This window comes from Empidonax traillii, unplaced genomic scaffold, assembly GCF_003031625.1.
Source record: "Empidonax traillii isolate 1590-97213 ecotype Southwest subspecies unplaced genomic scaffold, ASM303162v1 scaffold116:size1738432, whole genome shotgun sequence".
In the NCBI taxonomy this organism is placed as follows: domain Eukaryota; kingdom Metazoa; phylum Chordata; class Aves; order Passeriformes; family Tyrannidae; genus Empidonax; species Empidonax traillii.
In genome coordinates this window covers 54439-191003 of record NW_020955309.1, presented here as the reverse complement: position 1 = coordinate 191003, position 136565 = coordinate 54439, and the positions used below count along the sequence as shown (strand labels likewise).

General features: G+C 39.3%; 3 protein-coding genes across 12 annotated transcripts in view; 2 read left to right on the top strand and 1 right to left on the bottom strand.

Annotated features, from left to right (window-relative positions):
• Nucleotides 1-2072: 2072 nt before the first annotated feature.
• Nucleotides 2073-10250, bottom strand: CUNH5orf63 (chromosome unknown C5orf63 homolog). Of its 10 annotated transcripts, none has more exons than XM_027882991.1 (6): nucleotides 10215-10235; nucleotides 8688-8775; nucleotides 8202-8340; nucleotides 5496-5616; nucleotides 3292-3348; nucleotides 2073-2522 (listed from the first exon to the last, which is right to left on the bottom strand). In XM_027882991.1, exons 4-6 carry the CDS (start codon nucleotides 5613-5615, stop codon nucleotides 2355-2357), a joined length of 345 nt encoding a protein of 114 aa, XP_027738792.1. In that variant the 5' UTR covers nucleotide 5616; nucleotides 8202-8340; nucleotides 8688-8775; nucleotides 10215-10235; the 3' UTR covers nucleotides 2073-2354. The 10 variants fall into 10 exon arrangements, with proteins under 10 accessions (XP_027738792.1, XP_027738790.1, XP_027738794.1 ...); XM_027882989.1 differs by lacking the exon at nucleotides 10215-10235 and adding an exon at nucleotides 9939-10206; XM_027882993.1 differs by lacking the exon at nucleotides 8202-8340 and having other exon boundaries at nucleotides 10215-10249.
• Nucleotides 10251-32028: 21778 nt separating this feature from the next.
• Nucleotides 32029-113833, top strand: MEGF10 (multiple EGF like domains 10). Its single transcript, XM_027882986.1, has 25 exons — nucleotides 32029-32097; nucleotides 50265-50396; nucleotides 53149-53250; nucleotides 53977-54077; nucleotides 59141-59233; nucleotides 70311-70557; nucleotides 71462-71582; nucleotides 72759-72895; nucleotides 75844-76056; nucleotides 81520-81694; nucleotides 82504-82624; nucleotides 84375-84538; nucleotides 87427-87529; nucleotides 96577-96723; nucleotides 98951-99085; nucleotides 99321-99449; nucleotides 102488-102616; nucleotides 103893-104021; nucleotides 105883-106011; nucleotides 106509-106745; nucleotides 107520-107647; nucleotides 107820-107943; nucleotides 108384-108428; nucleotides 109893-110099; nucleotides 111565-113833. The coding sequence occupies exons 2-25, from the start codon at nucleotides 50281-50283 to the stop codon at nucleotides 111723-111725; spliced, it is 3393 nt and encodes a 1130-aa protein (XP_027738787.1). The 5' UTR covers nucleotides 32029-32097; nucleotides 50265-50280; the 3' UTR covers nucleotides 111726-113833.
• Nucleotides 113834-123339: 9506 nt separating this feature from the next.
• PRRC1 (proline rich coiled-coil 1) overlaps nucleotides 123340-136565 on the top strand; it is a 20559-nt gene continuing 7333 nt past the window's right edge. The window contains exons 1-5 of the mRNA XM_027882983.1: nucleotides 123340-123468; nucleotides 128740-128853; nucleotides 131853-132252; nucleotides 133451-133610; nucleotides 134635-134737. Coding sequence (XP_027738784.1) covers nucleotides 128760-128853; nucleotides 131853-132252; nucleotides 133451-133610; nucleotides 134635-134737 — 757 coding nt within the window. The 5' untranslated portion in view covers nucleotides 123340-123468; nucleotides 128740-128759. The remainder of the gene's footprint in view (nucleotides 123469-128739; nucleotides 128854-131852; nucleotides 132253-133450; nucleotides 133611-134634; nucleotides 134738-136565) is intronic.

Sequence of the window (136565 nt, the reverse complement as noted above, 5' to 3'; positions counted from 1 at the left end):
TTTCCCCTGTCCCCCTTCAACCATCACAGCCTGAAGTTCTCTGCTATAAAAATGGCCCAGGTCTCCCTCCTGGGAAATCTTGGATAGTTTCAGGCCCTGAGTGGACTCAAGCTGATAAAACTGGAAGAAAGTTTTCATTTCTTACTCCCCACTGCCCAGAAATTTTTTATCTTGTGGAATACATCAGAACTGGATTGTAAATTATCTGTCAAGTGCTAAAGACACTAGGATGGGACCCTAAAGGAACAGCCATTTTCACCATAGATGGCTTCTTATTAAACCATTCTCCAAAACTCAGAGTCTATAATGAATTCTACTGTATTGCAGTTTGCTGTGCCAGCTGGGCATTGTGTCTGGATTCTTCCCTATGTGAAGAATTTTTAAATTCCCAGTGATGAGAGGAGACTGAATATCACAACAATAGGAAGAACAGACATGCAGCATGTAGGGATTAGTTTCCATGTCAGAGAATCTATTAAGCAGATCAGAAATACCAGCAACTTTCTCCAGTGCTTATTACAGAGTATTATACTTAGTTGACTTTTCCTCAATCTATAGTTCTCCTCCTCCTGAAAATATATATTTAACTTAGGCATTCTGTCTACTTCACATCCCTGCGTTGCCAATGATGTCTAAGGTAACTGTAGTAACCCTTGATGAAATGGCACTTGCCACGAGATAGATGGATGTGTAGTTTTGCTGCAGACAGAACTGAAATATGGCTCTTTTCTGACAAAGCTCCCTATAGTAGGTAATATAAAGTGCAACATATATTCACCTCACTAGAAGAAAAATAAATTATTCAGTGTTAAAATGTTAGTAACAGCTGTATCAAAAGTGTGGTGATTGTTCTATAGATATGACTCTGATTCAGTGAGTGCATGGTCTTGAATCAAGTGTCCTTTTAACTTAAATTCCCTCTTCTTCATTTCAAATGAGAACTTGGGATAGACTCCTAGACTTCTTCAAGGAAGCCTCTTAGAAACCTACAGCTTACATGTGCTAACCACCCTGAAACATTGGTGGACTGATCCTGGCTGGATGCTACAAGCCCACCAAAGCCACTCTGAGCTCCCTCACCAGCTGGACAGGGGAGAGAGAACATACAACTAAAGGCTTGTGGGCTGAGATGAGGAAACAGAAAGATCACTCACCAATTCCTGTCACCGGCAAAACAGACTTGACTTAGAGAAATTAGTTTATTACCAATCAAATCAGAGTAGGGTAATGAGAAAAAAAAAATCTGAAAAGCACCTTCCTCCCACCCCTCCCGTGTTCCCAGACTTAACATTACTCCCTACTTTCTCAGTGGTGCAGGGAGACAGAGAATGGGGATTGTGGCCATTTTGTCACATATTGTCTCTGTTGCTCTTTCCTCCTCAGACTCTTCCCCTGCTCCAGTGTGGGGTCCCACCCTTGGGAGACACTCCTCCACCAACTTCTTCAGAGTGAGTCCTTCCCACAGGCTGCAGCTCCTCACAAACTATTCCAGCACTGGTGCCTTTCCACAGGGTGCAGTCCTTCAGGAACAGACCACTCCAGTGTGGGTCCCCCACAATGTCACAGGTCCTGCCAGGAAACCTGCTCCAGTACAGGCTTCTCACAAGGTCACAGACTCCTTCAGATGCATCCACCTCCTCTATTGTGGGGTCCTCCACTGGCTGCAGGTGGATGTGTCAGCTTCCATGGGCTGCAGGGGCACAGCTGCCTCACCATAGGCTGCACCACAGGTTGCAGGGGAACCTCAGCTCTGGCACCTGGAGCACCTCCTGCCCCTCCTTCTGCTGACCAAGAGGTCTGCAGAGTTGTTCCTCTCACATGTTCTCACCCCTTCTTTGGCTGCACTGCCATTGTGCAGGTTTTTGTCCCTTCTTAAATATGTTATCCCAGAGATGTCACCACCATCTCTGACAGGCTCAGCCTTGGCTGGCAGCAGGTCTGTCATGGAGCTGGCTGGCATTAGGTCTGCTGGATATGAGGGAAGCTTCTGTGAGCTTCTGACAGAAACCACCCCTGTAGCCTCCCCAGTTACCAAAACCTGGCCACAGAAACCCAATACAAACACAGTTCACTTTATCTGTTGTTATGGAGCAGCATTTATTCTGTCAGTGCAAAGCCAGCCCAGAAGAGCTGCAAATGAATGGTATGGAAAGGGTTGCTACCAGTGCAGCTGGGCTAGGTGACAATACAAAATAGAACACAAGTCATTCAAGTGTTTTGGACACTGACACTGTATGTTCCAAGAAACATAAGGCCAGATAATGCATACTGGTTTTCCACACAGTGCACAATATGTTTTGCACCGGCCTTTCAGATCCACACCAAAGCAGCTGCGTTTTCTTCACTGGTTTTCATCATTTTTGCAACTCCAATTTTGTAAGTTGGTCCTCAAACTTTTTAATGTCCACTCGATGCTTCATTAGGAACTTCCCATTTAAATGAAAAACAGGTATGTCATATTTGTATTTATCATTCCATGCCGAGTTCTCTGGAAGTGTAATATCTATCTCCTGCAAAATAAACTGGGACAAAAAAGAAATATGTCAATTCCTACTGGATACTGAAAAACAATGCCTGTTTATCTTTTGATCAATAGTTTTCTCAAAAATGCAAGGTTGTTTTCTTAATGCTTTTGGATTTACTCTTTTTGTTGTAGATAATTCCTCATTTTATGAGTACAAAATATATGTAAACACGAAGGACTCCCTCCCTAGCTCAGGATTATATTCTTGTTCCTCTGTGCAGAGCCACTCTCCCATGAGCACCAGCCACAACAAAATATGCAGCCAACAACACAGCAGAGTGAAACAACTCTTAATGCTTCCATTAACAGTCTTATCGTTCAAGAGAGAGATCAAAACCTGGTTGAAGAAAGGCAAAATTGCAATCACATATAACTTAAAATACTCAAAGCCCCACTTACTAACATCCTTCCCAAATTATATCATTACCTGCCTCATGAAAGTTGCAAATTCCTCTTTCAGGCAAGGCAACAGTATTTACAAAAGCAGTGATTTCAAGAACTATTGCAAAAAGGTTTATATTTGTTTAGTTTGCCAATACTTATTTCAGCAGTTTTGTTTCAAAATGCTTTTGGATAATGAGTTTTATGGAAATCAGTGCTGAAAAATGAGTTTTATGGAAATCAGTGCTGAAATTCTCTTGAAGAGGTCATCCATGAAAGAATAACAGGTGCAAATAAATCCAAGCAATTTTCTTTTACAAAGAAAAAATCCCAATTAACGGTTCTTTCTATATATAGAAAGCTTATACAGCATTGCGATACATTACCCTTCTCTTATATGGCTCAAGAACTTCTTTCGCTTCATCACATAGAGGGCATGGTTTCTAAAGGAAAATATTCAGAGCAACTTAAAGCATATAGGTAAAACACACAGGTCATTTGTACAGCAAAGTAACATACACAGACAGGAGTGATCATTACAAATACAGGGTCCCTCCCCACTACCAACCACCTACACCAGAGCTTCTTTAAACATGACCTGAAACACCTATTTCTTACTTCCTGCACATGAATTACTTTGGATTAAATACTCTACTTTTATTCGCATATAATCTGAACTGTCTTTCCCACACAGGCAAGTCCTTGTGCTCCGAAAGCCAATGCAGGATAACAAAGACCAGCAGCACTGCGTTCTTAATAGTTCTTGTTGGTTTTGGAGGGACTGGTATATCTGATATTAGTGACTGGAAGGAACGTCACAGAATCCTGCACATCGGTTCTGTAACATGCCAGGCTCCTTTCAAGAATTTCTAGGAAAGAATATGCTCTTACTCTCACGGCAAGCTTAGGAACTACATGGTATTGATAAGATTGGAACTGGTTTAAAATCAATATATAGCAAACTAAAAATCAATATATCGTGAACTAACAAACAGCAAAATCTGTTTAAAAAGTCAATTTATATTAGTGCATATTTTCAGTAGAAGAGTGCAACAGTTTCTGACATCACTTCCGTTATATTGATTTGTAATTGGGCTTCCTAGATGAAGATGTTTTGGACAACCTTCTATATATTACAGTGGCAAAAGGGACTTTTATTGCTCAGGTAGTAAAAATCCCTTCCCAAACTAACATACGCTGGCTGACAACTAGATCTGTTACATAACACACACGGTGGAAGGACAGTTTTATTTCTGCAGATAACTGCCATTTATGCTGCATAGTTAGACTATAAGTTTTGTGGCCATTTTAAGCTGTCACTGGTTCTTTTGTGCTGGTTAAGCACTCAAACAGCTGCACAGTAAAGCAAAACAGGAGACTTGATCTGAGCTAACAGCAACCTTGCAAAAAAAAAAAAAATTTGTTGAAGCAGTTGCTGTACAAATGCTTGTGTTGTCAAAAAAGGAGACTGCAAGGGGAAGCCTATTTGGTAGTCCTAACTTTTATCAGTTTGAAGTGGATGAAGAAGACATAGGTGCCTTCTGCCTTCTCTTTTCTCTTTATTCTTAAAAATAAGAAGGAGTAAAAAAAAGGGGTGATTAGCATAAACTAACAGTGCAGATGAGCTTTACTTTAAAGTAGTTTGCATTTTGCTTTGCAATTGCCAGTGGTATCAGGGATGAAAAACATTTTAAAACACTTTCAACAAAAAGCCACTTTAGGGAACTGCGCAAAATCTGCTATTAGAAAATCTGATTTCATAATCAATTACTAGTTAAAAATTTTAAGACACAAAGAGCTTTTTTTCCCCAAATATAACCCACATAAGATCATTATTCTCTACCTTATCTCATTTGGACTATCAATGAGTTGATGCTGAATCAGGCAGGGGGAGAGAAAGTATAGTTTAAAGTATAGTTTTATATCATGCATTGCTCTGAGTAAGGAATAGATTGTGACCTTTTATTTTTCAATCTATTAATTTTTTACACATACACTAAACATACACTGTATGTTTAGTGATGGAATGAACAAACATTCAAAACACTCATAATGATGTGAACATTCTCAGTGCTTTGCATTTCCAAAAATCCTGCTCTTGAAGGAGAATCATGTCAACATAGCAAGACCTGCTGTGTGCCATCCTTCACAATAAAGTGCAGAACTCTGCAGATAACAACTGATAAAAATTCATGGAATGTGACAGTTCACAAATGACCACTCCTGCTCATCATATTTGTTTTCTAAATGCTCTTAAAAATCGTGGCTGCTCATGACACAGACAAACCTTTGCCTGCATTGCATCTGTTGGTACTACACTGCCAAAAAACCAAAAAGAGGGTAAAGCAAAATCCACTCTTTCCTCATGTGCTACCAGCACTATTTGGAGATATCTTACAGGCTGACAGGTAGTGCTGAAATTGTTAGTGCTTCTGCCTGGCATACAGAAACCAGCAAAACAAAATACTCAATACTACATAAATTTGAAGAGGACAAAAAGCAAGGACAAGCCATTTAACCTGTGATTCAGGTATATCAAAGCTAATAAACACATAGTCTTGCCTGGCTTTATTCTGTAAACAGCTTTTACCTTGGTGAATAAAGTCAGCACAGGCTTCTTCGCGGTGGTTGAGCAGAGCTGCCTCCCCAGTGGACTGGATGAATGTCTTGCTAGCTGCAGTGTTCTGCTCAGAAAACAAAGCACCATCATCCTGTTCAGGCAAAAATAAAATGTTTGTTTTGTCATAAGTTATAGCTCATGAAATTTCATGTTAAGACAAATGTGATACAATCGCAGTTCTAAAATAACAATCAAACTATTTTCCCGTGACTTTTATGCTCACAGTATCAACACGTTCATCAGACAGATGGTTTACTATGTAGCAGGCCAGAAACACTGTGTCACTCAAAAAGTGCAGTTCCATGAAAAAAAATCCCCCAAAACCAAAACACCTCTGTTTTCTTGTTGGAATGCCTCTTTTAAATTCCCCAACACAAATGCTGACATAAATGCATCATGCTGTTTCAACAGCACAGATGTCAGTTAGAATTACATATTTAAAAATGCAAAGTGCTGTGCTTTGAACCTCTGTAATCTTGCTGCAGTGCCTAACATATTCTACTTACTCAAATTATTCCATAAAAAAACTAATCTGTACCTAATCAGAATATTAATATAGTGCTTTCTGCAGTGAACAAAAAGCTACAGCTGAGACAGTTTAACCTGGTAATATTAAAAGTATGTATAGCATTGCATCTTTCCTGCAACAGAAAATTAATTTATGAAAGTTATATATGGGTTTGTGATTTAAAGAGTTTACGTAAATTTAATGTTATTGAAGAGTGCCATACTGGAGTCTTGAAGTCACCTGTTCATAATAACACTAATAACACCTGTGCTTCCTGAAGACTTTTGTCTTAACGTGAACTTTACAAGGCATTTTAGGACTGAAAGGCGAAAAATGGAGAAGCAGAAGGGAGTCTCTGCATGGAGACTCATCAGACATGACAACCGATACCGAATTTACACTGGGAAAATCAACTCACTTTTACACACAGCCAAACTGCTTCTGTTCAGGCACAGAAGTTCCCTGTAGTTCTACTAAAGGCAACCCCAAAACCACTACATAATGTCACAAGTTTAAACAAGCTTAAGTGTGAGCAGGACCACATTGCAGCTGGTAAGCACATTTTAAGATGTACAGTAAAAAAGAGCCCCGTGGATTCACTGAATCTCTCAGTACTAATATTACAAAGCTTTGTTTTACAGAGGACAGTTTAGCCAGTGTAACCACTAAGGAAGAGTATTCTGCAACATGCAGGATTTGGCTTTACTGTTTATTTTCAGACAGAAAAGGTTCTTTCGTACTAGTCAGAACAGCTTCCTGTCACCGCAAGTGACTGGCACAGCACTCACTGCCAAAGGTCACAGTCCTTGGCAGCTACTGGATTATTTTACTTAGCCAGGTGGAAATCTGGAAACTACCTGGGATTTTACGTATTAAATACAAAAATAAACTTGAAATCCTTTGGAAAAATGCAAAACTTGATGACAGTAAGAGCCTCAGTCTCAGTCATACTTAGGAAGTTTTAAGTCCATAACAGATGTCCAGGACAGATGAGGTTTTGGCATAAAACATTTGCAGCACGTTGCCCTGCTCACATGCAAGATAAAAATGCAAAAACAAATAGTCTGCTTTCTGAACATTTTTTCATGGATGCTTTTGTTGCCAGCCTAGCAAGCCAAATTTTGTGCTTTCAAAACAAGGAAAGCGGTCTCAAATTGTTTTGTGGACAGCAGAATGAACATACTCCAGATTTCCAAATATCACATTCTCCCTGACACACGTGTATAAAATGGCTCTGGTTCAGTCCCATATACCCTATTTTTGAAACATGCATCTTCTGGTAAACTGGAGTACAGGCGACAATTCCTACCAAAACATTATGTAGAGGGGAACAAATAAAACAGCATTAGTACCTAAGCTTCAAGATCTCATAGAAAGAAATCAGCTAGCAGCACCTTACTTCCTTACCAATTTTATATAATTACAAGCAACACTACCTTTGGAATTCAGCAGCACATCTTCACAGACCAGTACTACCAGTGAGGGAAGAATGTGCTGTTTTCAGGGTTAGCATAAGACTGGTTGAATGTTTTTTTATAAATAACCTAAGGAAAACAGAGTCCTGTTTATTCACCGAAATAGAATGGCTCGATGGACTAATCCTGATTCATAAAACTGACGCCACTCTCCATCCAGGCCCCAGCCATGCTCTGCTCTTCCACAAGCAAAAAGCAGCCTGAAACATCTCAACCCTGAGGGAAGGTGAGACACTGTCAGATGGCATCATATTCCCACAGTGCAGATGATGCAGCCTGACTTCCCTGGCAGCATCATTAGGATGGCAAGGAGTCAGATCTGCTGCATTTTAACCTGGACTAAAGTTCTGCCCCCATAAAAATTTTTTTCAGCAGAATTTACTAATCTTATTTTACTGAATTTAGCTAAAAGGTCATGGATAAAGCCGGCTATCAGTGGTTTTGCACAAACATTGACAGGTTTTAGTACTGTGAATGATTTAACCCTATACTTGTGGCATTGCTATTGGTCAAGAGCTGGTATAAGCAAATCTCCAATTACGCATCAGGCAAACCTACTGCACAAAATCTGATACACGATTATTTTGGATCTCTCTTTAGACTCCCTCCATGTGACTATAAAGATCTGTTTGAGAAAAAAAAAAGAATAAATACATAAATTAAAGAAGGATGCTCTCAAATTTGAGAACTTACCTTCCCCTATACTACAATGCTACAGAATGATTTAACAAATGATGCTTTGGAGTCTGGACTTGGCCCGTGCTCTGTTTTGCAAAGCCAAATTGGACTAATTTCCTGTTAACAGAATTTCCATGAACCAATAAATCCTCATCTGTTGGAAAAATAAAATGTGACATTAAAGCTAGCCATTATTTAATTATCTGTATAAACTTTATCTTAGCATCAATCTAAGAAAGACAAGAATGGGTGATTTTTTTCTCCAAGTATGTACCTTTTAGTAGTATAAGGAAGGACTAACAACTGAAAGAGAATGGCGAAAGCAAGTGGGGGCAAATATCAGATTGCCTAGACCAGTGGTGGTTTAAAATACCTGTCTCCTGTCATTCCTCACTCAAAACCAGCAATGGCCATCAAGGAAAACAAACTTCCTGGCAGCCTGCTTTTGGTTACCTACCAGGGAAATGCTGAACAAGAAAATAAAGTGCCACAACAACAGACTGAGAAGCACACGTGGGTGAAGACACCAAATCCTGCAGCTCTGGAGATCCTCACAAGGCTTTTACCCCACTAATCTTTCAGAGGAGGCCTGCAGAATACAGGAGGATCTTTTTGCACATGCACATAACTGTAAGGTTGATCAGGGAGAATGAGGTTCTTACATCAACTCAAAATTCAAAATCATCAGTAATACCACTTATTTCTCTGAGGTGGTGCATGTTTCCATGCATTCTTTCCGCCACAGTACAGTAGCTTAGGGCAAATGCCACAAGCACTGCATTCCACTCCAGAAAAGATAAACGTGTCATTCCGTCCCAAGGTGCAGCACATTTTTTAGAGTGATCCCTCTACAGGTATCCATCACAGACTGTGGTCCAAGGACTTACTCCCAATTTCAGACAAGTTGAATAACATCTGGTAGGCTGCTCTAATGGCCTTTTCTGAAGACTAGACAGAATTTGCATAAAGAACAAACTGCTACCATAACATAAAGTTATAATAGAGTTTTGAAGACAATAGTAGGAATAGTATAATGGATATAATATATAAATCACATGTTATATACAACTATACAGTATATAACTATATAGTATTTCAACATATTATATTATGTATTATATTACATAATATGAATAAGATTTTTAAAGTCTTAATATATATTAATAGCATCAGTAGAATAATTATGATGCTATCAATACATTATTAGTAAACTGTAGCACATATATTAACACTGTTGTATTAATTATGTTAATATTAGACAACATTGTACATTAGTATATTGTAATACACAATCCAGGATAATATACTATGTAATATATAAAATGTGTATTATATATTTATAATAATAATATTGTATACTATATACAACAGATAATAATGTAATATGTATAATATGTAATTATACTATACCTATTATACTATAATATATACTATATATTACTATATACCATAACATATACTACTACTATATAGTATATATACTCTAAAATATACTATGTACTTTTATATATACACTATGCATTACTATATACAATATATACTATAGTATAAAGTATTATATAGCTCCTATGTATACTATAATATATATTATTATTATATACTTTAATAGTATATATAATGTATTTAGTATATATATTTGGTACATATAGGTAGTATATCTCATATATACAGTAAATTAATAGTAATAACAACAACAATAATAACTTTTCAACATCTCTATTTGGAAGGTTTCCAGCTAAATGATCCAAGGACCGGGGGCGAGCCCAGCCGGGCACAAAGTGTATCCAGAAGCCTCCCCATCACCTCCTGTAACAGCAACCCTCGGCTGCTGCTGATGATACTTCCAAATCAGCAAATCCCCCCGGCAGAGAGAAGGAGCCGGAGCCCATCAGCACAGAGGAGTCCTCCCTGAGGGAACCTCATCCCGAGGAATCACGTGCCGGGACCGCCGCCGGTGCCGGGGGGTTCCCGGCGAACGGTGCCGGGGCCGGGCTCCCCCGCTGCCCGGGCCGGGCTCGGCTCACCCACCTCCTGCCCGCGGGGCTCCGCCGGAACGCGCGGGCGGCGGGCCCGGCCCCGCGGGGCAGCACCGGCTGTGACGTGAACCCTGGAAGGGAAGGAAGTGCTCTACGATTCCCGAACGGTCGTGGGGGAAAGGAGCGGGAAAAATCGGAAAGAAAGAAAAAAAAAACAAAACACACACACACACACACACAAAAACCCCAAAACCAAGAAGTTTTATTAGTAAATTAGGGATTTGACGTGGAAATCGGTCTGTTAGTCCCGAAGCTGCTATATAAGGGCATGACAGGGGGTTTTTGGATAAAACGAGTGAATAAAATGAGGGTAAAAGGATGAAAGGGGAGAGAGAAAGGGAGTTAAAAACGGATAGGGAGAAAGAAAATTAAAGATGGAGAGGGGAAGGAAGGAAAGGAAAGAGAAAGAAAAAGAGGAAACAAAGAGAAAGAATTTTTGAGTATATGAATAACTCCAAATTGAGTTGGAAATACACTCAAATTAACACGAGTTTCAATAAAAGCAGGAAAGAGATTGATTGAAATAAGTTATCGAGCTGGTAGATCCAGGGAGAATGCTTTCTCCACTGAAATGAATTGCCACACTGTTGTCTGAACCTGTGAGCTTTTTGTCCCTCCCATTGTGACAGGTACTTGACCATGATGTTTGGTCATGAGAGGTGGCCCTGGCATAAAAATTGGTGTACTGTGACTTTCTTAGCTCTGGGAGCTCCATTTGATTACTGTGAAATGTTTCAGTTGTCAGGTGTGTTCGAATTCCTTCCTCCAGAAAAGTTTTAAATAATATACAGCAAGTGTTTACTGCTGGGGAATTAAAGCTGTAGGCTCACGTTCCTTTAGTGTCTATATTTCCATCAGAATTTTGGTTGTCTTTGTTCCTAGGCTGAGGGTGGGACACAAATTCTTTGGTGTATAGTCTCAAGTCAGGTTCCCCTCTTCATTTGTGCTTTGAGAATTGTAGTATATAGTGGGAAGGCTTTCCAGGAGAGCAATCCTATCCTGCTGATATGGCATATCTAATTAACTAGCATTTAAATTAGCAGGAGGGTTGACCAGCTCTGGATCCTAGTGACTCATTTTCAACCACAGTGTTAATCACTCGTGCTGAACAGAGATGTAGTGCTGGCAGCTGACACTGGCTGCTCATTCTTTTTCTCAGAATCAGAACATCCAGTATCAGGCATTGGGGTTTGGCACTGGTATAGGACAGACCTGTCAAGCCTTACAGAAGGGAATTGCTGAACTGGCAATTCCTGATTTCCTGACTTTCACTTTTTGAGAAAGGGTGGGAGGAAGACAGAGGCAGGCTTAGGTAAAGAGATAAGCATGCTCTTGATATCTCAGGTCTCAGAGTAATTTTATCCCTCTTGATCCAAAAGCAAGTCTAGCTGCCTTTGGGATATGTGTCTGAAATTCCCAGAGTAACCTGGAGGAGACAGGCACACAGTTCCCAAAGTGGTCAATTGATTTAAACAGAATTGCTTCTGAAGTCAAGAGGTACTCTCGCTGTGGTTTGTTTTTCATTTTGTTTGTTTGTTTTTCTGGTTTCAGAGTGATTTGTCATTTATCATGTGATTTGCCTCACATGAGGCAACCTATGCCTCCCCACCTTCATAGTTAAGAATTTCTTCCTAATATCTGGGTTAAATCTACCCTTTTTCAGCTTAAAGCCACGCCTCTTGTCCTGTTACTGCTTGCCCTTGCAAAACGTTCTTCTCAAGCCTTCCTGTAGGACCCCTTTTGGTACTGGAAGCTGCTTCAAGATTTCCTTGAAGCCTTGAAGCTCCTCTTCTCCAGGCTAAATAACCCCAGCTCTGATGCTGGCAACAGCGGCTGGACATGATCCCAGGTGTGCCCAGGTGGGCAAGAGGCCAATGGCCCCTGCGCTGTCCCAGCCATGGGGTGCCACAGGCCCAGGGCAGTGCCCGGCCCTGTGCTGGAACTGCTGGGGCCACACCTCCAGTGCTGGGGACAGTTCTGGGCCCCTCAGACAAGAGAGACATTGAGGGGCTGGAGCGTGTCCAGGGAATGGAACGGAGGTGGGGAAGGGTCTGGAGCACCAGGAGTGGCTGAGGGAGCTGTGGGGGTTCAACCTGGAGAAAAGGAGGCTCAGGGGGGACCTTCTTGCTCTCTGCAGCTCCCTGACAGGAGGGGATAGCTGGGTGGGGTTGAGTCATTTCTCCCAGGTAAAAAGTTACAGGACAAGAGGAAATGGCCTCAGATTGTACCAGGGAAGGTTTAGGATATTATGTTTGGGTATTAGGAAAAATTTCTTCACTGAAGGGATTATCAAGCATTGGAACAGGCTGCCCAGGGGAAGGAATCATTTTTGTATGGGTGAAATGTGAAATTCTTAATGATCAAGTAACAGAAATACGAAAAAGACAGTAAATTGAAAAAAAAAACCAACAAAACAATTACAGACTCACAGATTCAATAACTTGAATAGGGAGTGAAGGAACATCAGCAAAAATATTTTAGAGAATTTGATTCTAATATTAGAGCAAATTGTTGCAATATTAAGTGGAAAGAACAACTCCTAAGAGATCTTAGCCAGAGGTCAAGCACCCTAAGAAATATGCTTTAAAAAAATCCCGTAATATGCCTCCTTAAATGATGAATGTCAGTTGAAGAGCATTTTCTTTTACCTAAATGACCTACATAAGTCAGAAGACGGCCTGCCCGTGAACATTCACTGTCTGTTAGCCCAGGAATCATCTGAACATTAAGCACAGTGACACATAAATGACACATTTTGTAACAGTTATTTGGACAGTACTCTGACTTTATTTCTGTTGGAACATTGCTGTGATGACACATAGGATCTGCGCATCAATTTACTAAGCACCAATAGAGCACTTGGTTCCAGGCAAAGCCAGAGCCCATTGGAAATCAATGTTTTTCTTTCCCTTCTCTTTAAAAAGCTTTGGGTCAAACTGTTCTTTTGCATGCAGCACAGAGAGTAATTGTGATATGTTTGCTCTGAGTGCTAAGAAAGAGCTGAGTTGTGTTTAACAGCTTTTTTAATAATCAAATTTACTTTACATAAATTCTAGCTCAATGGAGAGTATTTGAGGAAGATAAAAGCTTTTATGGGATCTAGGGTAAACACTAGCTATCTTCAAACAAATTTAAAGGCTGTTCTTGTAAACAGTGGTAGCAAATGTCCTACTCCCCTCATCTCTGAGATCATACACATGAAGAATAACAGAACAGAAATAATGTAAATTATTTCTGTCCATGTAAATTATGTGAAGGTCTCATTTTTCTGATGAAAATTTTCCTATCACGTACTTACTATGCCTTGAATTGCACGTAAATGAACATGAACAAGTAGCACCTGTTTGGCGCTGTAAAGTGAACAGCAGAAATTTCATTTTACACCAGCACATTCATATCTTTTTCCTAGAAATATCTTTACATGGCATTACCTCTCTAGACAAAAAGAGCCTCTCCTTGCAACATACTGCATCGCTCATCACTTGACAAAACATTTACCATTTGAAAGAAGAGAAAAAGACTGAGTGTGAGGCTCTGGTATTCTCTCAGCTATCACATGAAGAAGAAACAGGGTTTTTTTCAGGATAATGATGTACTTTGTAATGATGTATTAAGTTATGATATATTACCTAATATAAAATGTGTTGTTTTTATTTTCTCTCACATAATACAGTTTTCTAAAAGAAATGGATCTTCTCCTAATACGTTACACTTTTTTCAAATTAATGCAAAATGTAGTTACTGTCATGCAAAGGCTGATTTTTGCTGTTATTCCTAACTGATTACTTCATAAAGAAACACAATGACGTCATGTTCTTCCCCTTTGCAAAAAAGCTAATAGGTGTTAGTGTTAAAATTCTGTATTTTGAAATTCATTTGAATAAAAAAGCAGTGGCTTTACATTCAAAATTGTAATTGTATTAAATCTGACTATCTGATTAAAAGCAGTATGTCTGATCATACATCATCAGCAGCCCTGAGATCTGCATAAATTAAATAGCCAAAAAAGGATGACAATTTTATTTCAGTAGCATTTCCCAATTAAAATAATTCTATTGTGATTTGTGCTCAGATGCTATAAAATATGAGCTTTCTGGTTTTTTTCTGATCAATGCAGCTGTATCAGTCCCCCCTATTCTTTCTATTTGACTTAATTGCACAGTGTTTGTGTGTCTTCATTCAGTGCTTAACTGTTAGGTTAAAGTGGAGAACCTATAACTTAAAAAGGCAGCAGGGGGAGCATCTTGTTCTATCTATCCGAAAGTCAGTTTTTAATCCAAAATTACCATTTATCAAAACTGTGTCGTTTTCACTAGGCATAAGGGAGAAAGAGTATATTGTTTTCTAATGACTCCTTCAGCACTGGATTATTCAGCTCCTAATAAGTTTGTATGTTTGTGCATTTGTGTGTGCATTAGTAAAATATAGGTGAAGGAGGGAGGGATCCACAGTATTCCCTTCTTTCTTTCTCAACACTTTGTTTTGCTGTTAGTGATTAAATCCTCAAACACAGATTCAGGTGCTGGTTTACGTTGCAGATTCTTTATTCTAGATCTCTGTCTACTGTCCAAAGGAAAATGTAGCTGGTTGAGTACTTTCTTTTTATTTTTTTCTCTTTTTTTTTTTTTTTTTTTTTTTTTTTTTTTTTTTTTTTTTTTTTTTTTTTTTTTTTTTTTTTTTCCCTCCTGTTTGTTTAGTTTTTAGTTCTGCAGGAGTAAAACATCATTAGTCTCCCTCTGAGTTCTCCATTGCAATCTTTTTTTTTTCGTGGAATATCAACATGGTGTGTGTTGTCAGGCTGATAACTGGCCAAAGTTCTTCTCTGCTCTAACCAGATCTTGTCATACAACACTTTTTAAACATGTCATTTTCTGTTTATTTATGCAGCCAAGATTCTTGTTTGCAATGCTGCAGTTCATTAGTGTTGAAGACAGATATTTTTAGTGTTTCAGAAATTAATGGGACACATAGCAAGTAGTCAGTTGGAGCTTGGAAGATACTGAAACAGTTGTTCGGAACAAGGTCAAAAGACACCTAAGTAGGGAAGGGTAATTAATAAGCCGTGGGTTAGAACTGTACTGCAAAGGACAAGTTAACTTCATCTGAACAGTACAAACAGAAAGTTTTAAAACAAAGTTCAGAACTAATTTTGGCTGCAGTGGGGCTGTGTTGATAGGAATTTGGTGAGTCAGGAAAAGGAGCTCCATCAGAACTTCCTCATGAAATAGTATTTTCTTCTCTGATTTATTTTTGTAGCATCTCTCAGACAAGTTACAAAGCTTACTCCTTTGCTTGCAATTTCGGGTAAAATGTGAAGAAGTACAGTCCTATTTTACTGTCTTCCTGTTAACTAGAAGAAAACTAGCATCTTGGTAAAATAGTGTAAAGTATGGACTGAAGAACTCATGCTGCTTTACAGGTTTTTAATTCATAGTTGTGTGCTAAGGATAAAACGTAAGTGCTTGGTCAGTGCAATATGAAATAACAGATGAAGTAGCAAATCTGGATTGATGGTGTTGATAAACTTGAAATGCAGGGTTAGTAACTTCTTGTAGGCACTTCTTTGTCTGCTCCAAAACCCAAAATTCAACTGATGTGAGATGCAGCATGTGTCTCTTTAAAGAAGTTTTTCCATGTAAGGAGAAATATATGATTCAGAAAATGATTCAGATGCTCTGATGTTCCTTTGGTTTGAGCTAAGTCCTTGTCAGGAAGCTAAATTGAGCCTCAAACATTGTATATAATGATCTGTTCCAGGACTTCCAGTTTGCCAGAACAGAACAATACACCACGATTCAAAGTTTATAACCTGTGTCAAGGTCGTAGAGGGAACAAAGGACAAGCCACTATCAGGAGATTCTGGGTGAAAATGGCCCCGTTATTAAGGGTGAGCCCGACTTATATAAACTGTGTGGAGGGGTCTGGAAAGGTAGGAGGAGCTAGGGAGGAGCATGCAGATAAGGTGCATAGAAGGAAAAAAAGGGGACGGAACATTTCCTTATGAAGAGAACTAAAACCTGGGAATACTGGAATGCAGCAAAGATGGGCCGATCAGGGAAGGGAGAGATAGGGGTGTACATAACAAGGGAGCTTTACAGAGAGAATTTGAGGGGTACAACCAAAGTGTAAAACTACAATGTAACATCATTCTAAACCAGAAATTTATAACACCTATATATTTAACTCTTAAATTGGGTTGATACAGTTGTTGTCCTTATCAGGAGTAACACTCATTTCTGGTCGTCTCCCATGTACTTTCTTCTGCTGTTTGAAGTCACTCTCTTCCTCCCTCCTGACAATAATCAGTACAGATATAATTCTTTTAAAATATGCCTATGATTCTGCAGCCAAGCAATATAAATCCATCAAGGAATCAAATTCTGTAGGTGAGATATGTCACTTTAATTCAAATTCTTCAGTCTAACGAGATTCCAAATGTTTCTTGTATTTGTTGAGTTTTCATAAGGCCGTGTAAAGTTTTAAGTTTTGATCTTAGGTTTAATCATAACTACAGTGTGCTAGCATGGATACAAAGCGTCATCAGGCTTGCAGACATTTTCTTTGGTCGTAAATTAATATTGGCTGAAAAACTGGACAATTAAATAGTGGACAAAGAAACAGTCTTGAAAGTCTTTGAATCCTCACTGAGCCTAAGAGCTGCAACATCTTGCTCTTTTAAAGCTGGATGATAACTCTACTAAATATCATATCTACTAAGAAAAAATCTAATAAATAACCTACAGTCCTCCCTTTTTTAGTGACATTTTAATCTTGTCTGCCAATATAGTGAGGACTTTAGTTCAGTGATACAATATTTTTCACACTCACTTTCCATCTCTGATTAATTTTAACAGTTGAAATGGCGTGCACATAGAACCTCTAATGGATTGTTATTATTATTTTCATTAGTAGTAGTATGCTAACATTTACTTAATAGTTTTAGAGAGGTGGGTAATTTTACAGAATTTTATAGAACGAAACCATAAATACTGTATGATACTGAATGCAATCAAAGCACAGTCTCTTTTAATGATATTTATATTTAGTTGTGCAGACAGGTGGAAAGTTTGTAAAGATAATTTTACATTTATATAGGAATAAGTGCAAAATTAAAGTAATTTTATCTGTTTATGCTTCAGTAGTTATTTTAGTGTTTACCACCCTGTAATTTTTTAATACCAAATACTAAGTAGATGGTTTTGATATATTTTCACCCAGCTAATCCCACTCCGCTGCACTCCATGATTTCTTCCTAGCAGCTCTTTGGGTTGTCAGAAGGCATGAGGCAGTTTTTGAATTAAGAAGTCTATGCATAATACTGTAACAGGGAGCATCCCGATCTTGGGAGATCAGCTCCAAAATGTTAAGAGCCTGTATAAATAAGGTACACACTAATTACTCTATAGAATAAAGCATCTGATCAGAATTTTGTGTGGTGATGGAGTGGAAAGAAAGAGTGTTTGGAGTTTGTCTGTCTCTGTATTTTACTCCCTTCTGTCCATTCTGTTCATACTGAATTTCCCGTCTCATTTTAATGGGTCTATCATAATATACCTTATAATTCCTCAAGCAGAGTTATCAGGATGCAAAATGCAGCTCTTCGAACTGCACTTCTAGGTATCGGTGCAGCGTTTCCTATTGTCCTAAATTTATTGGCCAAGTTAAAATGCGAGAAATGTTCGTTATTTGACATAATAGCGACACCGTGTGGCTTGTGCTTGACTTTGCATCGCAACATCTACAATCCTAACTCCCTGTGATGGTTATTATTATAACACACATGAAAGTAAGTTATTTTAGCTCATGAAAGGTAGCAGATTTTGTTTTAGAAAACTTAATTTTCCGCATATAAGATAGAGTGTATTCAGGGCAAGAATATAACTCCATTTCAAAAAAGTTATTAAAAAATGAAATAGCTTTCACTCTCTGCTGTTAACCTTGACTTCTTTGTGTTTACTTATTTTCGTTTTTCACAGAAATGCATGAAGCCATCCCTGAGTTCATATACAGGCAACTATATATCCAACAATATGGATTACAATTAATCAAACTGACCTGGACATCAAAAAGTGCCTCAGATAGGGCCTTATGAACCTGGCCCCCTGATATTTAGAAACCTAATATATATATTATTTTAATTTGGTTCTGAAATAAGGGCACTGCTAGTCATTTCTGGAGGCTCTGTACTATGCTGGTGCAAAGGACTCTCAATAAGGGGACAGTGTTCTGACCGTTTTCCAGTTGCACACCTGTGACACCTTGAAGGGTCACTGTCACTCATGGCATTTTGAAAAAATCCTATCACACTTGTCACAAAAGTGAGGCAGTGACACAGTATCAAAGGATGACACTCTTTGCACTCTTATTCTGCTATTGTTTTCATTTATCCTTTGTAAACCAACTCTTATAACACTACAGTTAATTTCACAGCCTATGTAATGATATTTTTTCATTAGTAAATCAATCCATAGGTTAGTGTTCTAATTGGAAAGAAATAAAAACATTGATGTATTTCTGTTTTGCTAGCCACCAAATTTTCAGCACTCAGGAGGGCTCAATCAAAAAACCATCCCAGGTGATGGATTTTGTTGCAGCAGCACAGTCCTATGCCTTGGCTTTTACATTTATATATTGGTAATGCTGGAGGTACTTATTTCCTATGTCACATCCTGATTTTGCACCCATATTTCAGGGCTTTGACTTACATATTGAAGCAACAACCAAACAGCATCTGATAGCTAATATTATTTCTAAGATACATTCAGATAAGAATAAGAATTTCAGAGCAGCAATTGATAGTCCAGTTGTGGCTTGGATACAGGCAAGAAGCAAGAATCCCAGAACAAAAATAATAGAACAAAAAGGAAGAAAGCAGAGAAAATGGGTTTGTGGGTTTACAGATGCATAAATAAAAAGAAAGAAAATCTTTTTGTTTTCTCATTTTTGACAACTATCTCTTATATTCTCCTTCCATGAAGAATGAAACAGCAACAGAGTAGAGATATCCAACTTGCTTCAAATTGAGTGCACTGAGTTCCTAGCAGGTTAGTTACAGCATTGTAGAGGTCAGTGAGTCATTTGTCCTAATGAGAAGTTAATTGGCATATTTAAATACCAATTCCTGCTTAGTTTTGTTATCAGTACTTACCGCGGGTCCATATTATCAATACTCACTGCTTCCAGTAACACTTTTCAGTTTTGAGCTGTCACATATTCTGTCAAAGGCTTAGGAAACAAATCCTTTAGGATGAAACAACTACACAGAAAGAAATTGAATTAAGAGATCCCGAAAAAAGTACTGCATTGTCCTGAGCTTTCAACTAGATTTGTGAAAGGAAGGCATGATTTTGGTCTCTGAAATAAATGTCAGGTTTCATGAGTACGTTTGCAATCATTCAGCTATTTAAGTTCAAATGCAGAACAGAATTAATGATTTTGACTTATTAGAAGAAAATGTGTAAGTATGACTTTTCAGTAACTGTGCTACATTCTGTCTATAGCTACTGTGAGATGGAGTCATTAGCAGTTCAAAACTTCCTAAGATTAGGTCCTACAAACATTAACAAAAGTCTGAAAATTGTGTAGAAGAGTTTTTTAGGTCAAAATCTCCCTGCATGTAATGTAAAATATACAAAGACAATTGTGAAAGTAAAAAACAAATATCCAAATATTTTAAATACATATGTAGGATATATGTTTGGTTGTGGTGTTTTGTTGGTTTTGTTTTTTTTTTTTTTTTTTCTCAAGATAAAAGTTGTGTTTCATGTTAAAATATATTTTACCATTTACAAGTAAGTAAGTGTGCATGCAACATGTAAGTGGTAATTAGCAGGCTGTCTAGGCTACTGCAAAATTGTTGGAACCTTAAAAGAAGATTCTTAAACTGTCTAGCATATAAAACTTCTTTCTTTAAAAAAAAAATATTATGATAAACTGATTTATAGATGGATAGATATTTATATTATTCCCATAGGCCTAAGAGTTGCTTTGTAACCTTTAAGTATTTAGGAATAGAAAAAAATACTTTAAAGATTTAACCCGTCTTCTGTGTTTTCTCCGAAAATTTTCTGATTAATAACAAAACTGGGGATTTATTATTTTTGCTTCCTTCATAATGTCAGATTTTTTTTAACATGTTACTCTGTGTAAAAAAATATCAAGCTATGTAAAGTGCCACCACTTCACTAATTTGCTTGTAAAAATATATACTATTGTAGTGGGTTGTATTGCATTATAATTGGAAGAAGCCTCTATACTTGAAAATACTAGTTTGTGGGAAGTAGCTCACATTCAAGTCTGAAGTCCAGTTTTAGGAAAGCTAACAATGAACTAAATTGACAGAGATGGATGTTTCATCAGAAACTCAGTTCAGGAAAAGCACTTAAACATTTTAGGCAGAAGCAGTTTTTCCTTTAAGAGACTTAAACCCCCACATTTTTTCCCCTTCTTTTCTGAAGGAGGAAAATAAAACTTCTTAAACTCTGGTAGCTTCAAAAGTTCTTGTCTTAATTTAAGAGATTTCTCTGCAAGAACTTTACTCAGTAGAAAAATATACCTCAAAAAAAAGTAAATGTAAATAGCTGCTCAACATAGTATAATTTTATCTACAGACACATTTGTGTTTCACTGTAACAGTGGTTTATGGACATTAATATATTTCTTTATCAGTAGTAATACTCTGTTCATAGACTCTTGCAGAGAATAGATACTAAAGCTGTAAAAGGATCCCTTTGCTGTAAGTATAAAAATGCTAAGAAATGTCTTTCAAAATAAGAACTCCTCTTCTTAAATACCTTCTCTTCAGCTAGACCTCTACATCTAGACAGGAATGTCTGCCTTAAAGTGTGTTTTGGAAGCCATGCAGCCCAAAGGACCAGCGTGTGAGGTAACTGCCAAGTTCAGACTTCTGGTAATCTTTCTGGTAGCACTATGGAAAAAGCTGTGTCAACAGGAGTCTTGGAATGTACAGACAAGCGTACCCTTCTATTTATTATATCTTTTCCAGCTGTGGATCTGTAAGGACATTAACAGATACCACATTAACTTCTGCATCTTTCAAATGCTGAAGAGTAAAGATAATTTAGTAACTTCTGTTTTATTTGGTGGAAGAAAGCAAAGGTTATAGCCTAATTTCCAGAGTGATTTGAGGGTAGTACATCATAAGGTGTAAACAAACAAACAAACCAACCCCAAAAGTAGAGTTATAAATGAATATTGAGCTGCTGTGTCCCGGCATGCACTGAAGCTTCTGTGCCTGATCTATTGCCCCCAACAGCACAATGATTTTGTTATCAAGACTGCATAGCTGTAAATATAATTGCCTTATTGATTTCTCTCCCCTTAGATATCCACATGAGCAGCACTAGAAGAGCGCTGTGCTAAACACAGGCATGTCTGCAATGTCTCAGAGTTTCAGGCGACATTTGTGGGTTTTCTCTGCAATCCTGTTTCCAAGATTTCCACTATTATACCTTTTGCAGTACAACCATCCCCAGTGTGCTGCAGTCAGGGCAGTGCGCCACACTTCCAGGTGTCCACCTTGTCCTAAAATAGGGAATGTCCAGCTCTGTAACAAAATGAGCTTTGAGGCTTTAAGGTAAAGCAAAGTGCTGATGGCAAATAACCAGTAGCATCTAACTGGACTTCAGGCTATTGAATTAAATTGGAAGGGATGTGGCAGTATTTCCTTCCTACTTTTGTTTTTCTAGCCTGGCAGGCTTTTCTAGTCTTTCCAGCTCTGACAGAAAATGTAGCTGCTAATAGATGCTACTTGCATTAAATTGGAAGAACATCCCCTTGGTGTTTTAAGCTAAATTTGCAATTCAAAAGAAGAAATCCCAAGACACAATTTTCTTTAAAAAAAAAAAAAAAATAAAATAAGAAAGCACTAAATCTTTGAGGAGTGTTAATTAAACCCTCCACTCTTTTAAATGCTACAGAATGTTACATTTAAGCTCTGACCTAAACACATGAGGGATCTCTGGCGATTCCCAATGCAAGCATTAGCACTCCAGAGGCTGTGACCTAATTGAGTGATGCTCTTCTTCTCAGTGCTGCATATAAGAGGTGTGAATGATTTAATCTGCACTTATTTTTATGAGGCTCTGAACATCTTAATTTTTCTACTCCAAATTCGGAGATGAATTTGCCTGAAAGGGTATAATTAATTATTTTGCTTTTAGTTTTTTGTAAAACAGATTAGATGGGAAAAAAAAGAAAAGAGCATAAACTGAAGAAATTCTTAACTGCCAATTTACATATGGTTTTGCCTCATTTATCTCTTTTCTAAGTTCTCTTTAATGTTAAATTAGTCAACATACCAACCTTACAGGCTTTGTAGCTGAGTTGTATCTCAAGAATTTTATATGAATGCCTCTGCCACCAAATTTCAGTTTCCTTTGTTTCCATATGCAAATGTGGTCTCTTATCAAGAAGTCACAATGAACTGCAAAATTTAATTTTATATTCTCATAATGTACTAAAATCTGTAAGAGAAGCATCATATCTTCTCATAGATTCAAGGTACAATACAATAAACAATATTTATAGATAATGATCTATAAAAGAACCATACATATATACACATATGTCCCTATAACCTAAAACCAAATTCTAATGAATGTTTGGACCTTACAGATAATGCTTTCCATTATACAGCAAGCATAATACCAGCTATTAAATGAAGACCATGTAATAGCTTTACTTTTTTTTTTTTTTACTTTTACAGTATGTGTAAACATGTGATAAAGCACATCTGATTGATTATGTCAGTGATTGTTTGCTATTTATGGCCTAATTGCTCCAAGGGACATAACTGGTTGCATAAGCTAGAATTTTTTCTTATACAAGCCTTCTCTGCTTAGGTGGATTTGACCATTCCACACATCGGAAACTGGTTTAAAATCTAGCACAGAAAAATAATGAATAAAGTAGTTTAAAAGATGCTTAGCTCCCAAAAATGAATAATTCTTCTAGTATAATGTTCTAATGAGAACACTGCACTTGAATGAGACTGAACTCATGCTTTTGCACTAAGTAGATTGCAGAGGTTAAATAGCGGATCAACAGGGTCTTATCATCTTCTTGTTTTACCTCAGACCTTGCATTAAAAACACTTTGTTGTAAAACTTTCTCAGGTTGTGGCTGTAGCTCTGTTGCTGTATACAAAAGAACCTCACCCTTGGCTACTTTGACTGTGCTGGGACTGTATCAATGTGTTGAGAAGAGAATGTCTGTTACATCTCACACTGCAAATCCAAAAGTACTCCTTTGATTTTTATGTGGAAATGAGTGGTTTTAATCTGAGACAAACGAACCAACCAGCCAACCCACTCAGAAAAGTTTAACATTTTCGGTAGAGTTGAGAGTCCTGAGCATTGTTAACAGAGGCAGTGATGAGCTGTTCAGATGACATCTTCAGATCATGTGGGAAGCATTACACAGAAATGGGACTGCTGCAAGGTAGAAGTCTCTGAATGGTGGGGTTTTTTCCTGAATGGAGTATAACACCTCCCTTGGTCACTATGATTTCTGCACACTGGAATGTTACAGACAAAACCTTATTCTGAAGAAGAAAATGCATTGCCATTATGCTGCTGTAGTGTTTTTTTTTAAAACAAAAGTGTATGTCTGGTGGTTAGACTAAAGGTGCTGTTACAACTGTTCTTTTTATCAGTATGGAAATTCCATGTTTACTGAGAAACACATGAATCAATTTATTTCATCCTGAGATTTCAGAGCATAAGACAAACTGAGTTCTGAGGGAAAAGTCATATTTGGAGCAGTTCAAAGGTATTCTCTGGTATTAGCAAGTAGGAAACCATGATTCAAAACATTTAAGGCCTGTTTTAAGCTCTGTCAGTCAGCCAGTCTGAGCTGTTTAGCAGTCAAAACGCTAGATGGTCCGAACCATCACAACATATTAACCGTTTTGTTGTATTATCCTTGTATTCTGTGACCCTATATTTTATGAAAATTCCCTCAGCTGTACCCTCATTTGTAATCCTATTTTCCTGTTAGTTAGCTTATGCCATATATGTCCACAGTAGATTGGAAGTTTAAACTGAAGTCTCTTCTTCCCAGGAACTTTCCAGATTTTCTCTCCACATCTGGTATCTTCTTTCTTCCTCACTTCCCACAGATGGCAAGGAGGGTAGCAGAGCTGGTATGAGCACAGGGGCCCAGAATCAGCATGGCTCCCTTCCTTCCTGCCATAGCTCTTTGGAAAACCACTCAGGCCTTCTGAGAGGACAGACATCATCCTCACAACCATGATGGCATTAGGTTGCCTGTCTTCCTACACTGAGCAGCCAGCCATGACGATGTTGGAAGGGATCCAGGAAGAACCAAACTGCTGGCTGGCAGCTGTAAGTGGCCTGTGGCTGGGTTGGCCTTGCCCGGCAACCCTGGTGGGTCCATACCAGCCTCCCTCCCAAGCCCAGGTGTCTTTTGCACCTGGAGCCACCTTAAGACAGCAGAGAGGGATGGGAAGGGCAGCTGAGGGCATGGCTACATTCCAGAGGCAGCACCCCCCTCACCCATGGCCCCTACCTGGGCCAGAGATGGTGAGGTGGATTTTCCACTTTAAGAGATCAGGCACAGACAAGCCCAGCACACCCTTGACACCCTTGTCCTGCTGGCCAAGGGCCTTGGGGAGGTTGTGATGCTACTACTGGAGATTGCAATACAAGGACACAGGTCCTTGCAATACAAGGACCACAAGAGCCCCAAAGGTTTGTTCCCTGTGAGGAGAGGAAGCCTGAAACTGTCTGGCTGCCAGACTCCAGGAATGCTGCAGAGTGCCCTCAAGCAGTGGGGCCCTCCATCCCACCATGCTTATCCAGTCCCACAGCAGCCAAAGCTGGCTGAGCCAGCCCAGAGCCAGCACACTGCTCCCAGCCCCTGCCTGGGCAGGACCCCAGGGACCCTAAATCCTGCAGGGCTGGCCCAGGCTATGCTGCTGTGGCCGAGGCAGCCCTGCAGGCAGAGTGCTCTTTCTTGCAGGAACACCCTCACACTGTGGGAGGTATTGTTCTACCTGCCCCAGACTCTGGAGGAGGTTTTGAAGGAGCTGCATGTCTAACTCCAGGACTGGAAAAACAGTCTCTTCCACATGGAGCAGGATACTTGTCTCAGTGTCCTGGCTGTGACTTGTCAGGAAAAGCCCCAGTGCCATTGCCCTCAGCTGTAGTGGGAACCAGGAGCTACATTGTGCAGGAGCCCCAGTGGCTCTGCCAGGTGTTCACTGATGGGTTTCTTTCAGATGCTACCTCCAACACTGTGCAAGAAGAGGAGTTTGCTCCACTGTGCAAGGTCTCAAGGTTCCTGAGGTGTCTAAGCATTGATCTGCTCTCCCCGGTGCTCAGAGGTCTCCTGACACTGTCAGAGAGAGCTGATGTGGTGAGCAGGGTGGTGTCAGGGCTGTTGGGTCTGGGCCGTGGGCAGGGCCATGGCCTCACCTGGGCTGGAAGTCAGTAGGTGGGGTGACTGCTCCAAACCTGTGGTGGCAGGACCTGGTCGCCTCCTGGGTAGCTGCCCAAGCACAGGCCTTCTCACAGAATGGAAACTGTGCCTTCCATCCAGGCAAGAAAGTTGCAGGTCCTCCTGCCAGACTCATTAGAGCTCCTGTGGCATTGCTGTTACGTCCCTCACGAAGGAGTGCCTGGCAGTGCCCCAAGAGGTGATGGAGCATTTGAAGATGGAGGCAGCCCCATCACTGTGCACATGGTGAAGAAATTCCAGCACCATTTAGACTGGGTCAGGCTGATGTGGGAGCCGGAGCCCCACAGATGGGCCCAGACAGCTGCCCTGCAGCCCAGCCCTGCCAGCAGCACTCAGAGCAGGCTCCGCTGCCCAGGCTTTCCTGGGATGGCTTCTGGACCTTGCAGCCCAATGCTGCCTGTTCTGGAATCTGACCCCAGAATATCTCTCCTCCCCACAACCATGATCATGCTTCTCCTCACTGTGGGCAGAGAGCTGCTCTTTCTGAAGCTCACCTTTCCACCTTCCTATCAGAATCCAACTGTGTATGAGATTCCCTCTGCCTCTGAGAGCTGCTGGGGACAGTGGTAGGGAGTGAAAGTGAGAATGTGAAGAAATGTGTGCAGAGTGCCCTGGTCATGCTCTTTAGCTTCGGCAATCTGGCCCCCAGAGTGGCCAAGGCAGGGATTTCCAGGCTGAGCACTAACACAAAGAGGAGTGGGCTGACACCCTGTGGCAGTCCTGGGCATTGGGGCAAGGGCTGCTGGCAGCAGGCAGTGCTCCCCCCCAGCAGCCTATGGGAAAAATGCCTGCAGAACCAGCACGAGAGGGGTGCAGGGGCTGGCACAGCTATTCCCAAAACCAGCCCTATGTGCTCCAGCAGGGCTCAGAGCAGACCGTGACCAACGGGGCCTGAATGTGCATGTCCCCAGAGGCTTCTCAGCTGTCCCTGTAGGTGTTGGAGGCCAGGCCTTGGAGCCTCTGTCCCCATCCCCCAGGCCTGTCCTCAGGAGACCCCTAGACACTTTGGTGAGGGCATGTCCAAGGTTGGGATCCCTCATGATGCAATCACCCTAAGGAACAAAGCCAAGAGGTCTCCTTCCCCAGGCTCTGGTGCCATCTCCCAGCTTCTGCTGTCCTGGAGATGTCTGGGGAAGCCCTCCTGTCTGCCGTAGAGCTCCTGAGGTGGGAAGAGCTCAAGCACCTGGTGTAGACACAGCAGACATGGAGGATTAGTGAGCGCATGGTGAGGACAAGCCCCAGGGTCCAGGCTGGCCAAGGGCTGCCCTCAGCCCATGGGCTCCACAGCTCTGCCCTGCCTGCCTGGAGCTGCATCCTTCTTCCTGTCCTAGAGAACAGAACCCCCAAGGACTCTTTCAGCCCCTCTCTCCTCCCTGCACCAAGCAGGATGGAGGACTCTCTGCAGAAAGGACTGCTGGCAGGAAGGACTGCTCTGGCCACCTGTGGGACTTTGTGTTCTCTCCAGCTGGTGAAAGGTAAGAGCAGGGTTGAAACTACATGTTACAGAGGCTTCAGTACCTGCAGGACCCTCTCAGGCCCCCATGCAAGAGGTGGCCATCAGGTTCCTTGGTGAGCCCCAGCCCCGGAGTTGCTCTTTGGGCAGCCTGGACCCTGTCCCCCTCAGCCCTGGCACTGCCCTGGGCAGGGTCTTGGCCTCCCCCTGTTTCCCCTGCCCAGGCAGGTGGGCTTGGTGGCTGCCTTGCCCTGTTCCACCTCTCAGTCTACTGGTGGTCCCTGGGATCAGCCCTGCTGAGGTGGGAGGTCAGAGCATCTCTGCAGATACAGGGGCTCATCTTGGCTCTGTTCCATTCCGTGACAGTCCTTCAGCCCTTGGAGAAAGATGTTGATGCTGCCTTCTCTTGCCTGGCAGCTCAGACCATCTTGATCCTGAGGTGTCCAAGGGAGCAGTGAAGACCAGGATGCTCCCTTAGAGTACTGTGTTCTGGTCCTGCTTACCAGGGGCTGTGATACCTCAGAATTGCTCAGCTGGATTCCTAAAGGTGCTTAGGGGTTTTTTAAAGCCTGAGGCACTGGAGAAAGGTTCTCAGGAGGTTAAACAACAAGCTTTTACTGGCAAACTTCAGAAAATAAGGATACTTGGCAAGTTTTGAAGAAACCAAACAGTCAGTCAAAATAAAGCATTTCACAAGGCATTGACTTAGCAAACTCTAACCCATCCAACTTGAAGCAATATTGCAGCAGTTATGTTAAAGCCAGCAAAACCAGTTATTAAGTAGGGGTTGATGTTCCTTATCCAAACCAACAATACGGGGGAATCTCCCTCCCGTGGTCTGGAGGAATGACCCTGAGGGACGTTTTCCCTTGAGGGAAGGATTTTCACACACCTCAGGGAAGGCTGCCAGAAGTCCTTGCCCTGAGAGTGCAGGACTAGTCTTTTCCAGCAGGAAGTGGCAGATTGTCAGTTGGGCATTTTTAGACACAGAAAGAGCAGAACATGTGATGGGAAAAGTGTGAGAAACATGAGGAGAAAAGGATGGGAAACATGATGAGGAAAAGGGTAGGAAATGTGAAGGGGAAAAGGGCAGGAAAAGTGAGGGGAAAATTGTGAGACACATTAGGAGAAAAGTTTGAGAAATGTGAGTGGAGAAAAAGGAAATATGAGGGAGAACATGAAGGGAAATGTGAGAAACTTGAGGGCAAAAGTGTGAGGAACACGAGGGGAAACCGGCAGGAAACATGAGTGAAAAATGGGCAGGAAATGAGGGGGAAATTGTGAGAATTATGGGGGGGAAAGATGGGAAACATGAGGGGGAAAAGGAAAGGAAGGCCCTGGAGGTTCCCACTATGGCCTTTACCCCAGAAACTCCATATTCCATGGGAGTGGCACCCTCAGCACCCCCACACTCCATGATTTGGGGTGGAAACCTGTTTTGGGTTTGCATGACCACGTTTTGGTAGCAGGGGGACTATAGGGGTGGCTTCTCTGAGAAGCTGCTGGAAGATTCCCCCATATCCTGCAGACCCAGTGCCAGCCAGCTCTAGGACAGACCCACTGCTGGTCAAGGCCAAGCCCATCAGAGATGGCAGTGACACCTCTGGGCTAACATATTTAGGAAGGAAAAAAAGTTATTGCACCATTTTGGCCAGAGAAAAGCCGAATAAGAACATGTGAGAGGAACAACTCTGCAGACACCCAAGTCAGTGGAGAAGGAGAGGCAGGAGGTGCTCCAGGCACCGGAGCTGAGATTCCCCTGCAGCCTGCGGTGCAGCCCACAGTGAAGGCAGCTGTGCCTCTGCAGCACGTGGAGGTCAACAGGGGAACAGAGATCCAGCTGCAGCCCAGGGAGGAGTCCATGCTGGAGCAGAGGGATGTCTGAAAGGGGGATGTGACCCTGTGGGAGACCCATGATAGAACAGGGTCTGGAAGAGACCTGAAGACCCGTGGAGAGAGGAGGCCCACACTGGAGCAGGTTTTCTGGTAGGACTTGTGGCCCTGTGGGGGACTCGTGTTGGAGCAGCCTGTGCCTGAAGAACTGACCCCATGGAAAGGGACCCAAGCTGGAGCAGTCTGTGGAGAACTGTTGCCCATGGGAGGGACTCACATTAGAGAACTTCAAAGAGGATGGTCTCCTGTGGGAGTCATGTTGTCTACCCTGACTCCAACAAGGCTTTTGACACTGTCATAAAATTCTCATAGGTAAGCTCAGGAAATGTGTGTTGCATGAATGGATAGTGAGGTGGATCAAGAACTAGCTGCACAGCAGAGCTCAGAGGGTTGTGGTCAGCTGGGTAGAATCCAGTTGGAGGCTTGTAGTCAGACCTGGCATTCCTCAGGGATCAACACTGGATCCAGTCTTATTCAACTTGTTTATCAATGACCTGGATGAAGTTTCATAGTTCTGATTTCAGCAAGGAATTTTTCTTTCCCTTCCTTCCTGCGTGTGTGCTCTGTGTGATGGGCCATCAGGTGAAACAAAAGGATCGGCCGGGCTCAGTAATGGCCAAGAGATCAGTCTCCTTGACAACAAAGGGGGGGGTGCTGCTGTGTGGCTGGAAGGAGGTGAGGCGGGGTGTCAGCTCAGTCTCTCGGCCCGGAGGGGAGCTGCTGCAGGCTGCAGACACTGCCGGGGGTTTTCTTTGCCTTTTTCCTGTCGGAGGGGAATTTTTTGCTGCTGCTCTCAGCTGAGCTGTTGCTGGCTGCAGGCCCTTCTTACAACGCACCCTAATCAGCTGAAGTTTGTGAGTTTTCTTCCATTGGGAGAACTTTCTGTTTTATTGCTGTTGTTTTTCCTTCCCTTTCTTCCACCCCCCCCCACCTGGCGGCAGCCAAGGATCTCACAGCGCCGCCTGGTGACGGGCACTGGACATTACAAGTTCTACTCCTCCAGTGATCCAACAGCGCCACTTCTATAGGACACTACAAGTTCTGCACCTTTGGTAACCCAACAGCGTCACCTGGTGAATGGTATAAGACATTACAAATTTTGCATCTCCAGTGGCCCGATGGCGCCCCCTGCTGACTGTGACTGGAACTGCACCAAAGGGTGCTAAAAATTGAACTTTTCCTTTTGCCGGTTTATCGTTTTTGTTCTTGAAGGGGATTATTTGTGGGTATAGGAGTAGTGCTTGGTTGTTTTATTTCATTTTTTTTTCGTGTTCCTATTAATACACACATACTTTTTAATAAAGGGCTGTTATTTTTTTGTTTTCCCTTTTCCATAATTTGTTTTCCTTCAATCGGAGCCTCTTAATTTCAGGTTTATAATTGCTTAGAAAAAGAAGTTTGGGTCTTTTCCTCCTAATCCATCCTCAGCAAAAGACCCTTGTCCCATTTAAACTGGGACACGAAGGGATAGAATGGACCCTCAGCAAGTTTGTGACAGTATGAAACTGGGAGGAGTGGCTGATCTACCTGAAGGCTGTGCTGCCATTCAGAGGCACTTGGACAGGCTGGAGAGTTGGGTGGAGAGAAACCTAAAGAGGTGCAACAAGGGCAAGTGCAGGTCCTGCACCTGGGGAGGGATGATCCCAAGGACCAGCACAGGTTGGGGATGGCCTACTACAGAGCAGCTCTGTGGAGAAGGACCTGGGGGTCCTGGTGGGTGACATGTTGACCATGAGATGGCAGTGCCCTGGAGGCTAGGAGGGACAGTGGGATTCTGGGGAGCATCAGGAAGAGTGTGGCCAGTAGGTCAGGGTAGGTATCCTGCCCCTCTACTCAGCCCTAGTGAGGCCACATCGGGAGTGTTGTGTCCAATTCTGGGCTCCACAGTTCAAGAAAGAGAGGAGATACTGGAGAGGGTGCAGCATAGGCCACAGACATGATGAGGGGTGTGGAGCATCTCCCTGGTGAGCAAAGACTGCAGGAGCTGCACCTGGTTAATTTGAAGAGGAAAAGACTGAACGAGAATCTCATTAATGCATATAAATACCTTCAAACGATGTTCCAAGAGGATGATGCCAGACCTTGTTCAGTGGTGCCCAGCAACAGGAAGAGGAGAAAAGGCCATAAAATAAACCACAAGAAGTTTGTGCCTCAACATGAGACAGAACTTCTTTCCACTGCTGGTGGCAGAGCACTGGGACAGCTGTCCAGGGATTGTATGGAGTCTCCCTCTCTGGAGACATTCCAAACCCACTTGGATATGTTCCTGTGGTACCCGCTCCAAGTGACCCTGCATTGACAGAGGGGTTTAACTGGCTAATCTCCAGAGGACCCTTCCAACCCTAACAATTCTGTAATTTCGTGAAGCAGTGGTTGCTTAGCTTCACAAAACGTTGTTCTTCCCATGCTCCATGCTCCAGCTTTAATCATGGAGCAGGCTAATCGGTCTGATTTACCTGGAATACTTGGGAGATAATAAGCATCTCCATTCACAATGCTCTAAAATATATAGAAGTGGAAAAGTCATGATGACACTTTTCCTTTCTCAAGCAGTACTGTAGGGGACCACATGAGGTTTGTTTCTCCTTGGATTTGGGTCTCCTGATGGGGTTGAGGATCAGCTCCTGTTCGTGAGACCTTAAGATCTAGTCGATTGAAAAGACTTTTTCGTTCCTCGTCCCCTCATGGGTAGGTACCCATCCTTCACAGGGCTGAATAAAATGACCTCCGAAGTCCCTATGTAGCTTCCACTTTGAGTGGAAGCTCTTTTGGGGTTGGGGGTAGGCGGCATCCGCGCCGGGCAGCGCCCCACGGGTGACACCGGCTGGAGAACCGTGTAAGTGCTTAAATGTCTATGCGTCTATCTACGTTTCTGTCTGGGACGGGGGCCAGGGGCGGGGGCGGTCCGGGGCCGCCGGAGGAGGGGCTGATCCCCGCCGGCCTCGCCGCTCGTACCGCCCCTCGCTCTGCTCCGGGCGGCGGCTCCTGGCGGCGGCTCTCGGTGCCCGGTCGGACGCCCGCGGGACAGGTAGGCACGGACCGGACTCGACCCGACTTCTCCCATCCCATCCCATCCCGTCCCGTCCCGTCCCGTCCTGCAGGTGCGGCGCCCAGAAGCCGCGGTGCAGGGCGCGGGTGCGGCGGCCCCGGGAGGGAGCGGGGGAGAGACGGCATCTCTCCCCCGAAGCGGCGTTTGCCCTGGGCAGAAGCATCCTCGGGGGAGCGGTGGGGATGCGGGGCCGCCCAGCGGTGTTTCCACCTTTGCGGAGTGTTTCCCTCCGCGTTCGTTTTGGCTGGTGACCGGGACGTCGGAGCGCTCCTGGCGCTCCCTCCGGCTTCCACCCCTCCCGCTCCAGCGGGACGGAGTCGAGACGAGTCACTTCAGGTTCTCCCTTCAGCAGAATTTTTTCCGCTAAGGGTCTGTTTTTAAAGGTTATATCGTTCGTTTTCACAGAAAGCTTTTGGCAGTCCTAGGCAGAGGCTGGAACAACCATACATGGTGGAATAGAGGGATGTCTGTATATATATGTAAATAAGCGTGACCTGCACGTGAAAATGCACATCTGTTTAATACTTTGACTTCGGTCCAGCATATGTCCTTCAGCAGAAGCTGCCTAGAGAAATGCTCAGTTGTATGGTATCCTGAGCAGATTTTCTTTTGGCGGCAGCAGTAGTACTGTAAATATTTCCTATTTTGTCTTTCAGCCAAGAAATAGGTTCAATCTAGAAATGTAGGCACAAATCAATTAGGGAAAATGTGCAGCTGCTTTTCCTCGAATGAGGTAGGAATGCAGTGCTTTTTGGTAATCTTACTAATTACTTAAATGTTGCTGCCAGTCATTGAGTGGCTGAAATGTAGTCTTAGAGACAAGTATTTTGCGGAGTCACGTACAATTCTGAAGTTTTTCCAAAGCACCAACTTTTCACTGTAGAGTGAGTTTAAAACCTCATTTTGGAATATACCATCAGTACGGAAGATGGCTTATTTTATCAGGTTTGTTATTGAGCTTTGACAGCAGTAATTTGGAAAGCAGATTAACATAATGATTTTATTTAGGAAAAATGTTTTCATCCAACAACTTGGAAGAAAAAATAAAAAGACAAGTGTGGAAAGTGGTATTTGTTTCCCAGCAGATAAGCTACAGACCTAGGCTGAAAAGCTTAGATGGTTTGATTGAGCAGCATGTCTGATGCGAGACTGAAGCTGAAAACTGGCTTCAGTTTCCTTGTCAACATCCCTAAATGGCATTTGTGCCCAACAGCACAATGCTGGGAGTAAGCATAGGTAATTAGGTATGTGTGTTCTTCTTGAAGTAGAGGGGGGTGTGCTACTCTCAGAGCTGGAGATAGAATTTAGGAAAATAACAGCCTTGGTGGCCAAATTATCTGTAGTGGTTGCTAGTCATTGGCCTTGCAAATGAAATGGTATTGGGATATCTATTTTTATGTTCCATCTCAAGTCAGAAAGGTCAGCTGGGCTGGTGTACTCCAGATTTTTAATAAACTGGACAAACAGTGTAATTCAGATCCAAGTTTCTACTTGTTTGCTCACATAATTCACGCACCTGCACAGCATCAAGACATGGAACCTTATCTAACAAAATGTATCTAATTTTTCTTGCCCAGCCAAACAAATGCAGTAAATTTAAATGTATATTGCTCCCACAAGGGGTGGATCAGTTGCATCATGTTAGCACTGACTGTAATATGCTGTGGAGATGCTGTGGCTTTGTGTTCGGCTCTTTAAGATTGTGCAGTTGTAAACCTGGAAGTGTTGCAAGTCTTCTGCTGGAAGATGAGCTGTTCACAGGATTGGCAATGAATTTTCTATCTTGCTCACTGATTACAATCCATACCTTGCAGAAAAATTCTCAACTGCTCAGTGAGCTTTGTGAACTGAGCTGGTTGTGCCTACTTAATTTCCCTTGAAATCACTTACCAGAGTTCCTTTTCCTAGTATGTCAGGTGGTGAAATGTTTCAGAGATGGCACACGGCTGTGCACACCAGGTTTGACTCCCCACAGATAGACCTGATAGACAAAAACTGTGCTACCTTTGCTTCAGTGCATGATGCTTTAGCCCTTTGTGTACCACAAGTTTCAACACTGAGGCGTGTTCCTAAAACATGAGTAGCTAATGCCAGCACTTTGAATATGACGAGTGGGGATCGGCACTCTGAGGGGTTGTCAAGAGGTTACAGTGTTAAATGAGCTGTTCCTTACCTTTAGGTGAACAGGAGAGTTTGACCAGGTTGAGAGTCCTTTGGTGACTCTGTGTTCCACAATCTGATGCGTTCAGCATCAGATTCCACCACCCCCCCTCCCCCACCCCTCGGGAAGCAAATACAGATACAGTTTAACAAAAGCAATTAACTCATCTATGCAAAGAATACTTAAGTTTGATTAACATCTAGGAAGAGTTTGGAGTGTGCTTTTGACTGCAGCTGGTAAGGATCCCTTGAATTTATATTCAGATTACTTGGCAGGAGTTTTGCATGGTCTCTCTACATAGCTCTTGTCTAGGCATTTTCACTTATTTTGGGAATCAAGTGGCTTTAGAGGAAGGTAAAAAAGAAACAGATTCTTTGCATGTGTGCTGCAGCTTTTGTCAAACCAAAGATATGTTGATTAAAAACAGCAAAGTTAAGTATATAGTACTACTACATGGATGTGATCCCATGTATTCTTGGCAGGTTTTTTTTAATGGAATACAGCGCAGAACAGTAAAAATCCACTATTAGCACTTCTTTAGATACGAACTGGAATTGTGTAGTGAAATAACAAAGTTCTTACATTCTTACTCATAAGCTGTGTCTTCCTTGATAAATGATACCAGTGGAATCAAATTTCACTATGTTACTGGCTCACTGTCAGTAGTGTGATTCTGACTTTTAATACTGAGAGATCAATTTGTCAGTAATTAGTATTTGTGTTCCCCTTCATATGCTCCAATCAGCGTATCATGAACATTGATATAAATGGATTATTTTTTTCATCTGTGAGAAGAATCTGCCTCTTGATACTCCAAATGTTTTTCTCCTATGAAAAGAGTATGTATCATCTAAAGCCGTCTGTCAGAAAAATAGGAGGAGTATTCTGGGGAGGGATTTGCTTTACTAGAATAGCTTTATTGATTGTGTCAGCATTCCTGTTAATTAACCCATTCAAACTGTCTGGTCTTTAATTGATGTTTTGTTTTTGTAAGGATTTATGGTTCATGCCTTTGGATGTAGACATTAGGTTTATATTAAAATGTAGACAGCCATCTCTTCATGTTTTGTATCTGATTGTCAGAGAAATTAGCCCATAGTCAGCAATGAGAGACTAATTCTGAGCTCTTTTGATGTGCAAGACAATGAAAAAATACAGAATGGGAAGCACAAAACATACTTTTAAGTTTGACACTGACTTGCTGTGACCTCGGGAAAGGAATTTAATCTTTTGCTGTTGGTGTAAAAGAATATTCTTCTAAGCCTATCACATTATTTTTGTTGAACACACAGATGTGCAAGTGTGTGCAAATTTCTTCATTCAAAGAAACTTAAATATAAAGACTTTATATTAATTGTCATTTTAGAAATAGAAACATTAGCATGAACAGCTGTGGGTTGCATGGCTCCAGTGTCCACCACTCCGGTCACAGGACATGTCCAACAGCATAAAAACAACAGCAAAAATGATCTTGCCTTTTACAATCTTTACTCTTAAGACAAACAACAAGAGGATATAAGAAAGGACAGTGAAATAATGGAAACAGCTGTCAAGCCACAGTCATATTATTTTTCATCAAATGTCATGGAGATGAAAATGTTTAAATGGATTAATGACAGCTTTTTTTCTGAGGAGAGTCTTCAAACAAGGGGAATGTAGAACTACTTCTCTGTAACACTTGTATTACCAATGAGGGCTGGAGCCATGGCGTTACCAAAAAGAGGTCAAAATCTTATTAAGTACTGGAAATGTTGGGGATATGAAGAGATCATGAAAGGCAAGGGGATTCTCAGAGAAGTCATGAACTTAGGATGATGTAGAAGATGAATTTGTCCAGCTGGACAAGAGAAGACCAGCGGAGGTTTGTGGTATGGGTAAAATTGTCTTGTCAGGGGACCAAGGGGCCCTGGCCTAGCCCAGTGGTGTTTCTGACAGGCAGTGCTTGTCTGGAGGAGTCTGCTCAAAACAGCAGTGGAGTGTGTAGGGAAGAAGGAGGGCTGGTCAAGGCTGCTTAAGAAAGAAAAATGATCCAGAGTGAGGTACTATGTGTTTAGGGTAACTGATGGGTGTTGCTGGGTAGAATACCAAACCAGAGTTCAGAAGTTATGTTCTTTGGTGGACTGCAAAGGAAAGAAAAATTAACTGGACAAAAAATTACATGCAAGATGGTAGGTTGTTGTTCCATGCATACACCCACTTCTTTTGGAAAGAAACCATTGCTTTCCAAAGTTTTCTGCGCATCACAAGCATTATGCCATGCGTTCTTGCCACATTGTGCCTATCCCCTTCAGGGGTAGACCCTGCAAGCCCTCTTCAAAGTGAGTAGGGCTGTATTTCAAGAGTATTTCTACAAGACAAGGATTTGCAGCATAAAATGATTCAAGAGCCAGTAAGGGCAGGAGGATGTTACTCTTGACATAGTTTGGTCTCAGCCCTGTGAGAATATTTTCCATTAATGAAAACAGAGACATCCGTGCAGGGTTTCAATCAGTTCAACATGTTTACAGCATCTTTTGAAGTTTCTCCTTCACAGAAATCTTGTCTTACCTACTTTTCAGGGGTTTTTTTTGGAGGTGGGGGGGAGGACGCTCGGTGAATTTAAAGAATTTATAGAGCAAGTAGTACAGTAACATTGTCACCTGGTAAGTTACTCACCTTTGTCTTGTGGAAATGCTTTGATTTTACCTCACAGACATTTTTCTGAATTACAGGAGAAAAATATTCAAGGTGGAGATAACTCTGACTTGGGATTTTTTCCCTCCCCTGCTGTTATTTGGAGCACAATCCTCTGTTATCAAAGGGGTTATGAAAAGTCATGATGAGATCCTCATCATGAGGATCAGTTTTCTGTGGATCTGGCACTGCTGCCTGTGCTCTGCAGTCCTGCTTGCAGCTCTGCAGCAGTGCCAGCCTAGGCTATGGGAGCTGCTGGGGAGCTCCCCACCTCTGGCACCATCCATGGGGAACCAGCATGTGCTGGAGGAAGCTGTGTGTCCCAGTCCCATTCTAACCGTCATAGTTATTATCTAAAGGTCAAGGATACAGGGTGCATCTTGCTTGGATCACAGGGGCAGACAGGAACAACAAGGTTGCCAGCTGGGGAGGGCTTGCAGCTGTGATGCTGTGGTTATCTTCTAAACTAGGTTTTAGAGCATTCTTCTGACCTCATATACAGAAAAGCTGAACTAGGTGAAACTTATTCCTGTGTTTTGTCCCTTGGCTCCATTCAGACTTTTTGCAGTACTGAAGTATATTTTTTATTAACCACATAAAGTTTGGTGTTGATTCACACATGGTGATTTAAATGATGGCTACTTTATGTTACTTGCCATTTTCTCCATAGAGAAGCTTCATAAGCAGTTGATTTGGATGAGAGCTTTTGAATCCTGACATCTAAAGTTTCGAAGTTGCTGCTGGACTGATGAACTAAAGAGCAGTTGAAAGAATTTGGATCGCAGGGATCTGCCAAAAGGAGCCCCCAAAGTGAATGTTTTGTGTGAAAGCATGCCTTGCAGTTTGAGCCCAGAGTGACAATGATTGTAACACAATGCTGCTCATGTGACAGAGAGACAAAGAGGCCATTATGCACGGCTGACTGGCATCAGATCCTCCAAAAGCCAATAGTCAGACCAAGCCCAATCACCCTGAGATTGTGAATACACTGGAAGGACTTGCATGTTAAAAAAGGAGAAAAAGACATGTGTGTGCACACCACCATCTGGTTAAGTTATAAGTACAAAATTACATATTGGTTTGTTTATGTTTTTTTGGAAGTTGCTGTCAGGAATCAGCAAAACACATGTAACTCTTTGCACTGAGAGCAGACATAGTAGGAATAAGATGGAGTATGCCAACAGGGCAAGTAGATCTTCCACTTCCTTTGCTCCGTGCTGCAGGGTTGCTTGCTACCGTGTGCTTTTGAGCATGTGTGAGTTTTAGTTTGCTCTAAGTGTTTACAAAATTTTTGGACCACTCTGATCTGTCAATACACACACACATCATGATCATTGGAACTTAAACACAAATAATGCCTGTGTGTGTTTGTGGAAAGCATTTGTTTGCAGATTTATAAACCCTCTTCAGAGGGTTCAAGAGCACTTGATACATGAAGAAATGTCCCTGAGAACTCATGAGCTGCAGCAGTCTTGGTCCCAAAGGCAGCATACTTTGTCAGCCATTGCAAGTCTACAGAGTAAATAGGGTACAGCAGGTAGAGTGGCAAACTCTTCTATTAGAAAGGTATTTGTTTAAAAACAACTGGTTTGCCTTTGCAGCCTTGGGGGCTGTATTACTTCTCCATCACAGAGGAGCTGGCACCTGATGATGACCAGAGTTGCTGGTGATCCCGCCCAGCAGAGGAGTTTGGCGTCATTCCTAAGTACTGCCGTATGCCACTTTTTTTTTTTTTTTTACCTTTTTTATTGCTTTTCCAGGTTAAGAAAGTGTCACAATTTGCATGGGCTGCCTGACTCTGTCGCCACTGAAACCAGAGCCTGTCTCTTTTATTATCCTCGTTTTGCTTATGAAAACCCCACTTAACTCTCATGTCACCTTCCCTCTGACTTCCTTCTGCTCAGATGCTGAAAACACAAAAGTAGAATAATCTTTTGGGCCCTTTTTTCAGCTGCAGCTGCAGACTGTGCGAGAGCTGTATGTGGGCCCCTCTGGATCTGGGGGAGACCCCTTGGGATAGAGCCCTGGACGGGGTATCTACCAGTGGCACCACCAGATTGTCCCTTTAACTCGAGGCTCTGCTTGCTCCGTAATGGAGCTTTCCTGCCTTTTTAATCCACGCCACATGCGGGTGACCCGAGCAAACCCTGTGGGAAGACAGAAGCCCTGTTGTGTGTTTGTAGAGCAGTTGCTCGGAAGCTGATGTACAGCTGTGGCCGGGCTTGTTTGGAAGTGAAGAGTAACTTGATCTTTTAATCTTTCTTATTTTTTCTTCTCTTCCCCTCCCCCCCCCCCCCCCCCCAATCCCCAGACTGATATTGTAAATAACAACTGTTTCTGGAGGGTACCTGCCAGTGAGACTGAAGTGCATATTTTATGTTGAAGGGTAGATTTTATGAAGATTTTATCAGTCTGCAAAGAATGTCCTTTTTAAAAAAAAGTAAATTAATTTTAGGTTTCATTTCTTTTAAAATAGCAGGCATAGTTGAACAAAGGCTGAGGGTCCAGTTTTCTTACTTGCCTTGAGCAAATCAGGAGTAAATCAAGTGAGATCAATGGACTTTCAGAGTAGCTGAGGTGAGGTGTGTGATCCTGGGTCCCTTGTGCATCACACCTGGTTCATGAATTTTAGGATCTGCAAAGACACACACATCTGTCATCTATGTATCCCAAAACTGCCTCCAGCAAAGACTCTTTTAATAGATAATTAAATTTTCTTTTAGAAAAAAGCAGAATTTCCATCTCTGTGATAGACTCTGCTGACAGTGCACACCAACATCAGTGTTCTTTGTGCTTCAGGGCTGGTTTGTATCAAGGACATTACACCTTGCAGACATGCTGTGCCACAGGGCTCCATCACTTCAAGACAGAAGATAGTCCTGTACAGAACTATCACTATTTCCAGGGAACTTGTTTAAAATCTGAACCCACAAAAGAGTGCATTTTTAATTTTTGAGTAGAAGATTGAGTGAGTAGTTGCTGAAAAGGGAAAACAAAAACACAAAAAGAGAGAAGCTTCCTTGCTTTAAGTGTCCCCATTGCTCTCAGTGAATTTTTCCTCTCTGTAACCCATTTCAGAGAGCCGTGAGACTTATCTCATCTCTGAAACAATATTGTTCCTCTGCAACTTTAATGCACACTTTAGATATGCTTTATTCTTTCTTGCTGAGCACTAAGTTCCATGCCAATTTGCATTATGGATGAATGAAGAAAGCCAGGATATGCACTCACGGTAAGTGAACCTCAAAGGATGTAGTGATTTGGAGTTCTAGTTTGCACCACGGATTTGCAGAAGAAAATTTTTGTGTGTGTTTGCAGATTGTCCAGCTTTCTGTGTGTGTTTTGACAGTGGGTCAACTTCAGAAATAAGATTTTTGTTTGGTTCATTTGCTGAAGCAGTGCTGGGATGCAGGGAGGAAATGTTCTTTCTCATCTAGCAAATGAGAGATGTTGTAAAGAAAGGATGAGGCTGCTGCCTCTTGATCTGCAGCAGGAGGTTTTTGGAATTAAGTAGAAACCCACTGTAGTCACTCCAAAAAATGTTAGTGCTATTCAGTAACATCTCTGGAGCCTGTATCCTTCTTTAAACTTTTTCTGCCGTGGGAGTCTTGCACTACATTTGTGAAAATTATCCTGCTTTTTCTTGTATTTCCCATTTTCAGGGAAATAGCAGTTTTAATTCATGGAGGTTTTCTCTGAGGCATATATGTGTGGTTTTCTTCACTGTTGTTTCCAATACAAACATAATTGGGAAAAATAAAGAAATGATAAAGCAGACAGACAAGAGGGAATTACTGGCCTGTTCAGAGGAGACTCATATCTGTAAAAAAATTCTCTCCATCGTGATACCGTGTGTAAATGTCTAAGACACAATCTGTATTTCATGCTACCTGTGCTACACCTACCATAAGCAGTGGAAACACAATATTCATGTCATTGCCACTGTGGCAGAATATCATACTGGAGCCATGGGTCCATGGGTAGGCTGAAAATGGAGACTAGCAGACCTAAGCTCTGCTTTCAGCTCTGCTGTTCACTTGTTTTGTGAAATAAGATGAAGCGCTTATACAGGAGACTAAATGCTTTCCATATGCAGTATGGTTATTAAGGGTAGCCTTAAGAACAAAGGGCTTTTCAGTGTTAGAGGTGTTGTAGATCTTGTAGGCAGTTTTGGTAATAAAATGCTGTGTGGGAAATTATTACATAACATGTATCTAAAATAAATGTGCTTAAAGGGGTCCTATCTTTTGCTAAGTTCAGTAGGATGAGAGAGAACAAATATTTGCAAAAGAGAAGAGATCTCAGAGCTGGAGAGCCACGTGGAAACTGTCTGGACTTCCTCGCAGCACAGAGCAGCCTTGGACTCCTGAGAGCATAACAAACCCCTTCGAACAGTGATATAGAGCATCTGCCCTGGCTCATCTCACCCATCGCAGCAGACTCCTTCCAGAAAACAGTCTCTTGCTGTCCTGGAGGGAGGCAATTGGAGTGTCCCAATCTGCCCTCCAGAGAGAAGAAAGATTTATACATGGATTAGTTCAGTGGGCAGCTGATAGGTTGGGTCAGGCGAAGCACCCAAGACTTACTCCAGCCTGTGGTAGACAGCTTTGCTTTAGGTTCCAGCACAAAGGCATCCCTCTGCCTTCCAGGAGCAGATGCAGTGGATACTGGTACAGTTTTCATTGCTCTTCCACACATTCTTACCTTTCTTTGCACTCTCTAGAACAGCACAGAAAAATTGGTAAAAGAAAGGCCAGATAATCCCTTGTTCCTTGCTGGATGAAATGGATGAAAAGTATGGTTTCAAGCAATATTGCAGCTGGCCTGTCTGTCTTCCGTGTTGACAATAGCAACATAAGTTTCTGTGCTCTTAGTAGAAAGCCTGTGTGAAATTTGAAAAAAGTTATTTGAGGGAGAAAATGTGTGTAAGCTCAAAGTCATGAGTCATTTTGCTAGGTCAGGACGGTAGATGCTAAGAGTTTGGGTTTTAGAGCCAAAAGAAGATCAGCTGGTCAAAAATCCAGTGTAACAGCAGTTACTGGCCAGCTCAAGATACCTGGAGTTTTCACCAGGTATCATGGTCTCTGAATATCAGAGGCGACAAGCAGTTTTGTGAGTGAGTTCAGGTTTCATCCCAAATTTGCATGCACTTCAGAGGAGAGTGTCCATTCTGGTTTTGCTCTTCCCAGAAGCTCCCTCTCCGTGCTTCCTAGTCCCTCTGCAAATGCTTTACCATTTTTCACTGTCCTCTCATCCATTTGTTCATTTGGTAGCAAAACAGAGCAGCAGATGTACTGCTGAATGTGAAATTTCATGTCATGCAGTTTCCAAACTCTGAGTTGCTCATGACTGTTGACCATTAATGAGCGATGAGACATTCACACATTCAGATGATCACCATGTTTCCTTCTGAAAATAGTGATTGCTTTTAATTTATCTTAACCCCCACCCATGCGCAACTTGCAATACTTATTTTTATTTTTAATGAATGACTGAACCAAAGCCAATGCTTCTGCAGTTTTTGCTGAGAGGCAGCAGAAGTTGTAACAGAGATGCTGCCAGTGCCAGTTGGGCTGTAAGTCTCCCTACAAAGTTTGCCTGTTTTCTGGCACAGTCTCTGACACATACACTCCAGTCAATCACAGTAAGTGCCTCCTAACAGATGTGGCAATTAAGCTGAAGAATTCTGTCTCTCTTTTTTAAGTTTTATTACAGAGAATAACAGAGTACCTCATTAAACCCACCATCATAGAGATTTTTTTAATTTGGCATACAAATGTCTGCAAAAATTAGATCTCTGAATAGGGTACCTTGTTACTAAAGGTGCTTTGTCAGACAGCTCTATGAATAGACCATTTTTGTTATGACAGATATGTACTACTACTGTCCTTTTACATACTGGAAAGAAGTACACGTATAAAGAAGTCAACATGTGTCCTGAAGGATAACATTTTCTGGGATTTAGGGCCTTGTGCTCAAGTTAATAAAAATGTGATCTTGATTCTTATGAGCTTAAATTACATTGCCTTCAGCTGAAATCAGCAGCAGACATTTAAAAGGTTTCAGATAAGCTGTAACCAAATTAAATTAACATATTAAAATAAGAGAAATTTTCTTGGGAAATGGTATTAATTGCAACCAAAAAATTTATCTTCTGATTGTTAGAGCTTGTGAGGCATTTGCCTTCATTAGCTTCTTTTACTGAGGTACTGAGCACTCTTTTTTAAGAGTCCCCAATTCATCATTAAAAAAAATTATTGAAGAATTTAATGATTTGAGGTGTTGAAGAAATTATGGTAAGAGAAAACTGAAACTGATGTAAATTAGAACCAGAATGTTTGATATGAAATCACTGTTTTAGTATCACAGTGGTTTCATGCATAAAATACAAGCTGTTTACTTTGTCAGCATTGGAAAGAACTTGGCTTTTTGCTGCCCATCACGAGCATTGATAGGAGTTTTATTTCTTGTAAGTCTCATTTATTCACTAAAGCACAGCATCTTGTCCTACAGCTTCAACTATTTATCTAGGAGTATATTAAATCAGCCTGTGTCTGTTTACCTACATGTATAAATATGCCCTAGTGTGCAGAAAACCTGCAAACACCACTAGCACCTGGAGGGTTGAACTTCTCCCTATGAATGTTTTATTTCCTCTGGTGATAGAGAGGGAGACTAAGCACTGAAATTCTACACCTCCAAGCATGGTTTTAAATTTGTTCAGCTACTCCTTAATCTGTTGTTCATAGTGGAAGATGTCCCTGCCCGTGGCAGGAGGCTGGAACTTGATGATGTTTAAAGTCCCTTCCAACCCCAACTGTTCCATGAGTCTGCGAGTCTGTAGATTATGGTGGGATTATGTTTCCCTGTAATGTCAAGGAACAGTGCAAATCAAACAAGCTATGAAGAAAAAGTTGTGAGAAGGCTCACATATACAAGGATATGTGATGGCCTCACCATATTTGTGTTGTAATCTCAATGAAAGTTCTTCAGGGCAGAGTTCCCTCTGACTTCAGTGGAACAGGATTTGTCCCTTTAACTGTGAATTGGGTAAAAAACTAGAATTAACCCATCGCTTTCAGTTTTGCATTATGTTCTTCCATTTTCCCCTTTGAGTAAGGAATGCGGGAGTATTCATTCAGGAGAATCAGGAGTATTCAGTGCAGGAGAATCCATTCCAACCTTTGCAAATAACCAAAATAAAAGATAGAAGTGAATGAATGAACTGTCAGAAGAAACACTTCCAGGTTCCCCATTCTTCTCCAAGAATTTACTTCATAGGTTGAGGGGGTGGTGGCAGTGGTGTGTGAGGCTTGTGCTGTGAGTTGTAGATGCTTTGATTGCTGGAGGTGGAAAAACTGATAAGTAATGCATTGAAATGTTCAGAAGCTATAAAGTGAAATGGCATCAAAGTTAATTAACTTTTTTTTAAAAAAACAGATAATTTGGAAATTGAAGTTTGTAATAAAGTATTGTGATAAAGTTTTAGAGGAGTGTAATGCTCTGTATACATCATAAAAACAGAAGCTAACTGGAATGACAACTTTATTTTCTGTAGGGTGTTGTATGCAAATGGACATTTCACTGGATGATTTACAAAGACAAAGGTACTGAAGCAGAGTTGCCAACAAATATTTTTCACAAATTATAGCATCTTGTTAGCAACTAGAAGTTTTAAACAAATGCAGGAATTCATATCTCTGATTTTCACAATGAAAGGGAATGAGAGGCTGCAACAAGTGTAGGGATATACAGACCGAAGAATTTTGCCAGTGATAACAGAAGTTGTGTCTGAGAAAGGAAAGAATCCGCTGTATGATGAAAACGTATGTGGAAAATGTAATGGGAAAGGGAAAGAGACAGAGATGGGCTTTGAAGAGAGGGAAACAAAAAACAAAGACTTTTAAAGGAAGGTGGGTACGTTTGAAACTGATCCTAAATTGCACAGGAAGCTAAAGGAATTGTGCGTGTGAGTGCTTTGATTGTACTTCTTTATATCCTGGCAATAAACTGGAAGTGACACAGTGTCTGTAAGGCTGATAACAGAGAAAGAGGAGCTACAGAAGCTTTGGTTAAGAGACGGTAAAAACTATGAATGAGAATTTCCACAGTGGTGGAACCAGGCACTGGTGTATTTAGGCAACCCCAGGATTGTCCCAGGCAAATTGTCAACAACCACAAAGTTTTCACAGTTACATCCATGAGTGCAATGTCGTTTCTTATGATTCCTATTAGAAAAAAAATGTGAAATATTAAAAGTCTGGTGATGCTGTTTCCCTAAGGGACTGTGGCAAAGATTTGATGCAGGTTTCTTATCATGTTAGTCTTTAACTTAACACAGCTTTCATATATGCTGCTAATATCTAGGTTGAGAAGTAACTCTCCTTAAATATATGCATCCAGCCATTTTTACTTAGTCTTTTAGTCTTCACTTGTACTTTTAAAATAGACCTGGGATTAATATACAAACAGATGGTCCAGTAAGGAGTACATTATTTGATTTGAAAAAAGGGGAAGAGGGAGAAAAAAGAAGTCTGTCTATGTAGATATGATTTTTGTCTCCAGCCTATACCATATAACCTCTATTAAGTTATATGCTATTTACTTTCATTACTGAGAACTGACTGTTAACTCTCAACAGCCGCTCTGGGAAAGATGCCCAGGGCTGAGACGTGCTATCTAGGTATGGACCTGACATAGTTTTGTATGTTTCACCTAGAGCATCTTATAAAAGGTGCCACTTTATCTTTTCAAAGTGCTTTTCAGATAATGTGGATTGAATTCTAGACAGCTTTAACTGTCTTTATTCGATAACTTTTTGTCTGGGTGGAAAACAACCAGGCAGCATATTTAGCTAGAAGATTTTTTTAAACAGTTCATCCCATTAACTTCCCATGGGAATAATCTTCAAATACGCAGTCCCATGTGCTAAGGGTAAGCTTAGTGATCCCATTTGTACATTCAAGACTTGTACTTGTTATCTGCCTGAAAAAAAATTAAAAATAAAATATTTTAAAGTGAAAGGGCTCTAATTTAGTATACAATGACAACTACAGTGAAGTGACCCCATGTTTGGAAGGTTTTGCAGCGTTCCTCTGAGGAATAATAATGAGTCCATTTGCAAAGTATCTGGCACGATGGCATTTGTCTTTACCATGCCTCCTTGCCTTGTGCAAACTTGACTTCCACTAAACTGTCTTTCCCTCCTCTTTTTAATACTGATTTGAGGGAGAAGAGGACTGATAAATGGATGTATCACCCTGCCAGCTTAGCAGCTACAGAAGCTCTCACTGAATGGTAGGAGTTGTATGGCAGTGAGTGAAGTTGGTGGGCCAAGAAGAGTTGCATTTCAAGAGGCCAGAAACTCCAAAATTTACTCCAGTTGACACTTTTAATACAGTTTTACAGGTGTTTTCTGTTATTAAGATCAGATCATGTATTACTGCATTTATATTTAGAAGTAATGGTAGAGATACACAGTCTGTGAAATGGCAACATTACTTAAAGGATTTTGATGCTGCAGCTTTCAAAACTGGTAATTCCAAGACTTATGGGCAAATAAAGTCTGGTCTCCTCCAGATTTGTGCATTATCACTATTCTCTGGAACTTTACAATTCAAGACTTCTTCAATTCCGTTACTTCCAGTTTAAATGACAAGTGGATTTGGAAATTACTGGACCTGAGGTCAGAACATAGGCAAACATTGTGATTACATAAACTTCATTTTCCTAGGAAGCTCTGCTAATTAAGAGACTGAAAAATAAAATAAAAAAAAATCTAACTATTAAGAAAAATGGCAATTTATTAGTGATATATTTTTCTTTAAAAGATGGCACTTGAAAAGAGTAGCAGCGTATCTGTCGTCATCAAGAAGATTTGTTCTGGTACAGCCTTTGATTTGGTTATTCTCTAGGTACGAGTCTAAATGAATTCTTTTTCCCATTTAATGTGTTTAGTCCCATCTTAAACACCTTCGGACTCTTCAAATGGGTCAGCCTGTTTTACTTTGCATCTTAGATATTAACTCAACTCTGGGCCTTTATCTAGGGTCCAATTTGAGAAAATCAGTTTAAATTTGCTGTGATTGTACATCTTCCGCCAGTCTGGGGTCTTTGTGATAATGCTCCTATTCAGGTTAGTTTGTATTTGCTTTATGAGTGAGATTTTATGTGACAAAGCATCAAACTGATTTACAGATTTCTGAAGGGAAAACGCCTACTGCTCCTCACCCATTAATTCTCTAATGTAATCGATAAAAGCAATCAGTTGGGGGGTTGGGTTTGCTTTCCTTTTTTTCTCTGAAGTTAACACAGGATTAATCATCATTGACAAGATTAGGTCAGATTCAAATTTTGCTTTCCCTAACATTGGTAGTATAAGAGATGTTTTTATAAAGAAATTGTGCCCCTTCTAGAGGAGCTGAACCTCAGGAGTGAAGACAGTATAATGTTATGAAAAAGACTACATAAGAAGTAAAAGACCAAAGAGTTCTTCACTAAAAAAATATTTAGAAACCTCTTTATCTCATCTGGAGCCATAATTTTCAGTTACAGGTAGCAGTCCCTAAATCAGGGATGGGGGTGTGGCCTTTGTTGTGCTCTGGAGAGTGGGAAGGCAAAAGCACCAGGAAGGGACTCTGCAGCAAGACAAGTGTGATTTACAATTCAGTCTGAAAGCTGATGAAAACTATGGTGGACAGAGGGAAGATATTTTTACAATAATACTTGCCGTATGCACAGTTTAATGCAATGTAAATGCAATTAAGATCAGCCCTTGGGTTTACAGCCCAGAGAAGGATTTGACATCCCTGTACCATATCACTCCAGAAGGGCAGAAATGAGGGTTGTAAAACCTCAGAGATACTATAAGAGGCTATGAAAGGCTCTAACTGTTCTGAAGTTCATCTTCTAATTAAACGGCATGTTCCTGCTCCATTTTTCTTGTTTCAGTGGTAAAAATGCTTTTGCAACAGTAATGAGAAAGCTGCATCAGCATTTCCCTTGGTCTTGGGTCCATTATGTCATGCTAGCAACTGTATCCTACTATTCTCTCTTGCTCATGCAGTTCTAATCCTGGTTAATTCACTGGCAGGACTTGATTTTGCTGACCAAAAAATATTTATTTGCAGCCTTGAGTAACCTTCACTTCTTTTACATTATTTAACATTGTACCCTTCTCTGCTCTCCCTTTGTCACTTGTATGGATGGGTTTTTGTTACAAGAGCTGCATTCTCTCAGTTTTGCTTGTGCCTCTGCTCTGGGTGTGTGGAGAAATTAATTTGTAGTCATGTCTCAATTTTCACCTCATAGAAGGGAAGCATTTGTTTGCCTTTTTCAGTTATCTGTTCTTTTCCTGGTTTTGATCCTGAACTCTATATAGCAAAAAAACCCAAACACAAGCAAAACTGTCAACACAGTTGGTAGTGGCACAGAAAGTGCCTACAAATCTCAGATGATAGGTAGTAATAGTTAGCTGGCTGTGCTTATGTGGTGCACATACAGGATATTTCATCTGCTTACCAGTAAGACAAATGTTGTTTATGTAGTTGCTCACATTTAAATGTATTTTAGGGGAGTGCCTGTAGTTCATGAGACCATATTTTGTACACCTAGTACACCATTTTAAAATATGCTTGTTAGTAATTATAATATGCCTATCAGGTTAATTTTTAATATGACTTATTGATTATCTTCCTTTTATATAAAAAACATATAATGAGTTACATCTCCTTAATTAGGTTACAGAAACTTAGGGGGCTACTCTATAGTTGCTTCATGCAGCTGCACTGCTTTCTTGTTAACATTTTTAAATCATGGGCCTGCACTAAATTTGAGGGAAGCAGAGAAGACTCTGAGCTAAACAGACAAGACCTGCCTTGAAAATTCCTGACCAAAATGTGAGTAAAGATGCAGCTTTTTCAACAAAAGTTTTTCCTCAAATGCTGTAGAAAATGCTAACAGGCAATAAGATGTTAGTGTTCAGTTGCATACTTCAGTGGAAGAAAAATCTGGTGCTGTAGGTCAAGAAGCTTTCTCTTCTAGCAAGAGAGGGTTTTTTTTGTCTCATATATCTACTAATCACTAATTTACACACACATGGCATTCTCCAATATGAGCGTTTTCAGTACTTGAACTACAGATCCTAGGTACACGTAGATAGTGAAAATACTCATGTATAGTATGTGAGATAATTTGAGCAGTATATGATATGAAAAGTGAATCTCCTGAACAGTTTTTCTTAGTGTGAACTGTAGACAGCATGAGTTAAATGAGTGATTTGCATATTTTATTGCTAATAGAAACACTTTAGCAATGCTAATCAGCTGTACTGATTTTTCTTAATAATCAAGCACAAGATTTGGAATGCAATCAAGTTTTACACTAGAGGGTTCATGCAAATTACTATTTTTTTTTATTTTAAATTTTGTTAAATGTATCCTGCAAAAGGAAAGTTGCTGAAGTTGAGAATGAAAGGAAAAAACATTTACAGTCTGGTTAATCAGAGTGACTGTTTTCAATGAAATCACAACTTCACTGGAATTATTAGCTGAAAATACAACTGCTTTTTAAATAACTGTACATTGACTACTTCCCTGCATGCAGAAAAACAGTTACAGACCATGAAATGTCTTTCAGCAGCCCTCATTTTTCAAGAAGGATTTAGCAAAATAGGTTCATCTCTGTATCCTCAGATATCTTAAATATAATAGTTTCTTGTTGTGAGCTTTTTTAGGTTGACTTCTGAGAAGGGTATGGTAAACTAAGACTATTTCACATCCCTTTTTTTTTTTTTTTCCTTTCGTGGCCCTGTGGACTTTTTTCTCTTAAACTAGTTATAGGTGTGGTTCGCTTTATTCTGTTCCATAATACTTAAAGTAAGAAATTTCTATTTCTGATTAGTTTAGTTTATAAAAAATATTTATACTAAACCAAACATATGTATTAGAATTTTTTTCTCATTATACTACAGATTACACTCAATGATCTCTTTTTTTTCTGTAATTTTTGTAGTCACAATTTGAGTGTAAGTTAGGAAATAAGATTAAATGTTCACTGAAACAGAAATTACAAATTATCTATTAATAGCATTTATTCTGGCATTTGTGGATTAACAGTCAGTTGGATTAAGACTGTTTCAGTATGCCAATTTAAATAATTTGCTTAGTTAACCTAAAGTGTTAGGTTAATATTTAAGATTATTATGTTATGTTATGTGTGAGGCTGTCTGTTAACCATGTAGATGAAAGGCATTTCTTCCCGTTCTTCCTGTTCTTTCACTGATTAGTTAATGTTTTGGCATTTTTTCTTACAGTCATCTTTTTGGAAAGATGGTTCTTCATTTGAACTCCTTTTTTGGCTTTCCGGTCATACTCCTGTACCACTGGATGGATCCAACCTTATCTTTGAACCTGGAAGATCCTAATGTGTGTAGCCACTGGGAAAGGTAATATTTTCTTCTGGAAGATAACTGACACAAATTCTGATGTAATAGTTTTGCTTTGGTTTACTTGGCACACTTCAGACTATTTAAAGCTGTTAGTTGAATTACAGAATGAGTGAAAAAAATTCACTTTACTGAATGGGCAAGGTAAGTTTATGGATAAGGAAAAGACTGTTTCACACTTGGCTGAAACGCAGTTGTATTTGCAGTAGGGGTTAGGATGCAAAAAACGCTCCAGTGATACCAGCAATGTTACACAACCATCTGGATACAAGAAGTGAATAAAAATAGCTTTTTCCTACTGAAGTGAAAAGAAGCTTTTACATATGCAAAATACAATTAACCATATAGGAATTTGGCCAGTTTTGATTATGCTGATTCTTTCCTATTCAGCATTCATAGCATATGAATTAAGGTTTGTAGTTTAATTATTTTTATGAGGTTCAGAATGTATAACATACAAAATGAAATCCCATCAATGTAGTTGGCTCCTTTGTTCACACAGTTTCACATTAATTTACAAGAATGCCACAGTGTGTAGGAGAGATTGAGCCTCAAGCATCTGCTAAACTTCTTTTCTTGTGTAAAGGTTATAATAATGAAACCAAGACTTAGGGTCTCATTATTATTGTTATGCCCATGATTGCTCAGATGGTCCATGAGACAGTCTGATTTTCACAGTTCACTTGATGACATCAGTGTTTCCTGCACTTAAGGTAAACTGTGTTTAATTGTGGGGAGTGCTGCTAAGCCACTGTACATTTATTTTTGATTATTTTGGCTGAATCTTTACAAAGAAAATTGAAACTTGTATATATCTTTTGTATAGAGTCTATTGAAAAAAAAAAAAGAAAAAAATCACTTAAGGACTTCTTTCAGGAACCTTCACATGAGGTTCATGTGAAGCATTTGGTATCTCTGCCTCAACTGTTGTGTAAAATTTGTAGAGGAATATGTATATGAAGTCACCATCCTAAAAACCTGTTTAGAGTAATAAGGCATGTGTCTACAGTGTCACTGGACACTGTTCTAGATTGCTTATACTTCATTTACAGTTTTGTAGGTAAAAGTGGTTTTAAGGGAAGCTACAATGAAGTGAAAGCAAAATGGATAAAAACCTGAAATATAACTATTAACATTGCATACTGTATCTTAAAACAAGCTAACCAAAGTCTGCAGAAAGAAAAATATATCTAAAAATGTATGTTAGCAAGCATGCTGATGAAAAAGCATGAACTTTTTTCCTTCTTCTGCTGTGCCTCAAAAATAGGGAGGAATTCCAAGTAAACTTACCGAAACATTCATGCTGTTGCCCAGAGCAGGCAACAAAGGTACATACGTATGAAAAAATAAAGCCCCAGATACAAGCTCTTGTACTGCCACTGTCACTGGCAGTCCTGTATGCTTTAAATAAATCTATCCCAGTTAGTACTAAAATGGTCTTTACAAATGAACTGCGATCAAAGCGACAAGGGGCAGAGCCTGTCGTGCCTTTAACAAAGAGCACAGAGCCTCAGGCAAGCGTCAGCATCCCACTGATATTTTGTTGGACTGCAACAGCTGGATGGATTAGGCCTGCTTGAGGAAAAACAGGGAGTAGGTTCTGGGCAGTTGAAGTGGGCCTGGCTGTGCTTTCCCTCAGTGTAGTGATGACAGCAGGAAAAGGAGGCTGTGGCTGTTACTCTGCAGTGGGTGCTAAGAGGTCAAAGAGGGTGTGGGTGGAAGTGAGTGAAAGCTGGGTGGGCTACAGAGTGTTTTGGTTGGTCCTGGGAATCAGCCCTACTGGAGGAACTCGCCACGCATTCCTCTGTTTTCCAACTCCTTTGCGCAATCAGGGACTGACTGCCAGCATAAACAGCCTCCTGAAGAGTTTTTTGAGATGATTCAATATTTTCCCCTTTTGCAACAGAGCTCTGTTCCTTTTGCCCTACTGACAGCTTTAGAGGCTCTGGACTTACAGAGAATAGATTTATTTCTAGGACACTGTATAGTTGTATATTTTGGCAGAAAATCATAATAGCATTTCAGTAAAGTATTTCAGCGTGGGGGGGTGGTGGTGTTGTGGTGTGGGAGTTTCTCTGTTAAAAATTGGCCAGTAAACAAAATAAGGTGTTGCATTTAATATTTGCGAATTTCTCATTGCTGAAAAGACCGTTTGGTGGTATGATTGTTATGTCATTTTTCAGTAATTACTACTCAGGTGTATTTCTGTGCTATCATTCATCTTTATTTATGTTATTATATGTCATTATATACATCATTAGTATCTAAATATACTGGATGTTTTGCTATAGCCAGAGACGGTTTTTAAAAGAAATTTTTCAGAAAGGCCCGTTTTCTGTTTTTCTATTTAGAGCGATAAAAGAAGAAGCCTCATTTTCTGACTCCTTAACTAGTTGTCCAGGTATCCAATTAACTAATAAAAGTTGCCACAGGAGATAATGTGCTACATACTACTTCAATTTGCTGCTCATTCAAGATACAGGTGTTTTAGTTTTTTAAAAAATTTAGGTTTACATTACTTTTCTTTGAAAGTCTAGTAGCACAGTTTCATCAAATATGCTACACAGTGGAGACATGGTGACTCTTTGCATATATATATTTCTTTGTGAGCTTTCTGTATGATTTTGCTGCACATTAGTATTTTGTTATATTTATTCCATTCTATACCAGGATTGTGTAAAAGATTTAATTAAATCAAACTGTACTACAAAGGACTTGCTCAGTGATCTCTCTTTTCTCCGTCTCTCCCCAGTTACTCAGTTACAGTGCAAGAGTCATATCCACATCCTTTTGATCAAATTTACTACACCAGTTGTACTGACATCCTAAACTGGTTTAAGTGCACACGACACAGGTGATGTATAAATCTTAATATTGTCAAACCACTGATATTGTAGAGATTTGTTAAGATTTCATGTCTGTCAAAATCAAGCATGATGTGTGAGACAGTTTAGCTGTAGTGACTAGCCTGTCCAACTGCTGTGATCTGAGTCTGCTGGAAAATGCTTGTCGAAGCAGTGTCACATATGTTTTACTAGCAGGTTGGGGTGTATCATTCTGTGGAGTTCTAACAGAAAAAAAACAGCTTGGGAAAAAGTGTGCAGTGCCCAAAATTAAATTCCCCAGACTCTGCAAGGTGTATTCGTTGAGTAATGCCATGAGAGAGCCCTTGCTGCTTGCAACGTCATGTTCTGGGGGAAGTGTATGTTGCTTGGAAGGAAACAAAAAGATCTGTTACAGGAAAAGTTCTTGTGCTTACAGAAAAAAAGCAAGAGGTGAACAATTGAAAGCTGGTGACAGCTGTAAAAGAGCATTTTTCCCCAGAGGAATGTGCCCACATAGATGAACCATCACAAGGGAAGAACACCCCATCCTTTTCCTACTTGCTGGCCACCGATAGGCATAAGGCTTGTTGGGGTGACACTTGGACTCTTGAACTCAGCCACAGATACATCAAGACTTCTTTGAGCCTTTTTTTTTTCTTATGACACATCAGTGTTTTTTAAAATATGTAAGAAAATATACTGTCTTGTTTCTGAACTGTGAATTGTGTGTAACAACCATTGGTTCCTTTCTTTAGGATCAGTTACCGTACTGCCTACAGACATGGTGAAAAAACAATGTACAGGCGCAAATCCCAGTGCTGCCCTGGATTTTATGAAAGCAGGGAAATGTGTGTCCGTAAGTTTAGCTTCTTTTTGCCTTGAAATTCCATACCTACATCACGGTGCTGGTTTGCCTCACCTCTGACAAGTGGCTCATGGAAGCTGAGTTAGGGACTCAGTTATTCATCAGTGGTGCACGTGCAGCTCTCGTGGAAGTCATGTGAAGTCATGAAGTGCTGTGCATATGCAAATGACAGGATAATTGGATCTCAGGTGTCATAAGTAACCAGCCTTGCTGCAATTCTAACTAATGGTCATATGGAAAACGCACAGCAGGAGTGTCAGTGCTTTTTCCAACACAGTACATAAATATGAGGTTTAAAACCAAGAGGGAAATCCAAGTTTTTTTCTCCTTAGCATGGACCCCAGTAGACCCCCATGCTTTGACTCTCTTGTAGATAAAGAGATCTGTAACAACTGTTTGATGGTGGCTGGTTTTGGGTGGCACGTGCCCCCATCTCACCTTCCTATCCCAAAATAGTTGTGCCCAGAATTTGTTGGGAGCCTTGGCTCTGCTCTCTTTCTCTCTCTTGTACAATATCATACAGACCTAAGGTCTTAAAATGGTATTTATTCAAGAGCATAGCACAAAAGCAGAATGAAAAGAGAGGAGATGTTAATCCAGAGCTCTGGATTTGTACAGTGGTGCATTTACCAGTGGGTTGTCCAAAGTCACACAGCGTTGATGAGTTGGGAATTAGGTACTCCTGTCATTAGGACGGACAGCAGGGAGCTTGGGACAGGTAATAGATATGTTTATTTATTCAATACAAATGCAGGTTTGTTTCTTAATTTGTGCCATTCTACTTGTTGTGAGGGCCATACTGGAAGTAACTGACAGAGTTTATTTGTATCCCTGGAAAATCAGATCCTGCAAATGTCAATAGCACATCACACTATCCATATTTATATCTTTGTTTTACAACACTTCCTGGAATTTGAAAATGTAGCAGTAAGATCTTTAACATGTTTTTTGCACATGAGAAAGCAAGGTCAAACTATTTTTTTTTTTAAGGAATTGCAAGAATGTGCCGGCCTCATTTTACTAAAGTCTGTAAATGTTCTACTCACAAAGGAAAAGAATTATCAACAGCCAGAGAAAAGCACTGGCTGAAGTTTAAGAGGGTACTTTTGAGTCTGTTGGAGTCTAGTCTGAACAGACAAATTTGAATTCATCTTAGGATAAAATACTTTTGTGAAATGGTTACTCCTGACTTCCACACTGCTTCCTGAAAACTTTCATGCGTGAAACTTGTGCTATATTTTTACTTCTTGATTAGAATTCTTTCTGCGTTGTATCTTTGGATTCAGTATGTGTGGAATATGGAAAATATATAGAAAGGCCTTTTTTTAATCACTCATGTGGAAAACTTTTCTCTGCTTGTTCATCTTTAAAGTAAAAATAAATGTTGTAATGTAACTCTCCAAACTCTGATGGAGAATTTTACCATCCTCTTCCTTGGAGAAATGCCATTGATAGTAATAAGAACATAGTCACACAGTACAAGTAGATATATGAGGAAGACTGCCCCACTACAGCCACTATAAGTTTTTAAAAAAAACCTGTTAAACAACTCAGATAACATGTTCTTGCCAATGCTTACGAGTTTGTTGAAATGATGCTGCATTTGCATCACTGTTTATAAGCAGCAAAGTGGCACCAGAAGTCAGCCTCCACTTGCAGCCTTTGGAAGGTTTTCAGGGGACCTCTTAGGGAAGCTGAAAATTATGTTTAAAAATAGTACAATCATCACTTTTTTTTGGTAACTTTTTGGGCAGAATAGATATATTGTGTTGCACACACAGTTTATTATGGCAAGCAGCATTCAAAAGAAAAAATTACCCTATGTTTGTTAGTTGTGCCATTTCATTTTGTCTTCAGATAGGTTAAAAATTATATTTTAATTTTAAATCCAACATTATTTTAGCTCAGTACTTGGTCTGTTTTATAAGTATGAAGATATCTGTTAGTACTTACTAAGTAAGCAACTCCCACTAATAGAGAGTGCTTTGTGCTGTCCTCATATAACTCCTGTTATCCTGAAGGATATGAATAATGTACAAATTTCTGAATTCTGTCCTCACTACTGCCAGTATCTCTTAGAATAGTAGGTTAACTGGAGCTCAGGTGGTTGGTTTTGCTCGTAAAAATTACAGTGCATGTTTAGATCTGATGAACTTTCTGAGGTGATCTGAATGCAGTGTATAGGCAGATACAAATGCAGAATAATTCTATGGAATTCTGTAAAGGAGCTTACTCCTGGCCTGAGAAACTCTATATGAGGCTAAATTATTGATTCATCTCCTATTTATTGCATTTCCTGTCACTTGTCTTCTAATATCAGTGGCAATCCCTAGAAGATTTGGTATATGGGTGTTGGGCTGAGCTACAGACTAGAAGTTTTAAGAAAAAAGTTTTTGGGTAGGTTTTTTTTGTTTGTTTGTTTTTTGTTTGTTTGTTTGTTTTTGGGTTTTTGTTTTGTTTTTTTGTTTTTGTTTTTTGCTTTTTGGTTTTTTTTTTTAAACGTTTACTAAGTCCATTGAATTTTTAGCATGTTTTTGGAAAGAAAGAATTCAAAGGCTTTAAAGTGTCTTCCATTGGCTTTCTTGTAGATTGATCCTGGCAGCACTTTGGTAGCTTGAACATTACTTCACAGACACTTTCTGACAGTGTAGAGCATTTCTAAGAACATTAATGGAGAATTCTGCCTATTGCATTTCCACAAAGCATGAAATAGAAAACCAATCATCTATTTTAATGTATAACTGGATATCACTCACTTTAATAACAAACAGCCATAAAGCGTAGGAAAAAAGGGTATGTTCTTACATGCAGTACAGAAATGAAGAATTTATTTGAAAAAACACATTTATTATATAGTTTAAAATATATTTGATTTTTTTTCACCATAAGTGTTTATTTTAATTAATTTTGAGGAAATTGTGGTCATTTACTTTATGTGCATAATTACTACCAAACCATTTCAAACGTTGTTTATGTAACAGGCAGCATATGTAAAAAAATTATTGTACTAGACAGGGGGGTAAAAGAACCTGCTCTTGCAGGTGAAATCATGGCCAACAATTCCACAAAAAAGCAAGAGAAAATAGTTTTTCTGTTCCTGATATCACTCCTGTCTTTTCAGCTTGTTCTGCTGGTTTTTGTGGTGTTCTCTTCTTTTTGTAGATAATTTAGTAAATTTTGGTTCTCTTATCCCTGCATGTAGTGCAATAATATTTCTACACATGCTGTGTGTTACAGATGGTAACTAGGATTCACTTGCCAAGAATTGTTTAGCCCAAAGGATGTCTAGAGAACAATTAATTTTGATTACAGAATATGTTTTTATGTAAACCCAGAGTGAGGATCCCTGTGCTTATCATGGCATGAGGGGCAGTGCAAGGAGATGCTCCAAGAGCTTCTTCTGTGCCTTGCACTGGGTCCAATTTCTTACAACAATTTAATTTTTGTCTCATGGTTTGCTGGTGAGATTTTTCACACATTTGGTTTGTGGAGGCCTTCAGTGCTCCAGGCAGTATTAACTAGGCATGAGTCTTCAAGGATACAAGTAATTCATGTCAAGTTATAAGACTAATGGAAAATTGCGATGTATTATTTAAACTCAGTCTTTTCATAATAAATAAATAGAGAACAGTGAAATAGCTTTGCATTTATATAGTTTCATCATTTAAAAATTAATGTTCCCCCTGTTGATTTCTAAATAAGATAATTTTAATACAAATCTGAAAAAAGTTGCTTGTTAGAACTAAAAGTTGAGAATTAAATTGAAGGCTGTAAAAATAAGCAATTAATGACTGGGATCATAGATAACCAAATGTGTTTATGATATATGTGATTGATTTCTGTGGGCTTTTCTTTTTTCTTGGCCACATAAAATGTAAAGATGACTAATGTTCTTCATCATCTTTAGTTAGAAAAAAACCCCAAAACATTTTACAAGTATTTTACTTAAGTATTGTAAAGAATTTTCAATCCATTCAGAAGTAAAATTGATTTACATGTAGCTCCATTAAACTTTTTTCTATTGCTAACTTTTGGTATAGCAGTAGATTCCTGTCAAGGTTTCTCTAGAAATGTTGGTACAAATAAAATTCTCCTGTACACACGTTTTAAGTTTTTAAGTTTTACTGTTGTCCAAAGTAAAAGGAAATACAAGCACATAATGTGTATATGTTTTGGAAGGCTAAGGGTATTTTGTGATGAATATGACGCCAACAAACAGTTGCTACTTGGAGATTCTCCATCTTTGGTGCATTATATTCTGGGTCAGTTACATGGATATACCAGGTATCAAAGCCATTTCACCTTTTTCTTAGAAGTTTCAAATAAAAGCTCTGTTTCAAAGTAACCTTAACTTAGAATCTCATGTTTGTAAATCATTAAAGAAAGGGAGGAAAAAAGAGAAAAATTTCAGGCAGCTCTGCTTAGCACTTAGAATAAAGGTTGCAGTGATTCAGAGGGTTTATATCTCATGCCTTACTTCAGTCACCATCACTGTTTCTTTATGTTTCATTTGAACTGTGCAATTGTTTGGAAAAATTGGTATGAAAATGCTGGTGTGTTGCAAATCATATTTTATCCATGCTGTTGCAAAAGAGCATCTCTTTTCATGCCTGCTGACATTCACCTCTTTGTCTTGGCATGAGAATTTTCTTCAGAGAATCACAGGATGGTTGAGATTGGAAGGGAAGTCATCCTGCCTAAATTCCAACCACAGCCTCTTGTCCAGGACCATGGTCAGATGGGTTTCCAACCTATATCATACTATGACTCTGTTTTCTTTAAATTTGGACAATGTTCTTGTTGTTAAATGCAGAAATATTTGAGTAACACTAACATGGTTTTAGTTGGAGGCTTCAAACTTAGGAGAAATAGATGAGATTGAAGTAAAATATATTTTGAAGAGATGACATCAAACTTTAGTACACTGATGTTTATTTTGCTTTTAAAAGATAAAAAGATCTGGATTAGGAGTATTTTGCAATACTTTTAGAATTTTTTGTTTTAGTGCTAGGAGTTCTTTAATTGTTTTAATTTTTTATTTTCTTTCCTGACAGCTCATTGTGCTGATAAATGTGTCCACGGTCGCTGCATTGCTCCAAACACCTGTCAGTGTGAGCCTGGCTGGGGAGGGCCCAACTGCTCCAGTGGTGAGTTTTCACCTGCTTCTGCCTGTCTTGTACTCTTTCCGTGGTGTTGTCCTCTCTTTTGGGCAGATAATCTTCAGTCCTGTGCTTGGGCTTCTGCTTTCTGGTCAGGGTTTTTGTCCCGAGTTATCAGGTTACTCTGTGTAACCTGATTTTTCTTCATTTACTTGAAAACAGTGTTCCCATGTAGCAGCATGGAGTGTTATGAGCTTTCTTTCTTGTGTTCAGAAATATGCAGACAACACAGAACTTTGTATTTGGAGTAAAGCAGATATGATTATATTTTAACCATAAGAAAATCCCCCATTTATGCAAAGAATGATGATGCCAAGTCACATTTAAAAGCTGTGAGTAAAGCCTTCCTTACAACTATATCCACCTTTTTCACTCTGCTGCTAACTTTTCCTTTTTCCCCTTCCCTCTGTTCCCCATTTGCACTATTAGTTGCTCCCTGACTTCCCAGTCTATATATATCTGCTGTAGTCTCATTTCCCAGACTTTCTTCTCCTTTCCCTTGGCTTAAAAACACATGCAGGAGATGAGGGGAGCAAAGCTGTGCAGGCCACAAATTATTATCTTTTCTTCCCATTGCCTGAGCTACAGTTTCTCAGAGTAATTTTTTAAGTCATTATTATCTGTTATTTATTCCACTTTTCTGGTCTCTGTAAGGGCAGCTTTGGAAATGTAATGTTGAGGGTAACATTAAAACCATATATTTTGTTACAATCAAGGTCAAGTTTGGTTACTACTTGTGACTGTCCACTTGAAAGGAATGTATTTTAGTCAATAATTAAAAAATGTATTTACAATTTTAATTTCACAAACTATATAAATTTGTATCACATAAACCAGAGTTTGATGTCTTGCATAGATATTGTGCTGCTAGTTTACTTATTATGTTATTCCTCTAAAAATAACAGCTGTGAAAAACCTAGATTATGAGCAGGACAAATTATTTTCACCCATTTTTTTTTTTCTCCTTAACAAAAATAGGGAATTGTTCTTTTTTTTTTTTTTTTTGCAAACATGGTGCTGTAATAATTCTTCATTTGGAACTGATGGTTGTTCTGGCAGCATATTTTGGGAGGTGGGGAAGAATGTAACCGTTTCAAAAGTACTACATTTGTTGTATAATTTTTTTGTATGCTTAGATGTGATTCATACATAGCTCTAAAGAAACATCAAGTTTTGCATAAGGCATAAAACTGAAAGAGTAATTCAATGTTGCCGTAATAGTGATCTTAATCTAGTGCACTGAGTTTGTCAAAAGAAATTGTCAAGAGATGTTATCTTTCTTTCTGAAAACCTTGTGTATAGAGCTCTTCTTTACCTAATCAAAGGTGCAGAAGAAACGTGACTCATTATACAACACAGAATGTAAAGATACTGTTATTTATGGAGCTTTCCAAGTTCGAAACTTCCCAAAAAGGTATTTTGGATGGGAACCTCTAAATCTGCCTTTGGAAATGATCCTTCCTCTCACAGGGTTTCTAGCATCCCTTTCCCTTACCTGCCTGATGTAATTCATTTTGAATACGTGTGCATCAATTTTTCTCTGCTTCTTCCTCAGTTGGTTGTCTTTGGTTGATCCCCAACTTGATTAGTTTTAGTAACAGAAAGGTAGAATGAGATAAAATAAAACACTTGTTTTTTTAATAATGACTTTGTTGATACAGCAAGTTATTAATTTGATAAAAATATATGCAAATTGCCCTGCTGTAATAATGTCCATCAAATAAATATTTTAACTATGTAACTATTTAAGTGAATGATGGAACAATAATGGTTACTCACGACCAAAAAAGAATAACCCTGACTGAAAGGGACAGATTTTTCTTGAAGTGTGAGATTTTAGGCCAACTTCCAGATTTAGTGATCTGTTCATTTTCATGGTCCCAGACATGTTGGAAGGAACTGTTCTACCTAAGGACTAAATGTTTTGTAGAAGTGCAGAACTAAACATCTTCCAAAGTACTGTCCTTTCTTTATTAGGATTGTTTGTTCTCCTTACAAAGAATTTAATCTGAAAGTGTCTCAGAACAGAGTTAGTCCTGTTGCAGCATCTATCCATCTGCCAGCCTCCCCCAGCTTGATCTTTGACTGTCTTTTCTTAGAAGGGAATAAACTTCTTGGGAGACTTCCATTTCCTTTTGTAGCAAATATTGTGTGAGTTCTTATCGAATTCCTAATAGCTTAGATCAGTGGCTGTTTTCAGTTTATGGAGAAGAGGACTAAAGATTAGCCTGGATTACTGAGATTGTCTTCTTTAAGATCTCAGTTCTAGCCCAGCCCGTAACTCTGCTCGCCACTACATCCTCTGCCTCTCTGAAAACTGAGAGGAAAACAGGATTGCATGTGTTCTTCAGCATGTAAAACCTGAGTGGTGGTCTCAGAATTTAGTTAATTAAATAATGTCTCCTTGGGGAACATTTCCTGTGTGAAATGTGTTTTTTCTTTAGGTTTCTTTTTAGTTAAAGGAAATATGCTGATTAGCGAGTGGCTGTTTGCAATGAAAGTCAGTGGGAGGTGGATAAAGGAGATGATGATAACATACATGTATCTGAAGAGAAATACTACTTGAATGAAGAGATCGCTCACATGCAAAACAATTTATTCCAATAAAGATTTATTGACTGAACACAGTGGTCAGGACAGTGACAAATGACTGGACAGAAGTCATGTTGAATGAAAGAAGTGAGTGAATCAGCACAACCAACAAGCTGTCAGCACCCCTTTGAAGAAGTGTTTGTGAATTCCAGGAATATAAGTTGACCAGTTCTGGCCTAGGAACAAGGGCAAAAATTTAGAAAAATGCACACAGGGGTAAACATAGGTATATTTGTACATTAAACAAATAGATTTTCTTGAAAAACAAACAAAATCAACATAAACTTTCCCTCCCAGACTTAATTATTTATATCAAATTTTTAAGTTGTATGGGTCAGTTACATGTCATGAGAGTGCATTTGACTCCAGGCTGGATAATAAAGCAGGCTTCCAGAAAAAGTTGCTACATGTAGTAACAGATGTCTCTCTAGATGTGGAGATGATCAAACCACATTTTAAAATTATAAATTATGGTTTTTGCTTGTTTTCTGCTCGCACTCTTGCAACACTTTACTATAGCAGTTATGGTCAGTTTTGAACGTGTGTGCAAGATAGATGCAAGTGCAGCCTGATGTGGAGTGCCACTAAGCAATCAGGACATGCACTTTGTTTTTCTTCTCATGCCTAGTAGTCCACAAATAATTCCTTCAAAATCAATAGGGCACTCTCTGGATAAGCTGGAGCAGAAGCAAAATCAATATTACACTGAGTCGTCTGAAATGGTCACAGCCTTGTGATTCCCCCCAGCTGGCCTGATCACTGAAGCAGAAAGGGAGTGACTTGTCTTTGGTTTATGACATGTGTGGTTAGGATTGTTTGTGAAAATGTGAACAGTATTTTTCTGATTTTATTGCACTTAAGTAATCTGAGATTTGTTTGAATCCCTGGGTTTTAATTTGTAATTTGATTCTATTGGTTATTCATAGAATTTTGTCAGGACCACAGTCTGAGGTCATGGGGGTAGAAAAAAGTGTCACAAAGGCATAATTTGGCTCCAGGGTTTTATAGAACATGAGGAGAGAACCGGCTTTTTTACTAATACATTAAGCTGCACGTTTAAAGCTGGCAGCTCAGAGAAACAACTTGTTACCTTTAAATGCACTTGTTAAGGAAACTTTCAAGGTACAGTAGCTCTGCTACTATTACATTTCCTTTACAGTCGTGGGTATTTGTAAAGTTCACAAATTCTCTGAAAATCTTGCTGTTTTCTTTGTGGCACTTGGCAGATGCAGAATATGGCAGAAACTGGATCCCTTGGCATAGTTTGTGAGAGACACTCACTTGAGTTGCAAGCACTGCCAGCTTCTCAGTGGAGTTTTTAATCTCCATTAACCCTGCAAAGGTGGTTGTGTGACTGTTTTCCACAGACATATTTGCACCTCAGGTGAAACAGCCCCGTGGTGCAGCTCCCAGGAAAGATGGTGGTGATGGCAAATTTTTTGAATACTGAATTGAGATTTTTTGACCAGGGCATTGTTTCCTCTTTGTTTGTTGAAAGCATTTGGACTAATGGAGCTTGCAAGATATGCTTAGAGAGCCACCTCATCCTTGAGTTTTCTAAGCCATTCAATAGGCTGCAGAAATAAGTTATGGTTTTAACCACATTCTACCTAACATTAGAAAGGCTATACTGCCAGAACCGAGGAACTGGTAAACATACAAGTAGAACTGCAGAGTGTTGTGACAGACAGCTATTTGCTTTTATGCAAAATACAGAGAAATAATTTATTTTAGTAATGCAGAACTGCCCCTAGCGCAACTCCCTGCAAATACATCCTGTGAACAAAAGTGACAGCAGGTCATAAACAATCTTAAATTTAACCTGTTTGTATTTCATGTGTCTTCCCTATGCTCTTCACTTCCCTTAATTCTCCTGTAATTATGACTGCTGTACTTTCCCTGACTGAATTCTCAGTTTTTTCCAGCTGAACACTTCATTTTCTCCTCTAACAAGGCTGAATATCTTTGAGTTGAGAAACTCACCCATCAGCAAGTTAGACCAGGTGCAAATAGGGAAAAAGGTATTCACGAAAGTTGTCATCACCTTCATTGTTGACAGTGTCACTGTGGTAGGTGCTATCAAAGTTCCCAGGGCTACAGAGCAGCTGTGCTTGTTTTGAGTTCAGTAGAACTATTTTTTTGAAATAATATTATTGCTATATTTAATATATTTTTGTTCATATAAAACATTTTGATTTTGAAGCTCTAAGGAAATAAATAGAATTTATGGATATGCGTCACTGTTTTGCTGAATTACAGTTGCAATCTTTAGGCAAATGTAGAAAAAATATATTTTCTATAAAACTGAGTTCTTAAATTTACTTATGTTGAGATTTACTGAAGGAAGACATTCCAGTAAATGCTGATGGTATTAGTGCTTTGAAAACATTTTCTGGTTCAGAGAGGCTTTTCATGTCTGCTTTTTACCACTTTGGAAGCTATTTGTACAGTTTACCTAAGTTGATTTCTTTAACAACATTTGTGGGGTTTTTTCCTAGTAACAGTGCAAAAGTATTTATAGGACTGATTTCATTTCAATCTGCCTTATACATTGCCAGGCTTATATGTTTTCAGTGTCTCACTTGGTAGGTTTTCAGGGATGTGAAGGATAACATTTGCTGCTGATTTAAAAACTAAGATGACCTTCAAGTCATTAAAAAAGAAAGGGGGAATGCTAATTTATTGTCCTACAAGGAGATCTGTGCAAAATCAGGATCGTGGTCTGGACATGAAACAAGCAGTTTCTTAAAATTTTGTAACTTTTCCCATAGTTGTGATTATTTCTAACAGATTTTATCTCAGTAACATCATAAAATGAACACCAACAACCGCCTGTGTGTGTTTTTCTTTTCAATTATCCATCCTTGTATTCTGACATCCAAGCACTTTAAAGAGTCTTGTGAAATTTATGGGATGTGAAAGGCATATAGTTTCAGTCTTTCATAGGATCTGAAAAACACATTTTCATTGTTCTTCCACTTCACGGATCAAGAGGCTTTTATAAAGTAAAAAAGAAAAAAATCTAAATTAAATTTAAGCTTAGAATTTTCAATAAAAATCCTTTCTTATGCACAAAACAAAAAGTAACAATGAAAAATATGCCACAGGGTTAAAGGCCTACAGTATAACAAATGCAATCAGATAGAAACAAAAGACAGAAAGAAAACCTAGACTTAATAGAAAGGGCATTCATTCTGAAAAAAAAAAAAATTCCAGGCATTTTTGTGTCTGGGATATAGGAAAAGTAGGTCTTTTACTAAAAGACATTGATACTTCATAATTATTTTTAATGATTCTCTAAGGGAAAAATATTTCTTTTTTTATGTGCCAGTGCATACATATATTTTCATAACATTCTGAGATGACTGGAACAGAGCAAAAGAAAAGAAATATATATGGAGAATGATCTCATGGTTTTACTACATAATACTTGTAAGGTTTTTCTGAAGGATGTTTTTATTCTAGTTTTCAGAGTAGCTGGTTTAGCTTTCTCGCTTTTTTGACTCATCCCTGAAATTTCTATTTGCCATGTTCCACATTTATAGTCTGTCTGTCCAGGCTGACATACAGGTTGATGTCACCAGGGGCTTGATGCATCTTGTCAAATTTTGAACACACTGGAGTATTTATAGCTTTCAAAATCAGGAAGAATTTGGTTTAAATTCCAGTTGGGAGAATTATTATCTGTTTCCTATCCTGCAGGAATATCCTAAGGGAAACAAATACCATCAGTTTAGATCTGCAGCTAATGGAAATAGCAGAGAGTAGTTTCAGGAATACTCTCTGAACTTTCCAGTAGGAATGGTGTGGATTTAGGTTAGTGAAAACATCCATATTTTTGTCATGGTTTTCACTCGTTGAATCAGTGAATCTCCCTTGTGTTGACTCTTGAAAGTCATGCCTTAGAGCATTTCCAGAGATTAGCAATTCTGTTCATAATAACAAGACTGTCAGTGGGATACTCCTTTGGATAAATCAAAGTTTTCTCAATTTTGACCTATTTTGCTTTCACTGGTTATTTTTGGCTAGTCATGGTGATTATTCCCTTTTAATGCAAATCTCTTATGGCCCCTCCTAGAAATGTTATTCTAAGTTTGTACTTCACAGTACTGTGTACCAAGTGAGGGAACATTCGCTCTTCTTCTGTTGTCTGTGGTCCAGAATTTTGTTTTCAGTTTTTTTAAAAGACCATAAAACCACATAAGTCTAATGCTGCAGTAAGAATCTCTTCTGTTTTGTGGCAGTGGTAAATATTTCCAGAAACACACAGCAGAGTGCCTTGCAGAAAGATGTGTAATTACGACAGAATGAAGTCTCATTTAGTTGTCTTGGTGCTACATAAAACACAACTACAAAAAATGGTAGTAAGAAAAGTAAATCTTAGTTTTGGTGTGGTTCTTCACTTGTATGTCCACATAAACAAAAAAAAGGAAGAATAAAGGAAAACAAAGATCTTTACCAAAAAAAGTATTGCAATAAATATTGTCTGGCTTGAATATCATGTTATAAAGGAAATTGTGGCATAGTTAAAAAAATAATTGAAAGTTAGAGTTTCCAAGGAGGCTTTTCTTCTGAAATGTTCTTTGACTTGATAGCCTTATTTTCTTCTCATTATAGGCTGTTCTTAAGTGAAGTGCAGAATTTTAGGTGATCAAAGTGGGCTGTCAGGAGTAAACTCAGACCCATTTCCACTTTTCTTTTTGTTGTCTTTTAAGGAAATCAACATTTCAAAAAAAGCAAAAAAACCTTTGTAAGTATCTAGTTAAAAGTATTTTTGTTTATAAGAAGCAATAAAGTAGCTGCCAAATTCTTTACAAGTGCTTCAGATTATTATAAAAATCATACCTTGTGTTATAAAATGTCAGGGCTCCCACCATCCCAGTTTGCAAATCACCAGCTGCTCACAGAAACCATGTGCATAAACCCACATCTAGCCCACCATAATAACAATATGCATTAAGTTATTGTACTAGGAAATGGCATTCCATACTACAGCCCTTCAGATCTTCAAAGATGCTACAAAAGGCCCCAAACTGATAGCAGTTTGCATCACAGATTTCAATTTCTTCTTGAAGGTGATTTTATTTCATCACTGAAACCTTAAGCTCCTCTCTGTTTCTCTGGTCATTTAGCATTCAGTGTAAACAAGCATTTTTATCGTGGTAGATCTGTATAATCTTGGAGCTTCTTACCATAGTGCAGCCTTCTGAGAGAAAAGTTATCTTTCCTGTATCTGTGGCATTGTGTGATGTGCAGAGCTCTTACTGCAGTGACAGAAAAGTTTCTCCCAGATGAAGGTACAGAAGGAAGAATGACAACAAGATGTGGCATTAATACCATGGTATTTATTAAAAGTTTATATGTATTCCCCCCCCTTCACCCGTACAGCATGAAGTGAAGGCAGAAAGGAACCTGTGAATCTACTGCAAAAGCTGATAGGGACCCTAACCAGTTCTTCGATTTAAAACTTAAAAACCTGAGGGTGAATATAATACGTGAAGATGGGAAAGTGAAGGACTTTTGTAAGGAAGGTGTTCTGCATGAAACAGAACAACATTAGGCCAGTTCTGTATGATCAACACAAAATTAATCCTTATTTCCTAGCTGGGTTTTGATTTCTGTGAGATTTTTCAGGAGTTATCAGGGCTGGGACACACCATCCTTGTGCTGAAGCTATTCTGAACATGGGGCTCTGAGCTGCCTGTGTACTTTGCTTCCCTTTCACATATACCCTGTTCTGAGAGAGATGATTTACAGCTCCAGCTCTGCTCAGAAGTCAGTAGCTGAGGCTTTTGCGTGTGTCTGCATGTAGTGTGTGACCCACACATGTGCCTGTGACCTTGGTGCAGTCAGTACAGCTATTCTGATTGAACTGCAGCTGACATTCTGTAACCTGACCATAGTCATTAGCTCAAAGACTATCCCATTCCACCAGATTATCAGATGTGTGACTTCCAGACCAGCCTTCTCAGTGTTTGAATACTAGGAAGCAGCAGAAATAGCCTGATGTAGTAGTTGGTAAAGTTAGCCTCCAAAACCCAAACTTGCCTCAGGAAACATTTCTACCCTTTGCCCTCTTCTTTTTTAATAGAAAACTGAGCATCAGTTTCTGACAAATCCTGTTGATTTCCCATGAAGAACATTATTGATTATCAGTCAGGGGACATAGAGGTAAAACGTGATTTATCTATCTTGGTCAGTATTATTATTTATTCCTCTTTATCCAGCACATTTCTCCACATTTCTGCACATAACTCACAGATAGATGCGAGGCTAGTGACAGACCTTGTGTAAAGGACTATTGTGAAATTGTATTATGGCTGGGCCACCACTGTCCCTGTGGAATGCTTTACCATAGGGCTGTAATCAATGTTGCATAGCCAGTATTTGATATGCACCTGGTCATTGCCAGCAGAACGGTCCTGAGGCTTGGAATCTTTTAGCAGTCATATGATGGTTTGTGTTTTCTTTTTAATTTTAATTATTTCTGGCAAACACAATGAGAAGATCATGCCAGGAAACTAATAAATTGTTAAGCACTGTATGGTACATGCATTTTCCAGTAAGGCAGTTGTGCTGGCTGGGTGCTGGGTGCAGTGGCAGTAGATGTTTCTGGTCTCTGTGGCACTGACACTCTTTGCTTTGGGTCTTGAGGCAGCTCCATGAATGTTGTAGCACTGCACCTTCATCCTTGACTGAGCCCTGCACTGGAACAGTTTTGGTCTGGCAGTCAGTCTGAATTGTCCTGTTTATCAGACGTGCCTCGATGGGGGCAGGGGGAATATTTTTTCTCCCTTTTCTTTTTTTTTTATTATTTTAATTTTTAATTATTCCATGATTTAATAGCAGTAATTGATTTTTTTTTTCTGAAAGAACAAAGACTTTTACCTGAATGCAGACTAATGTGTTAAGAAAAAAAAAAAAAAATCCTACAACGAATTAGGGGTTTCTGCTCAGTCATGACAGAACATTTGACTGTTCTCAGGCCTCTAGCCACCCATACACATATTTTTATATATCCCAAAATAGCTGGTTTCCTGAAAATGATTTCAGGACTGGTTAAGTATGAGGATTACACATTCTATTCTATGCAGTCATGTTGAAAATAAACCAGTATCAGTTCTGAATGAATGTGAGTTATCATGGCAACAGGCAATTTTGTGCTGTAGGCAGCAGTGTGTTACAAACTCTATATAAACCTCTTGTTTCTCCACCAAACCCCACACATATTTAAAGAGAGAGGCCAATAATAAGATGGACAGTTGTTCTAACAGTCCAACAGTACTGATGAGTTTATAATACAAACAACACTTTCTGTTGCTCTGTATTTTATTGTATGTGAGTGCTCACACTGTCCCCATTTTCGATGTGTGTTCTAGTGACCTGTCTTGGGGAAAAAAAATTGTAAAGAGTAGATTCTTGAAAATACTGTAATTCCTTTTTATTTGTGTAGCCTGAGTGAACAGCTCTTACAGCTGAATAATTTGTAGCCTGAGGAGCATTCTTGAATTACTTTGCATTAGTCTAGGAAAGTGTGCCTGTTCTTTGCCTGGGTTTCTTGCCCCGGGAGAAGACTGGGAGAACAAAGGCTGTCAGTCTCCAAGAGAAGAGCCTGGGCTTATGGTCGCTGCAGTTGAGGCTTTGCCCTTGTACTGTTGTTATCAAGACAGCATAGAAATAAAATCAGATCATTTGACCATATGATTAGTACATTCCTGTTGAACTCCAGGTGACCTTAATCTCCAGGCTCTTTACAGAATTCCTATGTTTTTTAAGATGAAATTCCTTCCTTAATGTTACGTGTTTCTTTGGATGCTGAAATGATGTCTGAGCGGCTTACTTAGAGGGTTTTAATGGGAGGCACTGGGGCAGGCAAGAAAAGATGGATTTGAATGATTGTGAAGACACATTGGATAACCAAATTTGTAACATCTATATGAAATTAAACCATATAATTGATTATTTCTTGGTGAAACACTTCTTGCGCTTTCTTTTGCCCTTTCAGAGTATTGATGGAATGAAAAGAGAATATTTGCAGTTATGCAAACAGGGATTTCTGGATTTGTCAAAAATCATAAGTTTACAGTGAGCAAGCTTTGCAACTTCCTTGTGGGATTCAGCCAGTTGTTTATGGATTTAGACTACATTTTTTTAAATTAGCAAGACTTCTCCCTGTAAATGGAAGCTAACTGCAACTGTAACTGGGTTTTGATGGTACAGAGTCACAGTAAAGAGTTCTGACAATTAAGAGACTAGAACTTGCATTTATTTCTCAGCCTCACATTATAAAATGTTTGCTTTTCCATGTAAGAATCAGTGTCTACAAACTGATTTTGGTCTGCCTGCCAAGATCCTTGAGGTTCAACTGAGGAACAGCTATTTCCATTTTACAACTTTTTTTTTTTTTTTTTTTTTAAACAAAACAGCTGACTCTCAGCATCTTTGTAACGTTCTTCCTTTCTTATCCGTTTAGCATGTGACAGTGACCACTGGGGGCCCCACTGCAGCAGCCGCTGCCAGTGCAAGAATGGGGCGCTGTGCAACCCCATCACAGGCGCCTGTCACTGCGCCTCGGGGTTCAAGGGCTGGCGCTGCGAGGAGCGCTGTGACCCTGGGACCTACGGCAATGACTGCCACCAGAAATGCCAGTGCCAGAATGGAGCCACCTGTGACCACATCACTGGGGAATGCAGGTGTCCACCGGGATACACCGGAGCCTTGTAAGCAGCGGGTATTTTGTTTTGAGGTGCAACTTTTAAAGAGTGCTGGCAAAGAAAATTCGGGTTTAGATTAGGTTTAGATTAACTTTTGTGCAGGGAAGCAGGTTTGGGCAAAACATGTTACAGGGCACATCAGTAGGTGCAGCCAAAAGAAATCCCCTTGACTTGGGCTGCTCCTCTTCTCCCCTGCTCGTAGCTTCTTCATGACCATTGTGAAAACAGTTTGGCTGCAAATCTGGAAAATGACATTACAGAATCACAGAATTAACTAGGTTGGAAAGGACCTCTGAGATCATCAAGTCCAACCTTTGACCTAGCATCACCTTGCCTACTAGACAATGGCACTGAGTGCCACATCCAGTCTTTTCGTAAACCCCTCCAGGGATGGTGACTTCACCACCTCCCTGGACAGCCCATGCCAATGCCTGATCACTCCCTCTGTAAGACTTTCTCCCTGGTGTCCAACCTAAGGCTCCCCTGGCACAGCTTAAAACTATGCCATCTTGTCCTACTGCTGGTTGCCTGAGACAAGAGAGCAATACCCACCTGGCTACAACCTCCTTTCAGGTAGTTGTAGAGAGTGATACGATGTTATTTGGTTTTGTCATTCCAGAACAGATTTTGAACTTATGTCAGTAACAGTGAATGAGCACCAAACTGTGTATAAAGAAGTAGCTTAAAAGAAACAGTTCCTAGATTGCTCCTTAGATTTGTTGCATGAGTCCTGTACAATATTAAGTGTGTGTATTTTGGTGTTCCGCTGCTTTCTGCTTCACACTTTATGCGGAGAAATTTAACGATAACGTAAAAATAAAGACAAGCTGGAGAGTGTACTGAAGTAATGGTTGTCTCTGTTGTCCACCACCCCCTCCAAACTCTCCCAATCACTCCAAACTCTCTGCAGCTGTGAGGATCTCTGTCCCCCTGGGAAGCATGGCCCACAGTGCGAGGAGAGGTGCCCATGCCAGAACAGAGGCGTATGTCACCATGTCACCGGGGAGTGCTCCTGCCCGCCAGGATGGATGGTAAAAACACTTCTGAAACCCACACAACCCCCTACAACTTCCATACTTGCAGACTTCAGGCAGCATCAGAAGAGGCTAGCAAATGAGGATAGCAAATGCAGTCTGCTTGTATCCAGGAGTAATGAGAAACAGCATAAGGGACTGAAATAAAATACTTGCAAAACCATCTGTTACTGAAAGTTCTCCAGTTTTGCACTGCCTTTTTTAACTGTATCAGATTCTGGGAAGCAAAAGAATGGTCATAGAATACAAATTTTTGCATAAATTCTTGAATCTTTTTATCTGCCTAAACACAGCTACTGAAAAATGAGAGAGAACATGAAGCACTGAGGGAAATTTTATACTAGTGTGTGTCTTAACTAATAAATTACCGCTCAGCCCTTTGACTTATTTTCTGTTCCAAGTAATTATTTAAGAATAATTTATAATTTTAGATTTTCAGTTCTGAGAAACAGAATTTTGTCAGTATAACCTTTTTCGCTTTTTCTGTAAGGGCAGTTTCAAGTAGCCAGGCACAAATTCTACAGTATTTTATGTTAGCTAAGATACCTGCATGCCTTTTGTGTGATGAAGTATCTGTAAGTACATTTGAAATGCCTTCTTAAAAGTTGAGGCTTTCCTCCCTACCCAGGTGTAATTAATTCCAAAGGTTTGAAAAGCAGTGCAAGAATTCAAACCCCTTTGAAGGGAGAAATCATCCTACCTAAACTTTTAGGATATGTTGCTTTAAATCAAATTACAAACAGCTTTTCCTTTCATCAGAAAAAAACCCAACTTACGATAAAGTAGTATAATATTGGGCATTACAGCAGTTACTGATTCCTACACCACTACTCACTGGAGGGCATTCTTAGGTATCTTGATATATACTACTCCTGGTAAATAAACTGGGAAGAGCTTGACATCAATTAGTCTTAAATCTATAAGTGTTTTCACAGTTGCCTAGAGAGTGTGTTTTTCATGAGCTTTTATTTCCAAAATGGAAATCCTAGAAGATTATTCCTCCAGTGCTGGAACATACCCCACGTGTAAAGCTGGAGGGGACTCTGGCATTTCCAAGATCTGGACAAGTAACACTAGAGCTCCTGGATCTTCCTTCAGGACCATCCTTTCTTCCTTACCTGTTCAAGCTGCAATCCCAAATCTAACCTCAGGGTTTCTTTTCTGCACACACAGGGCATGGTCTGTGGTCAGCCTTGTCCTGAGGGTCGTTATGGGAAGAACTGTTCCCAGGAGTGCCAGTGCCACAATGGAGGGACCTGTGACTCAGCCACAGGCCAATGCCACTGCAGCCCAGGTTACACAGGAGAAAGGTAAGGAAAACACATTTTTGCTGGGCTGCCAAACCTAAAAGAGGCTCTGCTGCAACAGGGAGAGTTAAGAACCTGGTAGGAAGAAGAGTGGAAGTATCTGTAATGGGAGTAAAAGAGTTGATTCTGGTTATGAAATGTTTGCCGTGTCACTCAGCTGATGCTGGGTTGCAAGCTGAACTATGTGAAAGAGCCCTTCTGTAAAGGAACTGCTTGGTTTCAGTATTTTCCTGCTGTGGCCTGTGCTCTGGCAGTTCCTGTGGGTCTGCACTGGAGTGGGTTGCAGAATGGTGCAGTTTGGGCTGTGGTGAAGGGGTGAGGAGGAAAGCTCGTGGTTTTGTGCAGATGTCTAGCAGTCGTAGCAACAAGGGAGGCTCATGCAATTCCTTTTCAAAATGAGCAAGCTGGAGAATTGTCTCCTGAAGTATTTAAATCAAATGAAATGAAACATTTATTTTCTGATTATAAAAAAATCGACTTGGGTAGATGGGAAAGATAATACATTGAGGCATCATTTTTGAAGGCAGTGGAAAGGGATGAAAGAACTGCTTTCTTGCATATGTTTGAAACAGCACATAACTCAATTTTCTGAAGTCAGCAGCAGCTTGATCACTGGGGTTAGTCCAGGGGATCTCTGCCAACAATTGTGGGTATTATAACCATATGCACTTCCCACACAAGTGTTCACAGGACATGGTTAGTGCTGTTGCCAGACATACGGGGAGAAAAAACCCACCTCATGAAGAAGAGAAACAATTAGTCCAGAATCATTTGCATTCCAAAATTATATTTGTGTCTGTGAAAATACAGTGCAGAAGGTGGTAGATGCATTTAAACACAGACAAGGCTGCAGGGTAAACAAAGGAATATCCGTGTGAGTGTCTATATACTGCACTAAACTGGAGTTTCTAAAAGTAATACATTTTTACTATTGTAATTGTAGTCTGATTATCATCTGAAATGCCTTACAGGCTGCAGCATTTTGATCACTTTTGCAAATCTGAACTCCCGCTTTTCCTGCAAAACAGGCTGTATTTGCAATTCTTTTGTTTTTCAAGATACTCCAAGGGCAGGAATGGGTCAATAACAAGGTTATAGACCAGGTTCTCATTTCATGTCAGTGAACTGGCAATGGAGGGAACTGTTACAAGAAATGTGTGAGCAATGGCTGAGGTAGCACATACATACCACCTGCGAGAAGATGGGTTTTTTAAAGTGCTAAGCTATTCTCCACTTCTGTTTGTGACTCCAGCAATGTTTATGTGAGATTTTGGTGTGGTAACTCCTGGAAGTTGGTCATATATCAAGAAAAAACGGACTCATAGAGCATGTAACAGTTTCTAGGTGATCTAAGTTAAGGGAATCTTGTTTAAACTACCTTTATAATTCTTCTGCCTAATACTTTTTGATTGATACACGTTTTCACCACAAACTGGAAAAGGGTCTTTCAGAATCTGATGAAGATGGAGTTAAATTTAAAAAAAAATCATTACAAGGTTAAATTTTGTCTAATTTGCCTGGGATTCCTGACTGTCCTTTGAAAAAAATTCTTTCACAGCTTTATTTGTAGAACTTCATTAGGAAATACTGAAACAGGGTTAGTAGCTCTATTATTACACTACACCTGAGAAGAAAAGGAGATTTTATTGGTGACTTCAGTCAGGACAGAGTTATGAAATGCCTTGAAAATTCTGGAGATCAGTATCAGACTGCAACAAATACCGCAGAAGCATGAAATGAACATGTATGCCCATTTTACCTCAGTCAGAGGGCTCTGCTGTTACTTTTTACAGTGCCTCACATCATGATCTTTGAAATTCTCATGTAATAAACCACTGATCATATGAAAAACCAAACCAAAAAAAAAAGAGAGAAAAAACAAGTTTACAAGAAAAACAGAAAAAGAACACCAGGGAAATACTTTTATAGGACTGGGGAAATGAGCAAGTTATAACCTGATAAAACCATTAATAATGTGCTGTATTATCAAGTAATATTTTTGTACAATCTGTAACTTGACAAAACTTAAAGGTACACAAATTGCAGAAGATGGTACCACCTTTTGAATTCACAGCACACCTAAGGACTTTAATGTCAGCATATTCTGGCCCTAAAACTTTGGAATTTAGTTGTTTTGTCTTTTTGTTTGTGTCAGCATAATTCAGAGTCTACAGGGTGCTTATGTTGAAAAATGGGGGCATTTTCCTTGACACAAGCTGTGAAATATTGTCATAACTGGCTCTGAGGCATGAGCCTGTTGAGCTGAGAGGTCTGCTCTCATATATATAATGAAATATTTTAAATTCACTGAGTGCTAGAGCTTTATAGTAATGCTGTAGTAGTACTGGCATTTACAACAATTCAGCTGTAAAATACAGAGAAGATGAACCTGAAAATATCAAACTCATAAGACATCTCCAAACAAAACTGCTATCCAGAAACTCATTATTTAATGAGTTGCAAGTTTTAGAAGCAGGGTACTGAAAATTTTCTTGTAGTATTCAGGCTGGACAGCTAAAGATAAGACTGATCTTTAGGTTAAATAATAGCTTTCATATGAGAGACATGAGAGAATTAAGTCTGTTAACTAAATTGTCTATCATTTTAAAGCTCTATGAATGAAAAAGTTCCTTCACACTTCAGGTCTGACTTAAGAGGATTTGGTTTTGTTCTCATTCCTGAATGTGGAGTGCAGTGGTCTGTGTATGAATGTTGTGTCCTGTGTTGCAGAGAAGGGAGGTCTTTTCCAAAAGAATTTACAGAGCCAGTGTTTTGAGCCTGTCTAGCTGAGCGCCAAAGGAAACCAGAGATGAGCGTTTTTAAATAGGAAGTTATATAAAGTTTTTGACCCATATAAGAGATTCCTTATAAACCATATTTCCCTTAAACCTCCAAAAGTTGTAGTTCATGGTAAACAAAGTGAATTTTTGTTTTGTTTTTTTCCCCCACAGATGCCAAGATGAGTGTCCAGTGGGGACTTATGGAGTGCACTGTGCAGAGACCTGCAAGTGTGTGAATGGTGGGAAGTGTTACCATATTAGTGGTGCCTGTCTCTGTGAACCAGGATACACTGGAGAGCACTGTGAAACAAGGCTTTGCCCTGAGGGAATTTATGGTCTCAAGTGTGATAAAAAGTGTCCTTGCCACATGCCCAATACCTGGAGGTAGGCTTTACACCTTTTAGCCTGCTGTTTTTTTCTATACAGAACATAGACATCCAAATATAATCTGAAAATTAATATTTCCTGATTTTTGTAATACTTTCATGCAAATGGAAGACTAAGCTAAAGATTTTTAGTAGTATTTGGTATTCTCTCACCACATCAAAAAAAGAAAATATCAACCCAGAAGAGCTTCTGAATGTTAGTCTTTGCAAGTATATTTGATCGTAATGTTCACTGTATTATTTGGTCTCTGAGCCATGAAATAAACATTAAGACAAAGCGTGACCTTTATCTATATTTACCACCTCTATGAATGTGTAGTCTTCTGAGCTGGGCTTGAGAAGCCTAGGCATCTCTCTCTCTCTCTCTCTCTCTCTGTATAAGAATTGCTGTTGGTGACTTTTAATACAAAGTTTCAGAGCATTACCAATTGTAAATCTGCATTTCAAAAATACATTTATTGTCATTTCAGTGATTTTTCTAGTAAGCAGGTAAAATCTGTCCATGGAAATCAAATGAAAATAGTTTTCCAATTAGCTTATGTTTTGCTATTTCTCCTTATTCAGGCAGTAATGAGTCCTATTTTTTCGAGGTTTTTGTGTCTTTGTGGATTTTGTAGTGTTTGAGCATAGTGTTATGAAAATGTAAAAAGTGATTATTTGGAGACAAAGTTTCAGCTGTGAGGGAGGAATGTCAGATGTCAGTTGAGGGGAGCCAACATATTTATAGAACAATTCTGAACAGCTTTCTCTTGTCACAAAACAGTTCTTCTGGTTAAATATTATGGTCACTGTACATTTGCTTACACTTAATTGCATTACTGTTAACAGTACCTTAGAGATGGTTTGTGAGCATAATTTTTGCTGTTGAAAGTAGCTGTGAAAGGAATTCACATAAACTATTGACTGTCACAAAGGATGTTGCTGTACATTGATTAAGATACACTTTTCCTCATAGATAAAATAAAAACCTTTAGTCAGAAGTTACCAGTGGTGTTAAATCACTCAGGCACGTACGTGGAAATAGCTATTCTGTTAGGCCACACTGTGGATTGTCAGAATTGTTCAACACACCTTTTGTTGACAAACTATGTGGCAACAAACTGAATTCCTTTCCCTTTCCATTCATATGCTTTTACAGTTGTGTACTTATGCTGTTTATCTCATTTACCTGAAGTGTCTTAAAAAAATACAGAGCAGTTTTGATGAAGAATCAAGCAATAATTATTTGGGCAATGTGTTCAAGAATAAATGGCCCTGTAATGCTGACCCATCTAGCTCTCAAATTCTGACATTAGACCAAACACTTCTGTATTATGAGTTATGGTTAGGCTGCTTTCCTGAAAATTTGTCTGCAGACTGTTGTGGCAGCCTTGCTTGACAGGAATGCATCGCACTGTATAGCATTTCTACTATTACAGGGATTACTTCTGATTCATGTTCAACATAGCTGTTCATTCATTTATACCACTGGAAGGCAGTTTGTGGTTAAATCAGATCACAAATGTTCACAAGTAAACAGCAGCATATGTCTGGTCTTTTTTTAATTTTTTTTTTCTCCACGTGGCAAATCCAAAGCCACTTAACAGCCCTGAAGGTGCACAAAAGCATAATGATGCTTGAGAAAAACAAATATTTTCATTACTTCACAAGTGTATTTTACATATGTAAGTTCCTTCCCCCTGGGTCAGGAAGTGACTAAACCCGTCAAATAATAGAAATAAAAGGGCATCTGGGTAATGGTATAGAAGCCAAAGCTCCCTGGGGACACTTGAGGCTTTTCAGATTCTTTTTAGAAGCTAGTTGTATCTGGTTGTCCTCATCTCACAGTAAGGCAGGAGACAACTCTTTAATCACATCAGGGAATATCCTCAACCCTTTCTTGCCTACCACAAGTACTACTTGGTCTGGCTGCAGCCAAAGGATCTTCATAACACTAATCCATTTAGCAGCAATGTAGCAATCAGTAATCCCAGAGCACAAAAAAGGGATAGAATTCCTCCTGCAAATACACTTTGTGTGTCTGTAGGTCTAGGATTCTGTTCTAAGGGCCTTGAATAAAGCTTTTTTCATCTGGATCTGATCACTAGTTTAGATATCCTCAAAGAGGAGCTATTAGTAGGCTTAGAGCTCTTAAGTTATTAATATTCATAGATATGGAAATGAACTAAGGGTTAATTAAAAAAATATACTTAGCTCTAAAAATATTTCTCTAAAATATGTGTACATAAGTTCCGGCATGTAAGTATGTCCCTGAACATCTTCACATGTTTCTTCATGTACAGATATAAAAACATTATAGTACAGCATAATTCAAAAACGTATACATTTTTAATTACTGTTTTATGAATGAAAAAATTGCATCAAAGCAGCTTTGGCAACAATTCATAATTTCATTTTGGGTTGCCTAAGCTTGTAGGGATTTTGCTGCTGCAATTCGTTGGCAACTGCTGGGTATGGAAGGCAAGCCTATCCTTTCTCTTAGATGTATCATCAGCCTTCATTAAACTCTTTGTAAAGCATTAAAAATAGCTGTACTTGAGAGATTTTAATCTGTTTGAGGGACCCAGAGGACAGAAACAGATGACCCTCTTGTGCAAGGAGATTTTTTCACAAATACTCTTCACTATTGCATGTTTTGACAAATATGAAAGGACTAGAGCCTGTCTGTATATCAGCATTTCCACTTTGTTTTGTACAGGAATGCTCTTCTAGCATAAACCACTTTTAGGCTGGGTTTTGTCATACCTTCTCTCAAGCACCACCTAAGGATCATTCAGGAAAGGTGAAAAAGGCAGAGTGTAGCAGCATATTTGTCTAGAATGTTTACAAAGGATATTGGTTACACCTCTGATACAGCATTCACCCTGGGTTTAGGTTGGTCTCCAAGTAAATTTGAGATATGCCTGGGTTTTTTTGTTTTGTGTTTTTTTCTTGTAAGCTCTTTCTGGTAATCTTCGACCACTGCCTCACACTTGCAGAGTAGGGTCATTCAGTATCACCAGGTAATCTGGAACAGTTCAGCCTATAGTTAGGATTTATTCACGATATGAACACTAATGGGGTTTATTTGTCTCATGCTTTTTCTGACATACATATATAGATTTGATTGCATTTTTATAGTGTGATACATGCATAGTTCATGTAGTTTGGCTGTGTTCTTAAAGCAAAGATTAGGGCACTTTAATTTTGCATTTTTTCAATGGACTTGTATTTACAGGTACAAGAGCTTTTCATGGAAATTTTATATTGCATAAGGTACTGCAGAATTTGGTGGATATTGTAACAGTGAAACACCTATATAAATGATATGAAAATCACTAAGTTCATCTGAGTCCTTCAAATATACAATATCAACTACCCACAAGTATTTTTTTGCCTTTGTACAGAGTAGGGTTGCATTCCAGAAGGTGTGAACAAAAGACCAGGAATAAAAGTGGATATACTGGCAACATCTGTTTACTTCCCTATCTTAATATTTAAATCTTATTGCTAATTAAGCTAACTGCACAAGAACCCATCAGAAAGCTTCAGAAGTGGTTCAGTTTCCTACATCTAATTACAAATTACAGAATACTAATTTTGGTGTCAATCAATACATGTGCAAGTTGGCCTTGGTAACACTCACTAGGGGGCTTGGAATATCAATGCCTCTGCTTCATACACAGTGCTTCCACATGTGTGTGGTTTCTCCGTCTGCTGAGAGGAAAATAACCCAACAACAAACACCATCTCAGGATATTATATGATTGTGTGAACACTGGGCTTTATGTCTTAAAATGACAGTACTGCTAAATTAATGTTATAAATATGTTCTAATTCATATCCCAGTGACTATTCAGTTCTTGATTGAAAATTTCTTTCATTTTCCCTCCTATATATTCTTCCACTGATAAGAGACATGGAAATTGGGGACCTACAGAAAGTTAGGAATAGGAGATGTCAGGTTATCTTGATGCATCTTTTGTGTCTTCAAGGGTTCTGCATGTATTTTATATACAAATAGTTCCATTTCAACCTACTTCATGGCAGGTATGCTTATAACTGAACAAATAATCAGAACTGTTGAGTATGAACAGCGTGAGTTTTGAGCCATTTCTTCATTTGTCATTTATCTGAAAAGATCTTTCCTCTCAATTTACTGCACAGCAGCTTAATATTGTCCAATATCTTCAGGACCCACAAGTTTTTATGGTGTCATAGAGTATGCAGTAAGATACAGAAAGCAGAATGCAATGATGATGTTCCAGCCTTTATAATTCATGCTTTCCTTGATAATCAATGTGTTGTCAGCTGATTGTTTTCAGCAATATTAAATTCTTATTTTTACAAGAACAATCCTCAAATCCGAGAGCAATTGCAGCTAATTATTCTTCAACTTTTTCAAAGAATGTTCTTGTTATGTTATAGCTCTTAGAAGTGCAGTAGGTACATCTTCAAACTTGCAAATGATCAGAAAAATATTCAGTTTCAAATATACCCCCACACACAAGGAGTCAGCAAGTCTTGCAAAATCAGACTCTTGTCATGGGTCATTTAATTTGTCTGGAGGAAGGCACTTTTTTTTTTTTCTTTTCCAGCATACTTAAAGGAACTTCAATCACTGGCAGACAAATATCTTTAAACAGTCTTCCCATTGTAAATAAAATGGATTTGGATGTTAAGGCTTTTCCTTTGGTGAGAGTTAAGCAAATGCTTTGTCTGCCAGAGCGCTACAGAGCACCCCATTGTGCCCACTATTCCAGCATATATATCTTTGCGCAGCTGATGATGTCCATTTGTTATAAGGCAACAGCTGCCTGACTGGCCCTTCAATGAAACTGCTGTTCCAGGTAGAGACAGCTGGTCTGCCACCAGGTATGGCCAAGAGAGAGGAGACACTCTCCAAAAGGTCATTGCTCTGATGGTATAGCTGACTTCTGCCCAGTTGTCCTCTTCCAACCTACAGTTTAAAGAAAAGAGCGTTCTTGCTGCTCATGGGGTGCTCTGTTACTATTTTATGCTGGATGTGCTGGTTTTCCGAGTGTCATATTTCTCAGACAATTCACTGCAAGTTTGCGCAGTGTTATGAAAATGATCCTGTTAGCGTAGAAACATAATAAATTGTTTGGCATTTAATGGTTTCATCACCTTAATATTTGTAACTGTGGGTATCTGTTTTATGGTAAAAACTGTGTTTCAGAGAAGTTTCTTTTCAAATTGATGTAGAAAAATGATAAGTCTTATTTTCTTTCCATTTCCTCCTAGAATGTCTGTATGTTGTATGATATTTTTTAATTGTCATGCATTTATATATAAATACAGAGAACCCTTCACTTGGTGGTTCGTGAGGTAAACCTCTGTGCAGAGCATGGCAAGATCCTTTATGCAATTATCTATAAAAGCGTTTTGTCCTCTGGAAAGAAAACAATATTTATGTCACAGTTAGTACCAAACTATTTAACCTCTCGTCCTGTCCTGGCAGCTGTCATCCCATGTCTGGGGAATGCTCCTGCAAGCCTGGCTGGTCTGGGCTCTACTGCAATGAGACATGTTCCCCGGGATTCTATGGCGAGTCATGTCAGCAGATCTGCAGCTGCCAAAATGGTGCTGACTGCGACAGTGTGACTGGGAAATGCAGCTGTGCCCCTGGATTTAAGGTAAATGTCTCACTTTCACTGCTCATTTTCAACTCCACTGCCTTTGGTTAAGTGAAAGGTTCTTCAAGAGGCCAGAGCGGCCTTTCTCCACCACAGTAAAAGAGAAGTAAGGACAATATTTAGGTACCACTGTATGTGTTGTAAGACTCTGAAAAGGCAAAATTTCTGATTGATTTTGAGAACCAAAATGAAGCCATTTTTAGAAAGTGACGTTATTTGTTTTCTAGGATGTTGATAAGAGGATGTGCTGTTGAGGTGTAAATAAGGGGAGGAATGATAAGTTTCAGTCATTATCTTGTAGCACCAATGTCCTCATGCTTCATCCACAGAAACTCCGGACAAAAACATTTGTTTTTATAGTTCAAGACAGATGAACTATATGAAATGGCATATTCTGCAGTTTTTATGCACATTTGCTGTTACCGGTGCCTTGGATGCTATTCTAACATGGAAAACATTTTACAGTAATAACTGAAAACTTCAGCCAAATTAGTTCTTAAAAACTAATTATTTTCTATTAAACTGCTTTCTTACCCTGTTTTGGTTTCATAAAGGGCTTCTTTATCACTGTCCATTGGTCTAACCAAGTGATATTAACTATGTGACCGAGCTCTCACAACAAATCATAGAAAAGTAATGCTTACTCATAAAGGCTTAAAAATTCAGGATAATTTGGAGACAGCCTCGGACATGCTTGGGCTGTATATTTTCTGGCTTTTGTAGCACTTCTGTCAGTCTAGGTCCTTTATTAGTTGTATGGTCTGAATCTCCTCAAATAGTTTTTAGACTCTTATTTTTTTATAATTCAGGGTACTTCTTGTGGTACTCCTTGTCTTCCGGGAACATATGGAGTAAACTGTTCGTCCGTGTGCAACTGCAAAAATGAAGCCATCTGCTCACCAGTAGATGGTTCTTGTGCCTGCAAAGCAGGTAAGTGTCTCCTCAGATTAATCTTCTTTTTTCTGTAATTGTGGCATTGAATTGAATTTTTAAAGTAGAGAAGAGGAAACTTAATAAAAGGCAAACCACCTTGAAGGCCTCAGCACTAGATACTTTATGCTTCTGCTGCTCTGGGAGGGAAAAGCAAGGAAAACATCTTCTCAGAGAAACGCTGTGGTCTGCTAGAAGGACTATGGGTGGGCCATTTATCTGATGCCAGCCTTCCTAATCAAAATTATATGGAATCATAGAATCATAGAATGACTTGGGTTGGAAGGGAACTGAAAGAGTGCATCTCTTGTTCACTTCTGCTGTGAGGAAGTATTTAAAGCCCAGTGTCCCTCAGGTATGATGTTGGATTGCTGAGAAGAGAAGGCAGGTTGTAGAATGTGCCCAAGCAAATCTCATGCCCAATAAATGTTTTAGACCCCTCCTGTCTAAAAATATTTTTCTAAAAACAGATGACGTTTGAGAGTGGAGGTGAAGTGTGAGAGTTACCTAGACAAATAGCCACTAAATTTTTCAGGGACTGACACTAATAAATCTATCATACAGCAAATGTAGAGCATCTACTCTTGCCAGAGATGGTGGAGCTAATTTAACCCTAATTTAATTTAAAGCAGCTACTGCAAAACAGCCAGGTCATGAGGAGAAAAACTATTTCGTGAGGGATGCATAATCCTGTCTCCTTGTGCATCATGCAGTTTTAGTCATAGTATGGTGAAAAAGGACAGCAGAAGTGAAATTAAACTAAACCTTGATACTTGTCATGTAAACAAAAGAAATTTATAAATCTTGGAAAGACATTTGAGAGGAAGTGTCTCGGTTTTGTTGGTATAGCGTAACATTTTTTCCTGAAGTGACCCCTGAATTTGAAGTTATCAGTGAAGCACAAGGCAGACTGATTTCAGTGCATGTGTTTTGCATAGCCTATTGATTAGGGTCAGTGCAGAATAATTTTTCCCTTCACTTACTGTAAACAATACAAAATTAGAAACTTGGCCTGTGTCACTGCTGCTGATAACATATGACTGCCTCACACTGTTTCTCTTGTATCCAGTGGATGATCACATTTAAAAAAATCTATTCACATTTCAGTCCAGTGTGCAGTCTGTGAATTGTTGCTATCAGGCATAATCAGTGGTGAGTGCTGCATTTTAGAGACTGTTTTCATCACATTTTTTTTTTTCTGGATTTGGAGAGAAGTATAGAAATCATCTAAAAGGACTTCTTTGTATCTTGGAGAAATCCAATTTATGCAGTTCTTTATGGTTTTTCTTTTTTTAAGATTCCTGTTAAAAACATATTGCAGAACTCTGTGTATTGAACGCTTGTGGAACAATTATGAAAGCTGCAGCTTGTCTTGGGAAAATATCCCTAATTATTTTCAGGCTAATCTCAGTGTAGTTTAGTGCTTCTTAGTGAAATTTCAAGGTGTCTGTCTCCATTCCAGATATTCCATCAATTGCTTTTGTGTGTTGGCACCCATCTGCAAACAGATGCTGTGCACAGATGTTACAAGGTGCCCTTGAACACCTTTGTCCCAACCTGGACAAGTCCTGAGCTGAAACTGCTGGTATCACCCTGTAGTGAATGTTAACCCAGTACTGCCCATCTCGGAGAGATGTCCCATGGCAGGTGGAGGGAAACATTCTGAGAGGAAAGGGGGGAAACCTGAATAATTTGTGACTTTAATTATTTTCTTTTTTTTTTTTTCTTTTTTTTTTTTCTTTTTTGGCAGGTTGGCATGGTGTAGATTGCTCAGTAAACTGTCCCAGTGGTACATGGGGACTTGGCTGTAACTTAACCTGCCAGTGTCTTAATGGAGGGGCTTGCAATGCTCTGGATGGAACCTGTACCTGTGCCCCGGGCTGGAGAGGAGAAAAATGTGAACTCCCTTGCCAGGTAGTTTAATAATATCACCAAATTTTGCACTGTAGCATAACTCTGGGTAGGATAGGGCTTCTATCATTCTTTGGGGATACATCTCTAGGGAGCACATGAGAGTGTGCATCAACAGTTCTTCTAGAAGAGCTCTGCTGCACAGTAAACCAAGAACACAAAAAATGGCCACACAAAATGAAGATGCATTGATGAACACTTTTCTACTTTCAATGCTTGAAAGTTGGAACACAAAATTTTCATTAGCTGCTGTGGAATTGGTTGAAAAACACAGAATTATATTTTTCCCCTCTGTCGGCATCAAATGCTATCAAACTGCTTCTGTTCAACTAGTTTAAGTAAGAATTATGAGACAAAAGAACAAAAAATCCATTCCACGTTAAATAACATCTTTCTAATTACATTTTCTTATGTCTGTGTTACAGTTTGAATTAAGAATTTTGATTGCTTCTCAGTCAGACATGAGAATCTACTTTTACTACCCAATTCCATGACAGGTGCCTTCCTACTGGGACTCTGATTTCTGCTCTTTCCCAGATTTTGAGAACTGCAAAATTAGAAGCGAGGACAAATTAGATTGTGAGGACAAAGGCAAACTCCTTATCAGTTCTGTTCCATTTTACAGTTTGGGGAAGCCATAAAAAATGTATTATTTAAAAAAATTTTAAGTAGTAAAATTCAAAACGCATTTGTTTTACTGTGTAACTGTTTGGTTTCAATTACATTTCATGCACAAAATCCCCCTCCCCCCCATATTTTATGAAAACTGGGGTTTTCCTAAGTCCATTGTTTTCAATGATGGACTTCTGTTTTCCAGGAAATTTTTAACGAAAGTAATTTTAAAAATAAACGTCTCTCTGCTCTCCTTTTCCCCTCCGCTGTCATTTGCTCACTTTTGCAATACTATCTGCACAGCAGGTTACTGGTTTAGTACAAGTGTAAAGGAACCATATGAACTTCATACACACCTTGTAAATTCCCTCCCATATCACTCTGAAGCTTCTTTCAGTATGGACAAGCTCTGCTGCGCAATAACATGATGGGAATAGATGAAATAGAGTTTAAGATGGAAACCACACCTCTGTCCTGAATAATAATGTGCGCCCTCAGAATCCTCAGAAGTGATTTTTGGGTCTTTGCTTTTGGTTTTAAGATGAAGCGTAGCACACACTGATGTAGTGAGTAAAGTAGAAAACAAAATTGAATATATTCTGGATGGCTGATTAGAGTGCCACCTGTGCACATTCATGCAGTGTTTCCAACAATGCGTCTCCATCAAAAGATTTAATTTTTCTCTTTTCTAAAACAGCTTTGTTTATCACTTAGTGTCTGATTCTGAAGGATGATGAGGTCTCCCAAGCTCCATTAGTTCTTCTAAAACTATCTTAAAAAAGACACATACTGTTTCATAGCAGTTGTATTACTATGCCAAAGTTAGTCAAATAATGCTTAAAAGCATTTCTATATCAGGTAATTTAGCATGCTCCTCCTCTCTGTCAAACGATGTCCATAAGCATTTACACATTTCAAGTGCATACTCTGCTTCAAAATTCTGGAGCAGGAGAATAAACAGAAAACTAATTCAAATACAGCTAGTGTGGTCTGAAATGTTTTCCTTGTTGGAGCAGAGATGTTATTTAAATCAATGTATTTAAATTTGTTTAAATAACTTCAGAAAATTAATTTTACTCCCCAGATTGTTACTCAAGATATCACTGAAGTTTGGACTTCAGTCCAAGTACATAGCAGGCTAAAAATACTGCTTTTCAACAACATATTTGAGGATTTCCTTTCATTCCAAATCTGATTATATGCAAAGGAACTGTGTAATCTTTTCTTTTTCAGTATATAAAAAAGTACTGTTGAGATGAGCAAAAGGCTACTTACACTGAAGTAATGTAAAATTTTGTTCAACTTTAGACTTTAAAGACTGCGAATTGAATAGCTGAATCCTGTGGCACTTAGTTGAAATGTATGCATGAACATCAAAGAACAGCAGATGAATTTTGTTACAGATTTTATTCAGATTTTAATGTGGCTGAGACCAATTTTTAGCCTTGAATTTAAATGATTGATTTTTAAACCTGATATGTTTTCTTTTCCTTTTTTGCCTTTGCTGTAGGTATCCCCGAAGCATTACCATAAATTATACTGGCTTTTCTCCATGTTTTTTCAATTTGGTTTTGGCACATTTTCTTCAAGATCAATTTACTGTTGTATTTTGACTTTGTTTTGAGAATGCAGTATTAAAGATTCTGCTTCTTTCAGTTTCTCAGATTGATTTTGTATTAAATTACCCACTAATGCATGTGCCAGCTTCCATAGAAGAAGCAGAAAAGGCAAATTCAAATGTTTAGATGTAATTCTTTGAAAATCAGCTGTGCTTCTTGACAAAGCAGAATGCACCAAAAGGGGTGTTCAGCTTCTAACTTTAATCTTTTTTATTGGTTCAAAAAATGCCCCATAACCAGAGTATCTCTTTATCTTGCAGTGCAGAAAGATTTTTAATCAAAAGAAAGTGATACAGTTTGCATTATTTATGCAATGAACCTCACACTAAATATATATTGTAATCTAAGGTTTTACTACTCTTTTTTTAAATAATTGTGCTTTTGTGTAGTATCCTTTTTGACCAATAGGTAGAGAGCTTGGGGTCTGAGGCAGAAAGGAGACTGAATTGCTTTAGTCTGGGATTTTTCAAGGGAGTATAATTCCTTTTTTTATATTCCCCTCTTAAATGAAAGAACAAAAATGTAGGATGCAAAAATGTTCCAAGAAGCTGGAAGCATTTTATATTACAAACAGATTACGGATTCAGGAGAGATCCGTGGTTGCTTTTCAAGGCAGGACTGACCGGAAATTTCTGGGTTGTTCTTTTTTTGTTGTCACAGGACGGCACATATGGCATGGATTGTGCCGAGCGCTGTGACTGCAGCCACGCAGATGGGTGTCACCCCACCACAGGGTACTGTCGCTGCCTCCCAGGATGGTCAGGTATAAAACATACCCCTGAGGACAAGGAAAGTTTCCACTGTGGTGGAACTTGGTCTTCCCTTTGGGTTTGGGGGTAAAGGAGGAATATGTGGTGTTGGGAGGGGAAAAGGGCCAGTTCTGTGGCCGCTGTGTCCCTCCTGTGATTCACAAGTATGGAAACTTTGTTGGGTGGGGGATCCACAGAAAACTGAGAATAGAAAGGGAAATCTTGAAACTTGGGTGCCTCCACAGTATAATTCCTTATGAAAGTGGCAAATAACTGTAAATATTCCAGGTTGTGCTTTGAGGTAAAGCATCACATCCAGCTTTCAGTCAGCCAAAAAGAGGATAACTACTGCAGAAACCATGTTGCTATTTCAGTTTTTCAACCTTTTGAAAACATGAAGTTTCTCCGCACATATTTTGTTCTGTATGAATATTTTCTCATGAAGTTTTTTGCACTGTGGTTTTAAGAACTATCCATATCTAGTTATTCGCCATAACTTCTGTTTAACATGGTTGTTGCACTCTCTTGTTTGTGGAAAGGGAGATTTTTTGAAAACATGATGAAACTGTGCAGGAGGGAAGGTATCATGAAATGTTTCCTTTATCCCTAGGAGGTAGTTTTAGTTCTCAAATGGATTTCTAAGCTCTAAGGTTAGGAATACTCTATGATCTTCAATAGGGCTTAATTGACAGTATAAGTCTGCTCCTGTTGAAATGTTCTAGACTTGGTGTCTCGCTGTGGTCTTGCAGGGGTCAGGTTTCATGTCCCCTGTCTGTATGCCCTCTTTCCATTTTATAATGAGGAGTCAGCATGAAAAACGTGTGAATGAACAAAGTATGTGAGTGCTGTGAAAAGAGAGAATTTTTATTTATTTATTTATGTTTTCAGATATATACTAATATTATTTAGTGTGCGCTCTTTTAATATTTTTCCTAATTGACTTGCAGGTTCATTATATAATTGTTTTCTTTTTTCTCTGGTGCTTTCAGACAAAGTAGGTGGAGATGAGACTATGATTTCCTCAGAAATATACAGTCTTAGTTACTGGGGTTTTTCCCCAACCTTGATTTTATACCCTTTTTTTCCTAGCTCTATAGATGGATCACAAGCATCTTGTTGGAAGTGCATAATACTCTGTTGTCTCCAGTTCGGGTTGCTTAGCTGTAGTTGATTACAGCTTATCTGATGTTTTTTCTACTTTCTGTTCAGATGAACGTGACTTTTGTGATTACTGGGGGTGGGAAGTGGAAATCAGTAAGGGCTCCTGCTTTGCTTTGGAAGACCAAACACATCTATCATTTGTGCATTTTTTCTGCATATTGGTTCTTTCAGAAGGTCTCTCTCACCATTGTGTCTCATCCTTTTCAGTGTGAGAGAGACTTCCAGAGACAGCACTCACCTCACTGAGACAGGACTTCGTTGGTTTTATTCTCTTTCCACAAGCTCCAGTGTGACTTAACATCTGCCACTTAGATACCTCAGGGCAGTGACTACCACAAGAGTGCAAAAACAATAGAAGTTATCTGAGTGAATTATGAAAAAATACTATTAGCCTTATGCCATCTGTTGCTATTTTGTGTGACACTACATTGTGTTTATTTTGTTGTGATGTTAATGTCCTTACTTTCAGGTAGTTTCAGGTAATTGTGTGTGCGTTTGGACACATTTGTGCAAACTTATATTTGAATCTGCTCAAAATATGATGTAATAAATTAGTAAATGTATTAAGCAGAGCATACCCACAGTAAAAACGTGTTGATGATCTTGATTATAGTTTAGGCTGTTAAAGTTGTCTACAAGTTCCAGATGTGCAGCTTAAATGGAGTTTTTAAAATGGAGACAAATCATCAGAGATGACAGGTATGTTAATGAAAGGATCCAGGTTGTTTTAAAAAGTCAAGCCCAAAAAGTAGCAAAGTTTTATAATAGGTGATAAAAATTACCTAACCAGTGTGATTTAACTAACCCAGGAGTATTTTTTCCTTTAGTGAAATCTTATTTCATCTTCATGTTTAGGAAGGAAAGACTTCACTAGAAAGAGACTTCCAGTGTAATTATTGATCAAATTGAGTCTTCATCCCTGGATGATGTCATCAGAACACCATGTGTAACAGACTAGTTTTGACATGTTGATGATGTCTAGACACACTTTATAACATACACGGCATATTTCGCTTTATACTCAGTGTCTGGAAAAATCCTCCTCCCACACTTCACATGTCAGAGCAATACCCACGAAGAGTCTGGTCTTTGTGTAGATACTTATATTTAGAATGAATAAAAAAAGGAGAGAATACTTTAGGAAGGAGTTCTCAGATAGCTGTACTGTAATGTTGCACTGCAGAAATAGCAGTAGATTGTAGGATTAAGAAGGGAGGTTGTACAAATATTTCTTTGCATGATAGGTGAAGAAGCAGATGGAAGATGTGTTGCATTGAAAACACAAGAAGCTTCTAAAATGCAAAAAATGATGTTAAAGAAGCTTAGATTTTTTCCTAAGCATCAGACATACTAATTTTGTATGGGTAGTATTCCCTACAAAAAAAACAAACCAAACCAAGCAAACAAAAGAGAGGCAGAACCATATTTTGGGTCAGTGTAATGCTTCTCCAACCCAAATGAAGGATTTAGTCTTCCAAAAACCATTGTGAAGGTAGTCTTAAAAAAATGAATACATTTGAAGAATCTTAAAAAGGAGAACTTGTATTTTTTTCTTTTTAAGCACAAATAATTGACGAATCCAAGGCAAACTTTCCCAGACGTTTTGATGCCATCAAAATAATATAAACTTTCCAAAAATATGTTGTAAATACAGTATTTTTCTCAGCCCTGTGAACGGAACAGTTGTCTACACTTTCCCCAGGGAATTTCGTCAGAGGGAATAGTTTATATAATTTTGTAGAACTGAATGAAGGGAGTTTTTTCCCTTGCTGGATGATACAGTTGTCCCATAATGCTGGGGAACAGGAATCATGCTGCATGAGGAGGGTGGATCACTGGCCTGGTATTGTGAGGGGCTCCCTTGGGCTGTGAGGGAGCTCTGAGCTGCTGGTATGGGCACAGGTGCTTTACTGCAGGCTCCAGATACAGCTGCAGCTCACCACTCGTACAATAATAAGATATTACATGGTTTAGTCTCTTCAAGTAGGTTTATTTATTTATTTATTTTGAACATGCCAGTGTTTTTCTAAGAAGATAAGAAAGGTTATGTTAGGAACAAAAGTTAAGTTTTTGACTATTGCATTGATATCAGCAGTTTAAAAACTCAATAAATAATTAAAATTTGCTTTAATTAGGTCTCTGGGTTTTTTAGGTTTTATAATTTTAATGCAGTTCTGTTGCCTAGGAGGATACTTAGGTTTTTCATCCTAAACAACAGTGACTTAGTTTCTAGAGCTCCTATAAAAAAATCTTACTCTCTCTGTAGTTTGCATTAAGTTTTCCCTGCACAGCACTGTTAATTCTGCTTAGAAAAGCAAGAGTTAAGGGTGATGATTTTTTTTCCTGGCAGTCTGACCATTCCATCACGTTCCAGGAGCCACATGACAGGATGGCACAAATGAGAAACATCCACCCACACAGAGGAGGATGTCTGCCCCAAACGCTCTCATCCCTTGACATTTTCACTGTATCTTATAAATAACTTTTTTTCATTTGGAGGGAGTGCAATGGTGAGACAGTGGAAAGGAGTAAGAACCATTAAAACAGAAAAGCAGAAGAAATAGGTAGAAAATATAATCCCCGAATATGTAATGATAATTTTCCTAATAATTTATACTAAAATTTAAAGTCCTTTAAAAAGCTACATCTACCACTTCTCTTAAGGAGAAAGCAAAACCAACAGGCACATGGTAACTTAAGTTTCATCCCTTAATCTTATCTGTTCTGCAGGCAGCTGTCAAAATAAGTTTTTCCCAAATTGCCTGAAAGATTTGAGAATTCATATTCTTGCAAACTGACAGTTCACATTAAAGCATTAGTTAATTAAATTAATTAAAGATAATTAAATTAATTAAAATGGCAAAGGTGGTTTTTTTTTTTCTCCAGACTGTTTACTACTGCAATTACAACTAGAGTAATGTGGGTGTTACTGATAACATCACTGTTGTGCTTTCTTGGATGCAGTGCTGCCACACCTTCCCACTTGAGAAGAAATGCCATGTCACAGTGGTACATTTGTTATTTTTAAAATCGATTTAAAGGTTATCTGATGCCAGGGATTGTGAAATACCACTAGTCTGCTATCTGTACCAAAACAATAGCAGTGGTTTATGGAAGAGACAGATGCAGTAATACCAGCCTACATTTTACCATTCATCCACAAGCTACAGCAGAAGGGGTGTTGGTGACTTTTTTATGCTGGACACCTGCTGACATTAGTCACATCTCCCATCACCAGATGTGCTGTTTCTGTGTCCTTCCATGTGCTTCTGACATTATTTCCAAGAGGCACATTTGTTGCTGGATTATAACAGGGAGGTCTCTGTCATCTGACACTGATGCAAATCACCAGGTCCACTGAGAAGTGCAAGCTACAGCTCTCCTTTGCCCCTCAGCTTTCAAAGTGTTTGCATTTTTTCCCTCCTAAAAAGAAGAAAAAAAGACATAAAGGGGTTCTGTTGCAGGTCTTCCTCACCTTTAGGCCAAAAAACAAGGTGCTGCTGGTATGACATCCATAGTGCTGGCACCCCATCACTGAGACCCTCTTGCAAGAATGTGGTTTTTCCTCCACTTTGACCAAAACTTTCCCCTGGGCTCCTGAAGCACAGAGTCCCATTGGGATGGATGCTCAGTGTGCCACAAAATGATATAATCATACATGGACACTGTGTCATGATAAATGGCATATTTACTTTCCAAACTTTGGGAGAGGAATTCTCCAATAAGAGGTTTGGCCCACCCTACATCTGGACTTCACTGTGTCTGCACCTCTGTTGTCTGTGTGCTGTGGTGCACCTTTACATGGGAGAAATACCACTCTTTCAGAAAACTAAGAGCTTTAAATCAGTGATTAAGTATGTTTCTTTTCTAACTATCAAGAAATTAAAAAAAGGTCAAGTATTATTTCCTTGTGGCTACCTAAAGATTTGTAGAAGAGCACTTCTGGTGTGGATAAGAGCAAGAGTATGGCCTTCAGAAAGATACTAGGAATATCTCAAAAGTCATCCACTAAAATTTGCAGATACTGATGTCTGCCTTCAAATTCAGATGTTTTTGTTGACAGTCTTTAGTAGCTGGCTTCCTACCAAAACTTGCAGGCAGAATCTCTCTGGCTGCCACAGCGAAGCAGCAGCTGAAGACTGAATTTCTGGAAAAAATCCTTTCATTAGCTCCTTAATTTGGGACACTTTATTTATTCCTCTGGCTATCCTCAGCTAGGGAGCGAGGTACCTCTCTCCTTTAGAGACAGGGTACCTCTAAATAGTGCTGTGACGTTTTTCACCACTTCCCATTCCTTGGACTGCTCATCCCTCATTTGACAGAAAAGTAGGGAAGCAATTCTCACCATCAGAAGTCCTTGAACAGACGTGATCTAAGTGTTCATTCCTCTCAAATAGAAGCTCTTGGGCCGTAATAGAAAAGTGTCACTAGCCTTAGTGACACCAAGATTTCCCCAGCCTTTGAAGGCCTGTCCCTTCTCTTGTTTTGGCTGTTATATATCTGATTTCACCCTGACACATGGGAAATACACCAATATACAAACAGGCTTTAATTCTTTGGGGCTATATTGGAAAGTCCCATGTGTTGAGAAGATCAGTTGTATAGCAAATACATGTTCTTTATGAAAAAAAATCTTTTTAAAGCTTAGATAACTTTTTATCAGACTAACAGAAACATAAATAGCTGGAAAACAGCATTTAGTCCAATAATAAATATGCCTGGGAAGATAGTAAGAAATAATTGGTAGATTTTTTTTTCCCTCCTTCAGGTTCTAAAACAAATTAGCTCTTTGTTGATCTGACTTGGATGGATCATTGAGTCTCAACTTCAAAATACAGCATTGGAAGTATGGAAATACTCTGCTAGCATAGGCAGAAACACTGGTATCCCTAAAGAATTCTTTACTTCATTCATGCAATTACGAATGTTGGGGGAATGCTGATTTAGATGTGAGGCCCCCAGCATAAAGCACTGGGCATTAAACGCACGAGCATTTCTTTAGAGCAGCTTAGCTGAAGTTTATCATGACCATTCAGCCATTGCCTAGCAACTTGTGAAGGCCATCAAAGAGCCCTTTGTCCGTAGCTCTGGCAAAAACATTTTCTTGTAGTTATCCTTATCAGTATGAAAACCAAAATGAAAGCTTAATAAAAAACAATTTTATCACATAAAAGATTAATACTTGCTTGAAATTGTGGCAGTCATAAGCCATTTGATACCATGTTGTAAAAGATGAGTCTACTCTTGCTTTGTAAGTTCCAGTAAAAACGTTTCTTTTTCCTCAACAATATCTAGCTTTTCTATGAAAGCATAATTTGCTGAAATTTCATATAAAGTATCACTCTGGAAATAAATTTTTTAAAATTTTTTTTCACCCTTTTAATATTTCTAACCTGTTCTTTCCAAAAAATGCACATACTCGATTTTTACAGCTATTAAGATGTGAAACTCAGTTTTTTATTTTTAAGTGCCTTTTGAACTTAATAATTTGTGAAATTTAAAACTATTTTTACAAATAGAGATGCAGTAAATCACTAGATGGTCTCTGCTTTGCTGCACTCATTCTTGACACTCACAGGAGTGAAACTGATTTTGCTTCTGATCAATAATGAATATAAAATTCTTACAGTGAAACAGTAGTAATCAGCACACATTCAGTGTCTTATATTGTCATAATTCTGTGATATTTAATATACACTGTTTGTTAGCTAAGTAGAGGGATATCATTCTTCACCTCATACAAAGTGGAAATGGGAAAGAAAAGGTAGTTTTTTTCAGTTTCCCTAATGCATGATTTTCCCTGGTGTGTACCGAAGGAGCTTTTTCCTTTTTTCACTTTTAGCAGTAGTTGCTGGCTCTTTCAAGTATCGTGGCCTTCTGCAGCATGGGACTCATTGTCTTTTCTGTCCCAGTGTGCCCAGTATCACCCTTTGACACCACGCTGTCATAAAGCATCCTCTGTGCACAGATCGAGGCAGCCTAATTGAGCCTGGTATTATTGTATGTCACTGGTCTACATAATCTCAGATAATGCACTGTGGTAACTCTTGGCAACCACTGGCTTGTTAATAGTGACCATTATTTACTGAACACCACTGAAACCCCTTAAGACTGTGAAAAATGTCTTTTCTTTAGCAGGGCTCACTGAGTGAAGCTGTGTATGATATGACACATAACACTCATGTGGACAGAGTGCCAGGCTCAGTTGTGAAATGCTCTGCATGTGTCTGCTTGTGCTTTCACAGACTTGGAGACCTATATTCTCAAATTTGGGAACCCCAAGCAAAGCAATTTTATGCAGCTGAAAGAAGTGGTCTTGTTTAAAAAAGGAAAGGAAAAAAAAAAAAAAAAAAGGGAGTTAAAGAGTTAATGAAAAAGTTTACCCAGGCTACTGAGAAGCAAGTCCATGCTGCCTCTCAAATGTAGATGGAGACAGGAGAATGCCCGTGCATGGAAAAATGAAAGAGGAGTGATATAAGCAGCCTTTCATTTTTTGACAATTTGTTTGACAGATTTGTTTTAGATCAGTACTAATTAATGATCATTGCACAGTCAGGGCTTTTAGGTGGCCTGTGTACTGACTGCTGCTGGTCAATATCTGGATTTTAAAAGTCAAGTGTTTTCTTTCTTGCTGGCATTAGTGAGCCATATATTTGATTCCTCAGTCTGTCAACTGTCTTGCAGAGAAACAGTTCCAGAATCCGGAGTTCCATCTTTCCTCTAATTAGATGGTTAGCCTTTGGAAACAGGCTACCTGCAAGGCAGGTGCTGGAGGTGTTGAGGAATCACCTCTGAGTAGTAAACCATGTAATTATTTTTCAGAATTGTTACAAATGAGGTTATGTAGGTTTTGCTGTTCAAAGATTCTTTTTTCTTGTCACATGTAAAACTAGTTTGGGGTTTTTTTAGGACTTGGGAAGGCATTGAACCTGTGGCATATTTTGCTGGAAATACTTTCAAAGCAAGACATAGTTGCAGTTGGATTCAGTCCACTTTTCCTTTAGCTGAGGGTTCATTCAGTAGAGGCACTGCAGTAATAGTTAATTGTTAATGCAAAGTGCTGTAGACACAATACAGTCTGAGTTCCACAGCGGTGCCTGCTGCATTTAACATGCAGAGTGCATTTTAGAAAGCAGGAAAATTATATTTAATGTTGCTGCATTGTAAAAATAAAACAAAACAAACAAAACAACCAACAAAAGCCCCACAAACAAACCAAAAACCAAACAATATACAAAAAATCCAACAATAAACAGACTGTGATTGGGTGGTTATAATGAGTGGTTCGTATTATGATTTAAATGTAGCAATTCAGGTTGTGGCCATTTGACAATCAATTTTATACCAAAAGCAGTTTAACAAAGTACTGACTGACTGGCATCCTTAACACTGCTGCAGCTAAGCATTTTGGAATGCTCATGTGGTGTATTTGGAAACCCTTTGTGTGTGCTACATTTTTCCATGCGGTATGAAGCTGAGCAGTAATCAGCTCACCACTAATTAGGAATCATTCAGTGTCCTGCACGCCACTATTATACAAAATTATGTCAGACCCAAAGAATTTTTACACTCAGAAGGAAAAGTTTCTATACACCTTTTGTTGTGCATTTCCCAAACATAAAATTTGAAAATAAGGTTTTGCTGTTTTGAAAAGGCCATTATGGAGGAAGCAAATCCATTATGTACATCTCATCAAAACTGGAATACGAAAGAAATTTGTTGTTCTGGGGGAAGACGGGAACAGAGATGCAAGTTTACTGTGTTCTGTTTTCCTGGTGTTAGTGGTATTTTCATAAACAGGCTATGTGAGCTGTGCTTTGAAAATCAGTCCACTGAGGACCATAGGTTTAACCTTACTATTCATGAGAGTTCTTCACAAATGTTTTATTTATGTTTTCAGGCATTCACTGTGACAGTGTGTGTGCTGAGGGACAGTGGGGTCCAAACTGCTCCCTGCCTTGTTACTGTAAAAATGGAGCCTCCTGCTCTCCTGATGATGGAATCTGTGAGTGTGCACCAGGATACAGGGGCACCACTTGTCAGAGAAGTAAGAACAAAATTAATGCTTTAAAAATCTCTGTTTCTTCTGCTGCTACTTGGAATACATATCATGTAACACAACAGTGCTTTGTTAATTGTAGTATGAAGTACTATGAAACACTCTCTGATGGGGCATTTTTTCAAAATATATGAATCTGCAGAAAAAAGCATTATCTGAAATGAACAAAGCAGTAGTGCTCTTCTTGTTATGCTACAACTTTACTGTTATTCACTGCCTGTGCTATGGCATTGTTATGAACGTGACTTTCCAAGAAATTACTTAGGGGACTCCATTCTAAGGGTAAACATTCCCAAATGTAACTGATGAATGTTAAGTTTGTAATGCGTGTTTTGTTAGGTAAATAAAACTTATATGGGTTTCAGAAACTTTTAAATCTCCCCATTGAGTTTGGTAGGAACTATTGGCTTAGTTATTGCCTTTTTTTTAAACAGTTTGTAAGAATCAGCAGTGACATCAGGCCTCACAGTAAGAACAGGATATCATATGTACCCATGGTTCCTTTTGAAAAATTTAAAATTCAAATTACAAGAAAAGAGATACATATAAACTAAAGAAAATCATTCTAGAATCAGGGAGGTAAATGTCTACCCTCCCGACAAGGTTTGTCACAGTTTGCCAGCAATCCAGCTGCCTTTAGTTTAAATCATCAAAGCTGTGAGGGAAAGGTGTTTATGGAAGAGAAATGTCTGTCCCCTGGAGTTGGGGGCCGCCCCATTTTCAGAGTAGGTCTCCCAGAAACAGAGTCAAGAAGTAGGTGGAGTGAGGCCAAGCAGAGATGCTCCTAGGTCTTCCAAAAGAGGTTGAAAAGGCAGGAGACAACATGAAGTGTTCACCAGTAGTTTAGAAGGAGTACCAGAAGAGGGTCAAGTCCTAACAGTTCAGGAATGGCAAAATCTCAAGCTGAAGGATGTGATTGTCTATGGCACTACTAAACCCCACATTAGGATGGCATTAGTATTCCTTGAGCACTTCGAACTCTGCACAGTAATTATTCTCACTATCTAATCTCTCAAGACCCTGCAGTTAATCAGTTAATCCAAAGGCAGACTCAGTGTAACACTACATGTAATAATGTTCCCTTGTGTTTTGGAACTGTGCCTATAACCTGGACAAGAAGCTTCCAGTCTAGTGCCTCTCAGAGCCCCTCTCTGATGCACGGTCTGGAGGCTGGGAAGACAAAGGTCATACGAATAATTTGGATTCCAGTCAGAAAGTGCCTTTTCAGTAAACAGGAAGACCTTTTGGCACTGTTTCACTTGGAAAAGTTAATCTCTGTACAGAGATCTGGTCATATAAATTTGTATCAAGTGTATAATTAAAACACTGAATCTCGGATGAAATTAAAATATTGAAAAGATTCCAGGTTCGTTTTGTCAGTGCTAGTTGCAGCTGTGCAGGTATTTCTCTTGATGTATTACCTAATATTTTACATTTATCGGGAAATGAATGCCAAAAGGGATTAGAGCTACAAAGAAGGAGATTTTATGTAACAGCCCTTTTTTCCCCCTGTCTTTGGTGTTTTTTGTGGGGGGCAGGGTTTTTTTTTTGGTTGGGGTTTTTTTTGGTGGTTTATTGGTTGGGTGATATTTTTTTTTGTTTTGTTTTTTTAAGAAATTCATGCCTTAGCATCAGAATTAACTGGTATTACCTTTGTATTTCTGGTCTCAGGTTCTCTGAAAGTCAGGTGACTGTATCATGTAATAAGTACAGTGAATATCTAAAAGAAAGGTTGACTGGAAGACATTTGTACTTTTTACCCAGTGAAGTAATGGTTAAGTTAGTTTCCATGTTACGAAGCACATAAGATGTCAACATCTAAGATGACCTTACTCATCTAGTGATAAAACTATTCTCTGTTATTTTAAATTACTTGTCCTCAAATATGCTTTAAAATACATACATGATTGTTCAGATATATATCATAATAAAGTATGTATACATTTCAAACATTATCCATGCACAGTGTGGCCTGACACGTAACAGAATGTCAGCTAAGTCATTATTAACCAGAATATAGTAAAGCCTTGAGGAAAAGGAGCAGATCTCCTTTTGTGACTGTAAATCATTGAATTGTACAAATAATAACCACCACCATTGCAACTCCTTGTATTTAGAAAGCAGAGCTAATTCCAAGTCAGGAGCAAGTGCCCTACAGTTCATGGCTGTATGGCAAGCAAGGAAGTCAATGTCAGTTTGTCCTCTCTGGTTCCAGTTTGCTCCCCTGGGTTTTACGGACACCGCTGCAGCCAGACCTGCCCCCAGTGTGTGCACAGCAGTGGTCCCTGCCACCACATCACTGGCTTGTGTGACTGCCTGCCTGGATTTACGGGAGCCCTCTGTAATGAAGGTACGACTTGTAATAAAGACATTTCATAAAGTGTGAAACCCACTGTACTCTGAATTGTATTATTTGTATAGTAAGTATGGATATTGTGCTTACCAGAATTTAAAATGCCTTACTTTAACATTATAATAAGCAATACATTTCTCGATCCAAATGTTAGTTGCTTTCTCTAGAAATAAAGAAAATAAAATCTTGTTCAGATTGCTAAAGAGTTCTAATTCTGACAATGTCTTCTCAGTATGTCCCAGTGGCAGATTTGGCAAGAACTGCATTGGAATATGCACCTGCACGAATAATGGCACTTGTAATCCTATTGACAGATCCTGTCAGTGTTACCCTGGCTGGATTGGTAGTGACTGCTCTCAGCGTAAGTATCATTTTTTTTCCCTTTAATTTTAGAACAAATAATCAGGGTCCAGCTGAAGTATCAACATTTTGGTAAAACAACACTGTCTAAGTCAGAAATTAGGACTTCAATAATGAAGATATGCTAAACTTTTCTTCATTTTATCAACACTGTCATGGTGCACTATAATCCTTTTAATGAGTGGGCTGAAGCACAGAACAGGAGGGATCAATTTTCAGCCTTCCACTGCACTGCCCAAAGGAGAGTTGTAGAGAAGCTTGATCAGCCTTATTTCAGAAGTGCATAGTGAAGAGACAATAGGCAACACTCACAGGTTACGGCAAGGGTAACTTTTATTAGATAAAAAAATAAAAATCTTTACTGTGAGAATGATCAAACACAGCAAGTGTCCAGAGACAGTCTGAAGTCTCCAGCCTGGAAGAGGCTGTACATTATCATCACTGAAGAACCTTTGAGTAGGATGCCGGACCAGGGGATTATACAGGTCTCTTCCAACATGTCTGTGGATTGATGAATCCTTGCATTAGAGAGAGGGTTCTTGACCTGTTGTTTGTTTATCTGTAATTAGCTAGTCTTTTCACAGCAGTGTTGTGAACATCCCAGGGCTTCTATCCTCAGGACAGTCTTATGAATAAGAAGTATTATTTTACAAATAAGAAGCACTGAAATACAGGGTGATTTTTCTTATTCTGTTTTGCAAAGGGAGCTACTGGCAAGGCTGAAAACAAAGCTGAGATTTTCTCACTGCACAACCATCCTTGTTCTTATTAAATGTTTGAACATTTCATAAAGAAATTTACCACTGAGACTTTTTTTTAAAGTATTTCTAACTTTGTGATGGATTTTTCTGTTTCTTCCTTTTAAAAATGTTTCACAGATAGACATTTTTAGTGTCATTCTTCTTCACTGGATGAGTATTGTCTTGATACTCTAAACTCAATAGAAACTTTGTTACTGACTTAAAAAGGAGGAGGGAAAAGTCCTAATTTTACTACTTTTTAGAGTTATTTTATTAAATAATTAATCGTTCTCCATATGCCTTCCTGGGTCTATGCAAATTACTAATTACAGGAAAGAATTGTTTTAAGCAAAATTCTCACAAGAAGCATATCCAATCCCTTAAGGTACTAAAATCCATGCAGTCTGAAACACATGCTTGCCAAAATTTCAGTCAACCCATTTTTGTGAGTAAAAGGAGCTGCACCATACCCTGATATGTTAAAATTCAGAAGACACTGTGGTGGGGTTCCCAGGGAGGTGCATTTCCTAATAACAGGCTTCAATGGTTTATATCATTTACAGCTTGACTGGCCCAGCTTAACTGGCTCTGTACGGGTGCAACGTAATATCTTGTCAGTTTGGAAAAAAAATCAAACACTTCCCTGGCTAAATTCTGTGAACTGATTAGCATGCACAACTCAGTATGATACCAAAATAAATCTTGGGCCTATTCCTGTGGAAGCCAGTCGGTACAAAGGGCCCTGTTTGTATGGTAAAATAAGTAGGTAGTTGGGAGAGTAGCAGAATAGGGGTATTTAGGAGGAGGAGGGACTTACTCGCTGAATCAATAACAAGAAAATGGTGCCAGCAATATGAATGGAAGTGTTTATTGAGGCTGTGCTCATGGACCATAACAGAGGAAGTTTATTTGCTTTGTGTAAAGGGCTTTCGTTCACGTGGAAAATAATGATTCCATTAATTTCATTCGGAACTAATGACCTTTTTCAAACTTCTAACCTTCTGCCTGTATGTGATTTACATTCCTTCTTAGTTGACCACTAATTTCAACCACAAAACTATAATTAAAATAATTATGTGGCACAACTGAAGTAAAAACAGCAAAAAACAAACAATACTTTTTTTCAATACAATGTAATACGTTACTTAGCAAAGTGAACTTTGGGCAAAGATGACACTTTGCAAAAGTACAGCCCACAAATACATGAATCATTATGCAAATATTTAAAGGATTCAGGAATTTTTATTGCTGTCATGTCTCTGGACAACAAATTCAGTACAATAAGGAGTTACCGGCTTTTTAAAATTTACACAGGAATAAAACTACAGCTTCCAGAACTGACCTGTTTCTTCTCTCCTATGAAATACTCACATTGTACTTCCTTAAAACCATTTTAAAGTACTAAAGTACTACTTAAAGAACTACTTTCTTAAAGAAAAAAAACCTCTCAAGATGTGAATCCTACTCAACAGAAAGGGTCTATTTTTAGAGTACCCTCTTCACTTTGTGATATTGTAACATGAGGAAAATTATCTTTCTCTGTCTCTGAAGAGTAATTAGTATTTTGGATCCACTTCACTTTTCTAATGGCAGCACACAGTATCACACTCATTCATCATGACATTTTCAAAGCAGCCAGTAAATTCTGTCTCCTAATCTGTCGACATGATTGTGAGCAAAGTAATATCCATTTTATAGATATTACTTGGTTTTTAGAAATATTATATTGATTATTGGACCCACAGAAGCAACTGAGTTAACCTGACTAAGGCAAAGACCTGATTACATGCACCACATTTAGGCAATTACATAAATAATAGTGGAAACACGAGAAGCAAGCTTAGTTTTGTGTTTCAAGCTATACACTATCTAGCTGTTTCAACCTCTGTTTACCTCCACTTTTGAGACATAAAAATCATACCTTCTTGACTGTACACAGTTGAACTGTTTGCAGATTAAAGAATAAATGGAAAAATGAAACAATGTCTTTCTCTATGAGAAAGCTGGTATGAATGTCCTGTGTACTCAGTATCAATTATGTATCACTGGGGTTTTCATGTAGTTACTATTTTTCAGCACTTTTTACCTGCAGTAAAATGATTCTCTAGTTTAAACAAACAAACAAACGAACAAACATGTGGCTATTTGCTCAGAATAGAACAGCCCAAGCCACGTATTTGAAAAGAAAACAACAAACGCCAAACAAAGCAGTGCTCATATGTGAATGGAAGGAGCTCTATTCATGGATTTCAAGGGCTTTTTTCATTTGAGATTAATTAATTGCTTTGGGTTGTTTTAGCTTGTCCACCTTCCCATTGGGGCCCAAACTGCATCCACACATGCAACTGCCACAATGGAGCTTTCTGCAGTGCCTACGACGGGGAGTGCAAGTGTACCCCAGGGTGGACTGGCCTTTACTGTACACAGAGTAAGTGACTTCCGTATTCCATTCTCAGTTCACAAATCAGTGACGGAATTATCCTTCTGTGTCCTTCAGATTGAAGCCATGGGAACAGCTTCTGTCTCAGCTGTGGCTGTGGTCTGCTGAGGCACAGCCCCTCTTGTCATTGCAGAATGATCACATAGTACATCCAGTATCTGCAACTGCAATTACAACAGCTGAAGCTCAGTAACTGTAATTCAAATACTAATGCAGGAGCTATTTTATCTGGAATGTGGAAAGTTAAATTCACTAGACTATAAAATTATAGTTTGTTTTGAGACTTTTTTCATTTAACAATACATTAATACTGATTTTTTTTTCCCCCAAGAGCTTTTAATTAAAATAAAAAAGCCATGAAGTGACTGGGTGTAGGTACGTGGCACTTGTATACTATGTAAGAGTTCATGCAAAGTTTGAGAAATAAACATTTGCTAGAAATAATTTTTGATAGAGCTGGCTTCTTTATCACATTACATCTTCAGTTTGGTTTACCTTCAGTTCAGGCAGTCACACCCCCACTGACTGTAACCTGGGGAGAACTTTTATTTTGACCTCAAGAAAAATATGACTGCTGACTGTGTTTTAAATTCAGTGTTTTAAATACATCTTTTTCATAAAATCAGAATTTTCCTTCTTCAAATGAATAATGTCATAGTGTCAAGAAATAACAGATATATTGCAGGGCCATATGGATGCAGTTCTGGGAGACATTTACTATGCTGGTTCAGCTGTCAGCTATCATGGTTATTTTGCATCCTGCTGGTGAATAATGATCTCTTTGCAGTGGTATGTCTTCTACGTACTGAAATGGTATCTTTGTGAGTAGCTCACATACAATATGCTGTTATTTTTATTTTTGTTGTGCTTCAGCGTAAACTGTGAGGAAAATATGTCCAAATACTCACTGACTGCTGAACAGACTCCATGATCTGGTTCACAAACTGCCCTTTTTCTCCTCAATCAAATACCTTCTCAAACCCGTTTCTGCAAGGAGCTGTTGTTGCTGCCTTATTCAGAGCCTCTGTTGTCTGCAGTATTTCCCCATTTCTGCCCAATTTTCCAATCTCATTTTTATGCAGATTTTGCCTAACGTGTATTTTAAACCACTTCATATAAGATAGGGCTCGATCTCTTGTGTTTGTAGAATGTTCCTGAAGCTACAGAAGTGAGCTCTCAGTAACACACCGAACCAGAATATTCACGTTTTGTTTCTGGAGCGGCTGTTTCACCCCTTTTTCCCCTCCCTCTCCTTGTGCTGCAGGATGTCCCCTGGGGTTTTTCGGGAAGGACTGTGCATTGATTTGCCAGTGCCAGAACGGAGCCGACTGTGACCACATCAGCGGGCAGTGCACGTGTCGCACGGGGTTCATGGGCAAGCACTGCGAGCAGAGTGAGTGTTCTGGCCACATTGGGAATTCTGATGGGGAAAGATCCTCAGGACCTGAACCCAGGCTTTTTCCTAAGAGACAAAAGCCCACAAAACTAGTTATTAAGACTGATGATTGCAATGGCTGTTTCTTTTGATTTGTAGCTCCCTGTAGGAGGCATTTGCACTACATTTTAGTTGCTTTGGACTTAATGCTGAAAAAACATCCAACAACTCTTGTCATGTAAAAGCAACAAATAAATCATAGTAATTGTGATTAGCATAAACCACAATGAAAACTAATAGTTAGAAAGCTCATAGAAAACCAAAGAAGTGGTAGGGGATACAATTAATCTGTGCAATGTGGTTTTACAACACAATTGGATTATAAAAGCATTGTAGATGGCATTTTGTTTTCATATGTGTGTGGTTGCTATTCATGAAAATCAAGAAGAACACTACTGACATCAGTGGTGATGCCGCATTGTACAAAATTAAAAGAATAATCAGGCTTATAAGCACAGAACTGTTTGTCCAACTTTTGCTGACCTTATGGAGGGGTGCTCCCAAATTCATGCACTCTGATGATTTCTCTCTTTTACTTCAAAAGAGCAATAAAGTTCAGGGTAAGACTAACTTTTTAAGATAGTCACTTAATGTCAAAAAATAATTTTGAATACTTTGGCAAATCTGAGTCTATTATTACATTTTACAGATTTTATATTTTGCCTTAAAATTTGATAATAATGATGTAACAATATTAAACTAAATGGTTTTATATTGGTTCTAATTCAGATTTTAAAATGCCAAAATATATTATGACCTGATGTTTTTTGCCCAGATATTTGCTTCAGTAATTAAAATTTTGTTTAATTGAGTGTCTTAAAGAGAAGGAGAATCTATATAAACATGGAAGTTTCACTTGAGACAAAACTGCAAAAAAATTTATCTGGCATTCATTGTGCTACTTTATTTTGTAAATTATTCTAAATTAAGAATGCTTAAAAGATGAATTATATTCTTTTAAAAAGACAAAAGGAAGAGCAAGAACTCCTGAGAGATTTCAGAAAATTGAGTCTCAGAATGTGAAGAACTACCACACTTGATGAAACCATCAGAACTACTATAACGTAACAGGACACACAGTACTAGAGGTGGCAGTATAAAAGAAGTAATTTTATCAGTTTAGGATAATTCTCTACCCTGCTTATGTAATGATGTAGGAGACACTTTGATCAGTAATTAATTATTGTATTCAAGTCACTCTAGGAGAGAAAAAAATAGGTGAAACTCTTCCAATTACCTTATTCTCCATGATTTAGCATTATTCTCTTGTAGGCAGTTTCTCGGTATATACATTACAGTATCAAAGCAGCAGTTTTATTTTTATATAAATGTGTGTTGCATTTTAGACTCAGTTATGGCCCTTTCTTCTTGCTGTTTTACATCAGCACGTCTCTCATAAGATATGACAACAACCAGATGTTTGACTCCACCTGTATGATTACATGATTTTTCAAGCACTGGGATATTAGCAACCCGAGAGACCTGGTGTTCTGGTTCTTTATTCACATCTTGCTCATTTCCTCACTGTCTCCTACCCTTTATATCTTATTAGGATTTTTTTTTCTTCCTAACTGCACTGCCTTAGTGGCAGCAACGTTGCAGGTAAAGGATGAATACACTTCTAAATACAATTTCCTTCTTCTTTCCCACACATACACACACACACACACTGATCCTGAAGAGATCTGCTGCTAATGACACATTGCCATCTGCTGACCACGGACAGAAACCTGTGGGGTTAGAAACATGTGGCGCTGCAGGTCTGTAACTACCAAAGCACTTAATAAGTACTGACTGTGTCTGATTTTCACTTGTGCAGAATGTCCCCAGGGTACATACGGGTATGGGTGCCGTCAAATCTGTGACTGTCTGAACAACTCAACCTGTGACCACATCACGGGCACATGTTACTGCAGCCCAGGATGGAAAGGGGCCAGGTGCGATCAAGGTAAAGCCTGGATGTAATAAGACTACTGTAACTGTTTCCTGTAAAAATTGCATTAATCTATTAATTACCATCTCTGTGTCATTCATTAAGTAAATCTGAGAAGACATGGGCATTTAAATAGTCCATTCTATTAAATATGTTCTGTAGACTTAAAATCAGATGCCTTGGTAATCGTTAACTGAAGCAAAGCACTCAAGTGTAGATTGCACAAAATGTTTTACGATGCTGTGCTGTCCAAAGCATGTGCTTTACCTGCCCTGTCCTTTAGCCTAGGGAATATTCTCACTTTTTCAAATTAATGAAAATATCTCTTTCTATGAATGTTTTTCCTTAAGGTTAGGATTGTCATCACATTGGTTTCTGACATAGCTCTATTTTGGCATTATTAAATACAGTTAGGTTAGCAGGAGGGTTTAGAAGAGAAATCTTGTCTTGTGCTCCTGACACATGACCTTCTGAGTTCATGCTATATATTTTTATTTCTTCTTGTATTTCAGCTGGTGTAATCATTGTAGGAAACCTGAACAGTTTAAGCCGTACCAGTACTGCCATCCCTGCTGATTCCTACCAGATAGGGGCTATAGCAGGCATCATCATTCTTGTCCTGGTTGTACTTTTCCTGCTGGTGTTGTTCATCATTTACAGACATAAGCAGAAAGGAAAAGAAACAAATATGCCCACAGTGACCTACACCCCTGCTATGAGGATCATGAATGCAGATTACACCATTTCAGGTAAGCAATGTTTAGAACAGATTTTATCCTCAAATATTTTTCTTCATTATACAGTGGAAGGATGGACATTTCTATTCCCTTGTGCCTGTTTTTAAATAGAATTGGAGTGTGGCAAAATATGGTTTCTACAGAGACTTTAAATTCATTGCCAACAGCTTGAATATAGAAAGACTGCTATGGCTGTAGAAAATCAGGATTTCACAGTATCTGTGGCAAGATTCTGTAGAGAAGCAGATAGCAACGTGGTTCAAGTTTGAAACAAATTAAAGGAAGGACAAATACAACAAATGGGTTTCTGACCTATGAATGTGGCTGTGAGTTGGGATGCAGTGGGTACACAAAACTTCAGGCAATGCTGGGGTTTTTTTTTATACCACTGAAAGCAGCAGTTAAAGACAACAGCAGAAACAGGTGTCGAGTTCAGAAAAAGCAAATCAGCAAAGGTACTGGTGGCTCTTGAAGCACCAGAAAATGTTGGTGTGAACTTAGTGACTGTAATTAGGACAATGCTGTGACTACAGAGATAAAACAGAGATGATGTTAACAAGTAACTGATATTCTCTGAAAGTGGGGACATGACTAGTCATTTTCTGCTCTGAATCTCTAATTTCTTTTTATGAATGCAAGATTTTTAGTTTTGTTACCAATTGGTAGGTTCTTTTAAGGAACTCAAAATCAAATTCTGAAATCAGTGCAGCACTGTCAAAAACATATCTGTGAGGAAGAAATGCCACATTATTTTCAGTTGTTCACTTTCCTGTTTTTTGTTTTCAGAAACCATCCCTCACAGTAATGGTGGAAATGCGAACAGTCACTATTTCTCTAACCCTAGTTATCATACTCTAACTCAATGCACTGCCCCACCTCATGTCAACAACATGGAGAGACTGACTTTAGCAAAGGTAAAGCATAAAAACCTGTAAACTTCTCTGTCAACTTCTCAAATTCAGTTTATTTTACTTTGTTCCTTAATTTTTCCCATTTGGTTTATTTTTGCTTTCCCTGATTATCAAGTGGAAATTCAGCAGCTTCTGATTGGTTTCAGTTTCTATTGCCCATCTTTCTTTCAAACAGGCAAAAAACAATCAGCTCTTTGTGAACCTTAAAAATGTGGAACCTGGAAAACGAGGTACTGCCATGGACTACACAGGAACACTGCCAGCAGACTGGAAACATGGTGGCTACCTCAATGAGCTTGGTAAGGAACAGTATCAAGAATTAGAGTGAACTTTCCATACCCTGAGATTTTCAGGTCAAGATGGGATATTCTTCTGGTAGATACAGTTCATCCAGACAAAAAAATAAGCTTTAATGAAATAGCAGGCTCATTCAAGAATAATGGGGCAGAAATGTAATGGCCTGTGACATATGTGAAGTCAAAGCAGATAATTTAGTGATCCCTTGTGACCTTTATCACCTTCCATGTTCAGGAAGCTCCTGTCTGAAAGTGTGCAAGCAAATAGTAACAACACTTCTGTACCCTGTACTGGGCAGTTTCACAGTGCTTATGACAGAATTATTCTGTACAGCTAAAAATTAATCCCAAAGCAATTTGTAAACCCTGTAGAACCTGTTGTCTAACCACTTTAATTTTCTTTGATTTTAAAGCTGCTTTGTTTTTTATATAATTTTTCTCAGGTGCTTTTGGCCTTGATAGGGGATATTTGGGGAAGTCTCTGAAAGGTGAGATTATTTTCTGATGTATTCAGATGAAATGACATAGCCATTCAGTTTACTTTTCTATATTACCTTCTGGGTGAAGAGAATATAAAAATAATTTTGGACTACTTTTTTCCTAGACATTGAATCAATGCATGAAGTTTGTTCTTTTCTTTGAAGGGAGGTTGTTGTTTAGGAAAAAAAAAAACAAACAACAAACCAAGCCTTATAAGCCCTCTACGTGTTGCACATTTGGTGTTTCTGTAATGTTTGAGTCACAGCATAGCTCCATTCTAAAAGCAGAAGGGTTGATGGCCCTTGAATTCAGCCTAGTGAGTGAGTTAAGGACATGCTGTCTCCGCTGAAATGCTTCACCACGTTCACTGCAGGCCTTTGGAAAGCATATCAAAATACAAATACACAGAGAGGAATTAAAAGCTTTAGAAATTCAGGGTAAAGCTGATATTTGGCTCTTTTAAATCATTCCATTTTCTCATAAGATTTTATACTCTACCGCACTGGTGTATGTCACTATTTTTGATACCTTATTAAGGTGTGCATATTTAAAAGATGTAGAGATTTGGCTCTTTGTGGGCATGGTTTAATGGTGGGCTTTGGCATTGTTACATTAATGGTTGGACTTCATGATCTGAAAGGTCTTTTACAACCTAAACTAATTAATTCTAGGATTCTGTGGTTAGAGAAAGGCCAATTTAAATGAGTCACAAAGTTATGAGCACCTATCTGCTGACAGTTTCACCAAGGGCAGTCTCAGTGCTGGATATTGAATGAGGAACAAGCTGACAAAGTCTTATCTCTGAAGCATAAAAAACACATCATTTCACAAAACAACACAAAGTAACACAAACACTACAAAATCACTTTTCAGCATAAGAAAATATATCTCTGAAACCACAGTTATCTGCCCTTCAGTGAAATCCTAAATCACATGCTACCTGATGTTTCCTTTTCAGTTCTCCTGTTTTCACATTACAGAAACTTGCAAAGAAGCTGGTTACTCTTTCATTGTGACTGCATAGTCAAGCTTTTCACTAAACATGCCATCTGTAGAAGTCACATTACAATTTGCCCAGACATTGCTCTTGGGAACAGTCTTAGATCACTTACTTCAATAGTGTCCTGAGAACAGCACTTGGAGGAGCAAAATGCATTCTGAAGTACTTACTGAAAATTGATAGTACACATTATCTGTATATAATGCTAGCTACTGTTTTAATCACAATTGAAGATGCTTAGACTTTGAAACAGTAATTTGCTGATGGCAAGATCAATCCTATTAAAGAGCACAGCACATGAGGTTCTTTAATTGTTGTATAATAATTTTGAAATTTTATGACTGGGTTCCATTTAAATATTCATTTATGAGTGACTTCTTAGAACTCAGAATTAAAGAATGCCCTTTTTTCAGCAGCAGTGTCCATAATACATAGCATGGCTTGAGAGAGTAATACATTCTTCTTTTTGTAGATCTTGTGAAGAACTCGGAATACAATTTAAGTAATTGCTCATTAAGCAGTTCTGAGAACCCCTACGCTACTATAAAGGACCCACCAGCTCTGGTACCAAAAAGCTCAGAATGTGGGTATGTTGAAATGAAGTCACCAGCGCGCAGGGACTCACCCTATGCCGAGATTGCTGGCTCTGCTACAGCCAACAAGAACGTGTACGAAGTTGGTATGTACAAAATCTACTTCTGGATGCTCAAGGTTAAGGACAAAGAGCATGGGACTTTCTTTTTTCTTTGATTCAGTTTAATCAAAACATATGAAAAATCACTGGGAAAAAAAATATGTGATTAGATTCTGTTTTCTACTCAAATGCTTCTAACAACAACCTCACTCTACTAAGTGGTGTAATTTACACAAACGGTTTGAAATACTTTCAGCTCTGCTCTGTAACCTAGATGTACCTCTGAATTTCCCTGGTTTGAAAGGCTTTAAACAGCAGCATGAGATAAGATTAGCATTTGATTGCAATACAGTTCAACTCTAGGTTACATACGATGGCTGGGGTGGAGGGGGCACCTTCAGGTCCTGGGTGTTAAGCCATTCTCTGGAGGTGTAATGCTCTCCCAGCTGCCCCTGCTTGTGGCCCTCTGAACCCATAAGAAGCTCACACAGACCACAGCAGAGGGATGGACGAAAGAGAGAGTTTATTGGGGATGGGGGCTTATAAGGCTTTCAGGGGGATTAAAAAAGAACCAATTACAGAGTCAGGATACTACAGAAAAACCCAATCAGGTAAAGAGTTAATAGCCAATAGAAGAGGGTTAACAAAGGCCAATGACAAGACCTCAGGATATCTTCCCAGGACATTCCTGCATAAGGGTTCTTTACAGGGGGTGTCGGGAAGGAGAAGCAGTGAGTTTGCAAAAATACAGAAAAGCCATTTTAAGATCTATTTAAACAACATTAAAAACTTCTGTTTCTATGACATTTGAGCTGTTTTCTTCTTTCCCTTCACCAGTCCATCTCTGACAGGACTTCTTCTATCCTACATAGGGTAAATCCACTGCCACAGTTACACTGTTTAGTACTGAATACAGCTGGAGTTAAGTGTGTGGGAGGGATGGGAAAGACTGGTTTCTTTCTCTTGATCAGAGTAAAGCAGCATCTTCACCCAGAGACATAGTATTTCATTAATATGGACCCCGTCTAGTTACTATACTACTTAGTTGCAGAGAACTTTGGCATCTTGTGGAATAGTAGCTATCCTGATAATCTCTGGACTGGAATAAATTGTGTCCCATATCATAGGATATACTGTCCTTTTCTGTCCACAATTAGAAATGGAAATTCATCAATATCCCCATGGTGCTTTTAAGGACTGTTCTAAAATCTTGATTAAAAACCCCCAATTCAGGGTTTTTTCTAAGTTTACCACACATAAAGAAGAGGTGCTGGTCCACTTGCTTCTGTCAGTAAGTATCTTCATGGCAGGGCCCTGCTGCAGGTCCACGAGTGTAACTCAGTATAAAGTCAAAACACCTAAACATCAATCTTGGTTTCTAAACCTTCACTTCAGGAACTCAGCATGAGAAGGAATCTTCATAATGAAGCAGAACCTGAAATGAAATACAGCATTTTCTTTCTGTTTTATCACTTCTCATGTTGAATGTATGTGGTTTTTTTTGTCACAGAACCCACGGTGAGTGTTGTCCAGGGACCATTCAGCAGCAGCGGACATTTCAGCCAGGATCCTTATGACCTTCCAAAAAACAGCCATATTCCCTGTCATTATGACTTGCTACCAGTTCGAGAAAGCCCCACATCCTCTACAAAGGGCGTCAGCACTGAATGACCCCGGAAGCTGGTGTGTAGAACAGTGGAACTCTTAAGGGGCAAAGTGGCATGGTTGTGCTCCTTCCTGTAGTTTACCATCGTATTTGGCTCCTAATCTGTCCAGCAAGAATTTGCTGTACATTAAACAGAATCTCAACATGAGGTTTGTATTGTGTATACAAGTGACAGATGGACAAATGCCATGCTCTGGGGATCCTGATTATTTTTTCTCATGGCAGTAAATTTTATAGAAACAGGAATGCAACACATTTATACTGTAATATACTGGCTTAAAAATATTCATTTGCAGATCAATTTTGATAGCATCCCATTTTAGCAACTTCAAATATAGACTTCATGTTTGTCATGTTTCAGGCAGGACAGTGCAATTTACCAAATACCACTTTTTACAGGTTATCTGATTCACTAGTTATTCACTAGTAGAAGAAAAACTGCCTTGCCAAATTTTACCTTCCATTCTTATCTTTAGTTAAGACATATTAAGAAACAAGATCTGATGGGGATAAGTAAGCACAATATCGCAGTTGTTTGAGAAATCCGTCATCAAGCTTTTTTGTCCATTACTGGTGGTGGACATGGGTTGCTTGAATAGTTCTGGAGACAAAATTATTGCATAGATCAGTATTATATAATGCTTCAAGATCTCTTAGTACTCCAGACCCTGCACCAGTCTTCAGCAAATATTTTGCTACCGTTCATAAGTTGCAGTTCTGACCATTATTTCTGCCACACAAAACTAATAATCCATAACATATCAGTAATTACTTCAAAAAAATATGTAAAATAAATCAGTTTATTTTTGTCACCATGGACTGATTATGTAAGGAGTGGACAAAGGTGATGACTTCTGTAAATCTTAACTGCAAGGAAGGGTTTACATTTTATAAACAGGTAGTAATAATGACTGTAATATAGAATAAAAATAGTAAAGTGTTCTGATTTTCTTTTTTCTTAGAAATAACTAAGCAACCTCTGTGCATAGTTGCTAAAAAGGCACCTTTTCTTTTTTATAGTTCATGTAGGGAAACACATGCTTAAGCTGGTCTTTTGCATTGCTAATAATGTGACACACGTATCCCCCATTTTTCATTAACTTCTGTCTCCATTTTTACTCTGTGTGTCTGTGTTTCTAGTGAACCAGCTTGTAACTGCAAAAATATTCTATTGTGTGTCCATTTATTTTGCATTTTTTGCCAACTGGCCTTTATTTTGTCCATTTAAAGGGACCTCTGGGCAGAGGGAGAGAATTAAAGTAAGAATTCATGTCATACTGATGTCTATCTGGAGGTGATTAACTAACATGTAACAGTTTAACCTAATTTGTTAATTGGGACAAGAAAATTACGGTGTTTTTTGTTGAGAATGATAAGAAGAATGCAGAAGAAAAGTAAAAAAACAGTTCCTCTTTAAAGTTCAGCTTAGTCTGTTACTCATGTGGATGGAGACCATCTTTCCAGAAGAGCCTTTTTTCCAAAAGAGTCTTTCACTCCTTCATAAACAGTCTGTTCTCTGGCTTAGCACATGGACTGCCATGACATCTGGGCTGCAATACAGTCTGACACAAAGAATTATCACTATTATGACAACACTGAAATATTCCTAAGAAGCCCACAACCAGTTGCCTTTGGAATACTAAATGTAACAGAGGAACAACTGGAAGAAAAACTGACAAAACTTTCTGAATTTTTTTTAAGAGGAACCTCAGAGCTGAAATAGAAGTACAATTTCCTATTTATTTGTTTAATCACTGAAGTGATGAAAAATGAGTAAGCTGCTTGGAAAGACATCGTAGCAGATGTGCTTAAGCCTGAGAATTTATATGCCTCTGTGAAACGTCCCATAACATTCTTGGTTCTTGCTAGTCATGCTAACTGGCTGTTTCACAATTCACTGGGCATTTCTTGTACATCCTTGGAATAAATTATTTTATTTTGCAAGTACAGACATTAACTAGAAGATGTCAGAAGCTGGTTACAATTTAATCCCTCTGTAAGACAAAGTAATGACTGGGTTTGTATGCATATACATAATGTGTAGAGCTACTGGTATATACATTTTTTTGTATTGTGTGAAACAGACTTTAAAATAAAACCTTTCTTTTCTAAAGCCATGCATAGCAAATGCTGCCATTTAGCGATTGTGAGCTCACAAAAACTTGTTTTCTTGCTCTGTGCAAAATTCGGAGGCCACTAGGTAAATGAATCTTCATAATCTAAACCTGTTTTTTTAACATGGGAAAGTGAAGAGCTGAATAAATGGTATTTTTTTGAGAATCTCCACTTTGTCACATATCCTCAAGTGATATATTCAATCAAATATTCACGAAAACAGATGAGTTTATGAAAATTTTTCTTATTGTGTACGTTCTAAATATATACATTACCAAGGTCTGCTTTTCTGTATGTGGGTTAAAACTCCTGCTGTGTAGTCAGCATAAGCATTGTCTGCATTTATCTGAGCTGGATGTGCAATGCAGGTGCATTTACAGGTAGAGTAAATGTCTTGTGAATTTACTTCAGTGAGTGACCCTTGGTAGGTGCTCATAAAACACATTTCCTGAAGTACACTCTGCTCTCATTGAGATGCCCAAGTTCAATTCTCCTGACTGTCAGAGAGCCCTTTTTGTAGGTCCCACTCTGGTCTTTACAGAATTTTACTATTTCTGGAACGTGCACACTTACATTGTGGAGAAAACTGAGTAAGTTGATGTAATAATTCTGGCAAACACTCAGAGAATTGGCTTCCACAAACATGAAGGAAAAGAGACACTTTGCCTCTATATGTGCACATCAGAGTTGTGAGAAACATAGCATTGAAAATGGAGCTCTCCCCTTCCAACTTGTCATCATTTTAATAAAAGTTTCAAAATGCCGCACAAAGCTAATAGCTGATTTTAAAGTAAGTAGTGAGTATAAACTTTAGATTTTAAACACTCTAGGCATATTAACTCAGGCCATTTAGAATATGAACCTCAAGGCTTTCTGCTATATCAAAGATTTTTAATCACAACACACTGTCACACAAAAAATTTGTTCTTATCTTGATCTACCCAGACAACTTCCATTAACTTTAATTAGCGATGCACATGCATATTACAGGGGAAAGAAGATTTCATTGTACTCATACTTCCTGCTGAGACAATCTGCAAAGTCAAGTTCATATTGAAGTGAAGTTAGTATAAAATAAAGTTAAAAGTGGAAAATGTGTTATTTAAAGTATATTGGATTTTCAAGTACTGTAACTACAATTTTTTTATCAGATATGTGTCCAAATAATAATTCTTAGACTGAAGCTCCAAAGCCCAGGTTGAATACAAAGCTAATTTTGACAGAAAATGCTTTATATTAAAGACTGTACATATAGTATCTGGAATTACTGAAGACAAATGGGTGTATGTTTATCAGTTGCTGTACAGAAAATCTTGTCATTTGATACACTCATACAAGTGCTAGAGCACTGAACCTAACACTTCTTTCTTCAGTTTTTTAGCCCACAAGACTTCACTTTGATATGACTGAATTGTAATATATTTTTAAAGAAAACCTATCAAGTATGCCCGACTTTCTTCTTAGTTGTAACAAAAAGGAAGTGTTTTGTTTGAAAATATATATATTTTCCAAAGATGACTGATGTTCATCATTCTGCCCCTCACTACTATATACTTCAACTTCACATACCTGTAGGTTAATACAATAAAGTTTCTAATGAAAGATGGGAAATGCTTTGAATTTTTTTTCTTTGTTTTTCATTTGCTTATGATGGATCTTGAGTGGGAAATTGTGAGGGGCAGCAAAGACTACACACTTTGGAAGCATATCAAATGTCCTTCTTGCCATCATAGTTTGACCTCAGCTGGCAACTACCACACAGCCGCTCACACCTCTAGAGAGGAGAAGTGGAAAAGAAACTTTGTGGATTGAAATAAGAAGTGCTTAACAACTGACACAACATAATTTACTACTACTGCATAAATTACTACTACTAAAACTAATAATTGTACTGAAAAAGAGGGAGAAAAAATTAAACCCCAAGAGAAACCAGTGATGCACAGTGTGGTTGCTCACCACAAAACACAGCAGTGTACCAGGTACTAAGATGAAAATTAACTCTGTCCCAGCTAAAACCAGGACACTTGCCTGTGCTGGTCCACCAAGTGATGCATTTCATTTTCTCTCTTTTAGAAAATAAATAGTTTATCAAAGGCTTTGCAGAAAAATCAGCTGAACTTCTGTGATTACTGTCTGGTGCTGTGGGTATTAATTCTGTAAACAGGACAGTTCTTTCAAGTCTGTCTCTTGAATGCCTAAAGCTCTAACTTTGAGAAAGATGACAAGCTGAGTTGCCAAAAGTGAGACATTTCCCTTTTTAGTCAGGTAATAGCCTTGGATTAACCATTAAAAATAGTACACAAAGTACAAACACAAAGGGTTGTAATGTATTGTAACTAATTCTGATGCACCTACAGGGAATTCAAAACACAGGCCACAGATGGTGCGAGAAATTGTTCTTTACTATCACAGGTTGATCAAGAAGGACAGATTTGACATTAAAAACTAATCATAGAAAAATGATGGGAAGGAGAGAGAGGAGAAAACCTGTGAGACTGAGACAAGGGCTGCCAGAGACCCCTGTGGGAGGAACCAGTGGCACAGAGAGCTAGCTGGAGAGCAGAGCCTGAGGGAGTTTGTCCCTCCCATGTGTTGTATAATGCACCCTCCTGCTATGCATGCCTGATTTATTTGATCTCAGAAGTCTAACTCTTCAGATTCAAAAAGCTACAATTCAGTACTGTAAAAGTTTATTTCTAGTTTTCAGGCTTTGCTGAGCAAATCTGAGAAATATGACTTCTTATTTCTTCAGCACTTTTGAAACAGAGGGCTTTATCATAATCAACTGACTTCTTTTACATTCAAACAGCCATCTTACTAGTGTAAGAGAAGAAAATAACTGGAAGTGATCCTGATTAACTACATACAGTAAATAATCATTAGTTATAAATTAATATTCTCAGGAAAGAGTCACGTTTCCACTTAAAAAATAAAGGGCATTTCAAATCTATTCCAGATTATTACCAGAAAAAGAAGGATACTGGGGACTGGGATCTTCCTGACCACAGGAGATGGTTAACCAAGTTCCCTGGTCCCTCACACAGAGAGCAGTGTACTGGGCTGGCAGACTTAGTAGTGGGGAATGTTGATCAAATTGTGAAGAGTGTACAAAAAGCTGCTTGCTTACAAGTGATGCCATGACTGAGAGTTAAAGCCACGACACATATACCCTGTGATGATACCTATGGACCCTGGGAGAATGACATCCTTCATTAGAGGTCTCCCTGAATCCCTGAAACTCATGGGCATCCAGCTAAACGGATGCCCAACAAGCCTTGCTGGTGGGGAAAGAGCTGTAGCCACCTTAGAGGAGGCAGTAACTCCCAACCACAACCATAGAGAACATAAAAGTTGGACTTGGGGGAAATGACATGTGAATTAATTAATTATGGGAGAAAATACAGTCCAATTGTCCCTAGCAAAATTGGCTCCAAACTAATTTGGCGCACGGAATGTAAAACACCTACATCCCTCATGGGACTCAGAAAAGTAACATTCTCCCCTGGGCAAGGAGGACAAATACACAAGAATGAAGAACACTGGAGAAAAAGAAACACTCCTTGGATTTTGGACTTGCAAAAAGGCATCCCCAAAACCCCAACAGTCAGCAAACCCACTAATAAATCAGAGGTATTAGTGGGTGGCTAAAAGAAAATCCCTGTTACAGTCCCACATTTCAGACACCACAGAAAGGGAAGGAGGCGGGAAACCCTTTCCTTTGTCCTCAGTAGGAAAGCCGGGAGACAGAGAGTGTTTTTTTTTCTAGCAGCTCACCAAAAACTCTAAAGGAGATTTACTAATAACCTGCCCTGTTGGTCCCCGCAAAGTCCCTGTAACCTTTTTAATAGACACCGGAGCTCACATATTCACCCTCAAAGTTGAAGATGCTTCTGCAGGTAGAATTGTTACCTCACATAAAGGTATGTATTTGTTGTCGATGCTTTTGGATACACCCAACCCCAAATAACAGCCAAGGTAAGATGCTAGTTACCGAGGGAGAAGAAAGTGATTGAAACCCTAATTGTTTTGTGGGAGTTTCCCACTAATTTACTGGGGCTGGACCTCCTAAAGGGAAGGTCTTGGATGTACAATAAACGGAAAATAAGACCATTTTGGAAGGAAACCCATCATTTCTGTTTGCTAGGCAGTGCCTCTCTGCTTCCTCCTTCCCTTGTAACAAATGCCAAACCATACTCCTTACCCCTGGGAGCCAGAGAAGGTATCTCTTCAGTCACTGAACCAGATGTCCCACTGGAGATGGGTGGCCACACTCACCAGACCATAAAAAGAAATGAGCACAGGAACTCCATTTTGCCTTTTGTCTCAGGACGTACCATGACCATGTGAAGTTCCCAGACTTCCATAAGTTTATATAGATATGTTTGGAAGTTTTGTGCTCAGCAAAACAGCACTCAGCAGAACCAAGCAGAACTCACAGGAACCAAGACTCACCAAAGCATCACCTGAGAACATCCAAGTTCAGATCCAGACTGTTTGAGTTTATGTGTTGTCTTATTTGAGCTGTGAAAAGTGAAATAAGGTTTTGTTTCAGCCATAGCACCTTATGGACATGAGGGAGAGGGGCAGGCGAGTTAATCCATGTTTACTGCTAAAGTGCAAAGACTTGTTAAGGCCAATAGGAAAGGTGACAGTGAAGACCTACCAAAAAAAAAGGGAAGAAAGGGGGGAGGTTAAGGGGCAGTTCAAGTAAGGTAGGTGGCCGGGAAAGGATGCAAGTTCCTGAGTATCCAGCCAAAGGGAAAAAGGACAGGGACCCCACTGGTCGGGGAAGGGTATAAAGCATCATCCATTTTGAGGAGAGGTGTGCCTCCCCAGAGAGATGCACCCAACTCAGCTGACTTGTTTATATCAATAAATACTTTTGCTTCGATGACTTTGTCCTCTCTCAATTTCATCAAGAAGTATTTTCTCGCTATTTGGGGGCTCTGGCCGTGTGGAGTGGGACGACAACAGGGGGAAGGCGCGCTGTGCTGATTTGAGCAGCCCTTCTGTCATGCAGGTGAGACCTGGACAGGGGACTCTCAAAGCAAAAGGGGAATTAGACAAGGGAGAAAGGGAAAGCATTAGAGTATAAGCACAGCAGCCAATAATATCTGTGCACAGGACCCAGGTAAGAAAAGTGACTGTTGAGTATTACCTGGGCAGCTGGGAGGAGCAGGACTGGGTGCATGTGACTGAGATGCAGAATTGCCCATGAAGCAAGAGTGGAGTCCTTTTAACTGTGGTTCTGTTATTCTGTGAGGAAAACAGCCAGTGATGGAATGAAGTGAGATGGTTCTAAAAGAGTCCTGTGGGAGTTCAAGAGATGGGAAATGGTAGGAAGAAAAAGAAGAGGGGAGAGTAGCCTAAAAATTCCACAGTTGGGAGAAGGAATTATACAAATATGTATTTCATTCATAGTTTATTGTATTATTCTTTCATGTATTATCCGTTATTTCTAATGTGGTTAACATTTGGTGCATTGCAGTAGCTTTTCATATATGGTTACGTTTTCCCTTTATGGTTATGATTGGAATGCTCCGCTTTAACTCCTCCTTTTGTTCTAGCAGCTTCCCTACCCTACCTTATTTAAGGTGGGAGCCATGGTGTTGGGGGCTTGCTTTGCCTAGAATCCTTTGCTTGTTCAGTTCAGTTCCTTTTCAATAAAGCCTTCTTGCCTTTTCACCCACAAAGTTGTGGATTTGGCTTTCTCCTTGCGCCTTCCCACACTCCACTCCAAGCATACCTCATGACAGTCCTTTTGGGACGATGCTTAGAGACCAGGGACAAGAGGGAATGTCTTATACACAGAGGAAAGACAAAAAGAAAATGATACAGTATTGTATGTTTGAATGGACTAAAGAACCTATTAGACCTGACCCATTATATTGGCCAAAGTATGGGCCATCAGAGGATTGGATTTTTCAGGCTCTAAAGTTGTATGTGAATGCTCAGAGACCTTTTAACCAAGAGAAGAGTGATATTGCTTCATACTGGATGCCTATTTTTGATATAGAGAAAGGTCAAGCCACGGTACAGCACCTGGGGCTGAGAGTAGAGGGGTCAGAGCTCCCAGTAGTGGCAGGTGCCCAGAAAGGCTTTGGGGACATGCTGGCTGCCCCCAGTCCCCTGCTCCCCTCCCAGCCACACCTGCTGAGCTCCCTTTCCTCCCACCAGTCCATGGTTCCAACAACCATGTTCTCCCTGGCTCTGCTGCCCATCCTGCCCAAGTTGCAGCACTGTGACCAGACCCACACAGACACAGACAAGTGGATGCCTCAGAAAAGTCATGCCATAACAGAACCCTGAAAACAACGGCTTGTCATTTATTTTGTTTTGCTCTGAAAGCCAATAAACATTGTAACCAGCAACTACTAAAGCAATGCAAGGAATGCTTACAACAATTTGTTTCAACATGCTCCAGTCTAGAGAACACAAGACTCTATCTGTCACTAGAAGACCTTTCCAGGCACACATGGCACGAGGATTAATTAATTGCCTCTAGAGGCACTTTGCTCACAGCATCTCCCTGACAGAGAATTCCAGATAATTTCTTTTAAATAAATATAGCTTGGAATATATTGAAGTGCTGGACACTTGAAAGTTGTAAACCAGCTGGATCTAAGCACAGCAAAAAATTCTGATAGTATCTCGATGTGTTTGTCTTCACCATGGCTAGGCTTCGCAAACGAAGATTTGAGAATGGATTGTAGTGAATGCACAGATTTATTCTCCATCAGGATACAATTTCAAGGTATAATATTGCCACATTCTCAGTTGTTTTCTAAGGAGGCTTGAAACTGCTGCCAAGGGTGGGGGCATTTTTTTGTCACTGGACTAATATGAAGTTTCTGAAATGTCAACAAATAATGCTCACCTAAAAGCTTCACTTTTTGGTCCTCACTTATGTTCCCTCTCAATTTTTGTTCCTCTAATGTTAAATTTCAATGTGAAATTCAAAACAAAGAAAAAATTCCTGGAGAAAATGCTTCACATTCACACTATGCAAAGCTACTTGGATTTGCTGAGTTTTCTGTACTATTTCACATACATTTGGTGCAAGTATCTGTCATGCCGTAATTATCAGCCTTAATTATTTTAACTGAGACACAGTTCAAATTCCCATAATTAGAAACATATAAAGGTGTGATAGGTGATAAAGAGCAAAAGGCATAATGTGATCATTGCGTCTCTTAGAACGCTTCCATCAGCGCTGCCTCCGTACAATCCTTAACATCCACTGGACTGACTATGTGACCAACACGTCTGTCCTTGAACAGGCAGCAGTCACGAGCATTGAGGCCATGCTGCTGAGAACTCAGCTGCGCTGGGCAGGGCACGTCTCCAGGATGCAGGACCATTGCCTCCCTAAGATCGTGCTTTATGGGGAACTTGCCACTGGCTGCCGCAAGAGAGGAGGCCCAAAGAGGAGATACAAGGACTGCCTGAAACAATCCCTCGGCCTTGGCCATATTGATCACCACCATTGGTCTACCCTGGCCTCCAATCAGGAGGCCTGGAGACACACCATCTATAACACTGCTGCTGCTTTTGAGAACACACGCAGGATCACTCTTGAGGAGAAAAGACAACGCAGAAAGAATCGCGTCTTGTTGATATCACCTGGGGAGTCTTTCTGTTGTGCCTTCTGCAACCGGACTTGTCTATCTCGCATTGGCCTTTTTAGCCATCAGCGCGCTTGTAGCAAGCGTGGGTAGAGCCCCTCTCAAATCTTCGTTCGCGAAGCCTAGCCATGATGAATTAAATAAGTTACAATAAGCCTAGCAAGAGTTTTGCTGGAGTCATGAATCAGACAGTCACAAAAAGGGAAACCACAGTGTTGTAATTGTTAAATGGTTAACTACATGATTGTTATGAATTTGTATGTCTTGTTATTCTTCAAGTGTTTGTTCTAAGCATGCTTATAGGGAAGGAAAATAGAAGGAAACAGCAAAAACCAAAGGAGAGGACTTACCCCCCCCATCTGGAAACTTCCACACAGCAGTCTCTGAGGACTATAGTCTAACCAAATCATTGGTTGAACCCAGCTGGCGGGATGGAGCTCGCGAAACAAGGACCAATATCGAGGGAGCCCACGAAATGGAACCCAATAAAGAAATCAAGAGACTTAAGGGGTGGAGACAAAAGGGGGGTATAAAAGATGGACCGTTGGTTTGTCACGGTGCAGACCGTTGGTGGAACAAGGGTTTCCTCCGGTCGCCCAGCATGCTGTTTTGCTTACCTGCCTTCAATAAATTTCTTTTACATTTTTTAAATTATCTCTAGTCTATTGACTATAACAAAGGGGCCCTGGTGTCTTGTCAAGGCTGCAAGATTCAAGAGGACTATTTAATTCTCCTCCTTCCCCCCTTGCCATAGCCAGGGAAGGAAAACAAAGAAGCTCTTTGTGTCAATGGTGCTGATGGTGCCCAGATGGCAAGGAAGGCCTATGGCATCTGGCCTTTATGGGGAATAGTGTGGCAGCAGGACCAGGACCATCCCCCTGTGCTGGGCGCTGCTGAAGCACTTCCAGTCCCGGGGCAGTTCCGGGACCCCCAATTCAGGGGAGACATTGAGGGGCTGGAGTGTGTCCAGGCAAGGGAAGGGAGCTGGGGAAGGGTCTGCAGTACCAGGAGCGGCTGAGGGAGCTGGCAGGGGCTCAGCCTGGAGAAAAGCAGGCTCAGGGGAACCTTCTCGCTCTCTGCCAATCTCTGATAAGAGATTATGGCCAGGTGGTGCCAGACTCTGCTCCCAGAAACAAGACACTGGACCCAGGGGACAAAGCCTCAAGCTGCACCAGAAGAGATTTAGGTTGGAAATCAGCAGCAATATCTTCTCAGACAGGATGATTAAATATGGGATGATTAAAAATGGGCTGGCCAGGGAAAGAGGGGAGTCCTCGTCCCTGAAGATCTCTAAGGATTAAACACTGGACGTCTTTAATAGTCTGGACCACTCAGTGCCGTAGTCCACCTGACCAGATCAAGGATATCAGAGCTTTCTGCCAACCTGATTCCGTGGATTATGTGACCACAAATACTTTTAACTGAACTACACTTTAAATCTCTCTAAATAGAAATCTAGATAGGGTGCCTCGAAATTCTTCAAGGCTGCGAGGCTTAACCGCATCAAGCAATTTGCTCTTCAAGACCGCCCCTCCTCCTCACCGCCAACGTGGCACTGAGGGCGTCCCGCCCGCGCCGCCATTTTATGCATGGGCAGCGAACTCTGCGGTGGGTGCCGGGGGGGGGAGGGGCGAACTCCCCTGCGTGGGGCCGATGGACTCGTCGGTGCCGCGGAGCCGCTGCAGACGTGGCAAGGCGGAGCGGGGGCTGCTGGGAGTTGTAGTTCCCGGCGGCGCCGGGGACATTCCTTCATCCCCGGGACGGGAAAGGCCGCGAAGGTTTATTAAGGCTCGGAAGCGGAAGGAGGCGTCGTGTTGTGGGCCGTCGAGGCAGCCGGCGGGGAGGAGCGGGCGGAGGGCTGGGCCGGGCCGGGCCGGGCGGTGACGGTGGCCGCGCCGGCTGCGGGAGGTGTGGGGGGTGCGGGGCTCCTTCCTCGTGTCCTGGCCCGGCGCGTCGTTCCAGCGGCTCCTGCGCTCCCCGTGCGGACACCGCCGTGCTCCGAGGCGAGGTGAGGGTCGGGGAGAATTCCCGGCGGGATTGTCCCAGTGCTTCTTTGGGTGCCGTGTGTTGACCTGCCCCTGCCTCCCACCGAGCTTTCTCAGGGCTCTCGGGGTGTGTGGGCCCTCAGGGCTGTACTTCCAGCGAGGAATGGGTGTGTGTTCGTCCTGCTAAACCCCCTGTGGTTTCATCCCGAATTTGCCTGACTGGCAGTGGGAATCCTCGCCCTTAGGAATCCCTTTATGTCGTATAGTAGTGGAGGTTCAGGAGACTTATTATTTCCTACAGCGTCGCTGGAAGCGAGTATTTGCCCTTTTTTATGATTGTTTTTATTGTCCCATTAAAAAACATTATTTTTTTTGTGGAGGGAAACACCTCTGAAAGTGTTGCATCGCATCCCATGATACCCGTGCCCTGAATATGATGGCAGTGTGTGTGTGATTGGTGCAGATTGCTGGGATGTATAGGGTTTGTTTGGCAGTTCTTTGATGGTATGGTGTTATCTGATGGTGTTACCTAGTTGTTCAGGGATTCTCCCACTGTGCTCATCTGTAGTTTATGAGCTTTTTGATACTTAAATATTTGGTAAGAGGGGTCGGGGGGATGGACTGGGGCAAACCTGGAGGGTTGGCAGTGGTACAGAGAATATGTGAAAAAAAAATTAATTCTAATTCCGATAATTCCAAAAAGGTTAGGAAGCTTTTAGGCCTGCAAGAGTGACAGGGCAAGGCCAACCCTTATTGTCGCACCACGTATTTCCAGCTGTCTTGGTCTGTGTTAGGTTTCAGGTACACTGGGTTCTGACTGGTGAACAGACTTCTTTGCATGTATGGGTGTTTTTTGTTTGTTGGTTGGTTTTGGTTTTTGTTGTTTTTTTAAAGGTGAAAAGGTAATGAAAGTGTTGTGATTAACATTATGCTATGAGTATAGAATCATAGGATGGTTTGGGTTGGAAAGGACCTCAAAGAGCATCCAGTTCTACCCCCTACCATGGGCAGGGACACCTTCCACTATCCCAGGTTGCCCTAGCCAAATCTTGGACACTTGCAGGGATGGGACAGCCACAGCTTCTCTGGTCAACCTCTGCCAGAGCCTCACCACCCTCACAGGGAAGAACGCCATCCTAATATTTGATCTAACCTTCTTTCAGTTTGAATATTTTTCACTATCTGCTGATAAATACATCAGATTCTGCATTAAACTGTGTTGCAAAACAGTATGTAATCAATAAATTCCACAATTATTTTTTCTTGTGATTTTCTAGCTCTTGGCAAGCTGTGAAGTGCCATCGTTAACTTGGACAAAGCTCAATTTAAACAGAGCCTCAAAATAAAGAGTACACAGCAGTGTTTACCTGGTGCAATCAGCTCCATTATCAGCTGGAGAAAAGTTGACTTAGCTTCAGTTCTCTACTATAAAGCATTAATCAGGAAAGCTTAAGTTACGTGGCACTGCTGCTGAGACCGCCTCAGTTACAAGTCAAGGGATCAGCTCACACACAGGTGCATTGTGACAGCTATAAAGACTTCAAATACTCAGAATATATACAACAGGTATAGAGAGTTCTGGGGATTTGGTTTGGTTTTTTTTTTTAAATTTGTTTTGTCCCTCTCTTTAAGGCTTTGGACTTTGGAACAAGTCATTTAACATGAGGTGATTAAACCAATGATCCCTCTATGCCTTTCCTTTGGTTTGGTGAGACTTGGTGTGCCCTCAGCAATCTTTCTCTGTTCTGCTGACCAGAGGCTGAAAGAAAATGTATCCCTGACTTTGTGCTCACCCTTTCTAAAGTAGAAAAAACAACCTAAGGGATTTTGTGGGTGAAACTTAACATACTCACAATTCTTGCTCTGTTTTGGTTTGATTTTTTATAAGAGAGTTGTTGTTTGTGTGATGTCAGCTTGACTCCCTCGCTGACAGCTGAAGGTGCATCATTTGTTTTTTTGTGAGGAGTTTTTGTTAGCAGGAGCACCTACTGAAGTAGAGGAAAGGGTTAATTAAGGATGACTGAAAATACAGCCTCATTAAAAATTCTCAGGTATGGTTGATTTCTAGATACTGTACTTTTATCCATATGAAATTTGCTAATCCCCAATTGTAAGTAATGTTATCATTAGCTGTGAATTTCTGCATTTTAGAGTAATAACCTGAAGAATGCTTTTGAAGTGTGGTTATGTCATGAAGATTATTGCAAAATATTAGCAGAAATGTAATTACTTCCTATTAAACTAAAGTGAAAAGATGAATAATTTGCCAGTGAAGCCTGGTCTCTAAATCAAATTATTTCATTCCTGCTTTTTAACATGAGCCCTGTCAAGATTTTCAGTCAGAGCTGTACTCTCATTTTCTGTTGAGTACACAAAGGCCTTGCCTTTCAGGAATTAGGTTAATGGCTGAAATTTGGTTTTAGGTTAATGCATGAGGTTCAGGTGGTGAAAATCAGTAAAAGTAGTTAATGACAGATAGAAGTTTGGATTTATTTTCTTTGTGTTATGTGGGGGTTTAACATCATCTCTGTAATGTCTTCATTAGTACCGAAGGGGTTACTCTTTTAACCAAATAATTGATCAAAGCCTAACAAAATTCATGCTTCTACTTCTTAAAGGGATTGTTTTAAGGATGATTGGAAATGTGAGTTTTCTGTATTTCTCTCTCTCGTGTCCCTTCTTTTTTACTGCCATGTAAGCATAACGTAAGATCTTCTCCTGCCAAAACGTGGTGAGACGGTTAAATTTGTGAAATCAATTTATCATCACAAATCACTAGATGGCAGTACTGATGTTATTTTCACCTAATTCCACGTGCTTCACTGTGCCTGTTCTCCGGATTTCTCCTTTGCAGGTTTGCAAGGAGGGACAAAAGTCACTTCCTTCAGAAGTTAGGCTGAGTTTTCTTGTTTTCAGGTCCTACTTGTTGAAAATCTTGTGTCTGTGGCTTGAGTTATGAGGAATTATTACTATTACTTCTATTTTTTCTCCAAATCACTAAAAGAGAGTTCCAGTTATATCTGTTTTCTACTTTGCTTTTACATATTCCCAAGTCATGTTGTGTTGGTTTTTTTTTTTAATTATTTACCTTTTTTTCATGCAGCACGTGCAAACTACAACTGACTTAAGCTGAGAAATCAGTATATAGAAAGCTGTTATTTGTGCAGGCTTGTTATTAGTCAAGGCTTAACTTAAGTCAACTCCATGTGATTATTTTTTATCATATTTTATCATCTGACATTATTTCTGCACATTTGGGATTACTGATTCTGTTCTTCACCTTTCTCATTGCTAAGGTAATTGTGAAAAGCAACTACAGAATAATTTACATTTCTGCTAATTCCTGATTTTTCATATGTGACTCAGCTGACTTCTCGTGGGTTCCCCCTTGTCTCCCACCCCTGCCCAACCAGTGTAATAACTTTCTGAAGCTTTACAGCATCTTTGCGCAGAGCTGCTTTGTGGAACTTTTTCAGTCGTTCTGCATGTTCGCAGAATTTATTTTAAGTGGGAAGCACCTCTCAGCAGTTTTTAATCATGGCATTAGGTGTAATCTAACAGCAGATTAGAAGAGCCTTGATAAAATGTTTCTGGGTTTTGGTCAGTGATTCTTTTAATTGCACAGTGGAAAATTCTTCCTTGCTTTGCAGTGTCTAATTGGAAAAGAATGACTTCAGAAATACCTCTGTGTGCAGGAATGTAAACTTCTGTAGATTGATTAAAATAAAGAAACTTAATATTGCAAGTTCTTCCACTTGGTGAAGTTTAATGAAAGACTTTGCTGTTCCTTTTGAATTGGTGGTGAGATGTAGTCATTCTTCAAGGACAGTCTGTTTCCCGCCAAACAATTATTGACCCTTTCATCCCATGTGAAAAAAAAGGCGTAAAGTGAATTAGAGATCCTCAGTACCTAAAATCCATCCATCATAAGAATTTTCATTAAGTGCTGCACATAAGCCATGTTTACTTTTTTTCTGAGGCTGGTCTCAAGCTTTGAATCTTAAATCACTTAATTTGAATTATACTGGTTTGTCAGAGGGACTGTAGTTTCTCCTGTGTGCTTTTGATGCTTTCATTTGGTTTTGGAACTCTTTGAGCACCTGTCAAGGCTGACATTGACATCCTGCTTTCTAGATTTTTCAATATGGTAATAACAGTAACTTTTCTTCCATACTAGAGTAGGAGTTGTATATACATTTAAAACAACAATGAGGTATTGAGGGACTTTTTGTTTTGTTTTTGTAAAGAGAGGAAACCGCTTGTATTTTTGTAAGTGGAATTCTTTTTTATATGTATATGAGTATTTTTATTCAACATGTTATCTAAGCCTTTTCCTCTGTAAATTAAAGGGAATAAGCTATCAGTCCTCAGTAGCCACTGATTTAATGGATATGGTGGAAAATGTTTCAGCCTATTTTTCATATATATAATTCCTTTATACAGGATTTTTATTTCATTAAAACTTCCTTAAGAACTGCTGCTTCAGGGAGCGGTGCAAATCATCGCTGTCTAGTTTACCAGACTCATGAGGAAGCCGGGTTTTGATAAGCTGTCTCTGCCCTGAAAAATAAAAATCACCTTGTATTCATGAAAATCTTAATTTTGCATCTCTCCTTTTCTTCTAAGGCCATGTACTTTAATTTAGGGTTGTTAAGTAAAGCATATAACTCTGCTTTTCTAGAAGTAATGTATTTTAAAGGTTTACTGTGTTAAAAGATGCTTCCAATGTAAACTGGCCTTCACAATAAAACCCAAAGCTTTCAATTAACTTTCACTTCTGATAACATCACCAGGGAAGGGTGGTATTTAGATTTTACAGGAATAGGCTGTACTGGAAAACTTGTTCAGTATAACTTAATGTCACTGTCATTTTATTCACACTGGAAGTAGCAGGTCCTGGTCTGGGTTACTACAGCTCAACAATGCAGCAAAATACTACCCTATAGTTAAGTTTTTCCTGGTTTTTATGATGTGTCATTATTTTTTTGTTTTTACTCTTACAAGTACTACCGGTATATGTTGGAAGCAGTAGCTGGGCATGCACAGTAAGGTTTTTAGAAAGAGGCCTGCAGTTTGGGACAGTATCACAATCTTAAAAATAAAGGGAAAATACAGGAGAAATGAGACAGGATGGATAATTGTATCCTTGAGATAAGTCAGGGTTTTTTTTGCAGAGTTGGTATTTGAGTTACTTGATAAGTTCATGGATGTAAATAACTGTGTTGTGGCCTTTGCATTCTAATTTAAAATCTTTCCCCTTTTTTCTCAAGATACTTTTGTTTTTTCTATCACAGCTTTGTGTAGCTGAAGGAAAATGATGGAAGAGAGTGGAATAGAGACAACTCCACCTGGCACACCCCCACCAAGCTCAGCAGGGGCTGATGCTGCTACAACACCTGTGTCATTAGGTACAGAAATGTTTATTCGTGTCTCTTGAACCACTGCAATTAATACAAAAACATTGCAATCAGCATAATTACAGTTCTCTTCTCCAGGCTACTTGGAAGAATTTAAATTGTTTTTTAATCATGGAAGTGTGCTCCTTCTCATACATGCATTTGACACAGAGAATATTTTAAACGTTTTCTAATTCTTGAAACTATTTTATGAAATCACTTGTGTTTTTTAAGGATACAGGGCCAGGGAAATAATACCTTCCACTACAGTGCACAGTTAGATGAGCAGGATAGTAGGGAATTAAAAATGAAACAGATTTACAGTCCTGTAGAGGATAGCGGTAAAACTGGATAATCATTTGGATTTTAATATTCATAGAATCGCAGATTGGTTTGGATTGGAAAGGACCTTAAAGGCCATCTTGGAATGGGCAGAGACACGTTCCATCGGACTAGGTTGCTCCAAGCCCCGTCCAACCTGGCCTTGAATGCTTCCAGGGATGGGGCAGTCACAGCTTCTCTGGGCAACCTGTGCTGGGACCTCACCACCCTCACAGGGAAGAATTTCTTCCTAATATCTGACCTAAACCTGCCCTCATTCAGTTTATAGTCATCACCCTTTGCCCTATCACTACATGCCCATGTCAGAAGTCCTTCTCCAGCCTTGTTTGGGTTCTGGAAGATGCTATAAGGTCTCCCTTATTGTGGCTGGTAGTCAAAGCATTTTATCAGATTTTTCAAGATTCTGAACACCATATTTGAATACCAGATACTTAATTTTTTGGCACATCTGGTGTTGTTGAGTTAGACTGGTGCAGCGGATCCCAGGCAATTAATTGGGGTGTGGGAAGGAAACGCTAGAACTCTTCCCTCTTTTCCTATCACTATCTGCCCATGTAAAAAGTCACTCTCCCTCTTTTTTATAAGCCCCCCCCTCAAGTAATGAAAGGCTCCTATAAAGTCTTCCCAGAGCCTTCTCTTTTCCAGGCTGAACAGCTCCAACTCTCTCGGACCGTCTCTACAGGAGACTAAAATGGATTTGTCAGCAAACCCTGTTAGAAGATGCATAGAAAACATTGGTGAAGACTTAAAGGAACAAGTATTAGAACAAATTAGAATTGGAACAATTAGAACAAATTCCTAGTGTGTCTCAGTTCTGTTTCAAAATATACAAATAATGTACTGTCAAACACTAAAGGAGGAATATGCTGAGAAAAATCTACCCTCAACAGTAAGACTACGATAATAAAAGCAGTGTTTTTATTAAAATTGTGGAATTCTAACCTCTAACGGAGAAGTTGCTTTTAACTAAGATAATGTGTCCTGGAGTGAGGTTGCAGAGATACCATCAAACATGAAACATATTCACTGCCTCCATTCATAGGGAAGCCATTGCAAAGAAGCTGGAGCCAGGAGTGCACAGAGTGTTATAGGATGTCACCAATGTCATTAATTTTATAGAAATGGTCTTTAAGTAGTAGATTTTTTTTACAGTATTTTGTAATGAGATGGCGGGAGACCATGAAATAATTTTTTGTGTTTCACAATTTGCTGGTCACCATTGGCAAGGTGTTGTAGAGGAGTTGTTGAACTCAGTGTTGACATGAACTTTTTTTTTTACAAAAAGAAGAGTGTTCCAGATTTGCTGATGCTTTCTGTGATGACAAGGGGTTTTCAGCAGTGTGCTACCTAGCAGATATTAGAAAAAAAAAATACACTCGTAATTTGTCCTTTCAAAATAAAGGTGACATTTTAACAAGGAATGATACAGGAGCTGCTTTTGTAAGAAAGTCATGCTTGTGAGAAAGCATTTTGAAAACTGGTATTTGTAAACATTTCCATCATTATACATTCCTGTTTCCAAAACTAGTGCAAGTGTTGCATAAAATCTGTCATGTCTGTACACTTAAACTTGGAAGGAGAATTTCCTGACCTGTGTAAACATCTTCCAAACAGTTTCAGTAGGATTTGAACCCACTTGTTAAATACATGAAAATTCAGCATGTTTATTTTGCAAAAAAACAGTTGATTGACATCAGGGAAGGTGAAAATTTTTTTCTGTCTGCATTTCAGTGAAAACCTGTGCATGATTGATGGTTGGGAGTGGAAAATTAAATAGTAAGATACACCAAACACAGCCAATGATGCACTTCTTCCGTTTTGATCAGTGTGAGGTATCTTCTCCAGCCATGGTGGCTCTTAAAGCCAAGTATCAAAATAGTCTGAACACAGAACCAGACCTTCAAGTTGCTGCATCATGAGGTGTTAAACCAATAGGTAAAAACTGAGATTTCTTCAGTGGCACTGCTCACACTAAAAAGCTACTATCAGTAATTGTCTTATATAGTATGTTAATAATTATTCATTTACTGTATTGAGAATATATTAATAAAAGAATTTTTAATGGAAGCAGAAAAGTTTTTGTACTGTTAAAAAAATTGTTTTCATCCATCTTCATCTCACCTTTTTTACATTTTTGTAAATACAATTTTTTTATGTTTATAACATATTAGTGCAGTGATATATGTAAATAAATTTTCATAGGCAAGTTCTCAAAATTTTTTTACTGTTTGTGGTAAAGTGTGGAGATTTGCTGACTGTGATTGATGTTTAAGCTGAGGCCATTAAGATGCTTAAGCTGATCCAACATCTTACTGCTATCAAAAATGATAATTTCTGCTCTTCTGCCTTAGTTTATTCTGGAAGATGAGAGTGTCCTGTGTTGTTGATTAGGCAGTCACTCAGAAAGAACAGTACTAGCTAGAAATTTGGGGCAGATTACAGCTGCTCTAAATTAATTTTTTGAAGCTTGTGACAAATAGGGTCATGCAAGAAAAATAGATGTGTCTTACAAAGATTCTGTCAGCAAAGGTTGAGTGAACTGGTGGTGTATGAAAACTCAAGCAAGACTAAAATTAACATTTTGACTAGGTCAAAATTTACTAGTGAAATATCTGAACAATTATATAACTGAAGGCTTAGCATTTCTAAATTTTTTTTTTTTCCCACAGCTTTGTCCAGTCCCCTTTCTAAACCAGGCGTGTCCTCTTCTCCTGCATATTCACCACCCTTGCCAGCTGGATCATCTTCAGTTCCTCCTCCTCTTCCTTCCGCTCTGATGACTTCGTCTTCTCTCCCACCTGTGCCTCCTGCAACGGTTTCTTCTCTTGCACCATCTCAAGGTCCTGCCCTACCTCTTGCTTCCCCTTTAACCTCTAGTACCTCTGTGTCCCAGTTCTTTGGTCCTTCTGCATTAAGCTCTACTGCTGGCGCTGGCCTTCCTGCACCTCCCACTGGTCCCCCCATTTCAGGATTTTCCATGTCTTCAGCCTATGATATCACCAGGGGTCATGCTGGTCGAGCACCACAGAGCCCACTGATGCCATCATTTTCTGCACCTCCAGTCACAGGTAACTCTCCGTTTATGATTTCTCATTTGTGAGGCAGGATGAGTGGTATCCTGGGTGGCTTTTTTTACATCCTCTGCAACTTCAGCTTCTTAATTGTTATAGGTATTCTTAATTAGCATAGTAGCACTCAGAAGAAGGGATAATAGCATTTAAAATACAGTCATGGTCCAGGACAGCGAGTCCATTTTAATGGTGTTCTGGTAGTGTTCAGGTTCACAGAAAAATCTTCGAGAACTTTATTTTTTGTTAACTTGCACAGGAAAGCCTTGCTGAACATACATACATACATAGCTTTTGTCTAGCACAGAGAGAACCACCTTCACCTGTTTTATTTCCCCAGAATGGTATATCTCAGGTGCAGTTCCATAACATTCAGGGTTTTGTTCTCAAAATCTATCTACAACAAGCTGTCCATTGTATGACGCCAGTCTTTTCTATTGTTTCTAGTCACTAAATTGCATTAGGACAGCTGAAAACACGTACCTTCCATGAAAACAGTTGGTGTGGTTGCTAAACTGATGTCATTTTAAGCTAGTGGAGTGGCATGGAAACTTCGTTGTCAGCTGCATTTAGGCAGGCTTTTACTGTTAATGGTGATACCTCTTTTAAGTAGTCTGTATCAAGAAAATGTCTAAAAAGAGCTATCAGTTGTGCAGTGTAAAATAAAAATAACTACTGATTAAGGCTGGTTAAAACTGGCAAAGGCTCACGCGTTATTTTTCTACTCTATTTTATTTTGCTTTCCTTTGAAATATGTAAAGCTTCCTCCTTTTTCTACTGGTACTAATTGCCACCACTCAGTGTTAGAAAATTTCCTACTTCTCTTATTGTATGAGAACATTTCTATCTCTTTGTTTAGGAAGTAACACCTATTACTCTCTTTGTTCTATGGAGGGTTTATTATGCAAATTTGAAAACAATGAAAATAACTTTTAAATTAAACAATGATTTTTTTTTTTGTCTTATCAAGTTAGCTTTGTACATAATGTACAGCAGTCTCAGTTCTTTTAGCAGATATTGTTGAAGTAATTTTTAACAAGCAGAATTGTTCTGGGACCTTCAAGAAGTGAAGTGAATCAGCCCAGTATTCTTCTGTTCTTCCTGCAGTTTTCCTGTCAAACAATTACACATTGCTACAATATAACAAATTAACTGCAGTAAAATAAGCGAACACTTGTGTTTTATTTGTCCACCTTACTAGGTGTTTTAGATGATCCCATCTCTCAACAAACAACTTTCTCATCATCTTTGTCTCCTGGGAGTGGCTCTGCAATCACTTTTCCTGAGGAGCATGAAGACCCCAGAGTATCTACTGCCCATGGTGGAGCACCTGCTGGAGGGCTGTGGGGGTTTATAAAGGTATGGGGCTTTGTCTGTTACCTTCATGAGGAATTACCATTTTCTACTGAGTATAATAAAACGTCTTTTTTTTTAAATACGTGTTGGTACAAATCCTGTCTATTTTCCAGTCTCATGTACAAGGTGGCTGTTTTTAGTACTGATGTTTGCTGAAACTATGCTTTTGCTCTTCCTCTGTATAGAAGCAAAGGGATTAGACAAATGGCAGATGTTCTAGGTTAATTTTAGTCCTGTGGTAGAAACATACACATATGTATCAGGTTCTGTCACATGTTCTTAAGTCAGATGAAGTTTTAGAACCTCTGTAAGACGTGAAAAGTAATTTTTACTTCACAATAACTGGATGCAGAAGGTGGTGTTTTACCTCGCCTGAATGCTTTGCATATCACATTTATAACTTCCTAATTAACTGAGTTTGATCTCTATGGGATGCAACCCATGCTTGTTCTATAACATATAACATATTCTGTAACAGGTCTTTTTTCAAAGATGGGCAAACTACATATTTTCTCAATCACAAGTGTCTAAGATACTTTGTAAGATTATTCTGCTAGAAGTTTAGCTGCATTGTGGTTCACAGTATGATGGTAAATTCATGTTTTGCATTGGTATAAAAGTGTGGATTATTTCTTCCTGTTTGTGTTCAGCAGATGAACACATTAAGGCATCTTCCATAGGTAGAAGCTGCTCAGGAACCATCTGTATAATGACTGTTCTAGTTAGGCAGCCAGGTTGCTAATTGGAGAAGCACTGCTTGGCTTTGCAAGACAATGGGGCTGTTTCTTCATTAAGGCAGAAGGTAATATTTAAACTTCATGTTGTAACTGAAAAGCTGTGATAGTCATATCACACAGTGTTTGTGCTGAGTTATGACATACAACAAGCCATTACAAAGTGTAATGGTTAGAAACACACAAAGCAGCTTGGTAGTTTTTGTTTATTTCTTTTTAACTGTAACATTTTTCATTGCGGGAGGCGGGGAGAAAACAGAATATAATATGGAAATGTATTTGCTTAAATTTAGGGTGTAGCTGAGAATCCCATGGTGAAGTCTGTTCTTGATAAAACCAAATATTCAGTGGAGACCATGATCACAACACTGGATCCTGGCATGGTTCCCTATATCAGTAAGTGTTTATGACAAACCATTGGGTATTGCATATAAGTGCTGGAGAAGTCAATATAATAGTACACTACTTTTCTACTTGAAATGTAAAAGCATTTCAATTGCATCTTGAAAATGAACAGGTGGTATTCACCATTTTTTTATTTTACTGGATTCCATTGCATCTCACATATAAGCTGACCTGAGATTTCTGCTTTGTTGAAATGGGGAAGCAAGGGGCATTCATTTATACAGGGTGATGGTGTGGTTTTTGTTTTTCTTGGCATGGCTTTTTTTTCCTTCTAGTAGTCTGATAAACAGTCCTTCTCCTTAGGTGTACAGCTCTGGGTCTGCCTATAAATGAAGCTGGTCAGGAAACCGCCAAGACTGAGAAGAAACCATTAAAATGATTTTAAAAAAAAAAAAAGTGTTGGTTTTCTGAGCTGTTTTTTTTTCAGCTGGGCCTAATCTATAACCCAGTGATTACATTGCTGCAGTGCAAAGCTGCAGTGCAAAGCTGCAGTGCAAAGCTGCAGTGCAAAGCTGCAGTGCAAAGCTGCAGTAAATGTTGCTTAAATACAGTTTGGCAAACTGTATTTAAAGTTTCTACTGCAGTCATGACTATCCCTTTGTAATGTGTCAGTATCCTGTGTAGTTTGACACAGTATTTCTTGACAGATCAACTTTATTTAGAGGACAAATTATTTCTAAGAAAATGCTTTGCTTGTAAGATTCAGGTCTAGTAAGCTAATTCAGTAGTTATCTCAAAGTTCTTTAAAGTCCTGTTGGAAGGAAAAGCATCTGTATACATCTTGGACAACTTGGATATTTATCTGCTGCATTGTTTTTGTAGTTGCAGTTGTGGAAATAGGGCAGAGATTCCTATGTACTTCCTTGTAGAAATGTATTCTGGCATCAACAAAAACCATGTCCCCAACAACAAATGGTCCCAACTTCTCTCTGCTCTCTCTCTGTTACTGTAGTGCCAAAGAAATGTCATCTTCCTCATGCCAAAACCTGAAATTACCAAAACGTTTGGATGAGGTGGTTGAAGTTATTTTTTTTTTTCCATCCAAGCAAATAGTATTTCTGTAGTCTCTTTCTTGAAAAGAGCTGAACGGTTTTCACTGGCACATTGTGAAGACGTCATTTGAGCCGTGCACCTGGAATAGACAATTTCTGTCTGCTTAGGAGATAGTCACCTTGTAAGCATAAACATCAATGTTTTATAACAAAAGATGTCAGGAAATCTTAAATTGAATGTGTAAATGTCATTTCAATTTATAATACACAGTGAAATTTCACAAGCAAGTGTCAGAGCTTTACTTGATATGACAATTCTGTCCCTGATTTTACCAGGGTGTACCTAGTTCTTATATTTTAGATTTTAATATTTCCATATTATCCTAATGTGTGGCAGGTGTTACCACAAATGTTTTCATTTAATGCATGTAATATCTTTCTTCCACTTTTGTAGTAGTATCTGTGATGAACAAAGATATGCTTTTGCTATTTGATAATCCTCAGTACAAAAGAACATATTCTGTATTCTCCATCTAAAAATGGGGCACAGTTACCATTCTTAGTGTTGTTATGCAGTAATTTACTAGATCTTTTATGGATTAGTTTTTAGCTACATTAAAAGCTCTTTAACAGTATTTCTGTTCCTGGGCACTCAAACAAGGCTAACTTCAGTAAATACCTGCAGTCATTTTTAAGCATTTGTTTAATTATATCAAATTCATTTTTATCCTGAAGGAATCCATGAAAAAATATACTCTCAACTATTTTTTAATCCTGTAGTTACCCAGTGTTTAAAACAATTGCCCAAAGTTCAGTGATGTGTACAT

Coding starts and splice junctions, on each gene's coding strand:
- CUNH5orf63 (XM_027882987.1), bottom strand. CDS start 7,306: ATGCATGTTTCAAAAATAGG. Junction 3,349..5,495: donor TGCTGACTTTATTCACCAAG/GTAAAAGCTGTT, acceptor ATTTTCCTTTAG/AAACCATGCCCTCTATGTGA. Junction 2,523..3,291: donor TTGAGCCATATAAGAGAAGG/GTAATGTATCGC, acceptor TTTTTGTCCCAG/TTTATTTTGCAGGAGATAGA.
- MEGF10 (XM_027882986.1), top strand. CDS start 50,281: ATGGTTCTTCATTTGAACTCCTTTTTTGGCTTTCCGGTCATACTCCTG. Junction 106,012..106,508: donor AGGGGCCAGGTGCGATCAAG/GTAAAGCCTGGA, acceptor CTTGTATTTCAG/CTGGTGTAATCATTGTAGGA. Junction 106,746..107,519: donor TGCAGATTACACCATTTCAG/GTAAGCAATGTT, acceptor TTTTGTTTTCAG/AAACCATCCCTCACAGTAAT.